At 35.9% G+C, this 144,179-nt stretch overlaps 1 long non-coding RNA gene and 1 pseudogene across 2 annotated transcripts; both read right to left on the bottom strand.

The window, feature by feature from the left end:
- Positions 1-42,069: 42,069 nt before the first annotated feature.
- On the bottom strand, positions 42,070-132,262 carry LOC147830383 (uncharacterized). 2 transcript variants are annotated; one of them, XR_015452236.1, is made up of 3 exons: positions 132,117-132,262; positions 77,562-77,672; positions 42,070-59,494 (listed from the first exon to the last, which is right to left on the bottom strand). It is a non-coding gene; the product is annotated as an uncharacterized LOC147830383 (long non-coding RNA). The 2 variants fall into 2 exon arrangements; XR_015452237.1 differs by lacking the exon at positions 42,070-59,494 and adding an exon at positions 69,314-70,463.
- On the bottom strand, positions 116,945-118,643 carry LOC101721785 (5'-AMP-activated protein kinase subunit gamma-1 pseudogene; annotated as a pseudogene).
- Positions 132,263-144,179: the final 11,917 nt, after the last annotated feature.

Here is a 144,179-nt window from a genome sequence, read left to right as displayed (position 1 = left end):
AACTAGGACTGGATGTCCCATTTGACCTAGCTATTCCTCTGCTGGGTATCTTCCCCAAAGAATTAAAAGAACCATACCACAATGATATATGTGCACCCATGTTCATAGCAGCACAATTTGTGATAGCTAAAACTTAGGCTGGATAAAGAAAATGTGGGTTTTTAAAAATAAAATGGAGTATTACTTGGCCATAAAGAATGAGAAACTACAGACATTTATAGCTAAATGGATGCACATTAAGATGATACTCTTAAGTGAAATAAATGGGACACACATGTGTAAATACCAAATAGTTTCTCTAGTGTGAGAAACTGAAAGTGTAAATAAGGACTAAAAGGTATAATAGATAATGTGAAATAGGAAGAAAAGGGGCAAAGGGGAAGGGAAAATGGGAGGGGTAGAGGAAAAGAAAGAAGGGAATGGAATTAATATGAGAAAATGAAAAAATGGAAACAAAGTCTTTGTAGATAGTGAGGGATGGAAGGATTGAAGGGAGGGCAGGGGAATGGGGAAAAATATAAGAACCAAGAAAGACTATGTAAAGGTGCAAATTTCCAATGATAAATGTCATTATATTGTATACCTTTAATTACCAATATATTTAATAAAAATATGATTGCAGCAGCACTAGTGTGGAAATATTGGAGGAGAGCAGGACCGGGGTGATTAGTCACATTGACTTCATTTTCGTTTTGGCAAGGTTGCAAGATTGCTAGATCAAGGGTATTCAGCAGACAAAATGGCTTTACATTTCACCATGGCACTTGATGAGCTCTCTTGTCAAAAAGTTCGGGAAATATGTAGTGGATGATAAAGCAAGTAAATAGATTAATCACTAGGCTCCAACTTAACTTTCCAGTCTTTTCTTTCCTTGTTCCCTATACCTCCCCCATGGTTCAGTCATTAAATATCTTGTTAATCCCCGTACCCACCCTATATGTTTCAACCACCTTGCCTTTGTTCATAGTGTCCTTTCCACCTGGAATGACATCCTTTCATCTCCTAGCTACTGAAGCCTTGTTCATTGTTCAGTGGGCCACCACCTTTATATGTGTTTTATACTTGTCTTATGATCTTTTCCTGTTGTAGCTTGCATTACAATCATTTGAGTAATCACCTAATACTCCCTATTATAATTTAATGTATTTAAAGGTAGAGACTTTTTTCATATCCCTTGGCATCATGATAATATTTCTAATAATACCACCTTCAGTGCCATGGTAATTTACCAGTGGCTTTTTGCTAGACAATGCAGAAAGCCCTTTGCACACATCCTTGCCTTACACGCTTTCAAGTGTCAATTCAACATATTAGTAAAAAGCAAAACGTAACAGGCATCTAGATCCAGGCTGTATATGCATTGTCTCTTGACTGTAACACATACTATCTATAAAACCAGGGGCAAGTAATTTAATTTCTCTGAGCTTAAATTTTTTCATCTGCAGGCTGTTAGAGTTCTTTTGATGATTGAAAGGGATTATTGTTCAAAAGGCACCATGCTTAACACACAATAACTGGAATACAAATAGTCTCTGTGAAATCACTGTTAAACTCATTGCACAGAGAGTAGGAAGACAACAGATGCATGTGGACCCTTCTTGAGAAGCTCAGAATTTAGTGCTAACGCTATTTAATTTAGATAAATACTTATGTTAAATCTAAAAAGATGTGAAAATGGCAAATAAAAACTACGAGCATTTCACTTTCATATTGATACTGTAGGAAATATTACATAAAAGTTAAATCATCCTTTTATTTGTTAGTTCATGTAGCACATTCATATTTTACCCAAAACATTCATTTTTGTTTTGCTGAGCTGAGGATTAAACCTCAGGCCTATCATGTCCTATGCAAGCACTCTTCCACCCCATCCTAGAGAACATTCTAATTATCCCTAGACATTGTTTTTAAAAACTGGAAAAAAAATATTCACCCAAAGAATATATATATTAAAAAAAGATGTTGATAAATTTTAAAAACCTTAAAAATATAATTTACAACTACTATTACCAGTGGTTTACTTCTTTGTGTTTCTTGTTAGGCCTAGGATTAAGGGAAGATCTATAAAATACTGGAGATTTGATATGACCCCTAACTTCCATCTAGCCCAGAAAAGGAAAATCAGGCCAAGCACCTTGAGATTCCGCCGACAGAAGGAGGAATTGAAGGACTTTGCCCAATGGGTCTTTGCTGTTCTTTCCCAACTGTTCCCCTGAGATTCTGGCCTGAAGGAGCTGCATCCACAATCTCTCTTTGCTCTCAGGTTTTCAGCTGGGTTCCACCAATGTGAGACACCATCAGGAGATACAAATTGGCAGGAGGGTGAAATTAAGGTATTTATTTCCTCATGTGTTGCTCTGCTCAGCTGTGAGTTGGCTGGGTGCCCCAAAGGAAGTGTGTAGAAACCTTGGGAGCCTTTTCTACATATGCATCTATAGCTGCTGCACTTTCTTTTGCTCTTTTAGCCGTAAGCAAGGCACCCTCTGTGTTTTACTGCTTTTATTGGCTTCACTTTACTCTAAGCTATGGTTTGAATATATCTCCAAATTTCATGTGTTGGACATGTAATGTCCAATGCAACAATATTGGGAGGTGAGAGTAAGAGGGGATTAGGTCGTGAGGGCTGTACCCTCATGAATGATTTATGTTGTTGTCTTCACAGTGGATTATTTATTGAGAGGGTGGTTTCTGATGAGTTTGGCTCCCTCTTTTCTGCATATTCTCCCCCCCTCCTTTTCTCTGTGTGATGATTTTTGCCAAGACCCTCTCTAGATACACCCTCTCCATGTTAGATTTCCCAGTCTCCAGAATCATGAGCCAAGAAATTTCTTTTGTTTATACATTAGTATTCTGTTACAGAAGCACAACATAGTTGATGTCTTTTGTGAAATCCATGTGTTCATCAATCACCTCATCTTTACACTCTTCTCAGTTACCATTTGAAGTTACCACTAGAACATCGCATGACACCATTGGTCTCACCTGAATATATTTTTCCTAACACTGCTGAGTTGGAGAGAAAAGGATTGCTTGCATGAAACTAGGTTCTGCTTCTTTATTCAAAAACCATTATTTTTAGAAACACTTTGATAGTTAAGAAGTGGCCACAATCTCAGTTTCTTTTATGATGAGATTGCATTTTCTTTATAGAACAGCTCAGAAAATATTGGAATTTTTCCTAGGTGAATTACTACATCCTTATCCTTCCTCTGATTATTCTTTGCAATATTGCATCTACACAACAACTAGAAAAACTTGCAAATACAATTCATGTCAAAAACAAATCAGAAGTTCAAGAGTGTAATATTTCAGCTGTAACACAACATGAAGAAATGGCAGGCTAAGAGAAAAATAGCCAATAAGACAGTTTTTCTTAACACATTTTGCAAAAGTGTTTCTTTTATAAAATTAATGAAATAATAAGTGAGGTCTAGGGAGAAGGAGAATAGGTGGGAAGATAAGACATGCATACCTGGAACTAAAGTAAAACCTCTTTGTTTCTTAGTTTACTGTAGAAATTGTTTAAGAACTGTTCAACCATGTAGAAATATGACCCTGTAATACTGCCGGGGTCAACAGACCCACACTGATTGACTTAAAAATAGCTGGTCTTATAAGATACCATTGTCCAAAGCCTGACAGAGCTTATCATTTGAGTTATTAGCATTTGGAACACTTTCTGAAGCCTAAGACTTTAATTTAAGACATTCTAATATAAAACTCAGGCTTTCCCTTAGGGGTCAGGCTTAAGAGTCACCTTAAAATCTAAAGTTGTTAGTTGGACATTCTTTTTAACAAATTCTCATTATTCGATTAGCAGCTATTACTATCTGATATTTTTATGTACATATTTGTTTAGCTTGGCTTTATTTTTGTAATAGATTTTAAGCTATTTATAAACAGATTTATTTTTATTCGAAATGTTGATGCATAAACAATTTCTAGAGTTGTCTATTAGTCATTAAATGTGTATATAGCAAAATGAACAATCGTTAATTTCCATGCTAGAGTAAAAGTAAGGAATATGTATAAAAGTATGCTTAATGATATCTCATTTATTCAAAATAATAAACCTTAAAAGAAAAACACTTTACATGTTGTGTGTTATATGTAGTAGAAATACATATGCATAAATAAAAATTTGCAAATCTAAAGTAATTACCAATTTTTAGTTAATTTTTCCCTCCACGAAATCCAATTTGAGGTGTTTCACATTTTTTAGACTTCTGTATTATTTGATTTTGTTACCAGGAACAGAAATTGAATATATAGTTTATAAAAGAAAAAATAAAATCAGGAGATAAACTATTGTACCATACTGGCTTTGGAAACAGTTATTAGACCACATTAGAAGATAAATTTAGAATGAATGATGATTTTATTTTCTGTCTCTTGCTTTATGTATCTGTTACCAGAGTAATGGAATCCCTCTCAGATTTCAGTTCCTATCCTCATCCCATTCCTACAATATTATTTGCAACCACTTTTACCCATGACCACAGACCCTAAGGTTTTTCTGCCTAATGATGTGTCTAGCCTGAGCCAACTTTCAGTTTCTACCAGATAGTATGGAGAAAAAGAAATAATCCAGAGACACAGGACAGAATTCAATAGAATGAAGATGTTTAGAGGAAATACAGGCCTCAGAGAAGGTAGAAGATTTTTTAAATAATCTCTTTCACTTCTCAATTTTTCCCAAATCAAAGCATTTAAATGTCTTTTTTTTTACAAAAATTAAGGTAATATTTATTAGAGCCAGAAATATTGGAATATCAAGTATTCCCCAAGTCTGAGCTGGCATTTTGCCTACTAGTCCATGAACTCTCCCTTTGGGTAAATCCTGAAACCTTCTTGGAGATTGCAGGTCATAAAAGTGCATGATTAATTGCCTGTGTTGAAACCAAAAATGTTTCCAGAACATCAGACTAGAGAGTGAAGCAAGATCCTGGTAAGTATCAGGAGCAATCTATGTTTGGGATCCTGGAGACAGTGGCTGAAAGAAGACTGAACTGCCTGGAGCAACCTAATAAAAGTTTCTAGTAGGTGGAATAACAAAAAGGGTGAAACTAGACAATACAAATTTGTACAGATTGTGAAAAGCACCTAATATATCACAAAGGACACAGGTTATGGGCCAGTAACTTAAGTAAAATAGAAGACAAATATGTAAAGCAATGGCCAAGAGTTCACAACTTGGTCTGTAAATAAAAGCAACCTACTGAGATGGGAATGTAGCAGCAGTATTATGACTTCCCCACCTATGGATACATACAGATGTCTGCATAAAAACCAGTAATTCATTACATTCCAGTTCTGGTTTATAAACTATATTGCCCTCCTTGGGGGTATACCCGTGGCCAACTACAAACCTGCATTAGATATATTGCAGAAAGCCTGACCAAAATTACACAAAAGAGAACCCACTGTTGTCCTACACAATCTTTTTTTTCCAATTAATTTTATTGGTACATGTTAGGTATACAATATAATGACATTCATCATTGGAAATTTGCACCTTTACATACTCTCTCGGTTCTTATTTTTCTCCCTTCCCCTGCCCTCCCTTCAACCCCTCCATCACTCTCTATTTACAAATACTTTGTTTCCATTTTTTCATTTTCTCATATTAATTCCATTCCCTTCTTTCTTTTCCTCTACCCCTCCCATTTTCCCTTCCACTTTGCCCCTTTTCTTCCTATTTCACATTATCTATTATACCTTTTAGTCCTTATTTACACTTTCAGTTTCTCACACTAGAGAAACTATTCTGTATTTATACATGTGTGTCCTATCTATCACTTAAGAATATCACCTCAGTGTGCATCCATTTAGCTATAAATGTCTATAATTTCTCATTTTTATGGCTGAGTAGTATTCCATTTTATTTTTAAATACCCCACATTTTCTTTATTCAGTCTCCAGTTGATGGGCAATTGGGCTGCTTCCAAGTTTTAGCTATAACAAACTGTGCTGCTATGAACATGGGTGCACATATATCATTGTGATATGGTTCCTTTAATTCTTTGGGGAAGATACCCAGCAGAGGAATAGCTAGGTCAAATGGGACATCCAGTCCTAGTTCTTTGAGGTGTCTCCATACTGATTTCCACAGTGGTTGCACCCTTCTACATTCCCAACAGCAGTGGGCCAGGGTTCCTCTTTCCCCACAGCCCCACCAGCATTTGTTATTGGTTAATTTCATGATGGCAGCCGTTCTTTCTAGGATGAGATGGAATCTCAGCATTGTTTTCATTTGCATCTCTCAAATGACCAGTGATGTTGAACATTTTTGCATATGTTTATTTGCTATTTCTACTTCTTTGTCTGAGAAATGTCTTTTCATTTCAGATGCCCATTTTGTCTGAGGGACAGCTGGTGAAAATTTTTTCCCACATTGTGGGTTGTCTCTTCATACTGTTGGTGGTTTCTCTTGCTGTGCAGAAGCTTTTGAATGAGAAGAGATCCCACTTGTTGTTTGTGCTAGTTCATGGGCAACTGAGGTTTTGTTCATAAAATCTTTTCCTACATCAACGTCTTCAAGAGTTCTACCTCACCTCTCTTCCAGCTGGTTTAGCATTTCTGTTTTAATATTTAGATCTTTAATCCATTTTGATTTTAGTTTAGAGCATGGTGAGAGATATAGGTCTAGTTTTAATCTTTGGCATGTTGAAACCCAATTTTTCCAGCACCATTTATTAAAGAGGCTATCTTTCCTCCAGTGAGGGTGCTTGGCTCCTTTATCAAAGATGAGGTGGCTGAGTGTGTCTGGAGTTGTTTCTGCATCTTCTAATCTGTTCCACTGGTCCTCAGGTCTGTTTCTTTGCCAGTGCCATGCTGTTTTTATTGCAGTATCTTTGTAGTGTAGTTTCTAGTTGGGGATTGTGATACCCCCTGCCATGTCTCTTTTGTCTAGGATTGCTTTGGCTATTGTAGGTCTCTTCTTGTTCCAAGTGAATTTTTGGATTGTTTTCTCCATGTCTGTGAAGTATGCTGCTGGGATTTCAATTGGGATTTGCATTGAATCTATATAGCAATTTTGGAAGTATGGCCATTTTCACTATGTTGATTCTTCCTACCCACGAGCAAGGGATGACTTACAATTTTCTGATATCGTCTTCATTCTCTCTTTTTAGAGTGCTATAGTTTTCAGAGTAGAGGTCTTTGATTTCTTTTGTTAGGTTGATTCCTAGGTATTTCAGTTTTTTGGATGCTATTGTGAAAGGAATTGTTTGCCCTATTTCTCTCTCAGTGAGTCTGTTGTTCATGTAGAGGAAAGCTATTGATTTTTGTGTTGACCTTGTATCCAGCTACTTAACTGAATTTGGTTATTAAGTCTAGAAGACTTTTGGTGGAGTTCTTGGGGTCTTCTGTATAGAGTATCATGTCATCTGCAAATGATGACAATTTGACTTCTTCATTTCCTATCTTTATTCCTTTTATTTCTTTTTCTTGTCTAATTGTTGTTGCTGTTTCCAGGACTATATTGAACAGGAGTGGTGATAGTGGACATCTTTGTCTTGTTCCTGATTTTAGTGTGAAGGATTTCAGTTTTTGACCATTTATTGTTCAAAAACTGATATTATTGATATATTATTGATTATTGATATGTTGATATATAGTGATATATTATTGATTATTGATATTGGCTGTTGGTTTTTCATAGATAGCTTTTATCAGATTGAGGTAGAGACCATCTATTCCAATTTTGTGTAGGGTTTTTATCATAAATGTGTGTTGGATTTTGTCAAATGCTTTTTCTGCATCTATGGAGATGATCGTATGGTTTTTGTCTTTGGCTGTATTGATATAGTGTATTACATTGATTGATTTGCTTATGTTGAACCATCCCTTCATCCCTGGGATGAATCCCACTTGGTCACGGTATACGTTGTTCTTGATGATCCTCTGCATTCTATTTGCCAGTATCTTATGAAGGTTTTTTGCATCTATGTTCATTAGTGAGATTGGGCTATATTTCTCTTATTTGGTTGGGTCTTTCTCTGCTTTGGGGATCAAGGTGATGTTTGCTTCTAGGAATGAATTCGGGAGTATTGCTTCCCTTTCAATTTCATTGAAGAGTTTAAGCAGTAGCTGCAGTAGTTCCTCTCTAAATGTCTTGTAGAATTCAGCGGTGAAGCCATCAGGACCTGGGCTTTTGTTAGTTGGTAAGTTTTTTATTACGTTTTCAATTTCACTGATTGATATTGGGTTCTTTAGAATTTTTTGGTCTTCTTCGTTCAACTTGTCCTGTCCTCCACACTCTTAAAGACCTCATAGTTGACAGGTGAAATATCACAGAACATAGCTGAAGAGTTATATGAATACCCAAATCCTTCATTAACAAATGAAATTATATGATCTATACATCTATCTTATTGACCTATAATAGATATCTCTTTATAACTGTGGATGTCTCTAACCAATCTAAACTGCTCCCCAAATCCTGATACATAGAAAATCCCTTAATCACTTTTTCTTTCCTGTCAATTAATTGTTGTAGTACTCACATATCTTATTAACTAGAAAGAAATCTAGTATATTCCTCTTGAAGCTTTCTCCTTTTTTCCTACCTCATAACTCCCTTCCTCCTACAGGCCTATTGAATGCAAGGAGAGGAAAATTGGCTACCACCAAGTACAGAGAGAAACAGGCAAATCAGAGCTCTCATGTGCTGGTGCTTCCGGAAGATTACGGTTACAATGTCGAAACAATGATTGCTGGCCCAGAATGCTACATCTATGCCACCTCAGTTCTAAGATAATTGGTATTTGGGGATCCAACAATTGCTGTTATCCACAGATAGCCAGTTTCTCAACTACAGTGTGGCACTAAAGGGCTGGGGCAAATCCAGTCTAACTCCTGGGCCCTGGACCTCATGCCTTTTCCTCCTAGTGACCCACCCAAGGGAAGAATAACTGGTCTTTCAAATTTCCCCTGTGCCCACATTTCTCAGGGGAGAAACCCTCAGTGATTTAGCCAAGGTGATATAGCCTTCTAAGGAAGCTTTCCATTTTTCTAAGGTTTCATATTTCTACTTTGGTAACTCAGGCTAGTTATACCTGTGACTCCAAGATGTTTATTCATCCAGGTCTAAATTATGATGTCTTTGCCACTTCTCTTTCTGAAGAAGAGGAAAGAACAGTTTGTTTTATGTTTTCGTTTTGTTTCATTTTTCTGATTGAAACTGCTAGGTAGAGCAAGCCTGTACATGTGTAGCTTGAGCTTTTGCAATTATAGAGTGTGACAAAGTACTAGTCACTAGTTTTTGTTTGTTTGTTTTTGGTACCAGGGATCGAACTCAGGACCTTTCGCTTGAGGGGCAGGCAGCAGAAACACTGAGCTAAATCCCCAGCCCCAGTCACTAGGTTTTTTTTTTTCTTTTTTTTTTTCTCCTTAAATTCTTTTATTGGTACATTTTCAGTATACAATACTTTTACATTTATCATTGGGTGCTTGTACCTGTACTTGATGTATCTTGGTTCTTATTTTTTCCCCATTACTTGTGTGCCCTTCACCCCCTCCACCCTTCCCTATTTACATAGACTTTGTTTCTGGGGAAAGAAAAGTCACTAGTTTTTGATGTCTTAAAATCTTTATGGTGCTCTGCAAAGTGCAACTTTGTACTCATAAGGATTCTTTTGGATAGAAATGACAGAAATCTAACAGGATCTACCAAAAACAAACACAAACAAAAGAATAAATAAAGATTCTAGATCACCTGAGGATTCCAAGTAGCCTTAGGTATTGTTGTCTGGGCTATTTCTATCTCTAGATCTGCATGACTTGATTTCTCTTCAAGTATTGACCTAAGGTTGTCACCAGTGTTTTGTTGTCAGGAAATGTTGCCAAATCTTATATCCTGCAGTGTACAATCCACCAGGTAGAAGACTTTTATTCCCAGTTCCCATATGTCAAATTGTATGAGTATTTTGATTGGCCCTGCTTGTGTTGGTCATGTACTCTTACAAGCCATTTGAGTGTGGTGGTGGGGTTCCACAATTAGCCAAAAGATTGTGTTTCTCTTTCAGGTACAGACAAGACATAATTTGAAGTCTCACCAGAGACACATGAAAAAGGGAGAAATATTTCCCTACTGGCAAGAGAAAAGCTAGATTTAAAAACAGACTGGGAAGAAGGCATCATCCTGTGTCTCCCTAAGCCTGTTCAGAGGTGAGTTTATGAGTTTTTAAGAGGCAGAGTCATCCAGTTCTCTACATGACCTTTTGAGGCATACAGATGAGCACAAGGGACTCACAACAAACCTTTGAACTCATGTCTATAGGTTTCAATTGGGTCTTTGAGGTTTACTCGTAGACTAATTCAATAGAATGTATAGTCACAAATATAAATTGGAATGTCAGGAATAGGTTTATTCGCTTTGGTGCCAGAGCAGGAATCATGAAAAGCCACTCATTCTGCAATCTTTAGAAGAACAGGAGCCATGTGATGTGATCTTCTTCAACTGTAGCATCACTGGAAAGAGGACCAAATTTTTGTTCTGGTTCCAGTCTCTGCTAATATGTTGTTGCGACCTGAGCAATTTATTTAACCTCGTTGGAACTTGGTCTTTCTAATGTGTTAAATGAGGTGGTTCTGCCAGTTGGTCTCCTACATACTTGAACTTTCTGCACTGTGTTTCTAATGTTTAACTTTTTTCATTGATTTTCATCTGAGACATGGGCTGGCAAAGATGAGAACATGGTTAAGACTCAGGCAAAAACCACTGTAAAAACAGTACAGAAAGGATATCTAAAAGATATAAGACAGATGATATCTTTTATTCATTTAAATTTCTTTAAAAACATATCAATTCCAATTTCCAGTTTTTCTTTGAATTAAAAAAAATCATTTTGCTAATTTTAAACAATTTTTAAGAAGGATTTTGTAGAAGTCCAATGAAGCAATTTTTAAAAAATTAGAAAAAGAGACTTAATAGTTACAACAGACAAATAAAATAAGTTCACCTTGCTTTGATCCTAGCTGGAACAAAATAATTTTAAAATATGTATTATGTACAACTGGGAGAATTTGAGTATGACTTGCCTATGAGGTGGATTAAGGAAATACTAGACATTTCTTAGAGGTAATAACAATATTGTCACTATTATTGCAAGTTGTAAGAAGAAGTGGGGAATTGTTTTTATTTTTCAATGATGTATATTAAATGTTTAATATGTCATAATATCTGTGATCTGCTTTCAAGTACGTGGGGAAAATTATATATATGCATATTAAATATGGGAAAATATTGGCAACAATAAATCTAAGTGAAGATTCTATGGCTATTCCTTATACTATTCTCTCAGCTTTACTGAGAGTTTTAAAAATTAATTAGAGACAATTAATTGTCCTTCAAAGTTTCAAGCAGTACCTATCTTATATCTTTATTCCAAGTAAGGTTCTAATTTTCAGCTTTACCAGGTGAAACAGAACTTAAATGACTTTAAGTCAGCTACAATATGGCACCTGGATTTTCAATTTTAGCAATGTGAGTCCTAATATAGTAAAATGGCAGCCTGTTTTCTATAAAAAAAATGAACTTAAATAGAATCCTTACTGTTAAATGTGTGCACACCCACAAATACACACTTAAATCCTCACAACTTTAAAAAATTCTTACAATGAGTCCTGATGCATAGCAGGCACACATTCTGAAGCCCATTATCTGGGTTGGAATCCTCCTTACCCGACCATTTATCTGCGCAAAGTTCAATGAGTTACTAACACACTGTATTTCAGTTTCCCCATCTGTAAAACAGGAGGAAATGTGATCAGCTATATGATGGGACCTTTTTAGAAACAGGAGCATAGTGCACGTAACATAGTTTCTGGCACTTAGTATTAAATATTATTTATTTAGTTATTTATTTAGTTAGAGGTGAGGTTTGAGTCAATGTCCAAAGGAGAGAAATACTTTTACATTTCAGGTGATAAATTGTGTTTAAGAGATGCAGTCTGCCATAATGTGAATAGCATTGGGTACCAGGGAGTTTTTAAAGCAGAAAGGGCAAGGTAGCACTATGGAGTCTCTTCCATAATAATAATTTTATCAAGTACTTTAGTTGAGGTCTTTTTCAAAATGCTAGAAAACAGCATCTGAGAAAACAAATTTCTCAAGATGCTCTAAAAATAACAACATTTTCTCAATAACTTCAGGCTAGAAATATATTTGATAGCTGTTTCATTGTACTTGGCAGGCATATTAAAATTATGTGGTTGTTATTACAAAATATCCTGCAATCATTTATAACCAAGTAAGATTCCTTCATCAGCTTATATAACTATTTTAAGTGCTTATTGATTTGATCTCTCTGTAATATGTGAGTTTCCCATTATCTAAGACCTTGTAAAATTAAATATTGCCCAAGCACATGACGAAAGGAACTCATTTTAATGCAGATGCACAAATATTCTTATTCTTACCAGATCTTCTTATGAAAATTCAATGCTACTCAAAATTATCTAATAAAAACTTTGGAGGAAACTGTCAAAGACTTGAGTTTCATTTTTGTTGTCAGTCTTTATTTAATAATGGCTCCTGAATTTCACCCTACATAAATCTTTCCCTTTCTTGGTAAGTAGTGGATAACTTCTCCACTGAAGTTGCCTGGGGCCTTAAACATTCTCTGCCAGGTCAAACACATCACAAAGAGCCATTTAAAATAATTTGTATAAATGAAATCGTTATATTGCTAGACTTAGGTAAAGAAATCTTTTAATGCCTTTGAGCAACTGCAAGAATCTAACATCTAAAGCAGTCCTGTGAATTCTTCTGTCAAGGAGAAACCAGGTAAATAAGATTAAATGGCTTAGACTTGAGTCTGTTATCACTGTGAATCAGAAAAATTTGGTCCTGTTGGGGAGCTGTGGGTGTCGCTTTGGAAATGAGGTCATCTCTATTCAGATTCACTTTCTTTGCAGAGGAATTGTCCTGCAGTATGGCATGAAGCAGAACCTGTCGAGGCAGGCAGCAGAGGAAGAAATGGATAATAGGTTACCTGCGGTCCTAGAGACTCAGTGTTTGGTTGGAATAGAGGTGGCAGCAATTCAATGGTGTGTCACACAGCTTTGGTAAGGGGAAAATAGAAGTCCATCTTCAGAACTGTCAAGGTGAGCTTTCTTAAAAATAATGCCATATTAAGTAAAATAATACTGAAACTTTTCAGTAAATGAATGTCCTTTTGGTAAGGACTAGTAAGTTTTATTTACCCGTTTCAAGTATCACTACTGCTCTGTTCTAATGAATTTTATGTTTTAATTTTCTGCCCAAATTTTAACAGTAAGAAAAGTACCCAAGTGTCTGTCACCATACTGCATAGACTAACATGTCTTTGGGAATATCCACTACCTAAATTATTGGATATTTTCAGCTCCTTGTGATATTATTGTGAACTACTGATATACACAATACCTACTTACGTACAGACTCACAAACTTAACTCTAAACCACTAACCATAAATTCACATACCTTCAAAAATATTATTAGCAGATTGCAACTTTATGTCATTTTCTTAATTTCTCTAGGTTCAATTGTTTTTACTAAACATTTTTCTAATTGTCTTTGACTATATCCCTCAATTCTGGCCCCAGCTGGCTACAGACAGATCTATAAACCTAATGAAAAGGTGATAGCACTGGTTCCAAGTTAGCAAATATTTGTAGCTATCTGTTCCTGTGAGCTCACTTGTCACAAACGTTGGTTTTGATGTCCAAAAACCCTGCAGTGTGAGTCTGACTTCTGCACTCGCCAGTGGTGAGGCAGGGAAATTTGGACACAGCAGCTGCCTGCTCCTGAAGACAGCTGGAAATAACCCTGTCTGATAGGATCAGCTCTCAGAGGCAGGGCGACACTGTTGTGTAAACAGCATGCTATCTCTGTGACTCTGAGACAGTGACATAAGCAGCACCAGGCTCAACCTGCCCTCAAAATAGCAAGAGAGACAGTTTACATCCAGATTTACCCAAGTAGAATAAGGATCACAGGACTTTAAGACAAAAAAGCACATTGCTGATCATGTTTCAACCCTGTTATTTTGGAGATTTAAAACCAATACCAATACCAAAACCTGAGGGCAGAGGAAATAGAGATGTGTATTATTTATAATTGTCACATTTGCATATGTGAATATATAACTAAGCACATCAGGGATTCATACAAATCCACCTCTCATTCTATTGTGTTTAAGGTAGCGCATTTGTTTCATACCAAATAGATGACTCTGAACATCCAAAAAGATTTAGCCTTATGTATAAAGGTAAGAACCCTTCAATCCAAATATGCCCTTGGACTGAGTGACTTCAACAATCATGTGATTACTATATGCCGGCCTTTGTCTGGGACAGGTACTGGTGCTACAAAGACAAATGGCATTCATAGTCTTAAAGATGTTCATTCTGCTGTGGAAAAGAGATATATGAACAAATAATTAAGAGATATAAGTGCCATATGGGAGATTTATATAAAGTGCAATATTAGCACATGCAAAAAAGACCCACTTACGAGATGGGAGAGAGATAGTGCAGAAAAACACATATTTAACTTAGATCTCTATAGTAACATTTGAATCCTGGAGAAGGCTGTGAGAAAGATGAAGTAAGGATAAGAAAGAAATCTGTGCAGAGGGAAAATTGCAGGGAAGAAGGCCAAGTGTTTTTTATTTACTGTGAATTGGCTTCTAAGAGCAACCTTTTTCTCTGAGTCTTCTAGCCTATTAACTATTGTAAGTAAAATTTGTATAAACAAACTCTGTTATAAAAAAATCTCCTTTGGAGCAAGATGCATGAATTTTTTGGTTGCCCTTTTCTTCATTCTTAGAGACTCAACATATTCTGGTTTGCATTGTGGTTCTGTTTGATTACGATGATCGGCAATAAGATCCCAGCACATATTGAAAGACATCCTGAGTTAGAGGTGACCAAACAAGGAGTAAATGGTAGTGATTCATAAACTAGGAAAGATTTGGGGAGATTGGAAAATTATGAAAATAATCCAGCAAAAAAAATTCTTCACTATGACCTCAGACTAAAGAAAACAAAGAAACAAGATATTCACACACTCACACACACACACACACACACACACACACACACACACACAGAATGAAAGGACTAAAAGGTACAAGTATTTTCAGAGTTTGGATTTATCAGGAGTCAAGGACATCCATATTAAGATAGGAAAATATTGTCTGTAAATTAACTTGAGTTTTTTAAAGAAAGAAAAATTGTTACGTTCATTTGTTGCTGGTGAGAATAAAAATTGTTATGAATATCCTAGAAGGTCATTTTCTCTACATATATATGTATGATGTATAATATATACTAGTAAACAAAATATATTATATAAATGTGTATATATTATGTAAATATTTATTTACATTTATAGGTAAGTTAAAGATAACTGACGAATTGAAACCCCATGGATCATTATTTCAAAAATGTAATATTATATATTACATAAATGTATGTATGCCTAGACTATGATATATGACACAAAGATGCTCATGACAAAGATATTCATTAAAAATGGTCTCATATCTTATAAATATTTCATAATAGGATATACATCAACTATGAAATATTTATAGAACAAAATAATATATAGATGCTAAAGTTTATATTCTTTCAGAAATCATAAAGTTTAAAATAATAAACATAAAATACTTATAATAATGCTTGGTATGATACCAATTAAATGTGTGTGTCCATATGTGTGTAGGCTTAATGAAAAGACGCTGAATGTTTTCCTTCCAACTGCTGCTATAACACGACTACAGACTAGACAGCTCACACAACAAAAAATATTGTCTCCCAGTCCTGGAAGTCCAGGATTAAGATCTTAGTGGGATAGTGGGTTTGTTTGTGGGATTAGTGGGATTTGTCTGAGGGCTCTTTCCCACGCTTGAAGAGAACTATTTTCTTTCTGTGTCTTCATATAAGGTACTCATGACCCTGTGGGTATCTCTATGTACAAATTTTCTCTTTTTATAAGGACACCAGCCATGTTAGATTAAAGCCCTCCTTCATGACCTCACTTTAACTTCACTCTCCCTGTAAGAATCTATCTCCAAATATGATTGCACTTGGAAGCACTAAATAGACCTCAACATTTGAATTTTGGGAGAAATGCAACTTAACCCATAACAGATGTACTGGTAATTTTGGAATTATGGGTGACATTAATTTTATTCTTTTTGCTTATCTGTTGTTTTTTGCAGAGTACTACTATTATTTTTTTCTTTTTTTGGTATAGGGGATCAACTCAGGAGGCTGTGCTTGCGAGGCAGGCATGGACCCACTGAGCTAAATCCCTAGCCCTGCATTGGATTTTCCTTTTTTTTTTTTTTTTTTTCTTGGTACCGGGAATCAAACTTGGGTCCTTGCGGTTACACAGCAGGTGGGCGAAACCACTGAGCTAAATCCCCGGCCTGCATTGGACTTTCTTAAAACCCAGGTTTGTCTTATGTGTTAGTCAGCTTTCCCATTGCTAGACACAATAACCAATACCCACAATTTAAAGGAAGAGAGCTTTAACTTGGTTCACAGTTTTGATCCATGGTCAGATGGTTCCAAGGCAGAACATGGAGGCAGAAGGGTGTGGTAGAGAAAAGATGCTTAGTATGTGTCAGGTGGAGAGCAGAACAAGGGAACAGGGACAAAGGAGAAAGGGGAAGGACTAGATATAGACCCCCCAAGGCCACACCTTCACAACTCACACTGTCACACTGAGAATTATGCTCCATGAATCCTGGAGTAGATCCCAAAGCCAATCACATTGAAATTCCATTTTAACCGCTACATCTTGCTTATAATTATAAAATTCCTGAAATTAGTATATGCTACATAAAGATGAAAAGCTTTTATCGGAAAAGCTCAAACCCAAAAATTGCTTACAAATCTATTGTTTCAAAGTGCTAATCATTTGATCTCAAGCTTCACAACTCATTCATGCACAGGGTGTTCAATAAAATCAATTCATTCTTTGTAGTTAATATATATCATCCACCTATTATGATAGGTACCTTGTAATGCTATTGCTTTACCAAACATAATTATTGATCTGGTTTCAGGAAGTAAATCAGACACAAAAAATCAGATTCTTTACTAATGTTCTTGTTGATGTTATAAAATTGCAAAAATAAATTATTGAAGAATGGTTACTCATATTAAGTCAGGTCTTGTATTAGCATGTAAATAAAACTATAGTGATTGGTTAGAAAGGTAACTACTGCAAACAGAAAATTAATATACCTGATTTTTAAATTTATTCATGTAATTTAGGGCTGAAAGATTTTTTTAGTGATACTAGATATGAAAATATGTCACTAACATTTATCAGTGCTGAGAGCTAGGGACTGTACTTACAAATACAGATTTAAATATTTGCATGGTTGGTTATATCTGATAAGTTAAATTAGATAAGGTCTTTAATACATAATTCTCCGTTGTACTTTAGGAGATATTCTACCCATCTCTTTGCATCTGTCAGTTGTGATTTTGATGGGAAATAAAAAGTTAATTTTATCTTTGTCCTTTTGTCTTTTTCTTATCAGCATTGCCTGGGAGGGATGGTTAAGTATATTGAAAGTGACCTTTAGTTAACTGATACCATCTTGACTCAAGTGAGCCAGGCTCTATGCTTGTAATTTTCATTATTAGTTACAAGAAGAGGAGCATCTCTCAGTAGGAAATACATGTCATCCAAAAATATAGATATTTTTGTACTTTATATGTGATTGTTTAAAGAAGACCACAAGAGAAGACAATCAATTGAGAAGGTTTTATGAGGAATCAAAATTATAGGCAAAACTTCCACCATGCAGAAGGTGAGGTCATTTACCCAAGGTTAGCAGCAGACCTTCTGTTTAAAGACATATTCAAACCAAGAGTCCTGGTTCTGGGTGTCTTCCCTCATTCTACCTTGTTGGAGTCTACAGACAAGCAAAGGAGCTGCCCTTCTCTGATGGGGTTAGAGAATTGGTGTAGACACTGCATAGCCATGTCAGCATGGCACTTTTTTTTTTTTTTTTTTTTTTTTTTTTTACCTCTGGCCTATTCATATTTTTATTCCTCTTAACTGAAGTCAGAAACTGAGACTTCTGGTTGTAAGTGCACAAAGTGTCTCCAGTCAACTTTTCCCCTGTAAATTATTTTTATGAGCATACCAACCAAGGACATATCTAAAGCACATGATTTCCTTTGGCATCTAAACAACCTTTTCCCCCTCCCCCACCTCGCCATTTTGTGAAGCATTTCTCTGATCATCCTTCTCCAATGGGGTTTTTGAAACTTCTGTAATGTATAATGCTGATACATCAACTAGGAAAGAAAAAATAAGTAGCCTGATGAAAATAGGCATCTGGGAGTTCAGGCTCCTGAAATTCACCCCTATTTCTTAGATATATGGAACATGTGGCTTCAGGCTATTCCTACATCACTTTTCCCTCCTCAATAAAATGCTGTTTTTAGATGAATGTACTGCTTAGAAGTTGCCACATTAAAAATGTTAGAATTCCAAGTTTCTTGTACCTATGGTGGAATAGATAGGTGGGGCTGCTAATGATCTGGCTGAGTGTTCCATCAAAGGTACTATGCAAAGATCTTGACTGGGATTTACTCAGTAACCACTACATGTTCAGTAAACACAGGGCAGGACATCTGAATTCAGCAAAGGACACACAGCCACAGTCTGTACCCTTGGGAGTTTTCTTTATAAACATGCCAGAGCAGAGATAGTGACCTCATGCTTTTTAGAGAACATCTTCACTGAGTTGTCCTGAAGTTACCTCAAACTCAACATGTCCAGAATAGAACACAATCCTCCTCACACATTCAGAGGGTCACATCATTCCCCTATTCGCTAGGACTGGAAATTTCATTTTCATGCCAATGACAAATTGATTTAGGGTCTGCACGTTCTCTTACATCTACACTTTACATTTTTCTCCCAACTGCACTATTTTATAGAGGTCTATCTTTATCTCTTTAACCGACTTTTGCAATAAGCTGCCTCAATGGCCTCTGTAAATTCAGATTCTCCTTCACTGGATACTTTCTACATTGCTAAAACATCTACTTAGCTTAACCACTTTCCCCAAAGCCTTTGGTTATTTTTTGCTTTCTGCAAAATAAATTTTAAAAATTATGAAACTTGAAGGCAAAAAACCCTTTCATAATTTAGGCCAGACATGCCCCTTTTTAGCTCATATAAGACTGAAATATTTTCTCATCTGAGACTAAACATGATCTGAGTGTTTGTATCCACCCAAAATTCATATCTAATACACAATATGACCGTATTTAGAGGTGAGCCTTTGGGGACTGACTGGGTCAGGAGTGCTCCACGCTCAGAGTCCCCCTTGCCCTTTCTGCAGTGTGAGGATGTAGACAGCAAGTCCTCACTGAACAAGGAGTCTGCTTGTTCCTTGATTTTGATCTCCCTGTCCTCCAGAACTATGAGTACTAAATTTCTGTTGTTTGTCAATTACCGATTTGAAGATATTTTCTTACAACAGCCTGAACTAAGATAGTCGTTAATGAAACAGATCTATTTCCTCCAAATATGCCAATTGAGTTATTGTCCCATTAGAGCTGTCTTTAAGAGTCTACCAAATTTCTACATCCCTCTGGAGGCTACAGAATAAATGTCAACATTTGGGTTCCCTTAGCTCAGTCCAGGATGGAATCCTAACAGATGCTCCGCATACACATATATAATTAAATCATAAACATGAAATACAAGAGAATATGATAGATAATAGAATAATCTACTGGATATCATAGGCAAGAGTGCTCTATGGAGAGACATATTCTGCAAATAGAATCAAACTATATGTATGACCCAGGCATCAGTGCTATTTCAGACAGACCATACAAAATATTTTATTGTAATTAAGGATGAGAAGTAAGTGGGGTGGAAGAAGAAGGATGGTGAGAGTGAATTGAACATTTTCATTGGTGATCTTTATTTTACAGTTAACCTAAAATGGGCTGCCTGTTAAATAATAGTTTTCTTTAGGACTCAAAATTCAAACTATAGTATAGGAAGAGGAGAGTTAGAGAAGAAACTACATTTTCAATTTCTTTATGCTTCATATTGTTTCTTCCAAATATATTATCACAGTCCATTTTAAAGGAGGGGTGGGGAATGCCAATTACACAAGAAGAGCTATCCTCTGCCCGACTGAAGAAATTGTTCAAACAGAGTGCATTCTTTCATAAGCAATCCTTCCGAATGTAGCTAGGGTCACTAAGGGCTTAGGTTATTAGTTATGTAATCCTCAGTTCCTGAAACTGCAGTTTTGATTTGAACACATAGTTTCAATTAGTTACTTTAGATTTTGCTTTGAGGGCTATTTCACTTTTAGAAGAAAAAGAAGCTCACATAATCACAGCATTTTGGAGCCACTCTTGATTGCACAAATAACACATCTGACCCGAGAGGTGATTTTACCACAGTTTTGAGCCCCATGGTCTTTCTATGACACTACTAGTAGGTTGAAGTATTTTCCCCAAAAAGATAGGTTGAAGTTCTGACTCCTGAATCTGTGAATGTGACCTCATTTGAAAACAGAGGGTTTTGGGGGACATAATGAAACATAAGATAAGAAAGGATCTTACTAGAGAAGGATGGGCCCTTAATTCAATCTGACTGGTACCCTTAAAAGAAGGAAAGAGACATGAGACAGACACAGAGGAAGAGCACCATTTGACAACTGATGAAAGTCAAGCAATGTCAAGGTCTGAAGGCCCCAACACAAACTAGAAAACAAAAAAAGAAAACACAAAGTAGAAAAGCTGCTCTGCCCAGAATTTCAGAGGAAGCTTGGCCCTCCTGAAAACTTGCCTTTGCACTTTTAGCCTCCAGAATGGGGCAAGGGGATAAATTTTGGTTGTACATCATCCACTTTGTGGTATTTTGTTACAGGAGCTCTTGAAAATAAATACACTACTTTACCTCTTTTGATGGTTTCTTTTAATTTGTATCATGTTCTCTTAGGGAATCTCAACACAACATGCGTCAGGCAGAATCTGGGTGGAGAGACAGCCTTTCTCCTTGGTGAGTGTGCCACTACCTCAGCCCTGCATGCTGTTTTTGATATTCATCTCCTTGGACCTTTGGAAGCTTTTTTGAAAATGTCACATCGAATCTTATGTTTTGAAGCTTAGTAGGCTTTGATATCCCTATAAGTCATAGAATGACACACAGTACCTGTTGGACCTACTTCAGCTGTGGTATGATAACAGTTTTTATTTAATACTATGTGGTCAGTAGTATAGGGATGCTTTATATTCATTGTCTCATTCAGTTCTCACACAAGCCCCATAAAGAGATATTACCATTATCTATGCCCATTTTATAGATAATAGAACCTGAAGCACAGAGAAGTTAGGTAACCTGCCTATCACAAGGCAAAAAAAGATAGATCTGGGATTTCAAGCTACATTCAACAGACTCCAAAGTCCATGGATTCCCTTCTATAAGAAATCATATAACTATACATATCTGTTTAGTTTAGGAAGTCACCTTAGAAACTTCCCAAATTTTCTAAGTTCCTTCCAGAATTTGTCTCTAAGCTCTTCTTGGTTTTCTCTCTTGCCTTTACTGTCTCTTTCCCACCCTATACCTTAACCATTGCAGGATCTTTACATTCCTCAAAATCAAGAGACTCTTCTCTGTTTTCCAGTCTCCTGTTTGACCCCAGATGTCTATCCTTTGCCCTCTGCACACTTTGTGCATCTTCATGTTCCATGCTTCAGGAGGATCATCTTCTTCTGTGAGTCCTAAACTCCTCAATACATAGTTTCTTCCTTTCTGTGGCACCTTACAATGGTCATAGCACTTGACACTGGCTGGAAATAGAGTGGGGAAAGGGCGTTACCCAAGGTGTAGCAGTTATGGAGGGTCAAGCGATATTAATTTGTATTTGATCCTAGAAAGTGTGATCTTTTGGAACAAATTCTGCTAGGTTGTGGTGAAAGAAATAGAGATGAGAGGGAATAAAATGATTATCCTTTCCATCAGAGAAGAGATTGAGTTGAGTGAGCGCTTTGAATAGCAAGACTCAGGCAGGTTCTATTCCTTGGCAGAGCCCTAAAAGGATGCAGAACTACAACAATGCAATGGTTATTTATGTATCTCAAAAATTGGTCTTGGACTCCAGGTTCCTAGGGCCTCAAAATCCAATGTCTTATGAATGTCATGGAAATAGTGGGGTTTCCAGATCTGAAGAAATCAATCCATCATACTTGGACTGTGAACATCCAGGAATAGCCACTGTGGCTCAAATTGAAAGGGGTTCCTCACATGCTCTTGGCTGTGAAAAATCACAGTACCTTTAATGACAGAGGCACATAGCAGGAATGACTCTCAATACTGACTGTGATCAAATATCCCAGATGTCCATTAGAATGGAATCTTAAAGTACATTTCAACTCCTTTAAAGAAAATAAAGGTACGTGACATGTATTGCACACACTCTTCAACTTGTGAGTCATGATTCATAACCAAGACATGTTTCCATGTCTCTCTCCACCAGGAGCTCCTCCAGGGCAGCAGTCTATATCCTTTCATCTTTGCATGGTGTCTAATTGCAAAGTAAGACCTAAACTAATGTCTCCTAAATGGATGAATGAAAATGTATCTAGCAAAAAGTCTAATTCCTCTTCATGAAATTGGATTCTATGAAGGACATGGAAAAAGTACTAGATCCTCCAATCCCATCTGTTGTGTTTTGAATATAGCTAAGGTAAAGCCCTCCTTACCAACAAAGCCAAAGTGGGAGAAAGAAAGGAGGTTGCTAACTTGCAAAGGTTTCTTCTCTGTTTAGTTTTGCAATTCATGAGAATTAATGTGTGAATTTTCTTCCTCTTGTGTTTTGTGTGGAACTAACTTTATACACTATGCAAAATCAAAGAATTATGCAGGTCCTACATCAGATTTCTTCCAGACTATTGGAAGCCATCAAAAAGTGTCCCTTTGGGAAATACTGTTAGGAAAACAGTGCTGCCTTCCCTATTTTTCTTTATGCCTATGGAAGACTCAGGGCTTCAGTAGCTGCTTCTTCCAGGGGTATCCATTCTCAAAAGACCGTGACTGGGGTAATTGGGGTAACTTAGCTGAGGGAACTTCTGTTCATGAATGTAAAATATTTTTGTTTTTAGGCACCCAAGACACTAGGACACAAAATAATATTCTTTGATAGCTCACTCACATGTGCAAGATTTTATTTACATGCAAATTATGGGGCTCCCTCCCACACACTGGAAAAAATAATAATCTAAGAGTTAAATATCTGGAAAATATTCTTGAGGAAAATTAGAAAAGTTTTATGTAAGTTAGTAAGCCAGAAGACTGTTCTCCTGTCTATTTCCAAGCCCTTGCTAGAGTGGCCCAGTATAATGGGTTAGGAGAGCAATCAAAGCAAGAATCTAGTACAGGGATGTCTGGCTTCCAGAAAACCTCTTATAAACAGTGGGATTTTACTCTTTCTGTCTTCAGGACTCCCACGTGATCCTCTTATCCAGAATCATTTAGCTCTTAATTAAATTCTTTTCTTTTAGACAAAATAATAGAATGCTTGTCAGTTTGGGTTTTTCAAAGATTCTGTTGATCTATTAGCCATTGGTTAGGAACTGAAGTCCTTTGACTCTCCCAAGAGGGACACAGGGAGGCTAGGAGTCTCTATCACCCTAGGGCTATTTGGCCATCTTCCCTTTTCTCTCTTCCACACCCCTTTTTGAGGTAAGAGTCATCCTACTCCTTCTTTCTAAATTCTGCTGGAGTCAGAGGGATTAGGCAATGGGTGTGGACTGCAATAATCCAGCCCCACCCATGGGTCAGGGCTCATGGTCAGGTTACTCACCCAGAGGTCACTGTGGCTGTCTCCTGCCATAGAGCAGAAGCTGAAGCCACCAGCCACAGGTTTCAGACATGTAAAGATAAGGACCCACATCTGGCTGTACTGGCCATAGGACCTGGTTGGCATAGTGACCAAGTAGATGTCCTAATGGCTGACTAAACCTCCTCCTAGCTGGGTTCAATGATAGAGACATAGATTTTAAAGAGAAGAGAAACAGATCCTAGAAACTGTGAGAGAATCAAAGATAAGTATACTGTAAAATTTACAGTGTAAGAAAAACAATTTTCCCTCTACAAGAGTGTTTTTGATTTCTGATAGGAATATAATATATTCACTACATTAGCAAACTAAATATTGCTCTAACCATGACTTTTTATACTAATGTTAGAACAAACCTATAATTATTATATCAATGAATAAAGTTAAATCAAATTAGATATATTATCCATACCAAGTCAACTTAAAAACTTCCTGCATGCGTAGAGTTTGCTTTAGAATTTCAAGAACAGTTTTTCTACCTTCTCATTCTCCTCCAACAAGATCCTGTTCTTCCTAAGGTATTAGCAATTGTGATGTTTCAAATTTGTTTCCAGCCAGGCTTGGATGAGCTCACCTATAATCCCAGCACTTGGCAGGCTGAGGCAGGAGGATAGCAACTAGTTCAAGGGCAACTTAGTCTGAACTACATAGAAAGACTCTTTCTCAAAAAACAAAATTATTTTTGTTTTCCTAGGTTTTTCAGTTATGTTTAGTTGATTTTTTTTTTTTTACTTTTTTTCCAGATAATTGAACATGGATCTCCATTTTATGATTCTTGACTTACCTTATGTATTTAAGTAGACATTTTGAAAGTGTGATATTTAATTTACAACATTGTAGATTTGGGCAGTCACCATTATATTGGTTGAAGAAATATAATTCATTAATTATCTGTTTTCCATCACTTCTACAGTTCCTTAAAATTTTTGATATGTGGGCAGGAGTAGAAGTTGTTTTGGACTTAAAGTACATTTTATTTTGTGAAACATTCTTTGGTGGTAATAGACTTCCTCAATATTATTTATAATAAGATATGCACTGTACCAACTGCCTGACAGAAATGTGCTTCCAGATGACCTAGCCTCTCATCATTTTATTTTATTATTAATTTCCTTGTGGAATCCATTTCAAACAAAAGAAAGAAACTAATCACAGAAACAGACTAGGTAAGGGGAAAGGAGACACAAATGCTTGCAGGCTGTAAGCAGGAAAATGAAATTAGGGCAACAGAGCTTTGGGAAGACGGCAAACACATTGGTAAACAAACATAGGCTGCCCTGGAACAACCCCTCTGTTTGTCATTGCTATGGTGGTGCAATATGGTCCAGTGGTTGGACCAACTGGGAATCCAGGCCCTGAGTTCTCAGTTTTGCCTTAGACTTGTTGTTCTGGACTGAATGGCCTTGGCCTGAGCCACTGTGGACAGGGCTTCCTGATCAAACTGATAGCCAGGTTTCCTGACTGGGAAGCTCAATGTTTATAAATGGAAAGGTTGCAAGGTGAAGGGCATTATTACAACAAAAGCAAGGTCTATGCTGTATGAACAATCAACACAAGGGGTTTTGTTTTTATTGCACAATGACAGGCAAACACCAATCTTCCTGCCCTGGCAATTTGTTTGTTTAGTTATGTATTCATGTCTATATTTTCTTGAGGTCTCGGATATTCAAGGGAGTTCAGAAAGGAGTGGAAGGAAGTGTGAACACCAAAGGGAACCATCTTTTGACAGCTTTTTTATAGCTTCTTGTATTTCATGCATTCTCTTTCCCTGGAAACCCCCACCCCCCTGTCTTTCTGCCTCTGTCTGTCTCTCTTTGTGTCTCTTTCTCTCTCTTTCCTTAAAAATTTATACTATAATGTGTCTTAGATTTTTACAAAAGCATGGTTAGCTATTTGAATTTTTGCAAAAATATCATATTTACACATTATAAAGGAAGATATTCAAAATATCTTTAAATAAAACTATGGTTAAAGAAAACTCCAATTGTGTTAAAATTCGGCCATACGGGGAGCAGTTCATTTTACTTGGCTTGCTGATGAGTGAAATCCATAAATAGTTAAGAGCCTCCAGCCCAAGGTAAAGAGGAAGTAAAGAAGACGGATTTAGTAACCCCAAAATACATCCAAAGCTGCAAAATAATTAACTTTTACTTACTATTTAAACAAAATATTATATAGTACGAATTTGGTTAATTTCTGACTTTGGATTTTCTTTCAACACTGGAGTCAAACTTCAAAATATACTTTTGTTGATTTCAAAGTGCAGGCTTCAATAAAATTACTGCTTTTTAAAAAAATGATATCATCCTTGAAGAGGAACCATATCAACTTTATTACTATTAACATGTTACAACATATAAGTTAATTCTTTAACATTTATAGTACGTGTTTGGTAGATATCTTTTAAAACATTGAACACTGTTTTCTATTTAGATCTAGAAGTCATAGATCTAAATAGTAACAGCCCTGTTCATCTGGCTGCTCCAGAAGAAAAAGAAAACTATTCATGCCCCTTGCTTATCCCACACTTTGAGGCTGAAGAAGTCAAATTTTATTCTGGTCTCTGGTTTACCAGAAGAATGGACTCGCCCAATAGCAACCTTTTTTCTCCTTCTCTTTCTTCATTTGTTTTTGCTTTTTTCCTCCTCTTTATTTTCTCCAATACGTTTGAGTACCCACTGTGTATCCAGCCCTCTGATGTTGAATGCTTTGGAATGAAAAGTGAAAAAGACCTGGGTCTTCCGAGAACAGATCAGCAAGACAGAAGACAGGAAACACTTACATATACCCGGTGAAACTGAGAATTTGAGGAACACAGAGATAAGATAGGCTACAGAAGTTGTATTTTAAGGATAACTTTGTGAAGATATAGAGGTTTGAACTGATTGATGCTAAGAAAAATAACCATTAGCCAGGTATATGAAGAGAAAGAAGGCAAGAGACAAAACACAGCAAGAAAAGGAAAACTGAAGTATTTTGTTTCGTTTTTTTTTTTTTTTTTTTTGGTACCTGGGATTGAACTCAGAACCTTGTGCTTGCGAGGCAGGCAGCAGAACCACTGAACTAAATCCCCAGCCCAGTATTTGTTTTCTTTGAGAGGAGACACAGGTCCAGTCTAAGGTAAGGGTAAGAGCTTTCCTGTTCTGACTATGGAATCAGGTTGACCCCTGTGGGCAAATGAGAGCCACTGATGGTGATATAAGAACGACATGACCAGATTCACATTTTAGACAAATCACACTGGCTATTTTAGAAGTCTAAAAGGGTTGAAATTAAAAGCTTCTGGGAAACACTATGCATAAGAATGTGCATTTTCTTTCAAAATGAACCTGGGCCTATGCATTCTTTATGTGTCAAAACTTTCTTGAACTCCTTTGTTATTCAAGGCATAGTGCACTGCACTGTAGTGAATTTAAAGCCTGATAAGACAAAGTCTACCACAAGCTTGTCAGCATCTCACCAAAATACCATCTTCTTCTAAGGCAGGCTTACTTTCCTGAACCTCACTACTGAAGTGCCATGCATTCTCTTCTAGCTTAATCTTAATCATTCTCTCTCTAGCTTAATCCTACTATTCTAAAACTCCTGTTTTTATTTTGAAATGCACCATCTCCAGTAAGATTAATGGCATCTATTTGTCCAGTTTCTTAAAGAACATTTTCAGTATGAGGCAACTGCCCTAATACTAACAATTAACACAAATTATCAAAAAAAAGATATCAAACCAGTAAAATTTCAGCCTTTTAAATTCTTTGTCTAAGCAAATGAATTTTCTTCATTTCCAAGAATGTTCAAAGTGCTGAAAGTTAATTTGAAAAAACAAAAAGTGGTTGAACAATTCCACTTTAATTCCACTTGTAGGAAATAAAGAAGGATGGAAATTAGCACCTATCTCAGCGGAGTGTCCTGAGAAATCACTGTGTGAAAAGACAGAGTGTGATCTCAATCAGCAGCTATTGCAATGAGATTTTGGAACCAAATATAGCCCCCAAAGACTTGTTTGGTGCATAAGTGGAAACAATCAATTTTGCAATTAAATTTCTGAGACTTTTAGATAAAAGAAAATCCAAAAGAATTTTCATTCATATCTTGCACCAATTTCTTTAGGTTTTAGGAACTATAGCACTTGATTATGCAGTCTTTTCTAAGAGCACTTATGCAAAACAATTCCATTTTCAAAAATTCAGAAAATCTTTTATAATGAAATAATTTGAAGGAAAATTTTTTTAAAAACCTAGAGGTTCGCTTATCATAGAAAACAATAATAGAAACCCAAATGTTGAACTTGCAGGTCATATATTAAAAATGCAAGAACCATATACATTTACTAATAATTATTGACAGAAGATAATTTGCTGGGGAATAATTGAACCAAAACTAATTGTTGCTCTATGTTTTTAGTTTTATTACTACAACATGATATTATAAAGATTTTCATACTAAAATTTAGTGCTGTCAAAATTTAATGCAGTATTAATGTATGAGTTTTATCTATACCTACAAAGTACATTTATCATAAAAGCTATGAATAAAGTGAGCATAGGTACTGTTTAAAACACTTTAGAAATTTTTTTTCTCTTTCATTAAAGTAAATGTATAACAATTACATAACAAATACTCAAGTTATTTTGAATCATCAGTGATTAGTACAGAGTTATTCCATGTGGAAGAAATGTAATTCTGTTTATTTCTTTGAGGAAAGCATCAAAACAATAATAGAAGCTGAAGAACCTATAAAAATAATAATGAAGAGATGGTTGTCAGCTCTAATAAGTGTTTCAAACTACTCAAAGTTGATTTACTTTGCCCAGCCACACAGTAGGAAGCCTTCATTGCCTTCTAGCTTTTTCTACATTGGAGGTTTGGTGCTGCAGAACAAATGGGGTGCAATAAAATACTGAAAATATAAATGGAAATCAAGACAACAGAAAGAAACATAAAACTGGAGCAGCTTGTGGTATCCAAAGACTTTTGAATCTTATCTTCATCCATAATGAGTTTTGAGAACTTGACAACACAGCCACTTAAGCTGTGCCTCAGTTTCCTCGCCTTTTAGATGTAGATAATATTTGCCCTGTACATTTCACTGATCATTGTGCATAATGATGAGAACAGTGCATAAACGCTTCTGAAATTGCAAGGTGCTCATATTACAGTTTTTTTGTGACAAGCATAATTCTTCCTGGAAAGACTTTTCTCTCTTCTAGTGGTTTCTTCTCTTAGGTTCTGAAAATACACAGGTTTTCCAAAATAATTTGGCCAGAACACTTTTGAAGTAAATTATTTTTCAAATCCTTTATTCATCAAGGGAGGTGTTAATCTTAGTTTAAAGATGAATCTTTGATATTAACCTATTTGCATATTAGTTGCTTCTAATATTCAAGGTAAGTATGCCCCATTTCTACCTTCCAGAAAGCTCAAAGCCTTTTTTTTCCCCAAAGGCTCTTAATTTAGCAAGCCTCTACAGTGAGAATTTCTGCTCTATAAAGTTCTAGTTACTGGTCTGTGGTCCTCTTATATGTGCCGTGTTGACTCTCTGTAGTATAAGTTCCTTGTCTATACACTTTTTGTTAGAACGGCCTTTTCAATATCAACTCTACAGCCACTGCAGCTAGGTTAAAGCAGAGAACTGATGAGATGCCACTCTACATAACAGCTGTCATTCAACTCAATTCAGTGCAGTAAATATTTACCTGGGGTTAAGTTGGGTGTTGAGCATTATGCTTGATACAGAGAAATATGACAGGGATGTAGACATGGTCTGGACTGTTACGTTGTTCAACTCCAAGAGATGCTATCTATAAAAAAATCTGTCTCTAATTTACTAAACCAACCTTGTACAAAAAGCAGTTTTGAAAAAAAGGAGAAAATTTAATATGAGTTTCAATTAACATTGAGAATTATTAATTATTCTTGTGATAATGGCAAGATAATTATATAAGAAAAGTCCATCTTTTTAGTAATATCTATCAGACTCAGAAGAGATGAACTAAGAGATGTCCAGAATGCATTTTTTTTAAAAAAAGAACTTCCCAAAAAGGAAAAAGAAAAAACAAGATCAATGGAAAAATAGATAAAAATTTTTGCAATTGTTAAATGTAAGTAAGTGGTATGCTTTTTAGGGATTATTTTATTATACACAATTCCTTTCATGAATATGCATGATTGTTTGTAAATAACACATTTTTAAAATAGATTGACAAAATTTCTGGCTTTTTTTTTTTTTTTTACCTAGGATAAGCTCCAGCATCTCCAAAAGGGGTCACATACTCTTGTCCCCAAAATGTTTTCTATACAGTGTGCACTATCTTCACTATTTTATCTGTTACAGTCCTTGCAGGCCTCAGTGTCACCTCTGTTAGGAATTATTTGTTTAGTTCTCCAATAGAACAGTTTATCCATCTTTAGGTACTCAGAGAACCTCAGATATGGTTCATATCTCTATTATACTCTTACCACAATTTTGTGGTATATAATTGTATTTGTCTTTTTCTCCTTTCGGAGTGGAAACTCCTTTAGATTGGTCATTGTATTTTAATTAGTTTTTTTACATGTTTACATAGTGTTTGATTTGGAGTCCTAAGGCCCTTGAAAATGACTATAAGATAGTAGAGTGATCAAGGTATTCATAGTACACAGCATAGAGCACTTTGGGGAAACTGGTAAGAATCAATACCATTTTATAATTTTGGTAAGGATCACCCTAAAAGCATATTTGGACAAATAAACTGTGCAAATTGTATTTTGACTGTAGGAATATGGAACTATGCAAAACTTTTGTATTTTTTTTTTAACCTAGTTACCTTCTGAGACTTCCTCGTTCATTTCAGGTCATGGTTATTTAATTCACCAGAGCTAGCAGGAACTCCTTTTGGAGAGTACTACAAAACTAGGTCTCATTCTGATTGGTGAAATACACCCCATTCCTACCCGCAAAGTTGCTTTTGATATACTGGGAAAACTTTTGACAAAAGGTCTTCTTCCCTCAGAGGAGTGTGGGTTATGGTGAAGGAATAGGACCAAGGAGAAAAAAAAGGAAACGCTTCAAACAAAGCATTAAGGTTCTTCTGGTTTGCATTAAGGTTTGCTGTAATGATGCAATCTGGATAGACAGAGCAGATCTGCTCTTTATTTTTGCTTACACGGGAGTGAATTCTACAAAGCTTTGTAAGGAGGAGGGTTTTAGGGACAAAGTACACATGACAGTTTCTACTACAAAGATTTAGACTTTACAAAATAACTAGTTATCATGTGATGCGATCTTAATGGACTTTTTAAAATCAGCGAAGAAAAGAATACATTTATCAGTTTAGCAGTGTACATGTCAGAACCAAATTGCAACGCATAATTTCCTTGGGCACGTGGTGAGTGTTTTGAAAAATCAGTCTCTTTGGGAAATTGGACTCTTAATATATTTGTTCAGAGATGTTTAAGCTTTCAGATACAACATTCCTGAGCCAAAACCAGGCAAGTGTGGATAAAGTACAGTTGTCCTGTAGTCTTTTTGTGTGTGTATTTTTGACAGTTATGATCAAATATGAAGGTATCATTTCCCTCATTTGACCATCTGTTGCCTCAGCTCATCTTAGGACTCATAACTGTGCTGTTTTTCTTAGGACCAAGTTAAGAATATAATGTTAAACTTAACATAGAATTGGTAGCAAGATTTTTCTTTCTTTTTTGCATTATTCCATCCTGTGTGCTTGTTTAAAGAACAAAGAGCACTGTATTGTGCAGTATTTGAATACAGATAGTGATTTCCAACCTTGCTTGTTTCTTTCCACAATCTTGAAACTGCATCTTTTTTGTCCCACAAGCTGAGGGTGGTAGCTGATGGCATTTGATAAAGAAGCACCTTTACAGCAATTATTTGATAAGCTATTTATTAAAACCAAGTTATTATAATAAAGCTATTATTATAACTAAGTCTCACATATAAAATTTTTCCAGGGAAAATTCATTCATCATGATCAAGGATTCTTCAGCACTAGGAGATTGCATGCATAATAAATATATTTGGGGACAAATTTGCTTTAGGGTAGGGAAAAAGCTTCTAGCCCCTTCATTGAACAATGTGCCTTTGAGTTAGAGCACTTTAGCATCATTCTATGTTTAAGCCAGCTGTATCTGTTTGCGACATTTAAAATCCATTTTATTGGGAATATGAACTCTGTATTTGTTATGGGACTTATTTATAGATTTGCACTATCTATGATAGGTTAACACTTTTTATACAAATCACTCTTGCTTTTATGGGAATATTATTGTGTCATAGTCTACATGGTTATATAAATTATGCGATTTAAAGGCAAAATTAGCATGCACATTTTCAGCTTATAAATAATAACATTCTCTTAGTAACAATGTATTTAGGCACATGGAACAAAAGGGCTTTAAATGACCAAATTTCTTTTATTGAGCACAATATGGATGAAATGGCTGTTTAGTAATACAATAAAATGTTAGGAAGTATACTCTTAATCCAAACTGTACACATCGACACACTGTGTATCTGGCATCCTGGAGGCTATACAATAAAAATAGTGACAAGTAAACAATGAAACAAAAGGAAATCAATTTGCCAAACTCAGAAAGGTGAAAGCCTTTGATGAAACACAACTCTACAAAGAAATGTGACATGCCTACAGAACTGTTATATAACCTGCAGTTTATTTTAATAACTCTGGAAGGGCAGATGTCATAGCAGTTCCTGGAAATCTTTTAGAGGGTTCCAGGATGTGTTCTCATTCATTTTTTTAAAGCACCTACTATATTGTGCAACCCACAGCCAGCACTGACTAATTTGTATTAGATGGTCTCTTGAGGCTGACTCAGGTCCAGTTCTCCTAAGAGAGTTTTGACTAAGCAGTGTAGGAGTCATATGCAAAGAGGCTTCTCCAGGCGGGACAGAACACCACCTCAGGAAGGTCACAGGGGTCAAGCTGATTACCTCCTCCAGCTCAGGAAAGCTGAGGGCTCAGCTGGGTTACCCAAGGTCGCAAAGAGCTATTGACATTTAGCTGCAGCTCTCACTCATTATGGGATCAGCAGGGAACTGTCTGGGCCTCCTGTTAACTCTTCTGTGTCCTATTTCCAGAGTTCTATGAGGCCAAAAGAGAAACTGTAAGGTAACTTCCCTCCAACTGGTTCATGACTATTATTGAAGAAATGAACCTTTTAGCCAAGCAGAGTGGCACATCTGTATAATCCCTGCTATTCCAGGAAGCTGAGGTTTGAGGGACGAAGCTCCAAGTTCAAGGCCTGTGTGGGAAACTTAGGGAGATACTGTCTTAAAATAAAATGAAAAAGGATTGGGAATATAAATCAGTGGTAGAGCACTTGCCTAGCAGGCAAGTGAGGTCCTGAGCTCAATCCCTCAGACACACACCCAGCCCCCACCCCCCAAGAAACTGAAATAAACCTTTTAAATCAATATCTAATAAGGCTTTTACAAATGAAATCAACAATCCTCCGAATCATTTCAAAAGTGCTATATTGAAACACAAGTAAATATATTTGTCCCATGTTTGTTCATGATACAGTATAAATGTATTCCTCAGATGAAGGAGCAATGCTTGATCCTCCCACTTTTAAAAAATTGCTTAATCTTTAATAAAGAAGGACATGTGAGATTTTAAAAATGGTAACAGTAGCTGCAGTTCTTTGTCTCTTAAACGTGCACTTTTCCCCGAGTTGCTGTTCCTGTAAAACTACTAGGGAAAACCTGACCAACTCATCATCTAGGAAATGAAGTCACAGTTTTGAGAAAGTCCAATACCCTCGGTTTAGTAACAGACCTGGAGCCCTACATGGTAAACCTGTTTCTTCAGGCTTTGATCTCCTGCTAACACATTATGATCTTCCAGAAGTGACTTAACCTGTCTGCCTCTATCAACTCATTTGTAAGTTGAGAATAATACTTAATGAAACCACAAAACATGTTTCTGTAGTTGCAACGGGAAGACTGACTCACCGTTAAATCCAAGAGGCTCTAAATTACATCTATCATCACTAGATCATCCTTCTGGCCCTAGAACACACATTATGCTGAATCTTTGGTTGTCTTCCTTTATTTCTAATTACTCCCATAAATGGTTGAGGGTCTGTACACAGCTAGGCTTGTTTTCATTCATTTACTATATTTAAAAAGTACTAAGCTTTGGGCTGGGGATTTAGCTCAGTGGTTCCAGTGCCTGCCTCACAAGCTCAAGGTCCCGAGTTCGATCCCTGGTACCAAAATTTTTAAAAAAGTACTAAGCTTCTTTTGAGGGCCAAGCATTTGTAAGACCAAAGCCTTACCCTTAAGAAGCTTAGAGCTTAGCTTATAACACATGGAGTTATAAGCAACATGGTCAGTTCTAGAAAACCCAAATAAATAATTCATAGTCCAGGTGGGTTTGGGAGTTAGGAGTTATCTGTTTCTTGACTTTTGGCTTTGTCAGATGACCTAGCTAACTGCCAAATCTACACTTGACCCGAAAAAATAAAAAGACTACTTATATAGAGTCTCATAGTCGTGACTTTGATCACAAATGCAAACAGAAATCTCCATATCTGCTTCTTTCTGCAACATTAGACACAGTTGACCACTTTCTGTATTATGGTTGTTCTTAGACCTGTGTTTGCCTCAGTATTTTAGTTTAGCATGAATGAAGTAAACTAGGTAATACTACTTCTGAATAATTTTTATCTTTCTATAACTGTACTTTTTCACTTGATGATTTTTCACTTTACCTCCATCCCCAGGTTCAGATATTTACAAATCTTTAGCATTAATTCCCATAACCCCTTTTAAAGCAACAGTTCCATTTTTAATGTACCTGTTCTGTGTTTCCCATGCTATATCCCAATGGGACTTTTAACTCAACAAGTCTGTAGCAACATCTTTCCTTACACAAGCTCTTCTGATTTCTTTTTCTTTCTTTTTTTTTTTCCTCCTTTTATGTTTTGGGAATTGAACCTAGGACTTCATGTGGTCTAGGCAAGTGCTCCACCTAGCCAAATCCCTAGTGCCCTTTTCATTTCTTATTTTGGGACAGAATCTTGCTAAGTTGACCAGATTGCTCTTGAACTACCAATCCTTTTGCCTCAACTTCCCAGAGTAACTGGGATTATAGGAGTGTGCTATCATGCCTGGCTTGACTTCCTTTTTTTCTGTGTATGGATTCATCTTCTAACTAGTTGATCAGGCTCTTAACTTCAGATTCATCTTTCATTTCTTCCTTTGCTTTGACCTGTGTAATTTTTCTCCCACCAATAAGTCATCAATTCCGTTTACAGACTTATTTATTTAATATATTTTGTACTTAGCCCTTATCTTCTTACAATCAATCTATTTGAGACAAAAACTGTAATTTTCTCACTTCTCTTTCACACCCTCAGAGACCACAGGGAAAATTCTAAGGTCTTGAAATATCCATTTAACTTCTATTTACCTTTTGTCAGCTTTTTGACTAATGAGACCCTGTATGGTGTTCTATCCACCTTCGTAAGGTAGTCTCCATTCCTGAATATACTTTGTATAGTGCTGCCTTGTTCCAGCTATTCTTGCCTTCTCCACAGTCAGTATCCTATAATTCCTCAAGAACTAATTCAGATGTCCATAATGCTGTCACTGATTACAAATACTCTTTTCTGATGCATACTTTTTATGTTTTACTTTCCTTAAAGAACACAATTTTTGCTACAGTACTACAGTTACTTATTCATTTAACTTACTTCTAAGTCTTATGAAGGGAGAGGAGATTGTGTTTTCTGGATATTGAATCCTCCCTAATGCAAAGTGGGATGCTTCAACGATAGGAGATGGTTAATAATATTTATTATAAGAATAATATGAAGGAAATAGAATAAAGGATACCTTTTCTGAGCAGTTTTAAATTTTAGAATGTCAAACTTTAATGCAATTCATTTTAGTTAATCATTTACACTATTCAAATTTCTTTAAAAGGACAGAGAAAATGCATATTTAAAAAAATCTATACATAAGGACAACAGAGAACTATTAACTGCAGATAACAATTTAAATATGAAGAGTTAATAACATCAAGAGTGAAAATCCCATTGGACTGCAAATAGAATGGAAAAATCAAATAGTGTAATAAAACCATTCTCATTAGAATTTCAATTAATAAGTTGCAGGTACAAAGTTCTTCTCGGGAATATTAACAGTGATGTCCAAGTAGGACTGCTTCTGTGATCAGATTTACGCAGGACCCAAGAGAAGAAAATGAAATAGGAAAAGTAGTTTCTGGAAAACAAGGATAAATTGTTATCATATTACTGTGAGGCCATTAACAAATTAAATACGAGAAAGCCAAATTCTAAAAGGACAATAAGTTTTGTATCTTTACATGACTCATTTTTGTAACTTGTCATACAAGGTACTGGGAATGGTATATTGTAAGTGAGAAAATTTTTCCTCAATCCTCCAAGGATTCCTGGATAAATCTGAAATAGAAAGTAACAAAGATGGGTTAATTTAGAAGAAAATTATAAGAAGTTCATTCAAGAAAAGTTTTATGTGACACATAGGAACCTTCAGAAATGAAGACTCAAAGATTCAGGGAAAATTGATTACTTTTGTCCTTAAGTTCAATAAAGAACAGACAGTGGTACAGAAAGATGATTGAACAAAAGGATATGATGTAATGGTGGTAGATTGAGAGAGAAAATTCAGTATGGGGTGTGTGTTTAGATTCTTCTTGGCCTCTCTCTGTGGTATTTCTTCCGGGTATAGGGTGACACCTTTTTTGGAAGGAGGGTCTTGTGATCCACTATCAGATAGGGTGGTAGGTCAGAGAATTTTGTTATGGCCAATTCATACAAAGAAAGGCCAGGGAAGGTTAGAGTAATATGTCTAAGTTTTATGGCTGGCTTCAGGGGAGAGGAGATTCTAGTTTCTATGACCTACCTAGGAGAAAAGAAATTGTAGTTTTTATGGCCTGCTTTGTGGGAGAGAGAGGAGCAAGGAAAAGAAGTGCGGGAGAAGGTTAGAAAGATCTTGTTTCTAAGACCCTTTCTTTCATTTCATTATTCAGCCTGCCAAGGCACCATACTTTGAGGTATCATGTTCTAACCCCTTACGATACTATGTTGTAGAATAGCGTGAAAAACTACCTTTTTACAGATTTGGCAAGATGGTAAAATCACTGTTCTGGAAAATATTGTAGAAAGCCCCACCCACTCCAGAAATGCACATTTTTCATAACTGAAAAAAGAAAAGAAGTAAATTTTGTCTTGTCTAAGAGCTACTTCTAACCTCTAAGTTTGAGTCTGTCACTCCTACATCATTAGAAATGCATTCAGTTTCTTCAAATATTCTTGATAAAATATTGTGAGATTATTGGGTATTTTCCTTCCCTTGGCAGTTAACATTTTCTTATTGGTCCTACTCAGAAATGAAGAACTGTTAGAGATGGACACATAGGTGTAAGATTTGGAATGGGTCATGATTTCCCTACAATATCACTGACCTGTTGTTTGCAGTTTCTGATTATACCTTCTCTTCTACACTTTCACCTGCATTCTCATCCAGGCTCTCACACAATAGAGGTGACCTCAGAGGAAGCTCATCCATCTGCCTTCTTGTTTCCTAGAAGATCATAATCATGATACAATTGAAATTGCACTTCAAGGTAATGTTAAGTCATCACTTTCCAGATTGCTCAGTCATCTCAATTCAGATAAGTGTGCCATCCTTTTAGGACTTGGAAGTCTGGCATCATCTGTTCTTCATTTCAGTCCAGTCTAGTCGCAGTTAAGCACATAATAATAGATCACCTGTGAACATCTGTGTTTTAATGAGCCTGCCTCATGATTTCAAAACAGCTAAATTTGAGAACCGTTGTTTTAGGTAGTTAACACAAACTGGTGTAACAGAATAACCCCCAAATTTCAATAGCTTCACATAACAAAGGCTTTTTTCTTACCAGCATCACAGTGCGATGTGGCCATATAGGCCCCCTCTTTCTTCTATCTAAGACATGAAGAACACTTGGCCTCTGTGTTGCTGAAGAAGGGAGAGCAAGTTTGGAAGAAGAGCTTGGAAAGAGCAGTTAGGCCAGTTTGGGAGTAAGTTACACCCCATCTGCTAGATTTGAATTCAGTACTAATTGTACTGCAAGGAAAGCTGGGAAATGTACATGAGTACATGGTCACTTGTGAGACTTTATAGTTAATTGCAATCAGGATCAGAGAAACATTACATTGTTTTCATCAGGCAGATAAGGTGTTCTGATTTGGGGCTTTATTATTTTTTATAAGACTCATGGACCCCTGGCACTGAACTCTTACCTTGAAAGTCATCTTTCTACATTCATCTGACCTTTCAACCAGCAGAAGGTATCTTTCATTCCTTCTTGAACTTTCTCTGAATAAGTCTGTAGCCAGGGCTAGGATCAGACATGACATAAACTTAGACATATACACACACAAGTAGAAATAAAAAGGTTGGCTTAAACTCTATTGAAGGGTAGAAAGGAAATATTATCTCCCAAACCACATGCTTCCCACCTTTAATCCCCTTTCCTCCAGGGTCCTAACCTTGAGCCACGTGGAGTGCTCCTGGTATTTAACTCATAGTCCTCAATGAGAAGTCATAAACTCCAATCTCATAAAGGCCAGGTGAGTGACATATGCCGAAACAGCTTGCTAAGAGTCATAAGAGTCACACAGCTGGTGGGTGGCTGGAGAGCACACTCATTGGACAGCACACTTTCCATCTGAGGAGGGCTATTTGCCAGCAGCAGCCAATTGCTCCTAAGCAGGAATGCAATCTTTCTTCCACACCACACCCCCCAAGGAAAGATGAAAATCTAAATTCTCTCTCAGTTTTTACAAACATTGCATGAAAAATAAAAAACAAAAATGATCCTTTTTACCAAATTTACCTATGGGTACCAATTTGTAACCCCTGTGCTAAATTGTAATTCATATTTCTATTTTAGATTTTAAAAATTAAAATTGTATAACAATTATAAGCTCCCAGTGTACAACTTATATTATCTCCTTACTTGTTCATATAGAAGCTGATGAATTTGCTGACACTTCTACTTTACTTCCCCTCTGAAATTTTTACTAATCATATTATAAATTAATCTTATTTTTATTCATCCAAATTGACATTAACTCATGTCTTATTAAGATAAGAAAATTAGCATCTGCATATCCTTTTTCTCCTCCTGCAATCTCTTTACATTTGTTAGTTGTGCCGTCACTTAGTTTGACCAAATTCATACTATTTGGACTTTGTACTAAAACAACTGCATATTTAATGCTTTATCTACATTTTATATGTTAACATTCAGAAGCTATAAAGATTTTCAATATTATAATTGTGTTAATTAGTAATCATCATAGAACCATGCAGATTGATGTAATTCTATTTACTAAACCTGACCCATTTGACAAATGATGTTCCAAGACTGAAGGTGAAATGGAATTCTTTCTTTATACTTCAGGAATTACTCAAAAACATTCCACATTGCACTTTTCTTCATATCTGGTCTAGAGTTTCCTTATATAGGTCTTTGTTCTTCCATGAGTTTTCAGTTTACTTTTTCATTTCCTTATTGACATTTCCTTAATCCTTTATTTCAGCACTATAGATAATCCTGCCTTTTAACTACACTATATGTTGGGGTTAAATCATTTGTTCTTGAAAATATTATAGTCAGCACTTTCCAACCTCATGTTCTAGTTATTTTTTGTTAATTAAGCTAATTGATACATTTTAGGTGTACATAATGATCACATTTGTCATAAGGAATTTGAACCTGTACATGAAAAATCTTGATTCTTATTTTTTCCCATTCCCCTACTCTTCCTTCAACCCCTCTTCCTCTTCTTATTTATAAAAGTTTTGTTTCTGTTTTTTCTTCTTTTCTCAATTTTTCCTTTCCCTTCCTTCCTTTCCCCCATCTTCCTCTCTAGTTCCCCATTTTCTATTTCACATTACCTATTAAATATTTTGGTACTCATTTACACATTCAGTTTGTCACACCAGAGAAACAATGCTGTATTTACTCATGTTTGCCCAATTTATTTCACTTAAGAGTATAATCTGAAAGTGCATCCATTTACCTAAAATTGTCTCAAGTTTATCTTTGTTTATGGCTGAGTAGTACTCCATTGTATAAAAAAATCCACATCTTTACCCATTCATTGTTTGATGAGCAATTGTTTGCGCTATTTCCAAGATTTAGCTACTACATACTGAGCTGCTATAAACATGGGTGTGAATATATAGCTGTGGTATGATACTTTTAATTCTTTCTGGCAGATACCCAGAAAGGGAATAGCTGGGTCAAATGGTACCTCTAGTTTTAGTTTTTTGAGGAATCTCCACACTGATTTCCACAGTGGTTGCACCAGTCTACACTCGCACTGACAGTAGAAAAGGGTTCCTTTTTCACCACAGCTCTGTCAGTATTTTTTATTGGTTGATTTCTTGATAACAGCTATTATTTCTGGAATGATACGGAATTTCAGCATTGTTTTAATTTGCATCTTACAAATGACCAGTAATGTTGAATATTTTTTCATATGTTTATTTGCCATTTCTACCTCTGAAAAGTGTCTAGTCATTTCAGATGATCATTTTTTTATTGGGTCTTTAAATTTGGGGGGGTGTCTGATTTTTTTTGAGTTCTTTATATAGTCTAGATAATAGTCCTTTGTCTGAGGAATAGCTGGTAAAATTTTTTTCTCACACTATCTGTTGTTCCTTCACTCTGTTGGTGGTTTCTCTTGCTGTGCAGAAGCTTTTTAATAAGATAAGATCCTGGTTGTTGATTCTTTTTGATAGTTCCTATGTGACTGAGGTTTTGTTTGTAAAGTCTTTGCCTACACCAATGTTTTTAAGAGTTCTACCTAAACTGTCTCCAGCAGATTTAGTGTTTCTGCTTTAATATATAGATCTTTGATCCATTTCAATTTATGTTCTAGTTTTGACAATTTTTTTCTCACTTGCTACAGAATCTACTCTGAATGGCTGTCTTTTCACATACTTTTTGTTAAGCCTATGTCTTAGTTACTTTTCTCATTGATGGGATAAAATACCTGATAGTGATAAATTAAAGGAAGAAAGGTTTATTTTGACTCACAGTCTGTAGATGTTTCAGACCAAAGTCTGAGGGTTACAAGGTAGGGCAGCCTGGCAGAGAGGCATGACAGAGGAGAAGCAATTCATCAGGGGAGGGGGGTGGGCACCAGCAAGCAGCAAACCTTCCTTTCTTTCTTGTCCCATCCAGGCTACAACCCTATTGGATGGCACAACTTACACCGAGGGTGTGCCTTCCCATTATCCACACCCAGAATGATGTCAAACCAATCAGTAGATTGATCCCATTATCATGCCTTTAATCCATATTCACACACCCTAGATCCAGCCACCTCCCAAAAGCCCTACCTGTGTGAGTGCATGAGGCTTTCCCGGGAACATCTGTAAACAAATCATAATAGCATACATACTACTTGCTTGATTCCATGGTTTCTCTTTCTTCAGTTACATTTTTTGTTGTTTCAGAAAGAAACCACATCCTGCCATGCATGAGGCCTTGGATTTGATTCCCACCACAGCAAAAAAGAAGGGAGGGAAAGCTTAAAAAAGAACCATGACCTATTTTTTATTGAAGCAAAAGTAAGTGAAGATGTCTTATTGTGTATTTGAAAATGTCTATTTTCCATACTCACACACCATACATTTTATTGGTTCTCAGACTGAGAACCCTGTTGGTAACTAAATAGATATCTTTAGCCCTACAACCCAATTTTAACTTGGGTCTTCTTCAGCATTCTTCCTCTACTCTCCCATTTTCTTCTGTGTAGTTTTTCTTTCCTTTCCTTTTTTAGATCTCTTTTCGTTTCTTTCTTTTTTTTTTTTTTTGATACCGGGGATCGAACTCGGGACCTTGAGCTTTCGAGGCAGGCACTGGAAACCCTGAGGTAAATCCCTGGCCCCAGATCTCTTTTCTTATAGAAATTTCTTTTAGATAGAAATACTGACCAATTTGAATCCCATGAATACTATGACTAACTTTAATTCCTAACTTGAATCTCTATGTCTCCTAATTTTTCTTTTATATCTATACATATATATATTATATCTATATATATATATAATATATATATATATATATATATATACACATATATCTCTTGGGACTGTGACTGTATGTTCTATATTAAGATTTCTTGACTTGTATCCAGCACTTTAATGGAGTTTTTTTTTTGATATTTCCAAGTTATATATCTAATTTCCAAGGGCTCTCATGTTCTGATTGTTCCATTTTCATAGTACTCTCTTTTTTGAATGTGCTTTTCTTTTTACGATATGTTATTGCAATTTGAATTCCCTGAAGAGACTAATTATAATGTCAGTCAGTGAACTGTTTTCTTTGGGATCATTTTTTTGGTTAATCTTTTCTTTTCCCCCTTTTGGTGCTGAGGAAAGAGCCAAGCACCTTGTTCATGTTGGTCAAGCAGGCTACATCTGATCAACACCCTCAGCCTGGTCCTGAGCCACTGTTCCCTTCAAATGAGAGGTCTTGTTTGTTTCTCCATTTAGTGTTGTGAGTAGAAGACTCAATTGATAAATATAAATAACAGAGGTTGTTTTCTTCTGGCCAAACATACTGTCTATAAAGAACAGAAGATGGATGTTCATACTCATTTATTACCTAGTCATAGAAGTTTTTGGTGTGCTAACTTTGAATTGTTTATCATAAGGAAAGTGAAAGTTTGCAAATTTTGAGAGTGATTTTTATTCTTATAAATAAATTTATTTATATTAAAAATAAGATTCAATGTAATAGTTATTTCTGTCATTGAAGACTGGTGGATTATTTTGAACAAGGTAAAATTAGGTATGAATTTGGGTGAAGGGTTCCTGCTCTACTCTTCCATCCCTGTGAAATTCTAGAGATCAGATGCTCTTGTTATGTGATATTTTTGTGTATTGGAGCCTGCCTCTCTCAGGGTTACATGGTTTAATCAGTTATTCTGTGAACACACTAAAACTATTTAATTTGCTAATTTGGTCCTGCAGTGATTTGAGTATGTCCCTTTCATTTAGCCACTCTGTTATGACACAAACATAATTATAATATAATAACAAAAGACATTTCTTCTGCAGGTTTTCTTTAGTTTTAGTTACATTGAACTGAAAATGTCAGTCTATTTGGGGAAGTACAGTATAGAAAAATTACATAAAGAGCAGGAAAAGTGTAGGTCAGTCATCATTAACCACTTTATAGTGGCTAAAAACTAGTGATTTACATTTTTAGAATTGAATCTACTGCAAACTCATTGAGAAATGGACTCTTGTCAATATTGAATTTTTAAAATTCTGGACAAAATGACAACATATAGAAAGTGGTTTTTTATGTAAGAAAAAATAAAATAGACCATGTGGTGTAAGTATAAAATGACTGGGGGTACTTGTTACCTTAATACTAACTCTCCTTCTCTGAGAAATTCATCCTAGGTGTTTCTATCTACTCTTCTTACTTTGTTTTTCTGTTTTTGTTTTTGGTATTTACTGGCTCAAGATGGAACATGATTGTCCTGAAACCATCAGATTCTCTTTCCAAGGAATTAATATTCAGAATCATCTAGCTAATTTCTAAAAATGGCTGTAGGTGAGAAAAAATAAGCTCATGGATGTCACAGTCACCCCACCCATCTCTCATTATGTTGAAAGAGAAACAGAAAAATGACAAAGGATAATGACAAAAAGCAACAAAGAAAGAGACCATGGGGGTAGGAGGTGGAGAGAGAAACACAGGCCGGGTTCCTAATAATTTTTATTACTGACTTCAACTCCTTTAGTGGCTTAGGGTTTGTGAAGCTCACCTGAATTCTTATAATGAAATCTCTTTTTTGCTCAAGCTCAGTTGACATGGTCTGTAACTTACAATCAAAAGATCTAAAATAAGACAGGGAACACAGAAGAATGGGGAAACTGTTTCTCTTCAAGTACATGAACAAAGGAATTCAAATATTCCTGGATATGCATCTGTGTAAAGAGAACAAATTGGCTGATTCTACATTGACCTCCAATGACTTTTTTCTTTATGAGTACATAAGAAAAATGTATATTTTCAAGAATTTGCACAATAAGACTTCAAGCAACCATCTAATTCCTGAACATTTAGATTTACTTTAGTCACTCCATTTTGTTAAAATCTCATGAATTTGTGTTTATGTACATTCAGGGAGTACATTAATAAAACTCATTAATTCTGAATGAGCTTTGTAAAATCTAGCACAGTATCTTGGAAATACTATAGGCACTCATGAAACATTAGTTCGTATTCTCTTTCCTTCTTAAATTAAATAAATATTTCATTGATTGAGTTCTTAACTTATTCAGAAAATATTTGAATAACAAGAACTATACCAAATTCTAGGGCAATAGAGGTCTTAACTTCAGACAGGAATCCAGATAGAACCGTTGAGGAGATGCATGTAGACAAATGTTTTCATTACTATCTGGTAGGGTTGACTAATAGAAGAATGACAGGAGTGTAGAGAAGAAGAAATGGCTTCACCATGATAGCAAGGGGGGAGATTTACCAGTTCTGCCCCACAATGCTTTAACTCTATAGCCTTCAATTTGATATTTGTAAAATGAAGGTAATAAAAATTTCCTCTTTGTTTTTTTCCATGGTTAAAGGAAGACATTGTGTTAAGTGGAATAACTCAGGCCCAGAAAAACAAATATCACATGTACTCATTCACATGTGGAAGCTTAAAAAGTTGATCTCATAGAAGCAGAGTAGAATACTGGTTACCAGAAGCTGAGGAGGTTAGTGGCACAGAGAGAATGAATGGAGATGGCTAGTGGTAATAGGATGCATTTGGACGGAAGGAGTGACTTCTGATGTTTTGTAGTATGGTAGGGTACTTAGGGTTGAGAACAATTAATTGCAACTTCAAAATAATTAGTAGAGAGGATTTTGTATATTCTCAACAAAAATAAGTAAAAATGATAAATGTTTAAAGTGAGGGATATGCCGCTTATCCTGATCTATTCATTACATATCATCATGCATTTACTGAAACATCACAATATTCCAATGAATGTGTACAATTATTATGCATTATTTAAAATAAATAAAAATCACTCAACCTCTTTATCACAAATTTGTAAAAGTACACACACACTCATACACACACGTGAATATATATGGAGAGGTTGAGGAAAAGCTGTAACCAAGAAGTGACGTTGGGGACCAGAGATTTAGCTCAGTGGTTCCACTGTCTGCCTTGAAAGTGCAAGGTCCTGAGTTCAATCCCGGCACCAAAAAAAAAAAAAGAAAGAAGTGACTGTTGAACTGAGAAGCAGATTTTCTCCTGAAAAATATTCTGCAAAGAGAAAACAGCACAGAACAGAGCTTGGTCTTGGCTGTCAAGGAAGCAGGTAATATGTCTTCAGGAACTTAGGAAGTGATCTGTACGGCCCATATAGCCTGTAAGGCCTATTATAGACACTGTTAGGAAGGAGCAGGTAGTTGAGAAAACAGGGCAGGAAAGTTTACTGAACTGTCTTAGGGACACTGGCTGGATCTGAGGATAAAATAGATGAAGACAGATTAATAGGAGAAAAGCATACAAATTTATTTAATGTGTTATGTCACATGAGAATTTTCATTGGGAAATGAAGACTCAAATAAATGATTCAAGCCACATAGTTTTATGCTGTTTGATAGAGAAGTGGATCGTCACAAAGAAGTCTGATTAGATGAAAGGACTATGATCTAATGGTCCTAAGCAGAGGGAACTGAGTGAGTCCTGTTTGTTCAAATCCTTTCCTGGGTCCCTGTGTCTACAGAGATAAAGACGTTCCTTTCCTTCTAGTATAGTGAGGGTACTACTCTCAGGAGGATCCTATGCCCTGCTTTAGAGAAGGGTTAGAAAATTTTTTCTACTTTTATGACTTGCTTTAGGGGAGAGGACAGGAGAAAGATAGACCTTCCTGACTGTATAGTTTTCTCAAATTCCTTCAGGTTAAAATCCTCAGTGTGCCAAGGTGCGTATTTTGGCATAGTGTGTTCTGAGCCTTGCCAGGGCTCAGTTGGAAAGGACCATCTATGAAGATAGGATTTTATTTCAACAATATTAAGAAAACAGAAGAAGTTCTATAGCACAAGCATGATAACCAAATTTGCTTCTAGGAAAAGAACTGGATTTGTAGAAAAAGCGCTGGAAGGGAAGGGGGTAGGGAAGGTCAGTCTAGAATTCTTTTTAAGATAATAAAGCATCTATACTCTGTTTCTTAGAGACTACTCATTCTCAAGATTCAAAAGGTAAATACAAAGTGTTTTGCCAAAATATGATCTTCCCTCAAAAGCTTATAGATCTAAAAATCATCCTGAAAACAGAAAAACAAAAATAGATGGGCTACAAAATAAAATAAGGAAGATAAATCTGAATTTTTAAAAATATTTTTAGGGAAAAAATGTAATGGGTAATGTGACTTCTTGAATGCAATGTGTAAGGATGGTTGAAAGAATTCATTGATTGTTGCTTGATGGAGCCCAAGTCTTAACATTATTCAGCCAACATGAAATACTCACTTTTCACTACTGTAATTGTTTGTAGATCTAAATCTTCTTCCCTACTTTGTAATAAAATTAAGTCATACTCTTTACTTGGATAATAGTTGTAAAGCCAGAAACCATGTGGTCCTCTCTCAGAAGGTACAATAGTTAAAGAAAACTCCAAAACCAAAAAGTTATTTCAAAGCAATTAAGTTTTTTACTTGCATTTTAAAAATTAATTTTATTGGTACATTTTTGATATACACAAAGGGAATTAGTACTTGTATATATCCTGATTCTTCTTTTTTCCTCCTTTCCCCTCCTCTCTCTTCAAACCTTCTTCCCCTCCTTCTTTATAAAAGCTTTGCTTCTGTTTTCCTTCTATTCTCTTTTTCCCTTTTCCCTTCCATCCATTAACCATCCCCCCTCCCTTATTCCCCTTCTCATTTGAACATTTTCTTCCTACTTCCCAATATCTGTCATTCATTTTGGTCCTTATTTGCACTTTTGGTTTCTCACACAAGAGAAACAATGGAGTATTTAAACATGTGTGTCCGATTTATCTCACTTAAAAGTATGGTCTTAAGGTACATCCATTTACCTAGAAATGTCTCAAGTTTACCCTTCTTTATGGCTGATTAGTACTCTATTATATATAAAAACCACATTTCTTTATCCATTCATCAGTTGATGGGCATTTGGGGTGTTTCTAAGATTTAGCTATTACAAATTGTGCTGCTATAAATATGGGTTTGCATGTATCCTTGTTGCATTATGCTTTTAACTCTTTTGGGAAAGTACCAAGAAGGGGAATGGCTGAGTCAAATGGAACCTCTAGTTTTAGTTTTTTGAGGAATCTCCATACTGATTTCCACATTGCTTGCACCAATTTACACACCCACCAACAGTTGAGAAAGGTTTCTTTTTCCCTACAGCCTTGCCAGCATTTGTTATTGGTTTATTTTCTAATGATAGTCATTCTTTCCACAGTGACATTGAAGCTCATTGTTGTTTAAATTTGCATTTCTCAAATGACTAATGATGTAGAACATTTTTTCTTATATCTATTTGCTGTTTGTATTTCTTCATCTGAAAAGTATTCATTTCAGACACTAATTTTTGGATTGGGTCTTTAGATTTGGTAGGCCTGATATTTTTTCTTTATATATTCTATATGCTAGTTCTTTGTCTGAAGAATAGCTGGCAAATTATTTTTGCCATTCTGTGGGTTGTCTCTTCACTCAATTGATGGTTTCTTTTGCTGTGCAAAAGTTTTTAATATGATGAGATCCCAGTTGTTGATTTTTTATACTATTTCCTAGGTGTTCAGGGTTTTGTTCAAAAAGTCTTTGCCTACACCTATGTCTTACAGAGTTTTCCCTATTTTATCTTCCAGTAGAGTGTTTCTGTTTTAATATTTAAATTTTTGATCCATTTCAATTTTAGTTTAGTGTGTGGTGAGAGATATGGGTCTAGGTTTAGTCTTCAGCACGAGGAAAGCAAGTTTTCCCAGCACCATTTATTAAAGGGGCTATCTTTCTTCCAGTGAAGGTGTTGGGCCCCTTTGTCAAAGATAAGATGGCTGAGTATTTGGAGTTGTTTCTGCATCTTGTATTCTGTTCCACTGATTGTTGAGTCTGATTTTTTTGCCAACACTATACTTTTTTTTTAATCACAGAAGATTTGTAGTATAATTTCAAGTCAGGGATTGTCATGCTGCCTGCTTTTCCTTTGTTGCCTAGAATTGCTTCTGTTATTCTAGGTCTCTTCTGGTTCCAAATGAATTTTAGGATCTTTTCCTCTAATTTTGTGGGGTATGCTACTGGTATTTTGATCAGGTTTGCATTAACTTTGTATGTAACCCTGATTTGGAACTACAGCCATTTTCACTATATTAATTCTACCTATCCAAGATCAAGGGATATCTTTCCATTTTCTGATACCCTCTTTGATCTCCTTTCCCAAGAGTACTGTAATTTTCAATGTAAAGATCCTTTACTTCCACTGTTAGATTGATTCCTATCTATTTCATTTTTTTGATGCTGTTATGAAAGGTGTTGTTTTTCTAATTTCTCTCTCAGTGAGTTTGTTATTTGTGTACAAGAATGCTATTGATTTTTGAGTGTTGACTTCGTATCCAGCTATGTAATTGAATTTGGTTATTAAATCTTGGAGTCTTTTGGTGAAGTTTTTGGGGTCTATGTAGAGTATCATGTTGTCTGCAAATAATGATAATTTAACTTGCTCCTTTCCTTTCCTTTTATTTCTTTCTCTTATCTAATTGCTCTGACTAATATTTCCCGGACTATAGTGATAGTGGGCATCCTTGTTTTAGAGTTAAATCTTTCAGTTTTTTATCATTTAGTGACCATTTGTTGGCTGTTGGTTTGTCATATATGTCTTTTATCAGATTGAGATAAAGACCTTCTATTCCAATTTTCTGTAGGGTTTTTATCATGAATAGGTGTTGAATTTTGTCAAATGCTTTTTCCCATTTATTGAGATGATCATGTGTTTTTTTTTTCTTGGTTCTGTTAATGTGGTGTATTATATTTATGGATGTGTGTATGTTGAATCATCCCTGCATCCCTTGGATGAATCCTACTTCATCATGTTATATAATCTCCTTGATGATTTGCTGAACTCTATTTACCAGTATCTTATCTAGGATTATTACATGTATGTTCATTAGGGAGATTGGCCTGTAGTTCTCCTTTTTGGTTGAATTCTTCTGGTTTTCTTTTCAGAGTAATGACTGCTTCCAGGAATGAGTTTGAGAGTGTTGCTTCCTTTTCAATTTCATTAAAGTGTTTCAAGAGTAGTGGCAATACTCCTTCTCTAAATTTCTTTTAGAATTCAGCAGTGAATCTGTCAGAACCTGAGCTTTTGTTTGTTCATAGTTTTAAAGTTACTTCTTCAATTTCATTGACTGATATTGGGTTAGTTAGAATTTTTATGTCTTCTTGATTCAGCTTTGGTAATTATATATCAAACAATCTGCCCGTTTCTTCTATGTTTTCCATATTATTAGAGTACAGGTTCTTGAAGTAGGTATTGATCTTCTAGATTTCTTCAGGATCCATTGTGATTTCACCCATTTTATTTCTATTTGCATGAATTTGAGCCTTTTCCTTTTTTGATAAGGTTGGATAAGGGTGTATCTATTTTATTTAATCATTCAAAAAACCAACTCTTTGATTCACTGATTTGTTGTATTGTTTTCTTAGTTTCAATTGCATTAATTTCTGCTCTGATCTTTATAATTTCCTCCCTCATATGCCCTTTAGGTATAACTTGCTCTTTTTTTCTAGATGATTGAGGTTCAACACTAGGTTATTTATTTGAGCTTACTTTGGAATTCACCACTATAAATTTCTCTCATAGTATTTCATTGCATCCCATAAGTTCCAGTATGTTTTACTGGCATTATTGTAGAAAGTAATTTATTTTTAAATTTCATCTGTGACTCATTGGTTATTCAGGAAGGTGTTATTTAATTTTCATGTGTTTATGCAATTTTTTGGGTTTCTTTTGTCATCAATTTCCAATTTTATTGCACTATGATCTGATAATATGAATGGGAGATAATTTCAATTGCTTTGCATTTCCTTAAGCATATTCTGTGGCCTAGTAATTGGTCTATTTTGTAGAATATCCCATGTGGAGTTGAGAAGAATATGTATTCTGTTGTTGTGGCATGGAATACTGTAAATATCTACTAAATCCATTTGTTAATTTTTTTGTTTATTTGATCTATTTATGACAGTGTGGTATTGAGGTCTCCCATTATAATTGCATTAGTGATTATTTGATTTTTCAAGTCTATTAATGTTTGCTTTATGTAGTTGGGTGTGCTGGTATTTGGTGCACATATACTTACAAGTATTATGTTCTCCTCTTGGATTGTTCCCTCAACAACTATGTAGTGATCTTTTTGTCTGTTATCATCAGTCTTGGCTTGAAATCCACTTTGTCTGCAAATAAGATAACTACTCCTGCTCTTTTCCTGGTTCCTTTTGCATGGAGTATTGTTTTCCATCCTTTAACTTTCAGTCTATGAATTTATTTTTGAGTTCAATGTGTTTCTTGTATGCAGTATATTATTGGATCTTGTTTCTTGATCCATTCTGCCAGAATGTTTCTTTTGATTGGTGAATTGAGACCATTTACTTTGATGGTTATAACTGATATGTATTGACTTATCCTTGTCATATTATTTTCCTGTTTTTGGTTCCCTTTCTTTCTCTCTGTGTAATTGCTTGCCTTGCCTAGTGGATTCATTCTATTGAGATTCATTGAATTGCTGTCTTTTTCTAGAATATCCTTCAGAACTTTTTGCAGTGCTGGTTTGGTGGCCAATTATTTCTTCAGGTGTTCTTTATCATGGAAGTATCTTGTTTTTCCATCAATTTTGAAAGATAATTTTCTGGGGTACATCAGTCTGAATTGGAAATTGTTTTCTTTTAGGGCTTGAAATACTTCACTCCAAGTTTTAGTTGACTTAAGGGTTTGGGTTGAGAAGTCTGCTGTAATTCTGATGGGTGTTCCTTTACTGGTTATTTGTTTCTTTTCTCTAACAGCTTTTAATATTCTGTTCTTGTATTGAATTTCTGGCATCTTGACTATTATATGCCTTGGTGTATTTTTTTTCTGTTCATGGCTAATTGGAGTTCTATATGCCTCACTTATCAGTATGTCAAATTCTTTTACCATGCTCGGGAAGTTTTCTGTCATTGTTTCTTTGAATAGGATTTTTATGTCATTTGTGCTATCTTCTGATTTTTCATTGACTCCTATCAATCTTATGTTATTCTTCTTTGCATCATTTAGTAGCTGTTGGATTGATGTTTTGTGGTCTTGTTATTTTTAGAAGTCTTTTATTTGATTACCACTGCCCACAAATCTGTCTTCTAGACCTCATATTCTGTCCTCACATTGGTTGATAGTGCTGCATATACTTTAAATAGAATTTTAAATCTCCTGAATATCTGTTTGAATCTATTTCATGAAATCCAGTTCATTCCTATGACAGGCATTCATGGTTGCCATCACTTTCATAGGCTCCTGTAATTTTTTAATCTGTATCTACTCCAGATTCACTAACCTTGCCCTTCATTATGGTCATTATCTCTTTAGTTATCTGTGAAATTACTTCAGATTCTTTTTTCTAGGACCTCATTTATTTCCTTTGTTACTTCCACTGCTGCCATTTCAGAAAGTTCAACTGGGTAGCTTTTGATTACTTTCACTTCAATGCCCCCAGAAGTGCCTTGGATGAGCTAGTGGTCTGTGGCTGCATCTTGCTTCCATGTCTTCTCATTTTCTAAAAAATATATTTTTTCTGCATTGATGCTAGTAAATTTCTTACAGTAGGTAGCTTTGTTACTACTATTGAAAACTCCTTAGCCAATAACTAATTTTCAGAGGTATCCTCTAGGTGTAGCTGGCTTTTGGCTTTGAATCTGCCCCAAGATCCCACCTCTTCAGTTTATTAGGGATGAGAAGTTTCTGCCTATTTGACCTAGGACATAGTTATTTGGTACTGGACTATGGTATTGTTTATAATCCCCAGACAATCTCAGTAATGGTAAACAAGGAAGAACAAATGATCATAACAACTCTATCACCTTGGCTAAAGTAGCACAATCAGTAGTAACAATAGCATTAGGTACAGTCTAGAAAATGACAAACTGTGATAATTAATAGCTGTGATAGTTAATTTGCCACCTTGAACTGTGGGTACAGAATTTATAGTTACATAATAAAATCTAAAACAAATCAGAAAATTATGTACAATAAACATCCCCTCAATAGAGTCATTTTACCCTCAGGAAAGAAAATTTAAAAGGCTTAAGAGGAAAAAAAAATCAGAGAAAATAATAGAAGTGAAAGAAATTAGAACCAAGGCTGAAAGAAAAAGGAAGATTACCCAAGCTTTGGGAAACGGTGAAAAAGACAGGATGGAAAGAAAGAAGGAAAAGACAAAGACAAGAGCTAAATATAACCAGAAATACTAAAAACAATGTTCACACTCACAAAAGAACAAAACAAACAATCAAGAGAAATGAAGAAAAAAAAAGCACAAGAGAGAGAAAAAAGATTTCTCTCTGATTTAAAGCCTGTGGTTATCTTCTGAGGTCTACAGTTCTGTGGTAGTGTCCAGTTCAGGGCTGGTCTTCACTGTCTGTGGTAGACAAAGGAGGCAGCCAGATATGCAATCCATTCTGGATGATCACAGCAAGCCTGAAGTAAGATTAGGGCAGGATACTGGATATTTCCACCAAGCCTGCAGTAGGAACAGGGCTGGGTGCTGATTCTGTTGGTTTCAGCTCTGCCAAAGTTCAGGCTGATCCTGGCCTCAGATTGTGGGATTGGGGCTTGAGTTGTTCAGCCTACAACACTCTAGGTGTCTCTTGCTGGCCTGACCTTGGTTCCCTGACCTTGGATGCCCCCATGATTGTGTTTCACCCTTGCTGGGTGCCTTGAGAGGAAGCCAACCAAGACTACTCTAAGTCCTGGGTTCAGGTGGCCCCTCCTAAAATAACATCTTACCAAGCTCCTTCCCCATGGACACTTGGCTGGAGTCACTCGCCAGCTGCTATGGTTCACAGCCTCACTGCCCCATTTCACTGGTGCATTTCTCCATGGAAACCTTTGGAGTCACCACCTCTGGAGGCCTCTGAGGTAGCCTACCTTCACCATGTCTATAGATTCAAGCTTCCTCTGTTGTACCATGGGCTAGGAGTCAGAGAGAAAGTGCAGTTGGCAGACTCTTCTTTCTGCATTAAGATCTGTTTCCTCACCTTCCCTGTGAGCTCCTATTCTCCTTTCAGATCCTTCTTGGATCCCAGAAATCCACCTTCATCCTTCTTTTCTTCCATAAATTGTTATATTCCATTTTCTGGATTCCAAATCTCAGAAAGGCTGACCTGCTGCTGCTTAGTGCTCTGCCATCTTCCTGGAAGTTTATTTGCACTTTTAGAATATCATGAAGAAAACACGGCATTATCTCTCAAAACCACAGAATAACTTCTTAAATCCCTCACTGCTCTTATTTTACACAACACAGTTGTCTCAATGCTTCCCACTTTCTAAAGTTCTTGAGAGTTTTTCTTTTCTCATCCAGCCTAAGTATTGATATTGTTGTTTTTATTTTCCTTCCTACCACTTTCCTTCTGAAATTATGCATTGAGGTTTGGAAGAATCAACGTGGCAAAGTATTCTCATCTGTTATGGGGTGGGAAGAAACTGAGAGCAACGTGAAAATCCTTCTGAGCAAGCAAGGGGAGGGAAATAACTGGGATAATTTGTTAGTGAGCCGTTTGTCTATTAGAAAATTGGACCATGGTGTAGAAAAGGGTTACATGAAACCAATTAGTATATAATAAAAAGTTTTTAAAAAGGAAAAGGGTCATATTAGACAAGAGGAAAAAGATGAGGTAGGGCAAATTTGGCATATGTAAGTCTGGTTTTTGTTCAATAAACTATGCCCTACTCTAGTTTACACACTTGACTCTTAATAGTAAATAGAGAGGCTGAGATGTCCATTACATTCTCCCAGTTATTTGAGTAGGCTGGGATTTTATTTTTCTTAAGTTCTTAGAAAATGAGGAGATAGAACAGTTTTAAGTGAAATAGTAACTAAATAATAGCTACTGTTTATTGCATGTTTATTAAAGGTGAATCATTTTGTAGAACATTTGCTAAAGGCCAACCATTTTGTAAGTGTTCTCTCATTTAATCCTTACAGATAGCTTTGAGATGCATTTTATCTCCATAGTATAGATAAGAGAACTGGGCTTAGGGAAGTTTCAGTAATTTTCAAGTTGGGAGAGCCAGAGTTTGAACTCAGCTAATTTTAGTCCATAGTCAATAATTTTAACAGACAATGTACTATAACATTTTCTTTCTATGTTAAAGCTCTAGTAATAGTAAAGAGGAGAGCAAAAGACTTTACATAACATATTAAATTAAAATTACTATGTTACTTCATGATACTGTCCTCTGAATTATTAACATTCATAAAAATGACAATAAAATCTTCATGAATGTGAAAAGTGGATAATCTTGGAAAAAGCCTTCCTAGTGGCTAACAGAATTAACAAGCCATAATCACATCTATGGGACAAAATGACTTTAAATACTATTTTTCTCAAATGACCAAAGCATTTTTGAATACCAATTGTGCCCTGCATTTTGGAAGTAATATAGAAAATAAACCACACATTCTATGGCTCACAACAGGTCACTTAGTGTTTCTTTTTCTATTCTCGAATAGTTTAAAATCTAGTTGGAGAAATATGACTAACACATCTGAGAGCCACACAAACCAATAAAATATTGTTATATCAGTGCTTCTTGCTAGACTGTCAGAAGAAGTGAGTATTTAGGGAAGATATCCCAAGGGAAATTGGACTTGAATTGAGATTTTACTGGTTTCTAAGATTTGCTTCAATGAGGACAAGTTGAGACCTTACTATAAAAAGATGAAATAATTAGAATGTATACAAGATTGGAAACATTGAATGTATTCATATGGTTGAGATAGACTTCTTTAAAACTGAAAAAAATCATAAATTTTGAGGAAATAAGAATTTAAGTTTTTTTTCTAGTACTGTGAGTTGAACCTACAGCTTTGCTTTGTGCTAAGCAAGCTCTGTATCTCTGAGCTACATCCCCAGTCCTATTTTATTTTATTTTATTTTGAGGCAGAATCTCACTAGTTGCCCAGGCTGACTTCAAACTTGAAATCCTTCTGTCCCAGTCCCCTGAGTAGCTTGAATTACAGGTGTCTACTCCTATGCCCTGCTAAAGATTTTAAATCTTTTTTTTTGTTTTTTTTAAGATAAGGTCTTGCTGTATAGTTCAGGTTGGTCTTGAACCCACTATGTAGGCCAAGCTGGCCTTGAACTCACGGAAGTCCTCCTGCCTAAACCTCCCAAATGCTGGGGTTACAGGCAAGTGCACCATGCCCAGCTGTAAAGATTTTTAAATCTTTTTACTAAATTGGGTTAAACAGTATAATTATGATGGATGCTCTTGTGGTACATTGTTCCAAGTGAATTAAGCATTATGAGTAGAAACATCTGACCCTGGAAGCTTTTGAAACAAAATAAAGGTACCTATCAGTATCTAGTTTTACTCAGTCTGATTAAGTGGAAGTATTTTAGACAACTTTCTAAGGATGACAGCCCAGGTTTTAGGATTCTTCTGAGTCATTTGGAGAATGAGTTATTTGGAGAATGACTCCCATAAGAACATCATCATTAGGACTCTCTGACTAAATACTTTATTAGTATGTCCTCACAATTGTAAACTACTGTCTTAGATACTTTTCTCATTGTGGAGACTAAATACCCAACACTCAAAGTTAAAGGAGGAAAGGTTTAGTCAGCTCACAGTTTGCCGAGGTTTCATCCATAATCGGCTGGCTCCATGGCAGAGTAGCATGACAGACAGGCACTGCAAAGGAGAAACACTTCACGGCAGGCAGAAGGTAGCAAAGAGACAAAGGATGACCACAGCACTTTCTATCCCTTCTATCTTATCCAGGCTACTTAGGGCAGGTAGGACTCACATATTAATCCTAGTGCCCTTAATCATAGCATTGCACCACATTACTGCATTAGGCTTTGGGGGAACAAATCACATCTAAACACAAGCCATGACAACAATTTTCCTCACTGTGAAAACATTAAATTAATCGTTATATGTAACTTTCACTACTCAGTATATTACCCTGAAAGTCATATATACATTAGAATGTACAATTTGAAACAGTGATTAATAAAACATTATTTTCTTACAAGCAACAGTTGTTTCTATAGCCACACTTTTTTCTTTTGGAATGATCTTAGCATATCTTGTGTATTTTAAAGGGAATAATTTTATAAAGTGAAAGCCTAAATCTTGGGAGTGACTTTTTATTTTAGAGGAGAAAATTGGATATTGTTGAATCTGCGATGTATTGGCATTAGTACTGCAGAAGTATATCGTGAAAAGACAACAGAATTACATCTCAAAAATTTACTGCTGTTCTATACTATATGAACTTGCAATATTCTGGATAGTGCCTGGCATGTTCTGGAGGAAGGAAGAGCCAAAGATGATAACACATTAATAACATTAGGTGATATGAATTGCTACAGTGCACATGAGATAAAACACAAAATCTTATTAGACTTAATTGAAATCATATGCCAAAAATGCAAATATGGTTCAATTCTCTAAATTGACCAAGTGCCATTTAATACCAAAAATATTTCACAATTAACTTCATTATTGATATATTGACTACTGTTTCTAGTTGGCATTGAATGAGATAATCTATATTAAAATGTTCTGTAAACTACAATACATCATGAAATGCAAGGCTCTTACAATAATAACTATATTTGACTAGTATATTTTAAAAGAAAGCTGTGGTATGTGTCCAATATTTTTTGTTGTAAATATCCATTTGGTTATTTTGCTAATTAATGATTCCAAATTATTGTCTTTCTTATGTTCCTACAACTTTTGAAATAAAAATAGTCGAATAGTCCTAAGGCTAAAATAATTTTTTCTGTGAACATTTTTGAAAGAAAAGTAGAAGTTAAAATTTAAAATAAAACTATTTAAAGGTGCATTTTAAAAATATTTAAAGATGGTATCTTAAGGCAGTTAATATCACATTCTGGATCTCTGCAAATATTATAAGGAACATAATTATAGGAAATTGTTGGCATTTGAGCATTAATGTCATCCCTTACTAGATCCAACTTCCAATGAACATAATCAGTGCTAATTGCAAGACAGAGAAAAATAGCACTAGTGGGCTAGGTCATGACTATATGCAACAAACAATAAAACTAACAATTGATATTTCACTGGAGAAAAGCACACTGTTTTTCCTCTGAAATGTTAACACAACTGAGTTTAAAACTGTACTGCCCAGTGTGCTTCTGGTTTTTCAGATACTCCTTCAAACCTGGTAAATAAGCTTATTTACTTCTTTTGCTTCACTTATACCCATGGGTTTCTACCAGTTTCCCACTCTGGTCTCAGTTTTATTGAAAGGATACTTTGACCTTTATGACCCACTTCTGCGCACCCTGACCTTCGTGATCTGACCTTTCCCTGAGCAGACTTTTGACCTTTGCATCTCAGTCTTTTAGGGTAGCTCTCTGGTTACTTCACATTTGAATTCTTATATCTAGAAATTTACAACTCTCAGGGTGGAGGTCACTAGGGACTCCAGGTGGGACAGTATTTTTGTTCATTTAAAAACACTCCAGCTGCACCATTTTCTAATAGAAAGAACAGCTATATTGGACTGAATGCCTTCAACATTCTCTACTTACTGGAACTTCTGTCCTTAAAAAAAAGGACTAAATTAAAGGGGTAAGCAAACCCAGCAGGAAGTCTCCTTTGATGTGTAGGAGCTCAGATCTGCAAAAGTCTTGATCAGCAAAAGCTTGAAAAGTGCTTACTCTCTTCTCTTTTGGAATTGGGCATTAACTCACTTCTGGCCATTCTCAAGTAAAGCTGTTTTTCTAGTTGCTTTAACTTCAGAGTCAATAAGTGGCTTTTTGTCAGTGTTAATAACACTCCTCCCCAAAATTGCCAAAGTGAACTCATTTAGCGTTAACACATTAGTATTTGCAAGGGGCATCCTTATAGATAACCACATGGAGTTCCTACTGCACTGTAGTTTTTCTTACTTGTTCTTCCTGCCTTCAAATCTCTTCCTATTTCAAAAGACTACAACTGCAGTGAAAAATGTTTAACATTTAGTTCTATCCCTTAAGAGCTTTCACAGGGGTCCATGTCCCATTTTGGGGATGCTGCCTGCAGTTTAGTATCTCTCAATCCCTCTCAGTTATTACTTCTTTCTTCCTTCAACATACCTCAGTATTACTTATCTGCCCTTGGTGACATTACTTCTACTTCAAGTTATTTTTTCTCCCTTCCATGTATTTCATTTGCATTGCAACTTTAAATTTTAAAACCTCTCTCCCCCAGAAATTCTGCTGTAGCTTACTTATCTTTGAACTCTACCTTTTCTATTCATTGTATCTTCAATATGGGTGTATGAAATCTTACCCTAATATACTTAAATTATTCTTTAATAATAATAATGACAATATTAGTAACTACTATCCAGGGGTTATTGAGTTCTTCACATATCTCTTTATCAGAGCAACAACATCTAAATTGATTTTATTTGGCACATGGAATGATCCATCCACCCATCTGAGGCCATGGGTTCCTGCTGCTCTTTTTAATGCAGACTGAGCGCCATCAAGAAGTCAGATCCCTTATTCTGAAAAGTGTTAGGTGGCCCCTGAAGACAAAGAGCTCTAATTAAAAAGAAGTTAATGGCTATTGTACAAGAGCTTTGGTGCTTATGGAAACTACCAAAGCTATGACAAGGTGCAAAAAAGACAGAGGCCCATTTGTGGCATTAAAACCAGAAATTGAAAGGATGGAACATGGACACGCTATAAGAATTAGAACTGGGAGTGGGGAGAGGCCTCAAAACCAGAAGTTTCACCTTGGTGGCGGAGGAGTGTTTTTATTACTATTAAAATAAGGTCACTCCTACGGACCAGACCAGTACGAATAGAGAGACTTCAGAAGGAAGGTGATCTAAGTTTAAATGTGCTGTGTATAAGAGGAAACTCAGAAAAAATTCAGGAGCTTGGTCAGTAATTCTGTAAAAGGAAACATAATGGAAGTGTGTTTCTGCATCTGTACTAGAGATATCAATCTTTCTTTCTAGTGGAACTGATGAGTAGTTTTAATGATACTTATAACCAGGTAGGTTGGGCCTCATGCTGTTTCAGTTGTGAGAAGAAATGCTTACTGCTCTGTGTTTGTAGGAGATTATGGAAAAAGCTGGAAAAGAAGAACTCGAATTCCAGAACATACCTCATCACCCACCTCACACGGGATCCAAGTGTCTGGCATTCCAGGTCCTGGAAGGCTTGAGTGTAGAAGTGTGTTTATAGAGGTGGGGGATTTAGCTCAGTGGTGCCGCCTTCTGCCTTTCAAGTGCAAGGTCCTGAGTTCTATTCCAGGTACCAAAAAGAAAGAAAGAAAGAAAGAAAGAAAGCATGTTTATGGTCTCCATTTAAGTTTCAGAATAGTTCTGTTTAGTGATCTAACCTTGGTAGTTCAGAAAAAGAGGTAATCATAAATTAAAACCAAGTTTGTCTACTATATGGCTGAAAATCATAGAAAAGTAGCTGTATAGAATTTCTCTAATGATAAAAATTACATACAAAAGCTTAAAATTCAGTAAATGATGAAAAGAAAAAAAAAGATGCAGTGTATTCTGTTTTGGAATTTCTGTGGCAGGGTGCTTTGGTTTAGATACCTGATATATGCTTCAAAAACAATGTAACCTTGGGAACCTGATCAAACTTCTTGTGTTTCTTCATCTATAAAAGCAGGATGAACATAAGATCTACCTCATGACATTGTGAGGATTAAATATGTTAGCATGTATGAAATATTTAGAATAATATCGACACCCAGGAAGCCCTCATTAAATGCTAACAATTACTTCTTTTGAATTTTAGCCTATAAAGTCCTTTTAAGACTGTAACAATTTATAAAATACATGTCATTTGCGTATTTAACTGTTTGCAGGATGATTAATATATTCAGTTATGTAATTACTGTGCCATGCCACAAGACTTTTGAGTGTCTGTCTGCTGTCTATCTGCCTGTCTGTGCTATGGTCTTTGAATGTTTGTCTCCCCAAATTCATATGTTGAGACTTATTCCTCAATGCAAAAGTATTAAGAAGGAGGACTTTAGGAGGTGATTAGGACTTAATGGTAGAATCTTGGTTAATGAGATTGGAAATCATATATGAGATACCCAAAGGAACTTGTTTGCCCCTTCAACCATTTGACACATAGAAGGCACCATTTATATAAAGCATAAAGTGAACCCTTGCCAGACACCACAGCTGCTGGCACCTTGATCTTGGACTCCTCAGCTTCCAGAACTGTGAGCAATTCATTTCTGTTGCTTATATGTTATGTGGTCAAATATAGAAACATAAACAGGAACACATAGACATCTGGCCCTATTTAAGAGAGTTTGTCTTCCACATTTATTTAATTATAGAAACATTAAGCAAGCACACACACACACACATACACAAACACACCCCCCACACACATTGTTTTGTCCACTGTTTACTCCATCCAAGTTTCAGCACATATAAAAAGATCAAAAGGGGCCAACTTTATACTATTATTTAACATGGACATGATCACACATTCTAGAACATTTGTTAACCCATCATCTTCCTCATCACCCACAGGTTCCCTGTACTTACTGAAGCAGAAAAACTGGGGATAGCCCATAACCACCACTTTTAATTTACTCCCTTGGTTACTCTCATGCACATTACAGCTCATAAATAAATGCCACAGAGCTTTAAGTGAGGTTTAACTAATGCTGAGTAACCAAAATTTTATTATGCTCTGCATCATAATATCTGTTTGGCGCTTACACATATAGGCTCCAATTTCCAGTTCTTTATGTTATATTAACATTTAAAAAATAAATTGCACTCTTTTGGTCGTAGAAGGAATGAAAGGGACAAAACAAACAACATGACATGTTTATGGACTTAGTCCTTAAGACCCTTCCTCCGCCAATGTGATTGAAATTTGCGCAATAATGTTGATCCAATGGAATATTCATTTTCCCATTATAGGCTAAAATAAAATATTTCTCATCATCACACAGGGATGGATTCTTGTGCTGAGTTTAATTTCTATGACTGCATGATTTTGTAGCTGGGTCAGCTCCTCTTGAAACACTCCCAAGATGAATATTTGCCTTCAAGCTTTTCCTCTGACATGTTATTCAGTTTGAACCTCCGCACTCTAAAGCATGGTCTTGCCACAAAAGGCTTCAACTTCAGAAAAAACTGCCTTTTATATATCTCATGAATATGAGACTGCTTCAAGCTCTCTTTTCTGACCTTTGTCCTATTTAGTGTAGTTCAATTGTCTCACATATTTATTTAAGCTAATGATAGAAGCATTAAGCAAAAGTTGAAAAAAAGAACAAATGGATTCATCATGAAAATGCACTGTGCCGTAAAATCTCCATACACTAAGATGCTATTCATAGTGGGTAGTAAATTTATGAATCCCATTGCCTCAAGATATTACATAAGCCATTATACATGAATAGGTTCAAGAAGTATGATAGCAAGCTGTTAAACAAAATCGGGGTGCCAGAGATGGAAATGGCAGGCTTATTCCTTACCTTTGGGAACATTGTGGGAGTGGGCAGCATATTCCTTAATGCCTTGGTCAGAGAGGTGCTCAACTAGGGTGTATTAGCTTCTTGTGGGTGCTGTAACAAATCACCATACAGTTGGTGGCTTGAAACAAAGGAAATGTATTTTCTCACAGCATTGGAAGACAGAAGTCTGCAATCACAGTGTTGACAGCATACACTGTCTGGAGCTTGAGGGAAGAATTTAGACTTTTCCAGCTTCTGGTGTCTACCTTGATATGCCAACCTCTGCCTCTGTATTCACACTGTCTTCTCCTCTCTGTATTATGAGGACAAACTGTTGTACTTAGGGACCACTTGCATGTTCTTAGTTTTTCCTCTAAGATCTCTCCCTACTCTAATCACATCTTGTGCCATCTCAAGTAGTATTTATTAATTCTCCATATAAAGTCATTTTCACAGGTTCTAGGAATTAAGACCTTGGACATATCATTTAGAGGCCATGGTTCAACCTACAACAGACAGGGATTATCATTATAAGGTTTGTTTATTTCCTCCTCCTTTGTAGTCTGAGGACTACACTACTGGAATCTAAACCTTTATTCTTTTCACAGTCCCTTCAACTTTAACTTTCTCTTACTATCCTCCTCATTCCCTACATTAGTAATGAGCACTAACTAGTTCTGTTAGATGACAAAAGAATCCAAGTATATTTGAGAATCACTGGTTTTAGGATAACAATCCACAGGATTTCTCAGAGGCATACCAAGCCAATTGTCTTTGCGATGCTCCCCAAAGACTTTCCAGACTCTTTAACCATGAACCCCCTGGTTAGTTTTTCTTAACATATATTTTGGGAAACCATGCCATAAAACAAATGCCTGAAAGAATAACATCAAGCACTATTTCATTTTTCTTTAAAGGAACAAATGTAAGCCTATGGCTCTCCTCATTGCATTTACAGGTTATAATTTCCTCATAATTGTTTGAATTGATACAGCAAAGAACCTAGTTGCTCTTTGATTTAACGAGTTTCCTCTGGATTTGAGCAGATTTTCTTTCTTTTGGGTTTCTGTGAAAACCAATAGCTTTCCCTAGAGCTATCCAGCTACTATAATCTAAACATACACATTGTCCAAGAGAAGCTGTATTAGGCTTCTGCAATTGTGCTGCCTCACTCTGGGGAGAGAGCCAAAGCTTCCTGTAAGAAACTTGTGTGTTCTCAGCTTGACCCTTTCAAGTCAGGCTGCCAAGTTTACATCTTTTAGAGACTGAGCAGATCCACACCTACTCCTTTAACATCTTTTATTTCTTTCCTTTGGCGTCAGGTAAGAAAAGAAGAATATTATTTTGTTATAATAGCTTGGTGTATTTTTAAGTTTGAATTCTCTTTTATTTTAACAGGTTCTTTACAATCCTTTTATGTTTTCTTCTGGTTATTCAATAACTATCTAATGAAATGTTCTACTGTGCCAACTCCTGTGGTTGATTTTGGAGGAGAAAAGGTACTTAAATCTGGATGAGATTCTGTTTACTTTTAAGAATACTCTCAGTTTTGGACAGCATGAAAAGCGTATACTTTATGAAACACTTGAATAGCAGTGTGAGGAATACCTTATAGCAATGAAGAGGACTGAATGTTAAACTCTGCTTGGGACGTTTTGCAAAAGCAATATTTCAGTTGGATTTTGAAAGATGAATAGAAATTCATTAACTAAGGAAATACAACTCATGATGGAAAAACAACATGCATAGAATAAAGACACAAGCAAGAACAGTGTGCCTGGGGAGGGATGAGAAGTTCATAGTTATTACACAGAGGTAAGAGTGGACTGAAAAGAGAGGAGTTTGAAAAGTTAAACTAATCACTAATTCAGAGGGATCCTGACTGTTCTGCCAAGAAGCTTAGGCATTATATTACAGGAATTGGGAGTCTTTGGAGGGCTTTACATAAAGGGTTGACATTATAAAACTTTTATTTTAGAAAGATAATTTGAGAAGACAAGACGTGGAAGATATCCTTTAAAGATTACTACTAAAGAAACTTAATATTAGTTTGTTTAAAATTTGGAGGCCTCAATCTTAGGCAATGGCATCTGAGAAAAAAAACTAACAAGTTTGGGTGACTGAGTAACAGCTGAGTGAACAACAGAGAGGCTAATGCTTATTCTAAGGTTTTGGTCTTACTTTGTTGGGTGGATGTGAACATAGTAAAGAGAGTGGCAAGGAGAAAAACTGTTTTGGGGTAGTCTGTGGATAAGAATTCACAGAGAAATACTGCCTTGTGAATAGGGAGGAAGGTAAGGTAGTTGTCCGTGACAGGCCATAGTGTCTTTATCTGTTTTCTGTTGCTGTAACTGAATGCCACAGACTGAGTAGTTTCTAAAAATAGGGTCTTATTTAACTCAAGGTTCTTGTAGCTGAGAAGTGCAAGAGAATGATATCAGCCTCAGGTAAAGACCTTCTTTCTGCATGACAATAAGGTAGACTGAATCACATGGTGAGAAAGCAACCAACCACAGAGAGCTTGATTTTATAACAAAGCTGCTCTTGTGATAAAGAACCTACTGCCATCAGGGCAACATTGTCAGTTCATGAGGATGGGGGATATGTTTCTAATGCATGAACTTTGAGGTGAGGCATTTAAATCATAGCCTATGGATTTTTAATCAACCTCCATTCCACTCCCTTTTAGTATGCCTTCATTTTCTATAGTGCACTATTATTCGCTGTTGCTAAAATCCACATTTCCCAGACTAACTTGCAGCTACCCATCAATGTGTGCTCCTGAGAGTTGGAAGGTGGAAGTGGACATCCTGAGGTGGGTCCTACTCTCTTTCTTCTTCAGCTGTTTCCACTGGCAAGGATATCATTGGAGGTATTTGTTTCGGTGGAAAATGGAGTAGCATTTCCACTGTTCAGTCTTTGGCTGTTTAGTGTTGAAAGGCAGAATAGGGAACATTCATTTTTGAGGGAAAGGGTTGTGGAAGGATTCAGATAATAGTTGTGGAGTTGGCAACCTTCTGCTTCCAGTCCTGTAATCATGATGGAGACAGTGTCTCCCATAGAGGCTAGTTCTACATGGTTGTTGTGGAAGCTTTTCCTTGTAGCTCTACTTAAGGACTTTTCCTCTGGTGATTCCACAAATCATAAAACACCAATTTTTTTTCTTGCCTAACAAGAATGATTTCAATTATCTGTATCTGATTTCTGACCAATTTATCTTCTAATAAAAATATTTTATAAGGAAATTATTTAAAGATTGTTCTCTTTATAGACTATTTTTGAGATTATGTATGTTGGATTGCTCCAGAAAATATACCAATCCTCTCAATCATGACATAATGGAGGACCTGACTTTGCCTTAGACACCTTTGAGTGCCTATGCCCTAGAGCACTGGTTTGTACTTGAGCAATAAATTTTTTAGGTTTCCTTGAATTAATTGAATTGCCTGAACAATTTGTGCTCTTCCTAATAGTGTCAGATAATATAGTTGGCAATCTCTCTAACTCTGATAGTTGTTTTATATGATAAATTGCCTATGTTGCTAGTATCTAAAATGCTTTGATCTTAAATTCTTCAGAATTCTCAAAAGCACACCATCTGGCTCCAATGACTCATGGAAATTTAATGTCTTGAGTTGTATTCACCACCTGTTGTTTCTTTTTTGTTGTTTTTATCCTGGTGAGTCATATTTGCTTTCAATGAAAAGTAATTCTTTAGTAAAAATTTCACATTTATCCTGTCAGAGATGATCACTGATTGAGTGACACAGAGAAACAATTCAACCTTTGCTAATCCTCAAATGCTCCTGTTCTCCCCAATGAATATGTCACTGCTTTTTGAGCTCATCACCTACAACCTTTTAACCTTTACCCTATTCTCATAAAGAAATGGCTTTTCTGCTGTAGATTTTATTGAATTTGGTTGTTAGAATCCCTTTCACATTTCAGCAGCATTCCTATCTGGTGTTTTATGCCAATATTGTTATTTCTACCATACGTTGTATATCTTATTGTGAACTCTTGTGATTTTAATTCTTTCTATGGTGGGTTGCCCTGAAAAGGCTTCCTACCCATTTTTGTGCAACAGAACAACTAAAGGACATGTGAGATGGGGACATTAGTGCTCCTTCTATGCCCACCAAGGTCTTTTTTCTAGCAAGCAGTAGAACTCAAACCAGATAAGGGTATGATGGAGGGTATATTGGATGGTATATTGGATGGAGGGTATATTGGTGCCCAGAACTGAAAGAAAGGCTTCAGATCTAGGTAAAATGGAGCTTTTACTCTATTTCTTCTTTAATTTCTTGGTTTTCCTCCTTTGTGTATTAGCTTCATCCTTAAATTGGCTTCTCCATAGTTGCAAGACAACTGTCAACAGCAACATACAATCTTGTCATCCATTGCACAGAATTTGGAAGCTTTGCTGATTGAGGCAACCTCTGATTAGGAGAGTAAACACATTCCTAGAGCAACCTCAGGTACTGTGCTTCATGAATGTTGGCCAATGAAAGAGATTTGAATGGTAATTGTGAAGGAATCCATGTTGTCTCTTCATCCTATGACCCAGCTTTGCTATGGTTTTCCCCAGACTCCACAAGGCCCATTAGGCACACTCTTCCACTATTCCTAATTGCAAATATATATTGTTGCATCATTTTTATATTTTTCTCCTTATTCTGTTAACAATGACAAGCTCAGGGAAAGCTTTTTTTTTTTTTATATTATTGCTATTGAAGCTCTCTATATGCTTTTGGAGTCTTGTCACTGTAGAAAACCAATAAATGTCAGTTCTCTATCTATATGTCACTATGATTATGTCGTATTGTGATTATGTGAGTGTGTGTATATATATATATATATATATATTCCATGTCTTGGATATTGTTTGTCCCCAGAAATAATGCTGAAATTTAATCCCCATTGTAAAGTGTTAAGATGGTATAAACTTAATCCAACTGTGGTGTGTACAGATGGAATCTTTGGGAAATGATTACATTGAATCCTGGTGGCTTTATGAAAAGAAGGAGAGGAATCAGAAACGGGGACACAAATATTTCTTATCACTTGCCATGTAATGCTTTACAGTGCCTTAGAACTCTGCCAGCAAGAGGGCCAATGCCAGATGAGAAGCATAAACCTTGCAGCTCCAGAACTACAAGCCAAAATAAAACTCATTTCATTATAAGTTATCCAGCCTTATGTATTGCATTATGATAACAAAATACAGACTAATAGAAGATTTGCCTCTGGGCTCATATTTAGCACAGCTAAGCAATCGATACATCAGTCAGTAAGCACATATTAAGCCCTGCTATATGTCAGGCATTTGGTTGAGGTTTGATGTGGAAAATAACAAGTAGTACAACACATGCAGTGTCATATTAAAATATTGCACAGCAAATGTAAATATGTGATGTCTATCTACCAGATCTGTACCCTCTTCCTGCCATTTTTAGAATCCTCTTTATTCTCTTTTCGTGTTTTTTTGTATTCTTTGTGTGTGTGTGTGTGTGTGTGTGTGTGTGTGTGTGTGGTTCTTAGTGGTATTGTGTCTGCTGCTCCATATCTGTGGAATTCTACTTCCATAGTTCACTGGTGCTGGGGGGGCTGCTTCATCTGCTTACCCAACCATCACTGAATGCCTTTGAGGATCTCAAGAAGAATGAAGCTCATGACTTACCTTGGGGCTTCACAGTTTAGTGAAAGGTTGCACACAAATAGTGATGTGGTGTTGCAAAATGCAAATCAATATCAGATCCAATGAAAAAACTCAGAACAATGGATTCAAATAAACAGGAATAAAAATCAGCCAGATGCAAAAAACTATTATAATAAGAGGGAGCAGTATAAGTATAAGCAGTATAAGTATTATACCGAGCTATTGGGGAAGTATAAGTACAGCTCCATAGCTGGAGCATTTAAACGTGAAAAATTACTGGGAACCAGCTTCATTTTCCATTTTCTTATAAAATTGGTATGGCTAAAGCTTCTGATGATCCTTAAATCAATAGTTGACCACAAAAGGCACAATTTTCTTCATGAATACAGGATGAAGCTATACCCAGAAAAGATCTTTTAGTATCTTTTTTCCTCAATAGGAAGAAAAATTCTGTCTCTAGAGCTAGGCCCATGTAAGAGGAAGTAGGTTAAGATAACTCCTTGCCTGGAATGATTTTAGAGGATCTCTTCCCAAAATATTTTTTGAGTGGGATCTCCATCCTTTCCTACCTGGCCACAAATTCTCAACAGCTAACATACTGACTACCAAGGTCAATAAAAGTGGGGCATTCCTTCAATAGGAAGTCTCAGTGATGATGCAGGCCTGCCTAAAGAACTAATTATCCTAGATTAGCTCATTATCTTTGAGATGAACTTCAGGAAAATTTCCTGTTCAGTGGTGAAAAAAGGACGTGATCACAGGGTGCAAGGAGAGGCAGGAAAAGGGGCAGCTAGGGCTCCTGGGAGGAGACTCATTAAACAGTGTTAGTTTTGCTCTCTGTTGTTTGTAGGTTGAGATTTATCTTTCAAATCCACTTTATTTTTTCCCTTTCATGATATACAGAAAAATATCCCAGCCCACCACCCACAGATGTCTACATCCTAATTCCTAGGACTTGTGAATATGTCATCTTGAATAGTGAAGGGGCTTTGTTGGTACATTTGAGGATTATGCGATGGAGAGATTATGGTGGATTCTTGGGATGGGTCCAGTGTAATCACAAAGGTGCTTACAAGTGAAAGACAAAGTTCAGAGAGTCCAAAAAAGAAGTATAATAATAGAAACAGGTTGCTGACACAGCCAGAACCCAAGAAATGTGGGAAACCTCTAGAGGCTGGAAAAGGTCCCTTTAGAAGCTTCAGAAGGCATCTAGTTCTGGCCACCCTTGGCTTTTAATCCCATGAGGGTTATTTTGCAATTCTTGCCTTGATAATAGGCTTACTAAAAGCAATAAAGTTTTGATAATGTGTTACAGCAGTGCTATGGTTTGAATGTTTCTTCCACATGCCATATGTTGGAAACCTAACCCTCAAATCTGTATGTGAATAGGATGTGAATGGGAGACCTTAGAGTCATGAGGATTCTGCCTTTACAAATGAATTAATCTTTTGTGGATTAATGGATTAATGAGTAATTGAGACAGTGGCTTTGCTACAAAAGATAACTCTCCCTACCTAGCTTGTCCTGCTTTACCATTTGATACTCTCTACCATATATTATCATGATGCCCTTACCAGACGCTGGCTCCTTGGTATTGGACTTTCCAGCCTCAAGAACCATAAGGTAACTAAACTTTTCTTCTTTATAAATCACCCAATCCATTGTGGCATTTGGTTACAGTGACAGAAATGGACTAAAACAAGCAGCCATAAAAGATTATTACATCTCTCTTTACCTCATGCTCATTATCCATGAGCTCATCACTTCCAGATACACCAGCCTCCTCTAGCACCAAGTCTGTTTGGTGGTTTTGGTTCAGTGGATTAATTTCAGGACAGTATCTCAGGACCAACCCTTTAGCAGAGCCAGAAGTGTAGTACAAGCTGTCTCTCTGGGGAGACCAAAAAAGGGTGGAGGATAACAAGTCTGAGGATAATACCATGAACGTGTTGTGGTGCTGAGCAGAACCAAAGCATAGCATGAACCAAAAACTTGCAGGAATGGAGGAACCAGAATAGGCATGCGACAGAGACAGTCAAGAACAACTTCACATTTAATTGAGAGGCAGGTGTTTCTGTTGGATTCCACACACTGTAGCACACAGGGACTCAGGTGTAAGGTATAGTGATCTTGGATACCATTGCTGTCATAATATTTTTAGATATACCTTCAATAAATAGAAAATGCAATGAACCTAGAGATGGGAGCTTAAAAACAATTATTTTTAAGTAGCTACACATATGTTTCATCTAAACAATAGAGAGATGCACATTATACCCAAAACTGACCATTAAAATTTCTTTTACAATCTTTATTTGCCATTTGAAAGTGACATAGAGCCAAATCCTATGAAAGATTAGATAAAATGACTTGAATTATTCCCATACATGCAGGGAATAAAAGAGGATTACTTTTGGCTTAAAAATTTCTGAAAAGTGTCTCACAATATATAGTTTTCAAAGGACATTTGTCTTAATGAAGTCTTCACTACATCTCTAACAAGCAGCCTGCAATAGCATTATTATCACAGTATTTCAGGACACTCTAGCCCAGAGAGGTTAAGTGATTTGTCTCAAGATAAAAGCTTACAGGAAAACTTAATTTATAAAAGATATTATTACCTCATAAAATTCTCACAGCAAGATACGAAGCAAGTAAATAGTGTGTTTGTGTGTGTATTTTTTTATTTAAATATTAAGGAAATTAGAAGCCAAATTGGTGAAGCAGCTTAGCAAAATGCAGCAACATAGATTATTTTATGATTTATTGCCTTTTTTATTCATAAGTGCCTTCTTTGAGAACACAGTTTATAAGCTTCCTCCTCTCCTCCTCTTTTCCTGGAACTAACTTTTGATTAAAATGGCTGACAGGGTATCCATAGTGGAGTGCTGCAGCCTGTGTTCAGCTGTAAGTCCGACATGATCCTTAAGGAGAAAGGGTCTAGGATGAAGCCTGGAAGAACTCTCCCCTGGATCAGGTTTTGGGCCTCTTCTTCTGGCATTGACTCAAGTGTTTGCAGAAAGTGGCAAATTGTCTTCTAAGGTCCTTCGGAAGGTAGTTAAGTCAGGGGCAGGTCCAGGCTGGGCCTGAGATGAGCAGTGGGCCTAGGATTTTTTTTTTTTTTTGTCAAAAACAAGGCGCAAAAGAGTCTGTTAATATGTGGTTGTCTCCTGGGTTAACACAATTCATACTAAGAAAAAATAGCAGTTCAGGTCCTCAACTGTCCCTCAATTTAACCTACTATATGTCCATGGAAGAAAATGGACACACACTCAGTTTCTGAAGTGAATCCCTCAGAATACCAGTCCTGCCATGAAGTCTGTAAAAGGAAATCCTGTATTACAGTAACTTTAAAAATGCTGCCACTGTTGTCTCACCTTAGAGATTCCCAAATGTACATGACTATATTGAAGGTTTTTAAAGATAAACTCTTTCCAGAAGATGGATTTGATCATGGAAACCAGCCTCCCTTCCCTCATAGCAACCAAAATATAAATATAGGATACTATACTCTGGTTCATCATATTAGGGTTTTTCTGACCAGAACTTTTTGTATATTTTCAGAAGAAAAACGCTAGAGGAAAAAGGAGGCGAGGTGAGAATGTTGGCATTCTATTGCTGAGTAGGAGTGAAAATGAGAAATACTCCTGCCTTGCATTGTCAGTCTATAAAATGTGAAATATTTGCTTCAACTCACCTTTTTTTGGAAATATTATAGTTAAAATTGAATTTTATTAAAATGATATAATACAAAACAAAAGTAACTGAAGCATTTCAACCGTTCTAGAAGAATGAGACAAAATTATTTCTTGGAAATGACTTTAGCAGTGCCTAATATTTTGCAAAATTAACAGATCAGATGGAAGTAATATTCATATTTTCTTCAAATCTTAGGTGGAACTTAAGAGATTTAATTCCATTTGGTAGGCTGTGTAGGGAATTTACAGACAACCAGTATTTTGCTATAGCTAAAAAAAGAGAAGGCCTCTGAAAGATGAATGATGTAAAAACTATGAGAATATAGATAGTTTACTTTCTCACAACCTAAATACATTGAGTTATTTTTCAAAGAGTGGTCTCATGAGAGAAGTAAAAATGTATTTGTTTAACAGCTATATATAGGATACCATGGAAAATATATTTCTGGGATTACTGAATTGCCTTCATATATTTACTGACAATCAAATTAAGTAGCTTAAAAACAAGTAGTTTAGAATAGCAAGTTATTCAGTAACACAAAACAGCAAGTAACTGTCAATTTTGACCTTCAGTCTTGGAGGGTTAAAGGGAGAAAAAAATGTGAAGAAAACATGGGAATTTTTACACTTTTTTTTTTTTTTTTTTGGTACTGGGGATTGAACTCAGGACCTTGCGCTTGCAAGGCAGGCACAGTACCATTGAACTAAATTCCCAGTCCTATATTTTTACACTTTTTTTTTGAAAGCATGGGAATTTTTAATAGTTTTTGAAATATTAACAAATATTCACTAGATATTTTAATATCTACTCTGAATTACTGAGTTGTGATCAATACTTCATAGAAATATATAATAAAAGTATGAATAGTTGGCTTGCATTTTGTTGAAATATTTGAAATAAATCCTTAAAACACAGATTCAGAAGGTTTGAGGGAATTCGATTTTCTCAGACGTAACCATACAGAAACAGCTGAGAAAGTATTAATTTAAGTTGTTAACTTTCAAATTCTAATGCTTCCCAATTGCTTTCGGGGTAAAATAAGAACCTCTTACTTCTGTGCTCAGACGTACTATGACCTGCTTTCTCCTTTATTCTTGTTCTTATGCCTCTCCAGCATCCCTTCTCTCTAGCCAATGTCCTTTGGACGTAACATCCCTCTTGTCTCTAGTTCTGTGGTGCTTTTCTTCTCCAAATTCACCTCTGTCTAAATCTACTATTCTATCATTAGAGATTTAATCATTTTCCCCAGGTCACCTAGCACAGAATGAGAAACCACAATTTAAATCCAGGCATTTGGCTTCTAGAGACTGCAGGTTTAACTGTCCCACTGAATTTATAAAATGCTGAAAGGGAGGTATTGAAAAAGATGGACTTGGATCTTGGCCCTCTGGTTCTCAGCTGGGTGATGGATATCTGAACTCTTCAGTCTTCAGTTTTCTCCTCTGTAAGATGAGGATAATAATAGGCCTTTTACTCATATTTTCTGAGAAAGATTAAATAAGATGATTTGTATAATGAATTTGGTTCAGTGCCTCACCTATAAGGAGATCCCAATAAATTCTGGATGTTATATACATCCTTATCCTGCAAGACAATTATATGCATTTGTTTCTCTCTGTGTGGGGTGGGAGTGTCTATTTCTCCTACACTCCTGTTTTAGTTACTTTTCTCTCCTTGCTGAGACAAAATACTCAACATCCAAGGTTAAAGGTGTTTATTTAGCTCACTGTTCACAGAGGTTTCAGGCCATAATTGGCTGGCTCCAGGGCATGGTGGATGGCAGACAGGAATTGAAGAGGCGAAACAACTTGGTATGCACATGGTAGCAAAAGCAACAAGGGACCTCAACAGCTGTCTGTCCCCTCTGTCCCATCCAGACTACCAGGATTAGGGTGGTGCCAAACCAGTCACTCACATGTAGTGGTTTAGTAATCACACACCCTTAACCCCAGCATCACACATTCTAGATTCAGCCACCTCTGACAAAGAAAGCCCCACCTAATCTGCACGAGGCTTTGGGGAGAAATCCAAACACAAGCCCAACAGTTCCTCACCTGGATGTCTGAATCATGAAGATGGGAAAAATGCTTAGTCATTTTCTAAAATAGTTCTAGCATATCAAGAACAGTTTTTGAACTTAAATTTTTTTTTCCGATGGAGTCAGATATACTTTTATTGTTGGAATAAGCAAGTGAAACATTTTTCCTGATGGGTTAAACAGTAATAATGAAGTTAGCAGGTCAGAAGCTTCTGTACTTTGTTTTTAATGGCCCTTGGGCTTTTTTTGTTTTATTTGTTTGTTGTTTGAGTTTTTCTGTTTTGCATTTTTACCCTAAGAAGGGGCATCACTTTGGAAAGTGTGGCTTGTGGGATTGTGGAAGGTGGTGGTACCGTCTTGCCATGCCTTCATTTGATGCCTGGACTCCAGCCAACTATTGCTCTGACCCAGAGCAATAGCGCAAGTTACCCATCACCAGCATTTGTACAGAGCGGAGAATTCTGGTTTTAGTCAATTGATAACATTGTGTGTATGAGGAGATTTAGCACCAGGCAGCTGCAGGACTCTGTTTCCATGGCTTCTTCCATCACAAAATGGGTAGAAACACATTCACTGCTTCAGGGTTCTAATCTGTGTGTCTTCTTATGGCTCCGTATCTGTAAGATGTCCTGTGAATTTGATACATGCTGTATTTCTTCTAAAAGTTGAGTTTTATTCAGCAAGTTGGCCATACTGCCATTGTATCCTCTTCCCTTCAGTATGGTTGGAGAGTACAGCTCAGTCATGAGGCTTTTGTTGTCTACTCAGTCCATACACAAACGTCTTTGTTGTCCAGAGGTGTTACAGCTGTCAGAGTCTTCATGCATCTGAAGATAATGTCTTGTGAAGTTGAATGCAAGTGTACTGTCATTCATAGTGTTTATATAAAAATACCAGAAATCTTCGCTTTTGCTACCTTGATATAGCATTGGCCTATCATGTTAAAACACTGATATGCAGGCCGGGGATTTAGCTCAGTGGTTCCGCCACCTGCCTCACAAGCGCAAGGTCCTGAGTTCGATCTTGGGTACCAAAAAAAAAATTGATATACATCGATTTATTAAAACATACTTTTATAAGAAATGTTTTATAGTACTTTCTGACCTCTAGGAGACTGCTGTTGTATATCTGTATGGGGGTGGGGGAAGTCTGGCCAGATTTTCCACATCTTCCTCTGTAGTCACAGGTGCACTTACTTGTTCTCCTGTGTACTGCAGTCATGGCCCGCACCTTAGCTGTCAGAGAGCACATAGCAGCAGCTGCCAGCCCGGTAGTCTGGAGAATGGAGACAAGGCAGGCAGCTCAGAAGGGACTCCCCTGAGAATGCAGGGAGAAACCTGGACAACCTTCAGGTGCTTCTGAAGCCCCAGCTGCACGTCCATATATGTTGTCCTTAGTCCATAGACTCAAGAGTATCAAGCCAAAAAAAAAAAGAATATCAAGCCAGACTCCTTCAAGTGGCATGAGTGACTCCTCTGCTCTGTGCTTCTCCTCTTCAGGTCTCCCATGTGTTCATGTGTTCTCCACACGCATTTCACCTTGTGCCTCAATAACAAGTCAGTTTAGGCAGTTGGCCTTCAGCCTGCCAATCTACAAATTTCACCTGAATGTGTACCCAGAGTCACTATGCTTATTCCATGGAGGAAGCACCCTACTGCTATCAAAAGCCACCCTCTCCCTTGTCTCTGTCTCCCTCTCACCTCTCCAGCCCTTAGCTCCAACAGTTACTCCTTCTGCCCCTTGAGATCATTTCCTTTCTCTACTGTTATTTCCATCAGCACAAAATGTGTTACATGATTTCTTGCTAAAAAATAAACTGCCTTGACTCCCTCCACTGTAACTTAGGAACATTTATGTTTTCAACCTTTGATCTTTTTTCATGGCATAGGAAATATTTTGTGAACATTTCATTTTAGCTGGGCTATATGATGAATTAATTTAGTATTCACATGGATAGATACTGTGTGTGCTTTTCTAGGTATTTCATTGTCATTTAGATTTAGCTAATGGACACTTAAAGTCATACTGATTTTTCCCCTAAGACCTACAGCCATCTATAACATTTTTTTAAAAATTGAGCTTTAAATGAAAGTTAACACAGTTGACTATTTCTAAGAATACACAGAAATATTCTTGATTAAAATCGAAATTTATGTAACCCCCATCATATTCAAGTTTTTAAAATCTCTGTGAAAACAAAAGATAAATAATACATGAAAGAGTAAATTAGGGTTTTTATTATTAGCTGCTATATAGAGTAGTCAAGTTTCACAAAAGTACTAGTCATCATTATTGTAGATTCAACACTAAAATTACACCGGGAACCTAGAAATTTGTATTGGAATAAATAAAATGTAACTCTAAGACTTTTCAAGAAGTCTTATTTTTAGGACATTCTCATTTCTGTCAGCTGTTACTTTATCCTCTAAAGCTCTGTTTCTTACGTTAGGTGAGGATAAATATGTTAACACTGATCAATTGTCTAAGAATTGTCTGTCAGTCAGTGGTAAAATATAGTCTTTCATATATTGAACTCTTTTAGAACCTGTCAATAATTCCTACAATTGTGATCAGGAAAGGGAAGAGATGGATTGGAATATTCCCCCCATCATCATCTCTTCCCAGATTTGGGGGTTACTTCAGCAGGAACAGGATGTGTGGAAGAGAGAATAAAGTAAGAGAATGTTTCCAATTGATATCTACCTATTCACAAGAAGTATCTTTTTCTTCCTTTTAACTGAGGGATGCTTCAAGAGCAAAATATCAGTAACTTGTATTTTTCCTCTCATACTACCTTTTTTAATAGCTGCAGTAAATCTGTGAATTTAGTAGGTTAGTTTTTTCTTTTACAGATGAGAAAACTAAAACAAGTTAATTAATTTGTAAAGATTGCACACAATTCAATGAAAGAATTAGGACTGTAATAGAGGTTTTTGACTTTAAGAGAGCTGTACTTATTTCTCTGCATATTGCCTGAGTAGTCCACAGAAAATGGATAATAAAATCATTGACAAGTTAATGCATGCAATTTTAATGGAATTAAAAATTGTAATTGTGTCACATGATAATAATGGCATAACAGACAAGCAGTGCACATAAATGGCTAAAATTATATGACTTTTAAACATAGCTGTACTTAGTGGTTTTGGCTTCTAGGAGGAAGGGAAAAAAGAACAGGGCAGGGGAAGATATCAATAAGATTTCTTTCTGGATTTGTCACTCTCAGTTTAGTTTTGGGAAAGAGAAGCGACAACATTGCACTTTCCCCAACTTCCTGTTAAAACCTACTGATGAGAATGTCTATGTGCTGCATTATAAGATGGACCATGGGCTTATATCAAATCTATTGTTCTTACAGGGCAGGATGGTGTAAGCAGAAAGCAGCTTCTTGTACCCATCACCGAGTTATTTTCTAGGTAGGGGTCTTTCCTTTTAGTATTTCAGAAATGTTTTTCTCTTAATCTTGAAAGAGAGAGGTGATGTCTAGCATTTGTGGAGAACAAGTTAACCAGAGCTATTACTAGGTGTGTTAATCAATTTTCTGTTACTACAACAGAATAACACAGACTGGTTAATTCGTAAATTCATAAAGAGAGAAGTTTATCTGGTTCATGATTTGGAAAGTAGAGAAGTTCAAGGGCATAGTGACAGCACCTGGCCAATGCTTCATGCTGTTATCTCTGGGGCAAAGGTGGAAAGCAAGTGAGCACATGGGTAGAGAGAAAAACATCAGAAATGGAATTAATTAACAACCCCTCTCAGTCATTAACCCAGTCCCATGTTAACTACATCTATCCATATGGGCTCCACCCCTATAACCCACTGCCCCCCCAACACTGCTGCACTAGAAACCAAGCTTCCAACACCTACATTTTGAAAACAACTACTTAAACCATAGTACTAGGTAAGATCAGAAAGAGGTTACTTTGACAATTGTTCATCTCACTTTTTGTGTCTCTCCCACTTCTTCCCAGGTCTCCTTACTCTGCCTTTTCTAAACCAAAGTAAGAAGTACTGCCTTCTTCCTGTTCTAATCTCTGCCCTGAAACAGCCAGAAATTCTGATTCTCAAATTATTTTAACCACAAAGAAAACTCCAAATCCCTTAATATAGACAAAGACTCAGCAAACTTTTTTGGTAAAGGGCCAGATAGTAAATATTTTCAGCTTTACAGGCCAGATGGTCTGTGCTGCAACTATTCAACTATGCAAGTTGTAGTGTGAAAGCAGCCACAGGCAATAAATAACCAAATGATCATGGCTGTGTTCAATAAAACTTTATTTACAAAAACAGATGGCAGGCTGGATTTGGCCCAAAGGTTTCACTTTGACAGTCTCAGATATGCACTATCTCTTTCATCATCCAGTTCTCTCTTGTCAAATTTTAAAGAGGAATAAGATAATACTAATACTAGTCCTCATTCAGTCATTTCAGTCATTCAATAATGAGGTATCAGAGTACTCACAATGTGCCAAGACCTGTGCCTTATGCTTCGGGGTTAGTGGTGATTCATTCAGGCTTGGATCCTAGATTAAGCTGCTTCTCTTCTTTTTTTTTTTGCAGGAGGAGGGCAGGGCTACATTGGCAAAGGATGACAATATTCCAAATTAGTACTTTTTTTTTTTTCAAAATATTCATGCTCTGCCAACAAATGCTTTGGTAAGCTTGCAAAATAGACGAAGTTTTCTTATCTACCTTCTCTTCTGAGTATTGTCTTGTCCCTTATCTCTCATCCTTTGGAAAGTCATGCCCCTCATTCTATTTGCTGAGAGTTTTCTTTCTTTTCCCTCCTCTGTATTCCACAGTCTTTGTTTTCCATTCCTCCTTCAACATAGAGCAAAATATTTTCTTGTTCTATCCAACACCAAAATGTTTGAACTTTGCAAATTAAACTTGTTAACACCATGTTATGATTGACACAGTTTTTTTGTTTTAAAAGTAAGCTTTTGAACTCAAATTATACTGCAGTTGGTGGTAAATAAGTATTGTCAAGTGTGCATCTCCATGCCTTACCCAAGCTGCCAAAGACTGAGCCTTTCTTTTCTGGGCATAATATAAATTATGCTGGGTCAGGAATAAATAGGGCCCTAGTGGTTTTTCTCAGTTTTCTGGAAGAAGAAATAAAAGAAAGTAGAGGTGTATTTTTTGGGAGGCACAGGCAGCTCAAGGTCTACCCAGTTATGCCTACTCAGATGGAAGGTGTATTTTAGGCCAGTGCATAACATTCTGGGAAGTTGGTACTAATATAGAAAAGTGGAATTAAACATTTAAATATCTCAAAACACAAATTTGCATTGTCTCTATTCCCTTCTCATTTCTTCTCTCCTGATTTTCCAATGATAGCTTTTGCTTAGAGATCTAGGTCATCAATTCTGACTTAATTATAAATTCAAATGTCTTTTAGACTATATTTATTGGGCAACTGATGACTGGGTATTTTGCATGAGAAATAAAATTTCAAGTGAATATGTAATGAATACAAAAATATAACAGGCAGGTTTTGCTCACAGAAAAGGGAGATGAATGTCTACAATAGCCTGAAGAGAGAATTCAGTTGTTATTGTATAAGAGGATGAGGATTATGATATACATAAAACAAGGAAGGAAGTCTATAAACTTTTGTATACTTGTTTGCTACCAAAAGAGAAAAAGAAACAGTCCAGTTCTGCATTCAGAAAACATAATGGATCTTGGCTTTCAGCCTACTCTGGTGTATTTATTTTCTCTGAGGAGTTGTTTTAAAACCCAGAAAATGGGTCTAAAAGGAGTTGGGATTACTTAGGTAGTAATGATTTACTGTTTAGTCCTGGAAGGGCTATAATGGCTTAGAAGGCTAACCTGTATGTGGTTTACCTTAATGGATTCATCTCTCTTGCTTGATGAAAAATTTCTTCAGACAACAATGAAATTATTGAGCTAATTGTTGTATAAACTCACACTGCTGGTATAAGCGCATCTTAAGTTTGAACTCAGCCCAGCACAAGTAAGATACGAACTGTGATAGTCAGCTTTTTGTCACTATAACAAAATACCTGAGAAAAACAACTTGAAGGAGGAAAGATTCATTTTGTCTCATTGTTCCAGTGGTTTTGGTCAGTACTCAGTCAGCTTCATTGTTTCTGGGCCTGTGGTAAGGCAGAATATCATGGCGGAAGAGGGTGGTAGAGCACAGCTGCTCACCCCATGATGGTCAGGAAACAGAGAGAAGGAAGGAAAGGGTACCATATATAGCCCCCAGGTTCATGGCCCACGATACAGTCCCTTCACCTAGGCACCACCTCCTGTTTACTTCATCTTCCAATAATGCATTGAATTAAACCCCCATGATATAATCACTTCTAGACACTCATCTGTAACCAAGTCTTCAAAAAATGAGTCTTAGAGGACATACTGGATCCCAACTACAACATAGCTGTATTAAAATTTTAAAGGTAGAAATTCATCAGGATTGTGCCAGTTAACCATATTTCTTAACGTGACTGAATTAGGAGACTCCTGGCAAGGTACCTGGATAATAGTGACATTATCTACTGATGTTCAGAGCTGAATATGCTATTAGCAAGTTGGGTGCTGTAGGAGAGGAAGTGGGTCCCTGATGTCATGCCTTCGAGGGTATATCTCTTGCTGGTGCTATTCTCCTGCACTCTCCTTCTCACTGCCATGTAGTAAGCAGCTTTGCTCCACCACACCCTTCATCCATGATGTTCATGTCTTAGACTCAGCTGACCATGGACTGAAACCATGAGCCACATTAAACCTCTTCTTTAAATTGTTGGGTCAGATATTTTTGTCTAAGCAACACAAAGGCTGACTAGTACAGGGATCTGCTCTCCAGGTGTCTCATCTTTGTTCCTTTCTATTGCCTACCTCATCTTTCCTCTCCCTCAGCTAGTGGCTAGTACTTACTAGTCACGTTTGTGTTTAGGATGTCCTTAGCTCTTTGAGGAAAACTATGAAACACTTCTCAGAAAATACTTTTAATGCATAAAATATAATCCAATGTATTAAACTGAAATGTATTAAGAAAAACCCAAATATATTAAAACAGAATTTAAAAAATTAAAATATACTAGTATATGTGCTTAAAATATTAAAAATAAAATAATAGTATTTACACACGTGTGTCCTATTTGTTTCACTTAATAGTATCGCCTCAATGTGCATCCACTTAGCTATAAATGTCTCTAATTTCTCATTTTTTATGGCTGAGTAGTACTCCATTTTATAAAAAATACCGAATAGTTTCTCTGGTGTGAGAAACTGAAAGTGTAAATAAGGACTAAATGTATAATAGGTAATGTGAAATGGGAAGAAAAGGGGCAAAGGGGAAGGAAGTGGGAGGGCTAGGGGAAAGGATAGAAGGGAATGGGATTAATATGAGAAAATGGAAAAATGGGAACAAAATCTTTGTAAATAGGGAGGAATGGAGGGGTTGAAGGGAGGTCTGGGCAAGGGTGAAAAATAAGAACCAAGAGAGACTATGTAAAGGTGCAAATTTCCAATGATGAATGCCATTATATTGTATACCTAAAATGTACCAATTATTAGAATGAATAATCGATAATGCAAAATAGGAAGAAAAGGTCCAAAGGGGTAGGGGTAGTGGGAGGGGCAGGGGAAAGGAAAGAAGGGAAAGGAAAAATGATGAGAAATGGAAAAAATGGAAATAAAGTCTTTGTAAATAGGGAAGGGTGGAGGAGGTGAAGGGAGGGCTAGGAATGGGGAAAAAATAAGAACCAAGATGCATTATGTAAAGGTACAATTCCCAATGAGAAATGTCATTATGTTGTATACCTACAATGTACCAATAAAAGAATTTAATACAAAAAAATAAAATAGTAGTTATAGCCACTATTAATGTAGTTTTGCCTAGATTCATAATGTAGCTAGTGGTTGGTGAAAAAAATTTAAATTTTTAAACTATTTTTCCTCCTTAGTCAGAGAGAAGAAAATTTTCAAATCATTCCATAAGTTCTTGCAAAAATGCTCAATCATCCTTGATGTAGTTTTGCCTGACAAGCCACATATAAACCAAAAGAATATCTAGGGAAAACATATTCATTTATCCAGAGGAGCCACATTTAAGAAAATTGGTCTATGGGTGAAACTGGTAGAGAATGATTTCCACTGTACAGTGAACATGCTAGCTTCAGAAAGAGTGAACACGAAGACTTGGCCAATTGAAGCAAAGATGCCTATGTACTGCCATTATAGTGCTGTATTTTTAGGATAAGCATTAACATTCTTTCAGCAATAATCCAGCATTACCAATGATACACATTATGTCCTCATGATATTCTAAAACACCTTGCTTAATCCTTTTAATTATTATTTCACTTAATACTTATAACTTAAAAATGTGCTATTTCTAGTACTCTTATTTTATAGATAGTAAACTGAGACAAGATAATTAAGTTATTTACTCACAAAACATGAGAAGGGTCAGAGCTAAGATTCAAAATTAGTTATAGGACTTAAAGCACCTATACTCTTAACCATTTTGCTACAATGCACATCTTGAATGCATTGAAATAACAATCCAGTTTTCCTTAAACTTAAAAAATATATGAAATTCTTATAAAGAAAAAAAACTCAATGTGTGTGAATCCTCATTTTGGGAAATACTGACTTTATAACCTGAAGGCATGTTCCATAAAAAACATATATTAAACATATATTAAAATTTTTGCCCCTCTGCCAAATTCAAACCTTGAAACCCTAATCTTCAGGGTTGCTGTATTTGGAGATGGAACTTCCTAGGAAGAAATTAAAGTTAAGTCAATCACAAGAGCAGGTTCCTCATCTAATTTGATGAGTATTCTTTTAAGAAGAGACACCAGATCTCCCACGCTCCTGCTCCTGCTTGTTGTCTGAGGATAGTGTACGGAGGCAGCCATCTGTAAGACAGGAAGATAGCCCTCACCCAAACTAAATTAGCTGGAATGTTTATCCTGGCTTGGTAGCCTCCAGAACTGAGAGAAAATAAATCTCTGTTATTTCAGCCACACAACTGAGGTTATTTTGTTATGGCAGCCCAAGCCAACTGAGACAGAAAGTTTAAGTTATAAATTCTTTTTTAAAACATGGACTTACATATTTATAATCTGAAAAAAATGATTTTTAAAGATATCCACTAAAATGGAAATACACAATTAAAAAATTTTCACAGAATTTGTACCTATCCCCTATTTAAAATTATATCCTTGATTTCCAGTGTTGGTGAATCTTCCATAAGAAAACCTGAGCTTAACTATTTCTAGAAACCTGGTCGATAAAAGTTATATATTATTATGCCTATATTAAAATTTAATTTAGACAAATTATTTGTAACTAGAGAAGTAATGCACACATAGACTACTCCCATCATTTCTGCATGTTTGAGGTAAGGACTCCTTCCCTTCGTTAAACAAAACAAAGCAAAAAAATATAACAAAATTCTTAAGAAGAATAGAATGTCACATTTAGTTAAAACACAGATAAATCCAGCATAACTCGGAGTAACTCTTGAAGTGTATTTCCCTTTCAGTGTACACAGGTAGATTAATGTATAATTGCTGTTAGTGCACTATTTTAATGGAGATAATTTAGTGTTGTGTATGTTACAAATGGCCATTATAAGAATCAAAGGAGGTAATCCAGATGAAACCTTGAAAACTGTCAAGTGGATCATTATTGAGTTGTTTACTCTACATGACCGATATCACATTTTGAATTTAAATGATGTGGTCCTTTATTGAAAAAAATTAATAAGCATGCAAATTTAAAAAATAAATTCAGCACTTCCTGAATGACCACCACCAGTATTTTTTAACAAGGCGGTACTGTACATTATCAAGTAAAGTTTAGTGACAGAACATACATAATAAATACAAGTTTTGTTAAGGGAAATAAAATATTATAAAGCAGACTGATAAAGAATCTATTCTATGGGCAAAGTGGTGATTGTAGAATTCATGATCATTTAATATGGGAAACTTTTACAGAAAAACAATATTTAATTTCAATTCAGCCTACATCTCGCAAATACCAGCCAGGTATAAAGCACTGTGTTGGCTTCCAAGGCAAAAGAGAAAATGCTTGTGCTATGTTTCAATGTGCTTCTGTTCTCTGAAGGTTAATAGGTTGAAAACCTCAGTGTGGTCATTTTGAGATGTGGTAGAACCTTTAAGAGCTGAGACCTAATGCTAAGTAACTATGTTGTGGAGACACCCTTGGAAGGAATTAATGCTGGTCTCACAAAGTGAGTTATTGCTTCAGGATGAGTTGTTATAAAAAGGGAAAACTTGATCTCTGGCTTCCTGATTTGCCATGTGATCTCTTCGTAACAATTCTGGCATGCATCCTGACCTCACCAGAGGGTGAGGCGGTGAAGTCTTCCAATCTTGGACTTCCATTCTCGAAATGTATGCACTAAATCAACCTCTTTTCTTTATAGAGCTCCCCATGTCAAGCATTTTGTTATAGCAACAGAATGGACCAACACAAGTTTGTGTATTTATGTTTGGTTTATTTTATATGATGAGATTTGGTGGTAGCAGGGAGAAAGGCTTGTTTCTGGAGCTGTTAGCTAAAATGTGTGGGGTAAATAATTAATCTGCAAGAATGCATTTGCACAAAAAAACAGAGTGTTTTATGAGAAAATAGTAGAATATTAACAATATATACCTACTTTAAGGGCAGTATTGAATTGTCAATCATCGGCCAACTCTTCAAATATGTAGTTTATGCAACAAGCAATGTTTGCTTTTTGATTCTCTATACACAAAGCAACCAGAATAGATAATGATACACTAATAATGGAAAAGACATATATGACTTTTTTCCTTCATTCATTCTGAGTCTGAGGTCTATGTTAAATCTGTCTCTTCTGAAACTATTTTGGATTTTATGCAACAGTGAAAGGAAATTCCTCTCAGTAAGGAGAAAAATTGAAAATGATTTTTGCTTATGTATAATTTGTATATTATCACATGTATTTTGCACTCACATTTCCTTCTTTGTTTTCAGTATCTAATCACCAGTGAGGTGCTTTAGGGGTGTGTAAAGCCCTCAAAACTCTGACCAGTACTGTCTGCATATTTTTACTTCCAGCTTAGGAAAGAAGCATGTTTGAATGGACTGATCCCTCCACAATTGCTATAGTTTTCCCCATTGTATTTGATATTCTATTAAAACACATCAATCGGATGTAAGAGGACAAAAACATTCTCCAAACAACAAAAACAACAAACTCATATGATGAATCAATTTCAAAATGCTGAGTGCCCTAAATCTATAATTGTAATTAAAATTGTCAGATTTGTTAACTGAAGGAGTTGATTATGTAGGGTTCTTATGCCAGGGAGGGCAGAAAGAAAAAGAAGTTTATTTTTTTCCATATCTGTCAAATGAAAATATGCAGTGTTGTAGCTGAAACATGAATATTTTAAAGTAATAGCAAATGCCTGTAATTCTTCTTGGGCAGCGGTTCCAGGCATGTCCTTTACTGGCAGTGAACCACATGCAGGGAGAGTCTATCTCCCAGTGCCAAGGAGTTAATTATGCTTTCCTTAGACTCTCAGGACTTGAGTGCCTTTATTACACTTTTTTCTTCTCTTTTGCATAAAGCAGTCCAAATCGCTTCTCATTTCTCCATCAAATTGTCTCATTTTAACGAGGTACAATTCTTATTTTTCTCTTTGTGTTCCTGAGTAATGTTTGCAAATTGAATCAAAGAATAAAGACACTGTATGTTATATTTTCATTTTTTGCCCAAGGCTGATAATGTAAATCCAGCCCCCAAATCAGAGCGAACTATTCTCAGCAGGCTGGTGGAGTTAAGCACTGTGCTTTTCAAACTATCTTTAGTTTATATAGTTTATACATTAAGGAAAATAAATGCAATTGAAAATGCCTAATGGAACTGTCTGGCACATGTTACTGCAAGGTACTTAAATATAGTCTGATAAAAAATTAAAACCAATTTATCAAAATGGCAAAACATTTGGTAATTTGGACCACTCTTAATGTTCATTTAAAGTGCAATAGTCAGTAATTTATTCCATTTTGGAGATTTCAAGTTATCAGCATTTAGTACAATTTATAGCTCATTCTTAATTTTGCTATTATTTACTTTAGCAAATAAAAGAATCTTACTCTGCACAAAATGTGCTGATTCTCTCTGTGGAGTACCTCAGTGTAACAGATTCAGTGTGGAAAACAAATTGACAGCTCCCTACTACCAAACAAGAGTTTTAATCTTACTTTATGTTGGCTTTAAGCAGCTCCCACACATTAGTATCTTCAAGAACCAATCCAGAAGCTTGTTAAAATGTAAAATCTGAGTTTCTAGCCCCAGGGATTCTGATCAGAAGGTCTGGGATGGGACCAAATAATCTGAGCTGATTTTTAGTAATCACTTAAGTGAGTCTGTTCCTAGGATACCTTTTGAGCAATACTCATGGTGATAGAAAAATCTATCCTTTTTATACACAGTCATTTTATGTGTAAATTATTGATGAATAGGTTTAATAATTCTAAAATTGATCACATTGTTGATTATATTCACCTTTGGGGGTTTATATGATTTTTTAAAAATTCATCTTAGGAAATTATTCTATTTTATAGTGGCATTACAAGTTGTATTGTTAAGACGAAATCAAATCCATCAGATCAATTATTCATTTAATAGGCTGTGGTATGCACTGGCAGCTTTAAGCATTTGCATGTGTAAAGTCTATTTGGTTTTCTTAACAGAATTCATGGGGAAATAATTATGTTTCACATGGTAAAACATATTGCCAGAAAAACAAATATAACAAATGGCTAGTATGCATATACACTGGAAAGAACCGAATGATTTAGTAAAAGTAATTCTTTTGTACTACAAAGACTTCTAAAAGAATATGGCTTTGATAAGTGTACTTAATGCTGAAATCTCAGTGTAGTCATGTACTGCAATAATGTTTGTAACAAAGATTCTAACATCTATCTTATGGGGGGGGGTTTCTCACATAAGAGAAACCATTCACTATTTAACCTTGTGAGTCTGACTTATTTCATGAAATATTGGTCTTATGTTGGGTCCATTTACCTACAAATGCCTCAAGTTTCTTAATGGTGGAGTTGTACTACACTGTGTATAAATACTACATTTTCTTTACCCATTCACCTATTGATAAACATATACCTTTTCCAAAATTGGGTATTATAAATTTTGCTGCTATAAATACTTGTAGGCATGTTTCCCTATAATACGATGTCTTTAGTGCTTTTGGGAAGGTACCTAGAAGAGACATAGCTGGGTTGAATGGAATTTCTATTTTTAGTTTTTTGAGGAATTGCGATACTGGTTTACATTCCCACCAACAATGTAAAAGAGTTCCCTTTTCCCCACAGCCTCATCAGCATCTGTTAATGATAACCCATTTTTCCAATTGAGCTAGAGATAGTATTGATATAAAAGAGTGGCTTGCAAAGTGACAAAGATAATCCACTCCTGTATCGTGGGCAAGAGTGGGGCTCCAGGGAGCCTCCTGGAAATGTTTGTTAAATCTTGACATATTTCTCCAAACAGAGAAGTAGATTATAGAGGAATACTAGATTTCAACAAGGTGATATCATGTTCAACTTAAAGTGACAGTTTAAATAGAAATAACTAGACTTCTCCATGGCTCTGTATACAGCTGCTCCTCAACTTATGTGAGGTTGTCTCTGATAAACCCTTTGCAAATTGGAAAGATTGTAAGTCAACATTCATTTAATACACAGAAGCTATCAAACCTCATATATTAGTGATACAGTACACTACCGGATATCATGGTTTACCTGCATGATGGTATGGTTGACTTATTGCTGTGGCTAGCTGCTACTACCCAGTACCATGAAAGGGGATCCTACTGCATATTGCCAGCTTTGAACAAAATCAAAATTTGAAATACAGTTTCTACAGAATGCATATCTTTTTTACAGTATAGTAAAATTTTAAAAAATCGTAAGTCAAACCACTGAAATCCGGGACTGATTGTATTCTGGAATGTAGGAAAGAATAAACCTTATTGAAAGCACAAATGGAAATGCTGTAAAAGTCCTCACGGATATGGTGATGTAAATAAACTAGTTATAGGTGAACAAACATATTCTAGGTTTCAGGAAGGTAAAGGCAGAAGAGGGTGTGAATTTATGCACCACCAAAACTTTCAGTCTTAGAGCTTTAACTCTTCTACCCTAGCTCTTTTTTTAAAAAAATAAAAACAGAACAACTTTATTTGACAAAAGACAAAACAAATTATTTACAGTAGTTGTTTGCTAAAATAACTGAATGGGACAACTGATTCTCCTCCAGGTGTATCTTATAACCAACTCCAAGCAGAGGTTGCCCAACCCCCTGACACCCCGTTTTACTTGAGGGGGGAATGCCCAACAGAATCCGGCAGCATGGCACCCTCACCCCTCATCACCTCCCCTGCTCAGTGCTGTGGGAAATCCTGTTCAGCCCAATATACTCCAAGTTCCCTGCTACGGGGCATCCTGTGACAGTCACAATGGACCTGGGCCATTGTGACCTGGACAGTCACAGACATGGCTGGGTTGGACAACATGGGCAGATAGCAGCTTCAACTAGCTCTGAAGCTGCCATGCTTACTCTTTACCAGCTAAGCCTCAGGATACAGGACCCCTGACCCCCTGGGGCACAGGAAGAGGGGGCTGGAGAAGCAGAAGGCTCAGGAATCTTGTCCACGCAGAGAGCAGAACTCCCTTTCAGTAAAAAAAAAAATCTATTCCCACTCTCACAAGCAAGGGATGGGCCAAGCCACTCAAGAGAGGTGGGGGAGCCTTCTTGAGGGAACCAAGGGTCTTCCTAAAAGAACAGGGGATGCATTCTGCCTTTCTTCTGGCCATGCCCACCCAAGTCAGTCAACACCCAGGAACCCCTTCCCCTTGTGCTCACCCTGGCAATTTCAGGAAACTACAGACTGGGGCTCCTGGCATAATTTTTGGCCCAGTAACAATGTTATTAAGAACAAAAAATATGCTGGCTAATAAAAATATAAGATTATTGTTTCTTAGAAAATATAAAGATGGGGTATACTGCTGTTGAACTATCAGCAATGAAATAGCAAACAACAAAAAAAGAGCAAGATGAAGACCAATTATGGTGTGTTTCACTGGGAAATTCAGGCAGGCTCCTGCAACTCCAACTTACAGAAAAGTGAAACAAATACACTCAAAGCTACAGTATTACACTTTTAACCCATTTTCAGCCCCAGCTGTAGGCACTACTCCCTGCTTCCTCCAGGAATACCTTCTGCCCTAGCTCTTGGTAGATGTTGGAGAGGAAGACATTTCCTGGGTGCTGAGTGACAAGGTGGAGGAAAAGAGAAAGTGACAAAAGAGTTTCTAAGGAATTCGGGGCCCAGGACATTCTTGTCCCTAAAGATAATACTATGACAGGGACCTTAACAGTTCCATTATTTTTCTGATATGCTATCTGAATTTAAAAAACCCAGAACACGAGAACAAGAAAATCCGGTTAGGACCTAGTTGTACATCCATTACCCAGGCAAAAGGCCACAGAATCAAATCTATTGGTACTGTTTATGTTTGCCAAATGAACCATTTCAAATATTAAAATAACATCAATACAGGTTTCTGGAGAAGCTCACTGACATTAACAACATTAACAAAAATGAAATGCAAACTTCTGAACATTTGTCATATATAGAAAGCTCTGTTTTTTCAATTCTTTCCACAGAGCTGGAGAAAAGAAACATAAATTGCTGTGGTAGTAGGGGGAGGAACCAAGATTTAAGGAAAGCTTATCAAGGGCTTTGTGTCGTGCTATATACTTCAAATATCATCTCATTTAGCAAGTTTATAATATATGTGAAGTGTGCCAAAGATGCAAAAGACAGCATTGTGTGGTTTACAGACTTTTCAGGGTTTAATAATGAACATGCCACTTAAATTACTTTGCCAGTTCTATTTATTAATATTTGAAATCGAATGTCATTTTCAAAACAATGAACTCCAAGAGAGGGCTAAAAATACAAACATATTCATGTACATACCCCTTTACATTTTCATCTATATACCTTCCTGGAGACTTAGACAACTTTCATTGTAAGCATTAGGGAAAAACCCTCAAAATTATTTATGGGAATTTGTCTCTACTGTCATCATGACAACATTGTGAGAAAGGCCAGGGGGATGAATACAAGCCAAAGGTTGGTGGGAGGTGGTGGGTGTAATGCTCCCATTTTCTCAGCATTCTGTAGAGAAGCACACCATTTCTAGGTGGTGAAGCTAGCCTAACTTGGTGAAGGAATCTTGTCCACCCAGAGAGCAGAACTCCCTTTCAGTAAAAAAAAAAAATCTATTCCCACTCTCACAAGCAAGGGATGGGCCAAGCCACTCAAGAGAGGTGGGGGAGCCTTCTTGAGGATGCCAGGTGGTGAAGCTCAAGCCTAACTTGAATTCTCATAGGATGGGCACAGAATGACCCTTCAGTCACTGCCTTGGCCAGGGTTCCCCTAAAAGAAGATCCTTGGTCTTGGACAAAGATTATTTGAGTAGCGTATTTGGGAGTGTGATTTCCTGGGGACAGGAATAAGAGACAGGCAGAGAAATATCTAAAAGGAGAGGAAGTGCCCCAGATGAATTTTCTGCTTGGTCTCTCAACACTGTGGATCAACCTGAACCACATGCAACGTATCTCAAGATCATCAGCTCAGAAAAGGGGGAAACATATACCCATTGGCTTCTGTTTCTTAATGACCAGGAATTGTTCCAAACTGCATTACTTTGTCATGCAATTCTTATTGGTTTTCTTCAATTTGTGTCAAAGAAATCCTAGAATAGGATCAAACTTCTGATATCCCATGCCTGAGGGGAGTCACATTTAAATTCCCTGTATAAAAAACCGGTCAAAATGCATTGCTGGAATAATAAGTAAAGCTTTTGGTAATTTTATGAGATACAAATTTCTCTTAAGGTAGAAGACTAGATGGTTTGGATTCAGTCACTAATAGGTTAGGTGACAGCTGTTACAGATCAACTCCTGGAGACCTTGAGAACTCGTAGGAAGTTGCAACATTTCCTACTGGGTGGAGGAGCCACCCATCCCATGGGAATTCCGGTTTGCAATGGAGCTGGAGTAAATTTGAGACTCTAATACCATTGCCAGATATTGAACAAAAGGTTTTCAGAGTCACATTTGGAATTCTGGCTGGCTATGGTGAGATCTGGATATTTAGGGTGTAAATTCTTCTAATAAAAAATGATGATCATTTTTTCTAGTTAGCCATTTTTAGGAACATATAAAAATATATCTGGTTTCAATGATAAACATTACATATGTTGAATCTAACTTACAGAAGTAACAAAAAAGAAGCCTCCATTCATCCATTTTTTCTTTCAACAAATATTTATTGAATCCCACTCTACACAGAACACTGTTCTCTGTGCTGTGGGATATTGTAGAATGTAAAAGACCTGGGCCCCAAGGGCATGCAAAGTAATGTTGCTAACTCCATTTTGTCAAGTCATTTTGATGTGGGAAATAACCAGTGGGAAAGCAAGTGGGGAAAGAAAAATAAGTAGAAAGTCTCGGAACAGATGTTCAACACAGCAGGAGGCAGCATTGGCGACCTGGGATCCAACTTGTAAAAAGAAAAGTGCAGACTAGCTTGCATTTTGAAAAGAACCCCAGACGAGAAAAGATTATACTTTGTGGCAAAGACACTACAGGGAGACCTAAATGAGATCATGAGTACTTTCCTTGTGAAACCACAGAGAAGAATTTGGGGTTACAAAGCCCATTAGCAGATGACATGCCCAGGAGCGATACTTAGCCACTGCCTGAGCATTTGTGGTGGGCTGTGTTCGTGTAGGTAGTTTATAAAGCTCTGAACACCCAACTCTACGTCTTTCTATTTAGCATCTTTTGTACAGACCATGATTTACACTTGAGTCTTCTTATCCAATGTTTTAGAAAACCAGCTACTTATTACATTATAGTAATTGTATTAAAACATAAAATTAACAACCCACAAAAATCATTTTTAGGAATTCTTCACTTTTAATTAAATCTAACATCAGTGTTATAAAACCCACAAGAGTAAAATGAGATTTGCTAGAAAAATGGATTTTTGAATGTATTCAATTCCCTTGGGGACTAAAGTTCAATAAGAAGTCATGCCACACTGCAAAACGGGAAGGGCTGACCTGTAGGAGAAGAATTTTTTAGTGTTCTGTCCTAGTGAAGAGAGGTAGTAGAAAACAAAAAGTGAAACATCTAATCTAATAAATAAGAGCACTATTAGGGTAGCCATTCAGAGTACAGTTCTTTGCAGCCATAAAGAATCACAAGTCTAGGTCATTAGACAAGTTGAATTCCAAAAGATTTAGCAAGAATCCAGTAACATGTCAAAAGTCAGGAAGCTCTTCTCTAGGTGAATGAAAGGAAGTTGAAAGCCTGCTATTCCAACTCTTGGAGGAGAAAGTCCAGAGGACAGGCCAAGAAATGCTTTCTATGTTGGACCGTGGGGGAAAAAATGATTATTTTTCTAATTGTTTTGAGATTAAAGAAAAACTAATTTCTTTGGTCAAGGTTATGGGATCTACTCTAGGTATTATCAGGTCAAGTGATGTTACTGGACAGCCCATTGCTCTGAATATTTTCTTGACCTGCTCCATTTAGTTAACATTTTCATCTCTTTGTGTATTTTATTATAGTGGCTATCTCTCGCTGAAGGTTTTTTTTTGTTGTAATTGTTGCTGTTTGCAGGATCAAACCCTGGACCTTGCACATGCTAGTCAAATGCGTTACTACTAAACTGCATCCCCAGCCCTCTGCAGATTTTTGTTGACTTGTTCGTCATTTGTTCCTTTCACTTTGAAAGTGAGCTAAGTGAGAGTAAGGTGTTTGTCCTTATCACCAAGGATCTCCAACTTATGGACAGTGATGGATACATCTCGGTGCTTAGCTGTTAAAAGAATGAATAAGTGAAATGAAAATTTTGGAATAACAGTATTACCACACCATCATAGGTGCACAGTGTGCAAAAATGGATGGTAGTGCATGATGATATTGTTGATTAAAGCTCAGATGATTTTGACATACAGAACTAGGAAATAGAGACCTTCCAATAATAACACTTGCTCTTTGTGGGGACATGTAGTAAATTTTAGTTCACTTTGTTCATATAAGAGTATACTATTATGTTAATTTGAATCTAGGCTTTTAGAATAATAGCCTTCATATACTGATACATTAATACTTTTGGTTGTTGTCTTTTTTCTCCCAAAGAGAATTCAGTTAGGTTTAGAGTCAGATTCTCCCACAGTATTTGACAGAAGAGTGTTTGAATTTCTTGTCCAACTTTTTAGAAATGGAAGTTTGACTTCTTCTTTTCTTTCCTGCTGAATTACTATGCAGATGTTTTAAAACAAAACTTGAATATCTCTACATTATACATTTTAAAAATGTGGTCAACTATAATTTGTTACTTGGGACTTCAGAATATATCACATCCAATTTCACTGGTCCATCAATTTCTCTCTTTCTCTCTCTCTCTTTTCTCTCTCCCTTTGCCCCTTCAAATTGGAATCAAACAATTTAGTTTGTTTTTGACAAGATACAGATTGCATGAAGGCCAGGACATTTTCTGTTTCATTCCATGCCTATCCCTCAGTGACATGGTGAGTGTATAAAAATAATAATTCTAATAAGTGAAGAAGTACTGTTTCAAGCAGTACTTTCTGGGGTACTTGTGTTTCCCTGGGCTTAGAGTCTGGTCTTCAACTTTGCATGTTTAGAAATTAGTTCTTATTCATTTAAAAAATTAGTTTATAAATGTTTTTAAAATTTAATTTTTATCATACATTTGCCAAATATAAACTATTGTTAAAGAGCTTAGAGTAGCATCCCCTTCTTACCTGCCCAGCCCACTATTGCTCTCTCACTACAGTGATCCTCCTTTGGAGACAGAAAAAGTCATCTCTCTTAGTGGTTTTGGTATTTAACCATGTATTTCAAAATACTATTTTGAAATAGTTTATTTTAAATATTTTGAATTATTTTATTTTCATTATTAATTTTAAACATTATCTAACTCTATTATAGTTTAGTGATAAATCCATAGTCAGTGTTATCATTATTATAGCTAATGTAAATTCTCTTCCCTGATGAGTTGACGAGCAGACTGTTTTGAGATTGTATTCTTATTTGATCTCTTCCTGGAATTAATAACTGTAAATGTTTTTAATTTCTTTAGTTTACATAGAAATTATGGCTAAGTCATCATACACTTTTTAATGGCTATATATCATAATGGCTCATTTAAATTTCTGAACAGCCAGTATGTGATAATGTATTCATTTCTCTTTAATTTTTGTTTCCTATGAAGCCATCCATTCTGCTGTCTTCTGTCCACTCTGGAATGGCTGTTCGTTTTGAGAAGACTTCTGCCCAGCTATCATCTTAGACACTCAGCAATCTAGGAATTCCTTTTACTTTTTTGCAACTTGTTTCCTCTGCTTCTTTGTCCTAAGTCTTATTTTCTTGGGTTTTCTCCAATTTTAGTTATAGCATACTATTAACTTGAGAGAAGACAAAAAGTAACTTTTTGAACTACATTGCATAATGGCCTGATTTCATTTTTATATATAGCTGTGTGGATGGATGTAAACAATCAAAATAGATGCTTGGAGAATCTTATATGAAGCTTGGAAATGCCATTGTGCTGACCCTCTTACTTTCTTTGTTGTTTTTGCTCTCTTTTTATTTAAATAGTTCTCCTCTCTCTCTTCTCTCTCCCCCTTCTCATCTCATTTATAGCTTTACACATTTGTTGTATGTCTTCTTAGTCTGCTTAGTTTAGAGACTTACATCCTTCAGAATAAGGAACATTATGATTTTCTCTCCAGAATTCCTATTAGATGCTGGGGCTCTTGGCTTAACATTTTTCTTTCATGTTTTCTTTTTCATTGGTTATATTTTTACATTTTGATTTTCCAACTCTTTTGCTGAGTTTCTCATATCTATTTCTTATTTCACCAATTTTCCTTTTTATGCATTGTGGCTTTTTTCATGGGTTCAGTACCTCTCTTATCTTTCCATAGATACTAACTAATTAGAGCATTTTTCTGCTCCCTGAATTTCTTATGATTCTTTCCTCATTTTAATTTTAGAGGTTTTCTGTAATCTTTGCATTTTTTGTTCAATTGAGATCAAGGGCTTAATAAGTAAATAGGAAGTTTAGTGCGGGCTACATTTTTGCACTGCTAACCTTCTTACGGGTTTTGTACCTGGCTGGTCTGCCAGCTTCTGTGTCTGTTTCCTGCTGGAGTCTTCTATGAGGTTGTGCAATCTCTCTTATACCTACCTACAGGGTGTCAGCTTGGCCACCAGCTTTCTGGAATTTGATGGAAAAGGAAGGCTCAGGGTCCACAGTTCAGGAAACTTTACTTTAGTGTCATTTCTTTCTATACGGTATTCTGCAGTCCTCCGTGCCTACTGCTTGTGGGTACAATAGAAGGGGCTGAGCATCTAAAGGTGCTCAGAGTGGGTGGGGAGCAGTGCTCAGGGCTAATCACTCTCTATCCAGTTTTGTTAAAACTCTCCTTGATATCTTCAAATTGTTCCTTGTAATTCCAATTCCTGGGTCTTTCCAAAGCTTTCAGGGGACTAAAATGTTAGTATATCTACCTGCAAGATCTTATTCTTCTCTAAGTTATTTTTAGCATGCCTCTGTTTACTTAATTTTTTAAGCGCTGTGGCTTGAGATTATACATGTCTAATTTTTAAAAAGAAATTCAATTTGTTTTTATTTGTTTTTGTCCTATATTCTTGGATTTTAGGGGTTGGATTTGGAGAGGAAAAGGCATAGAAATGCTTTGACTCTATCAACCTAAAATCACATCTCTAGTGATCAGATTTTTGAGAGAAATATTCTTATTGTGAAAAAATACTTGTCAAAATATTTTTAAAACATAATTTATAATTAGTACTTGGGAATATTATTATTAAGTAAGTTAGAATATTTCTATTATTTGCTGAAAATAATCTTGCTCTACTAGGAAACAGTATGAAAGCAAAAAGATCTAAGTAGTTCTGTAAGTGCTGAGTTGGAGTTGCATTGTTTTTATACTGGGGATTGAACCAGAGACTTACACACGCTAGGCTGCACCCCTGAGGTACATCACCAGCTGTTTTTATTTTATTTTGAGAGTCTTGCTAAATTCCACAGGTGGGGTTTGAACTTGCTCTTCTCCTGCCTCAGCCTTCCAAATAGCTGGTATCACAAGCACGTACCACCATTCTAGCTAACTCCTCTTGTGGTCAATGTTGTCACATTATCTTAGCCTAATGGCACATTTCTGTGTAAGTAGGAGATTGACAGAATAAACAGAATCCTCATATTGGGCAGCCAGGAAACCTGCATCACTGAACTGTTCTGAAAATGCAGAGACAATTTTCCATTCTTCCTCTATTCTTCATGAAGACTATTGATATCTATTATCACACCAACACATTAAAACTTGGATGAGAAAGGTGCTCATGCTGTACCTTGTATATTACTGTGTATTTTTGTCATTATTTCATTATTCTTTATCAGATATTATGTATGCTTTAAATTTGAGTCTTTGTAATGAAATTTCAGAGAAATACTTGCTTTCTTGATGAAAATTAAGGGATTCTGATCAAGTCATTTCCTGGGAAGAGTTTCAATGTGGCTAACTACAATTTTATAATAATTTCTATAGCTTTTATTTTAATTGTTGACATTTTCTGGCATTTTTCACAATTCTATCCATAAATCTTTGTTTATCCATATCGTACATTAACTACATGCTCAATATTGTTCAAAATGTCTATTGTTTATCTCCCACAAAAGTAAGGATATATCTTTGTATTTGGAAAAAGGCAAGTTAAAGTCAAAATTTAACACAAGCTTTCATGTAGGTTTGATGAAAAGTCCCAAACAAAATAAAACAACCAAATCCACAGACACACACAGGCACACACACACTAACAAGAGGAGCAACAAAGTCACATATTTATAATCACTGCACATTCCATATTCTTTCATTCCTTGGGAAGAACTGCAGCAGCAATGCAGAGTCTTTTGGAAGCTGGATTCTCCCTAATTTTTACACTGGCTCCTGTGGTGAATCAGGTTAGAAGGAAGAGAAGGTAGGACAGATTCCAAAGTGCTTTTCCTTGGTCATTCCCCAGCATGACCAACCACAGATGAATGTTAGATGTTCAGCCTAGCATTAAAAAATGTTTAGTGAATATAGTGGCTAGTTCTGAGCCCAGCAAATGTGGAGATGAAAAACAATAAGTTATTCATTTCTAAAAGTTTTATAAATACAGGACTTGGTTAACACTGACTGCTGACTTTGAATTCTCTTCGTATGAATATGTCTACAGTTCTAAATTCAGCCCCAGAAGCCTGGAAAACTAGTGTTAAAGTGGCTATTAATAAACAGTAGCATGAAAGTTACAGAAGCCCAAAATATGGAGACAGGTGTTTTACTTTGATACTTCATTTCCTTACATGGAAATGCTGAGCAAGTGCAGGTGCTTAGCATCCACAGCTTAGTCTGAACACTGAGGTGGGGGATGAGTATGGGTGTATGTGGGTGCACACACTTGGGCATGTACGTGCAACTTATGCACATGTATTTAGGAAGTGCTCACTTGTGTGCATTCTGTAACATACTAATGGTTATTAACAATGATAGCGAACCTTTTAGAGTCTCGAGATACAAACAGCCTGCTGCAGCACGTGTGCCATAGGTTTGCCACCACTGGTTATTAAGAACATGGTTCAACTTAAATCAATATAGCAATGTAGCAATGACTTTTGTTTCTAAAATCACTACAATATTCCTGGGTTTTCAGCAATAATAATAACTATACTCAAAAAGACACTTAATAAATTAGTGTTGGACCAATATATTTTATTAGTCTGATGTTAATGGGAGAAAGACTGAGTTGTTGTATGGGGGGAGCATTTAGATTGCGTTCATCTCAAAATATAGGAAAAATAAAATAAAACCAGTCTATTTCTAAAGAGGATTGGTCAATAGCATCTTCATATAGAGAGAGTGGTTTTTCAATATTTTAAAACCAATTATCTGGATCTCACGGGTCCAAGAATTAAATAAAATTAGAAGACCAAATACTTTGACACAATGCAAACATTAGCAGTAAAAGTAAATAGATGAGTTTTCCAGTTTGATTTCAGTTTCTTGACTAGATTTATAACATTACCTTCCATCTAATTTTTTCATTTCTTTTTGCCATATTTTCCCTCACTTCTCTGGGTCACCACCTGCTCTCAGTCATTTTACGGAATAAACTGTAATGCATAGAGCATCTTCAAGAAATTATATCCTATGGCCTCTCTTAAGGTAATTCAAACTTGTACTTGGCCAAAAAAGAACTGAATGCTAAATTTGTGTATGTTCCCAGAGACAAAAAGAAACTATTTTTTCTCTGTCCCCTTCATGATACATTTAAACAAGTAAGTAACAGGTGTTCCGTGCTTGGAACACATTGTACTCTGAATATTCTCGTAAGGAGCTCTTCACTCTTGGGAAAGCATTTCATTTCTAAGTCCTATTGAGAAACACCTGTGCTTGGTCATCACAGGAAGGATACAGCCTTAGTGATGAGAAAAGATTTTACTGGACTGTGGATAAAATTGTTTTCCCAAATGTATAGGGAGGAAGATGAAAAATTACTTTAAGCATAGCAAGTTGAATAGTAACTGTGGCACAAGTTAGTTCACCTATGTTTTAGATAGAGGAAATAATGTAAGATTGAACAGTCCACTAAAATACAGTGGGTTATTCTCATTTGGAAAAAATAAGATGTTTACTTTTTCTAATATGAAATATAAAACCTTGCTATGCCAAGTAGTGGTACTCATGTAGAAAATGAAAGTTTGTGATTGAAAGAAATACTGGTTAGTTGAATTAAGATGCAAATCTCCATATGTATTGTATTAACCTCAGAGTTAGCAGATATTGCTTATGGACTCGACCTAATAAAGACAATTTACACAGTGCTATAGGTAAGAAAAGAGCCCTAGAGACAATATTTGTCAGTCATAAATTACTAATACATATGTACTTATGATGAATAAATTATTTTGCAATATGTTGAGCTTGATCTTGCTTTGTCGGGAAGGATTAACTCCATCAAGTCCTTGGACCATTTTTATTTTCAAGTCATTCTATTGCCTAAAGCCTTAAGAATACAAAAGGCTAGAAATTATGTGCTTGGTGTACAGGGCATCCTTCTAACTCATGTAGGAAGATCTGGACTGATAATGCTGGGATGAGTTTTATAAGCATGACAAGATGTTTGTTCTTCTTCCTTCCCACACTCTTACGCCACCCCTGCCACAGTGTGTAACACTGTCTAAATCCAAAAATATAACATTGCTAGTTACCAATTTACAGGTCAAATAGTTTGACAAAAGTGATAATTACACTGAATTTCATCTGCGATTTTGTGTTTTAGGTTAAGTCTTTATGTCAGTATTTTAGGTTTCATTTGCTTGTATCACCCTAGAATGGTAGTGTAGTTTTCAAGTTGACAATTATTGGTGAAAACTAGACAGTCCTGGATGGGGAGGGGGGTCCTTGCAACAACAGGCCAATCTATAAGACCAGGTGTTGCTAAAAACAGAAGCATTTTATTTTCTATTTCAAAATGGGTACTTTCAGTAGTATAGGGAAAATTGCCTTGCATGTTTCATAATACCTAACCCTAAATTCATACTCCTCTCAACTGAAACTTGTTTTCCTGCTCATCTGTTCCATTCTCATTTTCAAGCTAAGAAGCTAGGAATGTAGGTATTGTATTTGCTGCTTCTCATCATCATTCTCTATGTCTCACATTCTAGGAAGCTTTACGGTCTTGCCTTTTCAAGATTATTTTAGATTTATCCCTTCTCTCTTTGGTTACATTTGGGTTACTAGCTCCACTGATCTCTCACAGCTCACCTGCCTACTGACTCCACATCGTCTATTGTCTGCCTTTGCTGGGTCTCTCCTCAATGGCATTATGCTCTGTGAAGTATTGTCCTGCCTCTGGAGATTGCTTTATAGTCCTTTCCTTGCTTGAGGTGTCCTTCAAGTTCCTGGATCTGACCTTTTTTTTTTTTATATCAACTAGGGAATTTCCAATTCAGCCTGGACATTGTAGTTCAATCTTCTAATTGCACTTTCACCAGCACCCTCAATTCTTTTGTTTTGTCTTTTTTTTTAAAAAGCATGATCATCGCTTCTCAGCCTTTTGGCTAAGATCAAGTGTAAAAAGCATGATCACTTCTAGCTACCACAGTGGTAAAACACAGCTAAAGAAAAATCTACCCATTTTTTACATTTGTAACCATCCCCTTTCTTTACTGTTTGTCCTTGGTGCTGTACATTAATTAAGTTTTGAAATTTATAGTGGTGTGGAACAACACCACTCCACCTTTATTCCAAATCAACTGGTCCTTCCATACTATTGCATAATTCTTTTTTTGTGTGTCTGATTATGGCCTTTTTATATTTCTTGTTGTTGCTCTTTAGGTTTTTGTATTCCTCTTCATACTGCTTATTTTACATTTCTAATCCCAGGTGTCTAACTTCCAGCAGTTGATTTTATCTGATTATGCAAACAGAGGAAAGTCATTGGGTGTATGTTATTGTTCTCCCTAGCCCTCTGGCCACTGATCACAGAATCCATCCTTATCCATCTTCTCTCCTGTCTTGAAGCAAAGTGTTCCTTGGCCTTCTTTCTATAAAATCTGAGGTATTTGATTCTGTGTGTCAAATTAGCTGGGCCAAGTGTTGCCCAGATTAGACACTGATTCAGAGTGTTTCTGTGAGGGAGATTGCAGATGAGTTTAGTGCTCAAATTATTGAACTCAGTTAAATAGACCTCCCCAGGCCACCAAGGACTTGAACAGAATGAAGAGTGAAGGAATCTCTTTTGCTTCCTGCCTTCATGCTTGAGCTAAGATATGTCTTCTCTGGCCCACCACTTCAAACCACCGGCTCTCTGGACTCTCAGTCCTTCACACTCAGACTAGAATAATGCCACCGACTCACCTGGCACTTCAGCTTGCAGATGGCAGAGGCAGATAAAGGAACTTCTTAGCTTCATCGAGTGAGCTAATTCCTCATAATATATCTCTTCATATATCTACATCCGTATCCATATCTATTTGGGTCTGTTTTTCTGGAGAACACTAAAATAAATATCTTTTCCATACTTTAGCATCTTGATGATCTTCTCACTGTCCTATTATTTATTTTTTAAATCCCTCCTCCAAAGTATATCAATGGATCCACTTCTTTCTCACTCTCAATATTTTAACTCATACCTATTTTCTCTTCAAAAGAATTACTATTTCATTTTTCAATTTGAGTTTAATCTGCTTGGGAGAGCTTTTTTTTTTTTTAAAGACCATCCTTCCTGGCACTACTTTCTCAAATTTCACAGTCCTTAATTTGCTACAATCTAATTTCCTCTCTCATTGCTAAGATTGTTTTCCTGTTAGTCACAAATGACATTCTCATCACCAAAGCCTATTTTTTTCTCACTTTACTTAATTGATCTATATAGTTTCAGACCCAGTATTATGTCTTCATGGATTCTAGGTTACCAGGCTCTCCAGGTAACATTTTGTAAGTGAGTTTGGCACTTGAACCAGTGGATTCTGTTAAATAGATAGACCTCTCCAATGTGGGTGCACTAAGGATCTGAAACACACATAGCATTTTACGGTGTGTTCCATCAACACATGAAGGTACCCTTCTTTTATCCATTTGTTTTCTTTACCAAGGCCCTAAATGATCACATCTCTATCCAGAGCTTTAACTTATGTTAAAGTTGTATCTCCTTGTGCAGATGACTCACCCATTTATACAGCCTCTCCTCATTTCATTCCCTTCAGTTCATGATGACTTTATTTTTGTTTATTTGTTTGTTGTAAAATGCATCTCTTCATATCATTATCTTATTTAGATACTCATGGTGCCTATAGGATAAAGTTCCAAGTCTTTAGTGGGGGATATGTAAAGTCCACCTGTTTTCTGGTCATATTGGAATTGCTATGCTTGTGTATCATTAGCTTCTGCTCTTCACTCCAGCTCAAGCACTGCAAAAGATTTCTGATCAAGGATAAAATTATATAAACTGCAGTTTGAAAAATATTAATCAGTCTATTTTGAGGTTACTTTATTGTTGTCTTGGGACAAGGGCACACACTGAATCAGCTATGTTTTTTCTCCTGAAAATAAATATTATCATGTCACATATCCTGGAACTTCCACAATGTGTGGTAAGCAATAAGGTATGTGTTTGGCTTGGAGATTGGAGAAATACCTCACTTCTTTAGTTCTACAGACTTTCAGGTATAGAATTAACTTGATACCCTTGGTTGGGTTTCCACAATACAAATTCTGATGTGAGAAGATGAACAAATAGTTTGTTGAGAAGAAATTGGAAAGGGCACAGAAAATCAGGTTGAGTAAGGAGGAAAAGCTGAGTGAGGGTGTGGTTTCAGGTGAAGTCTCAGCCTACCTTTCATTCTGTGTGGGGAACTCTGGTGCATAAAGGGTTGGAATTTCATCTACTTTCATCAGCAGTTAGTCATTGGCACTGCTAGGAAGAAGGGCAAGAGCAAGTATTTGTGAACTCCAGATACTTCTGTCTCTGCTTCAGCAGTGTTCTGAGAAAGCCATAGGTATGAGTGGTCTGAGGTAGAACATAGGGCTGGGCATGGGCAACAGATATGTGAAGGAACAAAAGTAGCATCCAGTATAGCATTTCTGTTATGGAGAAGGACATTGAGCTAGAATGCTTACAGAGCCTACCCTTTCTGCTGTTAGCAGCAACAGTACCAAGAACAGCAGAACAGAGAAGTCACAGTTTCTTGAGCAACCTTCTTGTGGGGAGTGATGGGGTCCCCTGTCCTCAAATGGCCATTCCCAGCCTGATTAACAAGTGGTGAGACACATAGGACCTGGAATCCTAGATCTCCAAAACAGAAGAATCACCAGCAGTCATTGCCACATTGATGCATCGATTAGTGCCCAGGCATTCTAAGAGTTATTAGCAACAGAGAAAATGTATAGGCACAAAACAAACAGGTCAGAAAGGAATGTACAAACAAAGTAGTTTAACATGACACACAACAATATCACAGGAAAGTTAGAAAAACCTGAGAGGTGTTGGAGACAAGTCAGAGCGATGTTTGAAGCCAATTCAAATGTAGGCTAGATTCCCTTTCAGTACTGGTGAGACACTAGGGTTATTGGGCTCTGAAGCCCCAACAAGTTCTTACAGTTAATCTACTCATGAGCCAAGGAGATGGAGTCATAACCTACCATCTTCTCCTCCAGATTCAAGACCTATTATCAACATCTCAACTTGGATAAATCTTTCCTCATGCTGTCTAGATCATTTATCCTTCCTTCTGTGCTTAAGGATCACTCAACCACTTCTATTACAGACTTTACTACATTTTACTATAGTGCTCTTTAGATGCTTTTCTGACCCTATAAACTCCTTCAGGAAAGGGAAAACTGCTTAGCTCTGATTCTCAGTATTTAGTGCAATATTTGGAAAATAGTACAGTCCTAATAAATATTAGTTGAGTGAATGAGTCACTGAAAATATGATTTTCATCCTTTTAGGGAGACAAAAGCATCTCTAAAAATGTGATGCAAGCTATGAAACTTCTCAGAAAAATGAATGAACATGCAGCATCTTGTGTACACTAGCCTAGAATTTCTCAAAACAGAGGGGAGAAAATAATCCACATTGTTACCAAGATAAAACATGTTTTTCAAACTCAAGAACCATAGTACAGATCTTCAAAAATTTATGAAATTCTGATGTGTTCTAATTCTTACAGTAAACTAATGAGGAATTTACAATCAATCCAAACATTAGGAGTTTAGGAGCTTGCTTCCAAATTACATGCACCAAATGCTTTGGAGGAAGTTCAAGGGAATTGCAATTAGTGTGACGTGAAGCACCGATGGGAACCAAACAAGAGAACAGAAGAGAAGGAAATGAAGAGAACCTTAATGAACAATGAAAACAGTCAGGAGCAGGCAAGTCTGGTCCTGAAAGTGAATGATGGGAGAGGCACTATTTCCCCTCTGAGTAGCATTACATTCTAGGCACTTCATTTGACTGCTGAATGAGTCATGGTTAAGATAGTTCAGCCAGATAAAGGCAGAGTCTCCTCCTTCACAGATGCTATCTTTTCCAAATATCCCCTGGGACCTTCACATTCTTATTCCATTCCTCTAGACTTAAACAATTTTACTTCCCAGATGTTGGGTACTCAGCCAGAGATATCCATGTCATTTATTTAAGTGAAGGAAGTAACTCCCAGGGTTCAAGTTCAATATGTTAATATTGCTAGTTCGCATATTTTTACAGTATATAGTGCTCTGCTGTGTTTTTACCTTTGAAGGAGGTACAATGAAATATTTTGCATATAGTAAGGCCCAGTATTTGTTGACTAGTTGATTTCAACTGAGAACAGATTTAATGGAAGAGGTATTAATTTAAGAAGTTCACTTCTAATTTTGAGATTTTCAAAATCTATTCTCTTTGACTTTATAAATAAGTTACACAAAAGATTTCATCATGTACTTTAACATGGATCCTTAGGTAAACATATGAGGGAGATAGACAGCATTCAGATTGAGTTAAATTTCAATAAACAATTATTTAAAAGTAAATTGAAAATATAGTCTACTAAATAATATTCATACTTCTTCTGGCTAAAGAAACTCCCACATTTTGTTGTACCATGGCCATAAAATTTCTACATGTGTGGAAAAACCTGAAAGTAAATAAATTCAAGTGTGAAACACTATGTTTGGAAGTTTATTTACATTTATCTACTGAGATGAATTCAATCAAAGCTACTTTTTTACTTTCAAGGTGCTTTTACATCTATATATGTATGTGTGTTACAGTATATTCAAATTTTAAACTTCTGATTATGATTAACTTCCATGATTCAAAGACTCAAATATTGCTGAAATTGGGTGCCTCTAACAGTCTATATGAACATTTAATGTAAAAAGATGTCTTTAAATTGATGATACATTGTACAATCCATGGAGTTTTAGAATGAAGAAAATACATTAAAATAAAATTCAGTTTAGCCTTCCAAGATTTTTCTCGGAGATGGGGACATATGATAGATAAAGTAAAGCTTCTAAAGCTTTTGGCCACTTTCCTTTTTTATCTTTCAATAGCTGATTTATGCACAGAACAACTAGGCAAGGACTTTGAGAATGGTATGAGAATAAGATGTTTTTGTTAGAAAGATCTGTGTATCATCAAGAAATTAATGTTAGGCATTCCACTGTTACTAATTTACAAGTTATCTTTAGTAAATCACCTCAATTCCTTACAAAGTGCCATATGAATTCTGGCTTAAAAATTCAAAAAAACTTGTGAATAATATCAAGACCAGAACGCTCCATTTTAGCACTTGCCTGTACTTTCCCTCCAATATAAATCTATCTGTGTTAGAATTGGCTAAAGGGCTTGTCTCATTAGATTGTATTCAACTGAAAGTATTTTATTAACATTGAAAAAGAAAATGTTATGTCAAAGTTACTTAAAAGGTGATGGGGGGATGAAAGTTATTTCATGAAACAATGTGAGAAATGAAAAAGCTCTCTTTGATCATAGTTCATAATTGAAGGTTATTTCCATTTCCTAGGTAGTTATTTTGGCAATTAAATTTACTCAAAAGTTTTATCTCTAAAAATTAATTGTATGTTGAAAAAGTGAATTGGGATAATGTACTCTGCAGAGGTTAAAAGAGGTTATTCCAAATGTTATTTCAGTAACATTAGATTTGATATCATATGCTGGAAAGTTTAAGATATTATAACATATAAGATGCAAAAAATATTCTTTTCATGGACAAATATTTAATTGTATTAATAAGAATTTTTCTGTGTGCATATATTTATTAGCTCAATTTGCTAAGTTGCTGTTTATAAGATGATACCAGTTCATGATGCTATATATCATGTTCTCTTGATTTAATGACTAGACTATAAATTTCTTCAGGGTACTGGCTATATTTCATGTGTTTAAACAGCTTCATTAAAGTATAACTGATCTGTAATAGTATTTAAAGTATATAATTTGTAAGTTGATCCAAACTCCTTGATACTCTATTTTTTCCGGTCTTTTTCTTCACTATGTGCTTCCATTTGAATGATTTCTATTCTGATGTCTCCAAGTTCATAAGTTTTTCCTTCTGTAGCATCTCATCAGCTGTATATCTCATCCAGTGTATTCTCTCCTCACATACCATAGCTTTTTAATGTGGAGAAATGGTTTTCCTTTGGTAGAGATGTCTAGAATGTCTTTAGACATTCAGTTTACATCTTTTAGAAAAATCTTCTGTCTTCACTCAACCCTTGCACATGTGAAATATAATCATAAATGTCTTAATTCTTTTCTTCACCAATTCTAACATCTGCAACATGTGGGTCAGTTTCATGGACAGATTGAAACTTCCCTAGTGGTTGTATTTTTCCACTTCTTAGTATGCTGACAATTTTCTTCAGATGCCAATTACTGTGGATTTTACCTTGTTCTGTATTGGAGATATATTTAGTGAGAAGCCAACAAGTGCAAATACTTGACATGTGTAGAGTCATTTCATGCTTATGTTAACTACATGAAGTTGGTATCATTTATTTATTTCAAATGTAAAGAAAACAAAGCATTGAAATCTGAGGTCGTGTAACAGGTAGGTGGCAAAGCAGGGATTTAAACCTAAGTGATTTATACTCCTATAAATGTTCTTGTGTTTTGTTTTAGGATATAGTAAAGTTTCAGGGAAACAGTTTGTTGCTTTCCAGGTCATACTAATAAGAATTGTTAAGTGGGACCATAGTAATATTTATCAGGAGTAATTATGTCTCCATTACTGAGGAAAGATTCTTCTGAGTTTTCTAACCAATGTGAATTACAAGGGTTTCCATTTGGTCTGCTGGGTTGAGGCACCATTCCAGGCCCAGTGTGAGCGCCATGCTGTTCCAGCTAATCTTTTCACAAAATCCTTGCCATAGTAGATTCCATTTTATTTGTTCCTCGCAATTTGTGGTAATCAGTATTACATTGCATACTCCTTGAGAGAAACTCTCAGCAGATTTCTGAAGTTTATCACTGTGTAGCTCTATCCTCTCCACTACTCTGTCTAATGTTCTCTGATTAACTTGGTCTCCTCAGATTCTCAGTTCTTTTTCTGTATTTCAGGAAATCTGTCAGGGTCTCCTAGGTCCCTCTTCCCTATATTACCACCTGGAAACTCTCTCAAACCAATAAGCTGTGTGCGATCATGGGCTCATTTCTTTGGGGTTGCTTCCTTCATTGTCTGATGCCCAGTGCTTTGAAAGCCATTGTTTGAAGTATTCTTTTTTTTTTTTTTTTCTTTTAGGCAGGAGTATGAATTCAGTTTTTGTTACTCCATTTCAGTCAGAAATTGAAAATCTGCAGTTCCATATATATATATATATATATATATATAGAGAGAGAGAGAGAGAGAGAGAGAGAGAGAGAGAGAGAGAGAGAGAGAGAGAGTATCACAGTTGCTCACCCCTATGCCAAATCCCGTGCACAGTGTGGCCTGTACAAGGAGAAAAATTGGCTCCCCCGCATACTGGGGATTGAATGCAGGCCCTTCACACCGAAATATAACCCCAGCAACTTTTTAATTTTTATTTTGACATAGGCTCTTAGTAAGTTACCCAGGCTAGTCTCAAATTTGAGGTCCTCCTACTTCAGCCACTCAGATGCTAGAAATACAGACCCGTGTCACCATACCCAACTGAGAAATTGACACCCTATTTTGTTCAGAAGAAAATTTAGTAATTTTGAAACATATTCAGAGTTTTTCTCCCATCTTCTCAATCATGTTTTTGCTTAATTCTCTCTTACTTGAAGGTACCAAATCTCTTCTATAAAAATAGCAGAAGAATGTATTAAAGTATTCCCATTTTAAGACATGGTTTCATGCGTCATCAAAATACTTTTTCTAAGACTATGAGGACCACTGGAAGGAAAAAGATAGTGAAAATAAATTGGAAAAGATTTCAGTTACTTTAAAAATGGTCTTTTAATGCAAGTCATTACCCTTTGCCATATTCAAAACACATATTTAATAAGGGCTTGTTCTTGGGAATCACTGTTGAAGGATACAAAAAGGGTGCTTTCTCAAGAGTGGTTAAGTGTGGCTTCTAGGGTTTGATAATAAAAGCAGGATTATTCATGCATAACAGAATCAGCACATAAGAGAACTCAGACTTTTTTTTCAACCTGCCTTCCTTTGCTATTCTGGACAGGTGTTTCTATAGTGCAATTTAAACTACAAAAATGGCTCATAATTGCCAACACCTAATTTAACATTCTGAAGCTAATCATAAAACAAGCCCCTTTTCACAGGAGAGACAAAGTCTCAGCTGGGCTTTAAATCCTGATTATATGACAAGGTTCCAATTGAAATTTTAGCTATCAACAAAGTGACCTTCAATGACCACAAGCTGGGGAGCTAGGTAACTAATCTAAACAGATCTCTAGGCAAACCCCCACCCCACCATTAGTTTCCAGGCTCTTGCATTATTCACCTCATGAAAAAAGACCAGCCCAGCCAAATATGAAAAGCAAATGATTGTAGCAACCTTCAACCCTCAATTCTTAAAAGGCCAAAGGCAAGCTGTGAAAATATTCCCATGACCCTACTTCCTGTGCAGGGGCTCAGGATGCTGATAATGTCTTTATATTATCAGCCCACATATAACAGCCAGTAATTTCTTCTGCCTCCATGAAAGTGTTATTTTAAGAAATATTGCTCAGATTAAAATTATTTTTTAAAATCCTACTTGGATAGTTACCTCCAGATCAAGATGAAGGCATGCTTTCATGTTTTACTTTCCATACTCCTTTTCAACAAGTAACTCAGTTTGAGGGAAACTCGCTTATTAATCATCTTTTGTAGTTTTCCTTCTTTTCATAACAAAATTCTCTCATCACGAAATTTTATTTTGTCTTTGGAAGACTTCTTTTCCAACTTCATTAAAAAAATTCTGGCACAACTCACAGTTGCAGAGGATGCTGCCAGACTAGAAATACCTCATTCCTGTCTTTTATGCCATCTTCTTCTTTTTTTTTTTTTTTTCTACCAGAGATTGAACTCAGGACCTTGAGCTTGAGAGGCAGGCGTCAGAACCACTGAACTAAATCCCTGCCCCCCCCATTCCTGTCTTTAAGTGAGATGGGTAAACACCTTGTCTTAATTGCTAAACCATAAATTCCTTTAGAGTGATGCATTTTTTGGATCCAAGTTTACATTCTTCTCAATAATCAACATGCTGCCTTACAAAAACCTGGGATTGCTAACTGTTTGTTGAGTGAATGCTGGACTTGACTAATACAATGAAGGAACAAATTGATTTTCTCTATGATTATGGTGATCCTGCCTTGAGTGTTTTTTTTCTCATTTATAGCTTTATGTCCATAAAAACTTGCCAAAGGCATCTGATTAAATTGCACTTAGTTATACATTTAACAAGGTGCTAATTCTATATTAAATTCAACACCAATGTTATGAAACAAAATAGAAAATGTATTGTTCAAATCTATATCATATAAAGCAATATATTTTTTAATTTGACCTGAGTACATTCAACCTCTTACAAATACAGATTTTAGCTGGCTTATATAAAAATTACTCAGTAATTTTTTAGAATAAGTTAAAAGAAAGAAAGATGAAGCAAGCATGCCAAACAACTAAACAGAAAAATATATATACTTAGCATTCAAAACCAAACAAAAAAGGAAAGAAAGAAACACAATGGAGTTACATAATCATTAATAGAAAAAGAGAAGACTTCACTACTTTCTTAAGGAAGGCATATTTTTTTCCTGGTACTAAACTCAGAGTGAGTTCTCATGTGTGTCTCAGGTAGGGAACATTGAGTAATTTAATGGACAATGTCCTTACACCAATTTCACAGTAGATGCAGAAATGGGCCTCATGTGGTCTCTTTCTTGTAAGGGCCTTCAATAAAAATTCAAAGCCTAATATTAAAACACCAGGGAGGAAGATGGTTCTGGGAGGAAAAGAGTGAATGTGTTGTTCCCCTTGTTCAATCCTGAGCTAAGGGTAGAAATCGAAATACTGGGAGGAGTGAAGTACTGAGACAACCAAGACAGGTTCTTGGTTGACACGTCCTATGTTTTAGGGGCTGGACTGCAGCACACTGCTCCAAGTAACCCTCGGATGAGGATCGTATATGAGGCTTTATGTTTAGGACTAAGAATAGACAAATGAGATTTAGAATTCTCAGGAACTGGTGAATGACCAGCCTATAACTAGAAAGATCAGAACCCTAACTAGGGTTATTGGCAAAATCTTCTCTTCACAAATGGTAGAGTTTGAGGGTGTTATCCAGTATGGCTGAACTGCGTGAACATTTCCATTAAGGTACTTCTAATTGCAGAGTCAAATTAATTTGTTACTACTAGGATTTGAAATAAATTCCAAAAAATCTATGGCATAAGTTAACAATTTCTTTAAAATCTCAACTGGAGATTTCAAAATGCATATGCATTCCCTAAGATATTCATATTTATTTTAATATAGATAAAATATAAAATATTTCAAAATAGATATAAAATAGAAAATAAGCTCTAGGAAGATGAGCTTTGTTTATTGTTCAGCTTTGAGTACTTCCTGGTGTGCTTCTCCCAAAGGTAAATCTAATCCAATTCATGTACCTCAGCCACTGAAATTGGCAAGGGTAGTTGTAACCTGAAAAATTGTCAATGTTTCCATCATTGATTGCACAGCTAGTGAGTGAATAAACAGGGATTTGAACAGGTTGCGTGACTCCAGGGTCTTTGTTTTAATGACCATACTAAATTGACTTGAGATTATCCTATTTAGATTCTTTTGATTCTGTACACTCAAGATACTTCGAGCCTACTTGTGACCCAGATCTATCACTGCAAATGAAATCAGCCACTTTCATTTTCTCTTGGCTTGTTGCTCTGCTTTTTCCATGCCATTGACTTTCTCTGCCTATTCATTGTTCTCTGTGTTAACTGCATTTCAAACATATCTATCTCATCATGCCCTCTGATACATGTCCATGTCTCCAAAATACCTTTTGTGTATTAACTCCTATTTTAACTGCTTCATTCAATCAATGTCTCCCAGTGCATATCCTGGAAAATAATATTGGATCAGCTGAAGATTTTATTGCTATTTATTTATTTGACCTCAGGCCATACCATACTGTCTAGCCAGTCTAGTGTTTGGTGTCCTGGTTTGGTCTGGTGAGAAGTGGCTGGAAGAATTTGTCTCTGGGGCATAGCAATTATCCTCAGAAAGGGTGTGCATGTGGAATAGGCTTTCTTAGAATTGGCCCGACCAGTACAGAGCCAAATTTGATGTATTATTTTTTTGTACTTCCTTGAAACCTTTGCTTGTCCAGAAACCACTTGTCCTTTGTCAATATACCATGACAAGCCACTATTAATTCACTTGTATTATAAAGAGAGGTTACGTGGTTTTCATCATCATCAATGGCTTGCCCAGGCCCCCAAAGTTCTTGATCAGCATAAAAATGACTTCTGGATTGCTGCGAATAAATATCTTAATGTTTTTTTTATTTTTTATTTTTTGTTTTGGTACTGGGGATTGAACTCGGGACTTTAAGCTTGTCAGGCAGTCAACAGAACCACTGAGCTAATCCCTGGCCCTCTTAATGTAGTTTTTCTTCCCCCATGAAGTTTATTGGTACATTTTTTGTATAAAATACAGTTACATACATCATTGGGATCTTGTACCATTACACAAGTATCTTGGTTCTTATTTATTTCCCCTTCCCCTGCCCTCCTTTCACCCCCTCCACCCTTCTCTATTTGCAAAGATTTGTTTCCATTTTTTTCATTTTCTCATATTTTTTCTTTTCCCTTCTTTTCTTTCCCCCACCCCTCCCACTTCCCTTGCTCCTTTAGACCTTTACTTCCTATTACACAATATCAATTATACATTTTTAAAATTACAATATCAAGATCTAGGAGACATTACACAGATTTTACAGAATTTAAAAGGATATAGAAAGCATAATACAAAAATCTGTTTTGAAATAAATTTGACAACTTCTGAGAAGTACCTTGGAAGACAAATTAATGAAACTAACTCTGGAGGGAATATAAAATTTGAAGAGCACCTATTAAAGAAAGTATATTCCTAGCTTGAAAACATACCTGTATGACAACAGCAGGCTCGTATACATTTTAACTGATAAATTATATCAAACATTTAAAGCAGAAAAAAATGGAACACTTCTCCCCTCATTTTAGGAAATCAACATTGTGGTAATCCTAAAACTGGATAAAGATAATAGAAGAAAAAAGTATGAACATAGATTGAAATTTGTTTGACAAAACAAACTATTAGAAGTCTGATATGGCAGTATGTAGAACATGGTTTTATTATAGAGATGGCAGTGTTGGTTCAGCATTGGAAGATCCACCCCCAAAAGTTATCATTTTAACAGAGGAAAGGAAAAAGCCATATGATCCTGTCACTAGTTGAAGAAAAAGTATCAGACTAAATTCTGCAGCTGTTTGTGGTAAAAGCTATCAGGAGACTAGAAGTAGAACAGAACCTTCTCAACAGATCAAAGACATGTACTCCATACTTCCAGCAAAAATAACTTATATGAATGGAGAAGATACAATGCTGTCTCCCTAAGGTGGGGAAGAAGGGCAGATATGCCTATGCTTCATCTGTCCATTAAACTTTGAAACATGGGCCCAAAGCAACATAGTCTGGCAATAAAATGACACAATTAGGATAGGACTGGCAAGGTAGAAGTAAAATCTTTATATATAGATGAAATGATCATCTACAGAGAAAATACTAAGAAATCTCTAGGAGCCCCTAGAACTTGTACTTGAATTTAGCAGGATTAGAAAACACAAGATTTATATAAAAATTCAGGTGTATGTATACTTACTATGAATGAAGGAGTACAAAGGTCCCAGAAAAGTAAAAAGAAAAAGGAAAAAAAAACAGTGTTGGAAGACGTTTAGTACCTAATTTTAAGACTTCCTCTAAAGCTGCAGTAGTCAAGGCAGTGTTGGTGTAAGGAAAGACACATAGATCATTGGAATAAAACAGAGAATCTAGAAATAGAACCACACATTTATGGTCCACTGAGTTTTGAAAGATTATTTAACATTAACATTTTATAGTTTATATATAATATAAACTCAATTCAAGAGCTGAGGAAAAGATAGTGTTTTCAGCAAATAGCACTAGAACACCTGATATCTGCATATAAAAAATTAACCTCAACCCTGTATTTCCATACATAAAAATAACTTGAAAGGATTTATGAACCTAAACATGAAAGACTAAAACTATAAAACTTTAAGAAGAAATTATAAGGGAAAATGTTTATGAATTTAGGGTAGGCAAGAACTTCTTAGGATACAAAAAACAGGATGTATAAAAAAAATTGATAAATGAGATTCCATCAAAATTTAAAACTTTAAATGACATCATTAAAATGAAAAGTAGTCCTTAAACAAACCATATTTACAATGCATATAACCTATGAGCAGAATATATAAAGAATTCTTAGAGGTCATTAATAGACAACCCAATTAAAAAGTAGACATAAGAAGATGATAAATAGCCAGTACAGCACAAGGAAAGGTGTGCAACTCTAGAATCAGAAAAATACTAATCAGTACAATAACAAGATTGAATTATACAATCATTAAGGAGATGAAGTTAAAAGTTTTAAAAGCCTTGTCATGACTTTTTCTTTTTGTTGGAATCTCCCCCTTTGTGTTTAAGTTGTCACACCCAATGGATTCATTCTGCTGGGTTTCCTGGGGTTGTGATCCTCATTGTCTTTTCCTAGGATATTATCTAAAATTTTTTGGAGTGTTGGTTTGGCATTCATGAAGTTCCTAAGGTTCTCTTTATCATGAAAGTATCTTATTTCTCTATCAATTTTGAAAGATAGTTTTGCAGGGTACATCAATCTGGGTTGGAGGACGTTTTCCTTTAGGGCTTGAAATGCATCACTTCAAGCTCTTCTTGCCTTGAGGGTTTGCATTGAGAAGTCTGCTGTGATTCTGATGGGCTTTCCTTTGTATGTGATTTGTTTCTCTTCTCTCACTGCTTGTAGAATTTTGTTCTTTTGTTGGGTTTCTGGAATCTTAACTATTATATGTCTATGTGTAGACTTGTTTTGATCAAGGCTACTTGGAGTTCTATATGCCTCACTTATCTGTATGTCAAGTTCTTTTCCCCTCCTTGGGAAGTTTTCTGCCATCACTTCTGTGAAGTTTTTTTATGTCATCTGCACTCTCTCCTGTTTCTTCATTGACTCCAATCAGTCTTATGTTAATTTTCTTTGCATCATCTAGCAGCTGCTACATTGCTTTCTCATAGTCCCTTACAATTTTAAAGCAATTTTTCTTTTCCTGGTCACTAAATGCAATCTTACCTTCTATATCTGAAATTCTGCCCTCACATTGGTTCATTCTGCTGCATATACTTCCAATGGAGTTTCTAATGTCCTGGAAATCTATTTGCATCTGTTTTATGGATTCCATTTGTTTCCTATGTTGGAATTCCATCATGTTCCTCAGATCTATATTTTTTTTTATCTGTGTCCACTCTAGATTTATTAATCATGTCTTGCACTATGAGCACAATCTTTGCTGTTATCTGAGAAATTATTTCTGGTTTCATTTTTTCCAGATCCTCTTGTGTTGCCAGTTCAGTGAGTCCAGGTGGTTGAGTATGAGTGTTCCATCTCATTACCCTTTGGTGTTGCTGTAGGTGATCTGGAAGTCTGTTTTTGAGGCTTGTTTACATGTTTTCTCATTTTCACGAGGTAGGGGGGGTGATGGTGATGCCCATGTGACTCACCTCCTCTGCCCCAGGAGCAGTGGAATGGCAGTGGGGGAGCCTCCTCCTGGGTGCTGGGATTGGCTCACCTTGTCTGCCCTCAGAGCTGTGGAATGGTGGTGGGCTCTTAATGTATTTTTTAAATGATGGAGTACTAGTACTAGTCAACATGATTTTATCATTTTTTTATTTTTTATTTTTTTATTGATTAAATTTATTGGTACATTTTAGGTATACAGTATGATGACATTCATCATTGGGAATTTGTATCTTTACATGATATATCTTGATTTTTATTTTTTTTCCCTAGTCCCCTGCCTTCCCTTCAACCACTCCACCTTTACCTATTTACAAATACTTTGTTTCCATTCTTTTCTTTTCTCATATTTATTCCTTTCACTTCTTTCTTTTGCCCTACCCATCCCACGTCCCCTTCCCTTTTGGACCTTTTCTTCCTATTTCACATTATCTATTATACATTTTGATCCTTATTTATACTTTCAGTTTCTCACACCAGAGAAACTATTCAGTATTTATACAAGTGTGTCCTATTTATTTCACTTAAGAGTATCACCTCAATGTGCATCCATTTAGCTATAAATATCTTCATTTTCTCATTCTTTATGGGTGAGTAATACTCCATTTTATAAAAAACCCACACCTTTATCCAGTCTTCAGTTGATGGGCAATTGGGCTGTTTCTTTTGGCTATTACAAACTGTGTCACTATCAATATGGGTGCACATATAAAGCCCACAGCTATATTCTATATTCTATATTCTTTTAATTCTTTTGGGAAGATACCCAGCAGGAGAATAGCTGGGTCAAATGGGACTTCTAATCCTAGTTCTTTGAGGTATCCCCATACTGATTTCCACAGTGGTTGCACCAGACTACACTTCCACCAACAGTGGAGAAGGGTTCCTTTTCCCTCACAATCCTGCCAGCATTTGTTATTGGTTGATTTCTTGATAGTAGCTATTCTTTCTGGGGTGAGGTGGAATCTCACTGTTGTTTTCATTTGCATCTCGAATGACCAGTAATATTGAACATTTTTTCATATGTTTATTTGTTATTTCTACTTCATCTGAGAAATGTCTGTTCATTTCAGATGCCCATTTTTGGATTGATCTTTAAATTTATGAGATCTAACTTTTAAAAATTCTTTATGTATTCCAGATAGTAGACCTTTGTCTGAAGAACAACTGGTAAAAAAATTTTTCTCACATTGTGGGTTGTGTTTTCACTCTTTTGGTGGTTTTTCTTGTGTGCAGAAGCTTTTTAATAAGATGAGATCCCAGTTGTTGATTCTTTGTGCTATTCAATTTTAATGAGGTTTTGTTCATGAAATCTTTTCCTACACCGATGTTTTCAAGAGTTCTACCTAACCTCTCTTCCAGCGGGTTTATTGTTTCTGTTTTAATATTTAGATCTTTGAACCATTTTGATTTTAGTTTAGGGCATGGTGAGATACGTAGGTCTAGTTTTAATCTTTGGCAACTTGAAACCAAATTTTTCCAGCACCATTTATTAAAGAGGCTATCTTTTCTCCAGTGAGGGTGTTTGGCTCCTTTATTGAAGATGAGATGGCTGAGTGTGTCTGGAGTTGTTTCTGCATCTTCTAATCTGTTCCACTGGTCCTCAGGTCTGTTTCTTTGCCAGTACCATGGTGTTTTTTTTTTATCACAGTAGCTTTGTAGTATAGTTTCAAGTTGGGGGTTGTGATACCCCCTGCCATGTCTCTGTTGCCTAGAATTGCTTTTGCTATTCTGGGTCTCTTCTTGTTTCAAATGAATTTTTGGATTGTTTTCTCCAGGTCTGTGAAATATGCTGCTGGAATTTCAATTGGGATTGCATTGAATCTATATAGCAGTTTTGGAAGTATGGCCATTTTCACTATATTGGTCCTTTCTACCCTGGATCAAGGGATTTCTTTGCATTTTTTGATATCTTCGATCTCTTTTTTCAGAGTGCTATAGTTTTCAGAGTAGAGGTCTTTGATTTCTTTTGTTGGGTTGATTCCTAGGTGTTTCATTTTGAGTCAACATGATTTTTTTAATTATTATTTTATTATTTTTTTGGTACTGTGAATCAAATGTGGGACCTTGTGCTCACAAGGCAGGCACCAGAACCACTGAGCTAAATCCCCAGCAGAGTCAACATGATTTTAAAGCTAGCGCATTCCTGCAAACTTCTAGTTTACAAGCAACAACAACAGTAATAATAGTAATAAACAACTCCAAACTTTGTTTCTTGTTGGGAGAAGACACCTATTTTCCAGGCAGTTACAGTTTTATCTTCTTCCTTTCTGGTTATGGTCTTAGACTGTCTTCATGTTTCATGGCATACCATTAAAGGCACATGTTTCCTCGGCTGTCCCCCCCCCCAGCTCTCACCCCATTGCCACTGATTTAAAAGGCTTAGAGTCCTACTAAGATTTGGTCTCTATTCTTTTGCATCCACTTTGCTGTGTACTAATACTTTATACTCCAATACTTTACATTTGGAGATGGACAAAACAGTCTAAGGATAAGTGAGTGGTTTTGTCTAATACCTATTAAAAAAATCTTCTGTGTTTTGGAATCAGTAGTTTTTATGGTTGATTTGCTTTTCATTTTGCTAATGAAATTTTAGTTGAAAACAATAAGAAACACAATCAAGGTCCATCCCTATAGCTGAAACAACTTTTCAGATGATGCTTTGCAATTCTTTATCAAAATATCATACCAAGAGGATTATCTTTTATAAAATTTTTTAAATAAAATTCCTGAAAGATACTGACTTGACAGGCAAATGCTGCTATCTTGATGGACAGAACTTCTGAACTTAAATCAGATTTCCACCAAGAGAAAAGGTTGTCTTCCTAATGCATTCGGGAACACTATATTTCTTCAAGAAAAAGACACTTTCCACTAAAGTTTCCATAAAAATGTTCTTTGTCTTGTCTTTTAGACAAATTTCTATAGTATTAAGGACTTCATTTATTTATTTTTTTGAGATTGTTGTCATTTAATTAGATTTGCCATAAAAATAACCTTGGCTAACCACTTTGCCCTCCCCCTCCACCTAACCATCTCACTTCATATGCACACAGCACAGGAACCCAAAGGCTGTCCTCCTCACAAGCCTCCCCATTCAAGAGAGGGCAAGAGATATCACTAAATGAACTCAGCCTTCTCCATACAGCACGAACAGGAAGAATACAAATATCTTTATGACAAATTTTTTTGTGCTGTTATCTTACTGCAGTCAGGACAGAGGCAAAAGCAGAGGGAGGGTGAGGTCTAGGGATGTCTTAGAGATCAGAATTTGCCTGGGGAGCAGAGCCCCTGTTTCACCCAAAAGGGGGATATAGCTAAGGACAGGGCTAGGATTGGCTAGGCTGAAAGTTCTCTATGCGTGTGAGGGTAGGGGGCAGCTAAAATTGTTTCTTCTTCTTTTCTTCGTATCTTTGTCTTTTGCAGAGAGGGAGGGGGTTCCTGCACAGGGAAAGTGTCAGCTCAATTCTCCCAGTGTTTCATCTGCTTCCTAGAGGTTCCATGAGGCGGTGAATGGGGCATATCCCGATGCTGCCTTGATCTCATCCCCCTGCTCAGGGCTTCTTCTCTCCACCTGTGAGCACCAGGGCCTGCAGGACGTCAGACAGTGACACAATTCCCTTGACCACATTATTCTCATCCATCACTACCAGTCGGTGAACCTCTGCCTCCACCAGCCTGTTGATTATAGTCTCCAGAGTCTCATGCACGTAGCACTTGAGAACACCCTTAAAGTAGTATGATGGATGCTGGAGGGCTTTGGTCACAGATACGTCGTGGTTGTTGTAGGTCTTTTCTGCTGACAAATTGATGACATCAAACTTGGAATAGATGTCCACCACATGCCCTTTCTCATCCACCACTGGCAGTGCTGAGACTTGGTGCTCTACAAAGATACCCAGAGCCACGTAGACGGGAGTGGTAGTGCAGACCATCGCAATACTGGCATAGGTGCCAGTCCATAGATCTTCCAGAGACTTAAGACATGAACTCTGGCTTGGGAAACTCAGTGATAAACAATTTGAGGAACTTGAGAATACACTTGTAAGTAAGGATGTACAAGGTGTTGCCTGATTCTGGGTCAATAACTGGCAGCCTGTGGATCTTGTTTTGAATTAACAAAGAGACAGCATCAAACAAGCTGGCATTAGGAGAAATGCAGACAAGTGGCTTAAAGGAATCCTGTACGTATACCTCTCTCCTAGTTTCTATTTTGTGTTCTTCTAGCTCGTAGATCTGTACCAAGGCTGACTTATAGTAATGGTGTAGAATATTGATGAAATCGGTGCTGGTCAGCAGGCCCACAAAACTTTGCTTCTTACTGTCCCACAAAGGGGCAGCAAGTACACCATTAGTCACCAAAGCAAAGAAAGCTTTCTTCACCCCATAAAAGGATGAAGCTGCTGTCCTTGGGATGAGGTGGGATGAGAGGTACTGAACCAGAGGGTCCTTCAGAATGCTCATTTTCCTGAATTCAGGAGCTACCTGAAGGGACCGTCTCCATAGCAAGAGGGGCCGACTCGGTCCTTTCATTTCGGGAAGCTTGGGAGCAGGCCCCACTCCCAAAGACTTTAAGTAATATAATTTTCTTAAATAGCAAGCAGTAAGAACAATAACGAGTATGATACCTTCTGATATTCCCTTTAATAATCACTTTGAGTTGCTTTCTTTGCTTTGTTGAGACATGATAAACTGCTTTTATAATTTCATGATTTCAGAAGTCACTATTTTATAAAGCATCACAACTATGCATGTATATATTTAAAACCAGTTATATAACTATATGTATTTGTAATACTACTTAAAAATATATATATAATTATAACTAGTATCTACATTTTCTCTTTTTGTGGTATTAAATATTTCTACTTGTTTTGTTTGACTATTTCTATTTTAATATTTATTAGCTTCTATAATTTTATCACTATTTGCCAAAACATTGCAACTTCGAGGCCTCTGTGATATTTTATGTGATCAAGGAAAAATTGTATTTAAAATCAAAACAATGTTAGAATTTCTGGCACATATAAATTTTAACAATGGGTTAAAATTAATCATTTAAAAACTACACGTACTACTTTTGAAATTGGAGGCTGTAAGTGAAACGTCACACATCACATTATTAGCTTTATAATTAGTGACCTCATTTTAACTTTTTTCAGCATAAGAATGAAGCCATTATAGGTTATATTTAAAGAGAGGGTGTAGGAAAGTTGGAAAACATGTATATTGCCTTAGAATAAAAGGATGTGATCATTTGGAAACACATCATTAAAGATTTAATCCCAGCAACAGTATGGGAAAGGCGATTCCACAGACCTTTGCTGGAGACACACAGAAGTTGTGAGGTCAGGAAAGAGGAGAAAAAGGGATTAAAGTGAGTCACATCTGGGATTGTTAAGAACAATCAGAAACTGTGACATCAAGAAAACAAAAGATGAATGTGCTTTTCTTTGCTCCACAGCCATCTGGCTCAACAGACTTCAAGTATTGAGCACTCATTTCAAACACTTCTTTTTTTTTTTCCCCCTCATTGACCTCAAGTACTAGAAAATTACAGTTAAACAAAGTCAATCATTTCATGAAACCCCTATTACTTCAGGGATGGGGATGGTATATAGTTCAAGAATTTTCAGCTCATGTTAATCTTAACTTCCTGCTCACTGGATTCTCAGTGCTCAAGACAATTTTGAGTTCACTAAAATTACTCATGGACTGTCATCCAAATGTGTGCTTAACTGAAAAAAATATAGTGATATAAAGTTAAAAAAGTAGTAGTCATTTTTTAAAAATGCATCTTGGTTCTTATTTTTTCCCCATTCCTAGCCCTCCCTTCTTCACCCCCTCCACCCTTCCCTATTTACAAAGACTTTATTTCCAATTTTTCCATTTCTCATCATTTTTCCTTTCACTTCTTTCCTTTCCCCTGCCCCTCCCACTACCCCTACCCCTTTGGACCTTTTCTTCCTATTTTGCATTATCGATTATTCATTCTAATCAGTGGTACATTTTAGGTATACAATATAATGACATTCATCATTGGAAATTTGCAACTTTACATAGTCTCTCTTGGTTCTCATTTTTCACCCTTGCCTAGCTCTCCCTTCAACCCCTCCAGTCCTCCCTATTTACAAAGATTTTGTTCCTATTTTTCCATTTTCTCATATTAATCCCATTCTCTTCTATCCTTTCCCCTAGCCCTCCCATTTCCTTCCCCTTTGCCCCTTTTCTTCCTATTTCATATTACCTATTATACATTTTAGTCCTTATTTACACTTTCAGTTTCTCACACCAGAGAAACTATTTGGTATTTATACATATGTGTCCTATTTATTTCACTTAAGAGTATCGCCTCAATGTGCATCCACTTAGCTATAAATGTCTCTAATTTCTCATTTTTTATGACTGAGTAGTACTCCATTTTATAAAATAAACCACATTTTCTTTATCCAGTCTCCAGTTGATGGGCATTTGGGCTGTTTCCAAGTTTTAACTATTACAAACTGTGCTGCTATGAACATGGGTGCACATATATCACTGTGGTATGATTCTTTTAATTGTTTGGGGAAGATCCCCAGCAGTGGAATAGTGGGGTCAAATGGGACTTCTAATCCTAGTTCTTTGAGGTATCACCATACTGATTTGCACAGTGCTTGCACCAGTCTACACTCCCACCAGCAGTGGAGCAGGGTTCTTTTTTCCCCACAGCCCCGCAGGCATTTGTTATTGGTTGATTTCATGATAGCAGCCATTCTTTCTGGAGTGAAGTGGAATCTCGGTGTTGTTTTCATTTGCCTCTCTCGAATGACCAGTGATGTGGAACATTTTTTCATGTATTTATTTGCTATTTCTACTTCTTTGTCTGAGAAATGTCTGTTCATTTCAGATGTCCATTTTCAGATTGGGTCTTTAAATTTGGGAGGTCTGATCTTTTTAAGTTCTTTATAGATTCGAGATAGTAGACCTTTGTCTGAGGAAGAGCAGGTGAAGAATTTTTTCCCACATTGTAGGTTGTCTCTTCACACTGCTGGTGGTCTCTCTTGCTGTGCAGAAGCCTTTTAATAAGAAGAGATCCCACTTGTTGATTGTTAGAGCTAGTTCATGAGCAACTGAGGTTTTGTTCATAAAATCTTTTCCTACACCGATGTCTTCAAGAGTTCTACCTAAACTCTGTTCCAACTGGTTCAGAGTTTCCATTTTAATATTTAGATCTTTAATCCATTTTGATTTTAGTTTAGTGGATGGTGAGAGATATAGGTCTAGTTTTAGTCTTTGGCAAGTTGAAGCCCAATTTTTCCAACACCATTTATTAAAGAGGCTATCTTTCCTCCAGTGAGGGTGTTTGGCTCCTTTATTGAAGATGAGATGGCTGAGTGTGTCTGGTGTTGTTTCTGCATCTTCTAATCTGTTCCACTGGCCCTCAGGTCTGTTTCTTTGCCAGTACTACGCTGTTTTTATCACAGTAGCTTTGTAGTATAGTTTCAAGTTGGGGATTGTGATACCCCCTGCCATGTCTCTGTTACCTAGAATTGCTTTTGCTATTCTGGGTCTCTTCTTGTTCCAAATGAATTTTTGGATTGTTTTCTCAAGGTTCATGAAGTATGCTGCTGGGATCTCAATTGTAATTGTATTAAATCTATATAGCAGTTTTGGAAGTATGGCCATTTCCACTATATTAATCCTTCCTACCCAGGAGCAAGGGATGTCTGTCCATTTTCTGATATCATCTTCAATCTCTCTTTTCAGAGTGCCATAATTTTCAGAGAAGAGGTCTTTGATTTCTTTCGTTAGGATGAGTCCTAGGTATTTCAGTTTTTTGGATGCTATTGTGAAAGGAATTATTTGCCTTATTTCTCTCTCAGTGAGTCTGTCATTTGTGTAGAGGAAAGCTATTGATTTTTGTGTGTTGACCTTGTAACCAGCTACTTGACTGAATTTGGTTATTAAGTCTAGAAGACTTTTGGTGGAGTTCTTGGGGTCTTCTATATAGGGTATCATGTCATCTGCAAATAATGACAATTTGACTTCTTTATTTCCTATCTGTATTCCTTTTATTTCTTTCTCTTTTCTAATTGCTGTGGCTAATATTTCCAGAACTATATTGAACAAGAGTGGTGATAGTGGACATCCTTGTCTTGTTCCTGATTTGAGTGTGAAGGACTTCAGTTTTTGACCATTTAGTATGATATTGGCTGTTGGTTTTTCATAGATGGCTTCTATCAGTTTGAGGTAGAGACCATCTATTCCAATTTTTTGTAGGGTTTTTAGCATAAATGCATGTTGGATTTTGTCAAGTGCTTTTTCTGCTTCTATGGAGATAATCATAAGGTTTTTGTCCTTGGCTGTATTGATATAGTGTATTACATTGATTGATTTGCATATATTGAACCATCCCTGCATCCCTGGGATGAATCCCACTTGATCAGGGTGTATGATCTTCTTGATGATCTTCTGCATTTTGTTTGCCAGTATCTTATTAAGGATTTTTGCATCTATGTTCATTAGTGAGATTGGCTTATAGTTCTTCTTTTTGGTTGGGTTTTTCTCTGCTTTGGGGATCAAGGTGATGCTTGCTTCCAGGAATGAATTTGGGAGTATTGCTTCCCTTTCATTTCATTGAAGAGTTTAAACAGTAGTGACAGCAGTTCCTCTCTAAATGTCTTATAGAATTCAGCAGTGAAGCCATTAGGGCCCGGGCTTTTCTTAGTTGCTAAGTTTTTAATTACATTTCCAATTTCATTGGTTGATATTGGATTGTTTAGAATTTTTTAGGTCTTCTTTGTTCAACTTTGGTAATTCATATGTATCTAGGAATCTGTCCATTTCTTCTGTGTTGTCCATCTTATTGGTGTATAGGTTCTGGAAGTAGGTATTGATGATCCTGTGGATTTCTGCTGAGTCTGTTGTAATTTCACTTTTTTCATTCCAAATTACATGGATTTGGGCCTTTCCTTTTTCTGACAAGGTTGGCTTAGGGTTTGTCAATTTTGTTGATTCTTTCAAAGAACCAACTCTTGGCTTCATTGATTTTTTGTATCATTCTCTTAGTCTCCATTGCATTGATTTCTCCTCTGATCTTTATCATTTCCTCTCTTGTATGAATTCTGGGGCTGTCCTGTTCTTCTTTTTCTAGAAGCTTGAGGTACAGCATCAGTTTGTTTAATTGGGCTCGTTCTGTTTTCCTAATATGCGTATTCACTGGTATGAATTTCCCTCATAAGACTGCTTTCATTGTGTCCCATAGATTCCGATATGCTGTATTGTCATTGTCATTTAATTGAAGGAACTGTCTGATTTCTTCTTTAATTTCCTCCATGACCCATTCATTATTCAGAAGTGTGTTGTTCAATTTCCAAGTGTTTATGAAATTTTTTGAGTTTCTTTTGCTATGGCTCTCCAATTTCATCGCACTATGGTCTGATAATATACAGGGGATAACTTCAATTCCTTTGCACTTACTTAAACATGTTCTATGTGTGAGTATGTGGTCTATTTTTGAGAATGATCCATGTGCAGCTGAGAAGAATGTGTATTCTAGTAGTAGTCATTTTGAACTCCTTAATGAATCACAAAAACAAATACATACTCGATGGTTTTAAAATTGATAATGAAAACTAAAACTTTAATTTTTAATTTGTTAAGGGAAAAGATTTATTTTTCTTAGAGAAAAGAGTCGGTTCTCTCTTTTTTCCTCTTCTTTTTTTTTTTTTTTTAAAAAACTGTGAAATAAATCTATGAGTCTATCTTTATAAATTAATGTTTAATTTTAGTACAGTTTTAGATTTATAGGGTATGTAAATATTATATGTAATTCCACATACCCATCTCACTGCCAATGTATCCCCTATTTTTAACAACTTGCATTAGTGTAGTACTTGAGTTACAATAACTAAACGAAGGTTGGTATATTATTATTATTAACTGTAGTTCGCAGTTTATGTTAAGGTTTAAATTTTCTTCTGTATAGTCCTATGATTTTAGAAAGTACATCACATATATTCACCATTTCAGTTTCATACTGAATGATTGTACCACCCTAGAAACATCTGTGCTCCACCAGTTCATCCTTTCTCTTACCTTCCTTAATCCTTTAGCAACCACATACCTTTTTGCTTACAGTTTTGCTTTTTCCAGGATGGGATAAGGCTGGAATCATACAGTATATAGCCTTTCAGAATGGGTTCTTTCACTTAGCAGTATTCATGTAAGGCTCTTCTATGCCTTTTTGTGGATTAATCACTCACATTTTTTTTTGTCACAGAATAATTTTAAAAATAGGCATAATTTCTATAACTTAAATTTCTATAGCACTGAATAATAAAGATATTTGAAATATATCTTGGAGTAAAATTGAATATCATAATGTTTCTTATTTCAAATGCACAAAAAGTTTTTAAAGATCACTAGACTCAATAAAATTCATTTTAATTTGCAGTATTCACCTCATTTATGTTTTTCCAGTGCCACTAACACCCCTGTAAGTGATGCATAATTTCTTTGGTCATCCATCTGGAGTACTAGGCCCATCTACTAGTCCTCAATAGAGTAGTACATGCCCATTAACCAGAGTTGACCAATAATCAATACCCCATATATCCCCAAAGACAAGACACTAGATCCTCCTCTTTGCCATCCTCCCAAATTGCTCCTGTCTCCCTACACACTCCAGACTTAGATATTCATAATTTAATTTTTCAGAGATTTTTGGAGACAGAATAACCATGAAATTGTTTACAGTGCCTATGTTCTCTGCATTTCATCTTACTTGTAATTGATAATTAGTTGTTTCTAGAGTCTCTAAACACATAAATTTCCATATAATGAAAAATATATGTAACTAAACAAGCAAAAAGAATTAAGAAAACAGAATTTTTCATTAGATCAGAAGTTTCTTATTTATGTCCTTTCTAATATGTACTTAAGTATGGTTACTTTAATGAGCATTTTAAAAAATTACTTTGTTTTTTGGTGCCAGGGATTGAACTCAGGTCCTTGCACTTGCAAGGCAGGCAGCAGAACCACTGAGCTAAATCCTCAGCCCTAAAAAATTACTTTGACCTGTAATAAAAATAAAACTTTAAAGTAACCTGCTTCTCATGTGCTTAGGATCTAGCTACATACTGTAGTAATTTTTATTTTTATTAACAGGAACCAGTTAGTTTTGCAAGAATTTCTTGACCATATGTTTGAGAAACCCATTGGAACAATCCAGACAAGACTGCATTATAATCCCAGAAGGTTTGTAATAGCTAAAACTTGGAAACACCCCACATGCCCATCAACTGGAGACTGGATAAAGAAAATGTGGCATTCTTATAAAATGGAGTACTACTCAGCCATAAAAAACCAGAAATTAGAGACATTTATTGCTAAATGGATGAACATTGAGGCGATTCTCTTAAGTGAAATAAATAGGACACACATGTGTAAATATTGAATAGTTTCTGTAGTGTGAGAAACTGAAAGTGTAAATAAGGACTAAAATGTATAATAGATAATGTGAAATAGGAAGAAAAGGGGCAAAGGGGAAGGGGAAGCAGGAGGGGTAGGGGAAAGGAAAGAAGGGAATGGAATTAATATGAGAAAATGGAAACAAAGTCTTTGTAAATAGGGAGGGATGGAGGGGTTCAAGGGAGGGCAGGGGAAGGGGGAAAAAATAAGAACCAAGAGAGTATGTAAAGGTGCATATCTCCGATGATGAATGTCATTATATTGTATACCTAAAATATACCAATAAAATAAAATTAAAATAAAAAAATAAATTTAGCATACTGAAAAATATAATTAAAAGTTCATATTTCTTAATAAATAATTTGCTGAAACAGAAAGGCATCTTGTAAAATGGCTCACATCCAGTATTTTTGGTCTATTTCCTTTTTCTAGGAACCATATTGATTGCAGTTTTAGAAATAAAGCTATTTAAACAAAATCAATTAAAATGTTATTAAGAAGGTCATGCACATATTTATAAAAATCAAATGATCTGTTAATTAAAAAGCAGAAGCCATTAGTAACATTGAAGCTGAAATTTCCATGGCAACAGTTGAAAAAGTTTAACAGCACATATTTTATTTACTTAGCAAGAAAGACAGACCCAGGAAAACAGGCTGATGACCTAATACAGGGTGAATTTATAGTTACATGTTTGATCTCATAAATCCAGATGAGATGTCAGCAAGATTGGCAGCAAAATACAGATTTAAAGTCATAGCAGAAATGACACCACATTGGAAAAATACATAATACTAAAAAATTACTTACATATGTTTTTTCAATGTTTGCAAATTTCTACATGCTGCAAATGCTAACATTTCATATTTTTACAAATATGGAATTGTCTCTGAGGTAACACACTTTTACTATTTCCTTGGAGTTGATTACTTGGAATGCTGCAATCATTCTCTGTGTCTCATCTTTGACACTGTTTTAGCAACAAAATCCCCCTGGCCACCATAAAGCATTTAAAAAGTCTTCCCTAAACCCCTTTCCTTTTTATTTCATTGTATGCATTAGAAGTAGTGAAATGATATTTTTTTCTATTTATCTATCTTTTTTCCTTGTTCTTTATTATGCTAGGCTCTAAATAATTTTCCCATCTATATTGCAAATTCTGCTTGTATCCAGATTTCATCTGACTATGAATGTCAACTATGCATAAAATTCAATGCATGCATGTTTATAACACATTTTCTAACTATTGTTTGTTTAATAGAAGTAAAAGTAAATATCAACATTTATTGTGGAAAAATCCTAACTGTAAAGATATATAAGTTACTTGATAGTCTTGTCTCTCAAGAAGTATATGAGTTATTGGGAAAATGATGTGAATATAAATGAAATGTTAATGAACGCAAGCCTATGAATAATTAGTGCTTAGAAAGTGGTGTAGACCAAAGGCCCAAGAGGAGGGCAAAGGAGGGAAAGGACAATTAATAATGAATTATCAGTATAAATCTTAAGAAAGGAGATGGTGTGTTGTCTGAGCCTGAAGGAGAGATGAAATTTACATATCTGGAAATAAGGAACAAAAGGAGTTCCCAGCAATGAGAACCTGGTAAACTAAGGCAAAGAGAGGTTGTGAAAGTTCAAGGTGTCTTGCACACTCTGAGAAGAAAAGAGTAGAAAGCCCATGTAAAGCCCCAGCATGAGAGAAGGCTGCTTCCAGACAAAATCAAACCAAATTGGCAGGCTTTTTATTTCAGGCTGAATGATACTAGTTAGACACCAGATGATCATTTTGTGGGTTTTCAGCAGGATAATGAGTGCTCTTTGGGCAGGCTGATTTGACTGCATTACACAAACTGCTTTGCCAGTGGAAAGTTGAGGCAGGAAAATGAATTGGTGGAACAATGGGAATTGGGAGGGAGGAACTGAGCTATGTTGGTGGGGGTGAGGAGGTTGGAGGTACAGGGGTCTAACAATGATTTCTTTTAGCAATATTGAATTTGTGGTGTATGTCAAAATCAGTTGAAGTGAAAACCCCATTTCAAAATTGTTTTAGGAGGGAGAATTTAAATGTAGGAGACAGTCCAATAGGAAAGTTTGACAGAATTCCTAATGTTTCTTTAGAAGTCTTAAATTAAACCATTGAACCCATTCAAGGTAATGGCCATTCAAATAGATAGCTATTGCAACAGAAACTATTGAAGATAGCTGAGACATAAAGAACAAAATACGGAGATGACTAAAGATTGAACCCTGTCTCCCTTTGGGGGCGAGGAATCATGAAAGAAAAAGAAGCAGTTCCTTCAAAACTAGGAGAACCAAAGAGTGTAGCCTTCTGGAAGTCAAGGAGAGAAGTCAATCAACCCAAGAATACTTATGCCCACATTTCAGAGAGCAAGGTAGCACATTTACTTAGTCATGACTTTTCACTACATATTTCACACATTGCTAAGAAATACTCCATGTAACTGAATATTCTCCTCCTCTGCTAACAAGTATCAACATCCCTGGTGAACTGTTACAGAATGATTTATTATGTGAATGAGATCTAGAATACTTGTTTTCCTTATGCTTGTATATACATGTCAGTGAAAACATTTAAAAGCCTATCTACAATCACATGGAAAACTCAAGAATCAAGTGTGCTTTTCTTTCCTATGTTGCTACTTCCAGAAATTAGCTACTAACCACAGAGAATACAATCAACCAAACTAACATCATTAGGGGTGTGTGTGTGTGTGTGTGTATGTGTGTGTGTGTGGTGATAGTTCTGGGATTGAATCCAAAACCTTCACTTTTTTTTCTTTTATTTTGAGGCAGAGTCTTGCTAAGTCGTGTGGTTTCCCAGATGGGCTCAACTTGTGACTTTCCTGCCTCAACCTCCCATCCAGAGAGCTAGGATTACAGGCATGTGCCACCAGCTCATCAGATCTTTTTTTTTTTTTTTTTGGTACCGGGGATCGAACTCCAGTCCTTGTGCTTATGAGGCAGGAGGCAGAGCCACTGAGCTAAAACCCCAGGCCTCATCAGACCTTTTTAATCTCTAAATCTAAACTGACTAAAATTTTACTGAGGCAACTTACAGTGTGATTCCAGATGTGGATGTTGCTCCTGATAAAAGAGTAAGAAATCCTTTCAGGTTTGCACAAAGAGTGTGATTTTGGCATGCTGGATCGATGCCCCTGAGCCTATGAGCAGAGAGGGCAAAGGTAGGAAAAAAAAGTGAATGTGGAGCCTGCAGTATGTGAAACTGTACAGTGTGATTACTGGGGCTGAGGCCATTTGTGGGGCCCAGAATAGTAACCACTGAGCTGAGCCACCAGCCTGTACCGCGTAATGTACAACACTAGCCAAGGGACAGTGGCTTCTTGGAATAATATAGTCATCCCTTGGGTTAAAAGTAAGAGGGAAGAAATTGCTAAGGTTAAATTATCGTCACCTTGCCCTGATGACTTAGATCAAATGAGGGTTGTTATGGGGCATCCTCTTGCTAACATTGCTGAATCAAGAGAACTTGGGAAGCTTGTTACATAAATGAGGCCGGCCCTGCTGAAAGAATCCTGGGCCAATTCCAGTCTTGCCTCTGGCTCAGCTGTGTGACCCTGAACAAGTCACTGATCCTGTTTTTGCCTTTGGCTTTCTTGGGATAGGAAGAGACCTGCTTTGTATACTAGTCTGAAATGAAATACAGAAAGTTGTTTTGTTTTTTTTTTAAAGTGGAAAGCACTGTGGGCATGGACAGTTTTAAAAACTGTTCTGATTTAAAAAATGCATACTCACTTTTCTCTAGGTTTATTTCATATTAGTAAAGAAGAATAGTTTGTAAAAAAATTTGTGTAAGATTTCTTCAAGCAGAAATTTGCATTTCTGGAAAAAGGGAAGTTATACCAAGCTTGAAATCATATTTTTAAACAATACAATCTGGTTTGTCACCAAATTCCTCTAGCTTTCTATAAGGCCTTATCTTACTTCCCACTTTTTGTTACTGTGCTGTCTTTTCTCTTTTTTTTATAGTCTGCCTCTCTCTCTTTCTCTCTCTCTTTTTGTTGTCTAATAGTTTCATCTTTCAAACCAAAGAGGTTCATTGTTGTATTTAAATTACCTAAAAATTACTCTTTGAAATAAATTCTGAAGAGCAGTGGTGACTGGATAATTTTGTCAAAGGCAGGTCCAACTAAGGCAGGGTTGTGTCCCATGAATGTCAGGTTGGAGCTGCCTTGAGATTCAGTTTAGGAGCTGAGAACAGGTAGCAGGGGAAAGGCCATGTACTGCAGCAATTTAGATGTGGGAGGAATTTTTTCATTAGTTGATAGTTACTAAAAATGCTTCTAACAGAAACTGGAAATATTAGCTTACACCATAACAAACAGATGACATCAAAACTTTAAGAAATCTATAAAAACCTATTAACTACAGAGTGCTCATCAAAACTAACAGGGATTTGGAAAGTCTGAAAAAGGTATATTCATTCTTAAGTAGCAGGAGTATATTCATATTGGCTAGAAAGACTTAAGATTTGGGGCTGGGGATGTAGCTCAGTGGCATAGCACCTGCCTGGCAAACACAAGGTCCTGAGTTCGATCTCTGGTACCAAAATATATATATATATATATTTATATTTATATATATGATTTGTTGGGCATCACATTAATTAGAATATGAAGTAATGCCTTCCTCATTCTTCAAAGAAAATATTCTAAAAGGAGTTCTTGTTTATTTTTTTGTTTTGTTTGGCATTTTGAAGGTCTATTTATAAAATATATTTGACTGGGCAAGCTTTAAATTACATATTATTTTAAACGATATAGTAATGAGCAAATGGTGATATTTTCCATACTCTTTTCTATGAAGCAACTATAGAAAACTCATCACTTGCATAAATACAATGCATTGTTGTGACTTGGACACTTTTTGTGTCATCAAAACCAAATAAATTATCACCTTCCAAGGTGTAGCTCTTTTACAATTTGTGGACGGGATAGTGACTGGAAATTTTACCCAAGCCACAAATATCCACTTGCTAGTTATTATTTTTGACAACTTAATCATTACTACTTTGCTTTTCAAAGTAATATTTAAAAAGTGTCTTTATATCCATAACTTACAATTATTAGGCATATGCCAGGAAAATGCAATTCCATCATTGTTTCGGGTTAGTGAAATTGTCACTATTAAAATTTTATTATTAAAACAAGAGGACATTATTTAATAAGATAGATTCGAAGAGTTTTTCAAAAATTCTAAGTAATAATTTAAAAACACATTCAAATATATATGGTATTTATTTTTTTAATGACTATGTTCAGAGTACTGTAACAAGAAAAATACTTTCAAAGTACTTCTCAAGCACATATTATCTTCCTGGTACCCACCTTTGTTCCCTGTGGCCCTTTGGGTAAAGTTGTCATTGAGAAACAGAAGACGAATACCCAGGACTGAAGAAGAAAGAACAGAGGGAAACTCCTGAGAGCAGGAATAGCCAAAGACCTCTGACTGGAAGTTGAAGGAGAAGTTGCAAGGCAGAGAAAATTCACAGCAGGAGTAATACATCAGAGCTCTCTTGTTCCCACTTTTGGTTAAAAATCAATGGCAGAAATGGATAGAAATGTTCTATAGGCTTTGGGGGATGGTAGACAAGTACCAGGGATGTAGCGACTTTCAGAGTAAGCTGACTTGGTAAGTCAACATTCAATATGGCACCTTGAAGCAGATTAGACAAAGCCAAAGGGGTGACCATGAAGAAACCTTCACCAAGCTCTGTGCATATCAGGTGAGAGTCAGAGAAAGCAACCGAGAGTTCAACACGGAGATGAAAGAGCCAAAAGAAAGGAAAAATGAGGTTAGGATGAAGAGAAGTTAGCACACAGGGAGCTCACCACTCTCACAACTCTTAATGTATTTAAGTAGCTGGTGCCAACATCATCCCCAAGGATACAGCCAGCATTAGCCATTACCTAGGCATTGCTATAGTACGTGCCCAAGAAAAAGACAAGATGACATTGCAACCACAGGAAGCAAAAACACTCAGGGAAGTACACAAACACCTATAGTCCTATCAATTCTGCTACATGTCTTAGAAATCCCTTTTCACTTACATGCAAGCTTATCCAGGAAGGTAAAGACACATCTTTTGAAAATAATTTACTTTTGTAGAGATTTAAAATCTTTATTCCCTGGATAATTATTCATCCAACAGAAAAAGTTTTAAACGAGCAACAACAACAACAAAAAACCCCTGAAAAATGAAAATTACTCATCACTGCTAAATTTTAATATTTTCTGCACTAACTGTGGGAATGAAATCTTCTGGTCAAAATGTATTCTAGTTAAGAAATGGAAAAGGCACATTTATATTTTGTATATCTGACTTATAGAGTTTAAATGCTGTGAAACAATTTATATTGTGTGGAATCATTTATGATAATTTAGGTCACATTGTAGTAAAAACTAACTTCAGTATTTGTCCTTTGGAATAACAAAGATTAATTTTCCACTCATACTACAGTGTGAGACTTGACAGGAGCTGCTATTCATAGTTGTTACTTACAGAAAGGTCCCGGCTGATGCAGCATTCACGATCTTAAAGTTGCTAATAAATAACTGTGTCGGGGAAAAAGATACCATAATCCTGTGTATTGGTAAATGTCTTTGAAGTAAGATGCATGCCTTCTGCTCAAATTTTGTTGGCCAAAGTAAGTCACATGGTCATATCTGGCATGAGGAGCACAAAAGCGCAAGTTTGTCACATGCTTGTGAAGAGAAATAGAAATAACTTCTTAACAGTACTAGTAGGTATCATAATCTGAAAGCCTTTTGTAACTTTCTAGATTGCTCTTTTAATGCAGAAAATTTTCTGACCTGAACTAGATGTGAGAAATAGAAAAAGTTAACAGTGATTTTAATTTCAACAGAAAGTATTGTTTATAATTTGTGTCACTATTTTTGTACATTTCTTAATACACTAGCATCTATATTGCTCAGTGTTCAGTTGAAATAAGAAAGTTCACAGTAGATCAAGGGCTGGGAAATTTTTGTGGAAAGGGTCAGATAACATGTGTTTTCAGCTTTGTGAACTGTAGAGTTGGAATTTCCCAATTTTTCTGTTATAATGCAGCCATAGCTAATATATAAATAAGTATGAACATCTTGTTCCAATACAACTCAATTTATAGAGATTGAAATTTGAATCTTGTATAGTTTTCATGTGTCAAAATATTATTGTCATTTTCATTTTTTTCTGGCTGTTTAAAATGTTAAAACCATTTTTAGTTTGTAAGTTGCACTAAAACAGGCAGTGTGCTGGATTTAGCCTGTGGTCTGTAGTTCCTGACTCTTGCCCTTGGTGGAGGCAGCATCTTCTATAAAGAATTGAGAAGTGACAGAATTATTGGAAGCAATGGAAGGAACAGTTTGAGCCTGAACACTGAGGAGCAACCAGTAGCTCCCCGAAATACTCTGCTTTTTCCTTAAGCAGGTGAACTACCACTGCAGTCACAGGAAGCTGACAAATTATGAAGCTGCTTCTACATACTGCTGACCTCAGTCGCAGGCTACTCGGCCATGATCCAGAAATATGCCTCTGCTGCTCTAGGAAGCTGCTGAATCAGGAATCCACCTACCACATTGGAAGTCACTGCTACAGCTGCCACCTTGGCCTTGATTCTTGCCAGCAAAATGTATGCCCCAGACTTGGCTTTTTCCTGCATTTGATTCAGCTTCTAAACATTCTCACAGTGGTATGATGGAACCTAAATCATGTTTTAGTCTCCAAAGAGTGTGAAGAATGCAATTTTAACTTTCCAGCTGCTGCACATTAGCCATGGGTTAGAATGGATGTTTTAACAAAGTAATTTATGGTGTTAGACACAGCCGGATGGAGGAAACAGATTCCGTTAAGATGGCTTCCTTGGCACTTCCAAACCTTCTGTGAGCTCTCAGGAAGATAAAGTCCTATGTGTAACCATCACAAAATACTGTAAGAGTAAAAATAATTGTATGCATATTTCCTTTCCCCCGATGCTACCATGCCAAAATAGTTTTTTATTCCATTCCACTGCCCTGTGAATTTGCCACCACTGGACAAAACGATTTGTGTAATGGTGTTCATGGCAACATTGTTTGAAATAACAACAAAAAGTGCCTTCTGCTGGAGAAAAAATTAAAAACTGTGATATACTCATGCTACATAGCAATTAAAAACTATGGGTAACGATGTTGATATGGAAAGAGATTCAGGACGCACTGAAAACAAACCAAGAGAAAGAGCAGTTTGAAATATGATCCCATTTTTAAAAATTTAAAATCTGTATTATTATTGCTGTTTTGTCTGATATTAAGTATAATCTAAACATAAAAGTCTATTATTTTCCATAAGTAGTATAAAGTACTACTTCAGTGCTAATATGCCACTTAATTAATTCTAAATAGGCCAGGTACTTTCCAACATTAAGCAAAAATTGATAATGTATCTTTTACTAGGCCCTTTTTCTTGAACACTTGCCTGAAACCTCAAATTTTAAGGTTTCTACACCAGATACTGCATTTTCATATTATTATTCAAAGAAAAGTCTGTATAAGTATAGAATCCATTTCAATCTCTACTAAATATTTAAATAAGAGCATCTTCAACATTGTTTTACACTATGCAAATGGGTTAACCATTGTTAAGTCTGAGATGTGTTATAAAACTTACCAGTTCTGGTACTACAATACATTTATTTGCTACATGAACAAAATATACATAGATGAAGAAGTCATATCTAGAACTGAATACAAAGGCAAAATGTTCAATAGCAATTAAGTGTAGAGGTAATATGCCACACAGAGTAATTAGAGTTAAACCTCACTAATTCTGAGTAAGTAAAATAAAAAAGAAACAAAGTGGAAAAAGGCTGAACTGTAGAATGAACAAAAGCTATAGTTTTCAAACCATAGTTTAAAAATGCAAAAAATTAATTCAGAATGCCAAAGTAGAACTGCAAAATAAAACTAAGGCTACCCAGTTAAATTTGAATTTCAGATAAATAATGAAAAATTTTAGGTATTATGCCCCAAATATTACCTGGGGTATATGCATGCTTGAATTCATATGTATATTAAATTCAAATTTTCCATGTGTCCTGTGTTTTTATTTGATAACCTGACAACTCCACCTCATTGTGATTGGTTATACCCATTAGTATATTTCACATTATAAATGAAAATTGAAAAAAAATTAAATACATACATTAATTTGTTTTAAGATAACAACAGACCTATTGATCATTAATGATTTTATTTTAAAAAGCTGCATTTCCCTTAAAAATAGTAAGAGATTTTGCACTGAAAATTTTTCCCAATCTCTTTAATGTTTAGCTGTATAGAAGATAGATTCTCTGTATTGAATCTGTGGCAGTATGTTGTTTGGGTGAAAGTATATGAAAGAAATATGACCTCACACAGATATGTAGTTTAGAAAAGGAAAGAGTATTATAATGCTTTTTCAAGTAATTTGGGATATTAGTTTTTGATGCCATACTGCAGAACAATAGCTGATAGTTTCTTAAAGGTTGGTTGTAATAAAGAATCTGAAACCCATGGCAGTGAATTTTCCTTTTGTCATATTAAAATCTATTTATATGTCTTGCACTTTGAATGGATTTTTTATTCCTGCTTTATTTTATGGTGTCCACAACATTGGTCATTTGGAAAATAAGTGCCTCACTGATTTATGGGGTTCTTTCAAGTGATCTTTATACAATGTCAAAAAAACACATTTGTTAACATCACTACCTCTCATCATCAGTGTCTTTAAGTATTAAGATGTTGTCAAGCTCAGAGTGATGGATAGTTTTTCAAAAATACTAATTTTGCTTGAAAGTTTAAATTTTATCACTGGCAACAGATTCAAACAATCGTTTTCCTTGAAGTAACAGACTCATATTACTCATTTTTAAGAAATAGTCTGCCAAGTGCTCAAGTCTCAATAGTGATAATCTGTCCTCTTCTCAAATAGAAATAGTGTTCCCTCAAAAAAGTGGCTAGCTCAGCTCAAAATTCAAGTTTCCCCAGGACATCATTATACTTGCCTTATATATACCTCTTATTTTCCTCATACATATTAGAAAATGTGTACTCACAACTAGAGATTTAATTAAATTAGTGAGAAGCTGGGTCTATTGTCCCAGTGAGTGTGGGCAGGAAAGACTACAATGACTACTATCATGGTTTTGTGCCATTGAACTGATCTTCTCAATGTGCCAGCATCAAAACTTTATCACCATCAGTTCAAATGCCAACAGAGTGCAGAGGGAAATTGCTTCATAATATTGTTATGAAAATAGTTCTGACTTTGTGGAGCCCTGGGAAAGGAACCCCCAGAGTTCTCTATTCAAGGATTAAGAGGTGCTGCTTTAAAAATCAAAACAATTTGACTGTTTACAGCAATACTTTGAAGTACTTGTAGCTGTAACTGGAAATATGAATATGTATAACACTTAATCAATTAAATAAAAAAAGTTCTTAAACACTGACCAAACAGCTATTTTCTCTTTTCCATAAGAAGATATCCTTATTTTCTGTACCACCAATTGACCATCTCCTTTCCCTATGATACCTCCTTTTCAGTTGTTCCTTTCCTCTTGTACATCAGTAATTCTGCCCACTGGCAACTATGTCCAAGATGAAATCAACATACGTGAGTGCAAGAAAAATTCACAGCAGTTACAGAGGATGATCTTGGTGTGTTTAGGGAATACATAAATTAGTGCTAGACACATCTTAATCCCAGAGTGGCAATGGTCCAACCAATCTTCTAGTTTTGTAAGATTAGCATTTCCTGGTATGGCAAAGGAACCAATCACCACTAGTTACAAGCTGTGAATTTCATAAGGTGTAGGAAGGACTACTATCAGACTAAAAGTAACAAGTACTGACAAGGATGTGGAGAAAAAAGTACCCTTGCACACTGTTCATGACAATTTAATTTAGTACAGCCACAATGGAAAGCTGTATGGCAATTCCTCAAAATATTAAAAGTGGAGCTACCATTAAAACAATAAATCCCAGTACAGAATATATACATATATTATATCTTCATGCCCATGTTATTGTACCACTATTTACAATAGGCAAGAAATGGAAATAACCTAAGTGTTCATCAGCTGACAAATGGATTAAGAAAATCTGTCATGTGTGCACATAGAATACTGTTTGGTCATAAAAATGAAACCTTTACCATTTGAAACAACATGTATAAAACTGGAGATAATTATCTGAAATGAAATGAGATAGGCACAGTAGACAGTTATGACATGATCTACTCATATGTGGAATCTAAAAAAAGTTGTCCTCATAGAAGTTGAACATAGAATTTTACCAAAGGTTGAGGAGTTTAGAAGGGAAGGAAGAAAGGTGAAAGGTCTACCAATGGGTACAGTTATTATTAGATGGGAGCAAGAAGTCTGATGTGATGTTGCTAAGTAAGGTGATTACAGATAACAATAATGTAATGCACATTTCAAAAAGTTAGATTTTTTTTCTTTTTTCAGTACCAGGGATCAAACTGAGGACCTTTTTTTTGTCAGGTAGGTGCAGCGCAGCTGAGCTGTATCCCTGGCTCTTTAAGTTTTTACCATAAAGAAAATGAGAAATTTTTGAGGAGATAAGTGTATTTTACCTTATGTAAGCATTTCAAAATTTATACATGTATCAAAACATCATAGTACTCCATTAAAATGTACACTTTTTACATATCAGTTAAAATTAATGAAAAATAAAAGCTTATGTTATGGTTTCACTGTCCTGATGGAACTTGATTTCTTAGCAAGACCACATCCTTGGTCTCACTCCAAATTCTTTTTTGCCTTTCTTCTCAACCTTCCAAGACATATGTACACACACACACACACACACACACACACACACACACACACCAGCCCTAACAACTTTCTGTTTCATAAATATATGTTGTGTTGCAAGGATCCTTGCCTTTGTATGTGCTATTTCCTCTGCCTCAAATATGTTTCTTCCAAATTCTCACTTACTTGGGAAATTTCTGGTTTTACAATCTTTACTGCTGCAAATTTTACCGTTAGAAATGTGTGACATAAAGCATCCATTTTCAACACTTCTAATCTGCTACTATATGTGATACCAGTATTCAAATTCCTAATCAAGGGAGTAAATATAACCTCTTTGTAACTCTTAGAAATGTTAAGAAAAAGTTCACAATTTCTGAAATAAGCTTGCAATTGTAAACATACTCTTGCTGACATAATGATGATGGATTCATCCATTTTTCTATGTGAAGTGCCTTCTATTTGCATACTGTCAAAAAGCGTGACCCCTGTTCTGACCTTTTAGCCCCAAAGAAGCTAACTCTGCCTCTATTCCAAAACTGGGAAAGAGGTGAATATCCTCTTGATTCAATGTTATTCCAGATTTAATACAGGGTCCTTGTTTAAACAAAAGAAAAGATTATTAACACAATTAATAATTATCGATTTGGGATTCCACAAATCCCAAATTGTGGTAAGCTACCTAATTTTCTATTAAAATCAGTTGACATAAAAGTAGAAGAGACACGTGAACATCGTTGCCCACCGAATCAATAAATAATAAAATGAAATTGTTACACAGAAAGCCTTGCTTTTACTAAATCAAACAAGCTGGATTTTACTCCAGCAGCTCTGTAAGACCATTGAATTCAGACATAAGCTGACTGGGGATTTTATTTGTACTTTCAGAATAAAAGGTAAAAATCTCTCCCATCCATCCCTGACAACCTAACCTTTGGAACTGGTAATCTGAAAGAGAACATAATGCCCCAGAAGAGTTATATCTAGAGGGCATCTCAGCCGGACGCTGAAGGTCACTTCCAACAAAACAATCAAATATCTAATAAAGCCTTATGGTCACATCTTTGGCATATAGACCAGCAGAATAAACTAGATAAGAGTGAAAAAGCTTAGAATCTTTTTATCTGTGGTCAGAGAAACAGCCCCTGAATCTTGCTCCTTTTCCAAGTATCAGTGTGGAGTTTGACAAATGCTTCTTAAAGCTTGCTTTGCTTAATATAACTAATAACAAATTGAGACTAACAATAACAATAACATTGAGATTATATCAATTTATAAAATGGGAAAAGTAAGTTGTTTTATACTCTGCCACTGAAAAAGTAAATTTTTGCAAAAGGGCTATGAACTTCTCGTTGTATTTTGTTAATTTGACTTTCTGCTTGCCTCTACAAAGATCATTGCTGTGGTAAGTGTAAAATAAACTTGCATCCTGTTACTGAAAACATCAATTGGTATTTATCAGAAAAGAAGGAAATAAGTAAAATTAATTTTAATTTATTAAACTGAACATGTCCCCTTTATGAACAAAAACATAGTTGCTTTAAAAAAATCCCACACTGTTTCTAGATTTAGATATGTTTCATAAGTGCAATCTATTGTTTACATACATCTGTAATTTAGAGTTTTATTTGAAATAGTTTAGAAACCCTCAAAGCTCTAAATGAAGGATAGGCTAAAGTATTTGTTACATATGTATTCATATAAATAAACTCCACTGTGTTCTTCTTCATCAGTCACTACATTTTTGAATCATATTATGTAGAGTGGCTTTAAAGCTACATTCATACATATCAATGTAAAACAAACTAAAAATAAACTTTAAATTCTACCTTAACTTTCTCATAACATCCCCCTTTCTTTTGTCAGTCGTACTTAATAAATCTTTTCATTTGCAAATGTTGATTGATTAAGCCCCTCCAAATATTGTAAGGCTAATTTATTAATATACTTTTATAGTCATTGAGAGTTTATATTTTCACTTCCATTTGTATTTCATTGAAATGCATACTTAAATAAGTTCTTTGAAGCAATTTAGTTATTGCCAGATAGTTTTAGAGACTACAAGAGCACATTGAGACTAATAAAATGACATTTACTAAATACTACTTACAGGGCCCAAATCATACAAATTTATCTAAAAGAGAATAAAATCATTTTGGATTATAAAATTCACAATGTTTTTTGTTTTTATTTTTGTACATGTTTGCAGTTCATGCAGTTTACAGTCATCTTGGGACGTGGTTACACGCACATATTACAGCTTGTTTTATTTTTTTATTTCCTTCATCTTCCTTCTCCCTGCCCCCTCCTTATCTGGTTCTTCTATCCCCTTTTTCATATTTGTTGATATTTGCTTTAGTTCATGTTATGGCATATAGTCCTCACATTAATTAGAGTTGATAGGTTTCTGTAGATGGTACATCTTTACTTCTCTCATTTTCCCTTCCCCTCCTCCTCATCCCTAGCCCTTGTTCCCCTGGACCACTTCTCTATTGCAAGAAATCTGTCCCCTTGTCCTTTTCTGTCCATCCTTTATAATTTTCTTTGTTTGTACTTGCTTCCCTCAAATGAGAGACATGATACAGTATTTAAACTTGTATGTCTGATTTAGTTCACTCAACATTACATTTTCCAGGTGTATCCATTTTCATACAAATGTCCCAAATGTGTCATCTCTACAGCCAAGTAGTATTTCATTATATAGAGAGACCATATTTACTTTATTCAATTGTCTGTTGATGAATATACACTGTCTCCAGAACTTAGTTATTATGAATTGTGGTGCTATAAACATTAGTATGCATGTATTGCTGTACTATGATGACTTAACCTCTTTGCGGGAGATACCTAGCAGGGGGACACTGAGTCATATAGAATTTCTAATTTCAGTTTTTTGAGAAATCTTCGTGTAGATTTCCATAATCGTTGTACTAGTTTACATTCCCACTAACAATGAGGGAGGGCTCCTTTTTCACCATAGCCACACCAGCATTTCTTATTATTTGATTTCCTAATGATTGACATTCTTTCCAGAGTAAGATGGGATCTTAGTGTTGTTTTAATTTGCATATCTCTAATGGCCAGAGATGTTGAGATTTTTTCATATATTTGTTGACCATTTGTATTTCTGAGTCTGTGAATTGTCAGTTTATTTCTGCTGCCCATTTCTTAACTGGCTCTTTGATTTTAGATGGCTTAACTTTTTTTAGTTCTTTGTATATTCTAGATATTAATCCTCTCTATTGAGGAGTAGCTGGTGAAATTTTTCCACATTCTGTAGGTGGTCTCTTAATTCTACTGACTGATTATTTTGCTGTACAAAAGTATTTTAGTCTGATATAATCCCAATTGTTGATTCTGGCTATATTTCTTGTGTGATTGAGGTTCCATGTAGAAAATCCTTACCTATTCCTTTGGCTTCAAGGGTTTTACCCATTTTATCTTCCAGTAAGTTTAATGTTTCTGTTTTAATTTTTAGACTTTTGATCTATTTTGATTTTAATTTACTATAGTGAGGGATCAGAGTCTAGTTTCATTCTTCTGCAAACAGGTAACCAGTTTTCCCAACACTTGTTGAATGGGCTATCTTTCCTTCAATATATGCTTTGGACCCTTTGTCAAAGATCAAGTAATTGAATATGCCTGGGAAGGTTTCTGTATCCTCAGTTGTGTTCCATTGGTCTGCATGTCTATTTTTGTTCCAGAACCATGCCATTTTTGTCACTATCACTCTGTACTATAGCTTGAAGTCAGGTATTACTACGCTAATTTGCTCTTATTGCCCAAAATTGCTTTTGTTCTTCTAGGTCTCTTCTGGTTTCATATGAATTTTAGGATTGTCTTCTCTAGATTTATAAATTATGCTGTTGGTATTTTGATCGAGACTGCATTGAATCTATATAACAGGATTGGAATTATGGCCATTTTGACAATATTGGTTCTGCCTATCCAGGATCAGAGACCTCTTTGTGTTTTCTGGTGTCCTGTTCAATCTCCTTATTCAGAGTGTTGTAGTTTTCTTTATAGATGTCTTTCACTTCCTTGGTTAAGTTAATTCCTAGATATTTCATTTTTCTTGAAGCTACTGTGAATGGTGTGGTTTTCATAATTTCCTTCTCATCCTGTTTATTGTTGGTGTACACAAATGCTAATGATTTTGTGCATCAATTTTGTTATTAATTCTTATTGGTTATTAGAATTATCTAATTGGTTATTAATTCTGAGATATTTTTTGGTAGAGTTCTTTGGGTAGAGTATCATGTGGAGTATCATGTCATCTCCAAATAATGATAATTTGAGTTCTTCCTTTCCTATAATTATCCCTTTTATTTCTTTCTCTTGCCTAATTGCTTTGACTAATGTTTTAAGTACTATGTTATATAGTAGAGGTGATTTTATTTGGAATTCTTTTAGTTTTTTCCCATTTAGTATGATGCTAGCTATTTGTTTCTCCTAAGTAGTCTTTATTATATTTAGGTATGGTCCTTTTATACTTGCTTTCTTCAGAGTTTTTATCATGAAGTGGCATTGGCTTTTGTCAAAATCCTTTTCTGCATAAATTGATAAGATTGTGTGACTTTTGACCTTACTCCTGTTTATGTGATATATTACATTTATTGACTTACATATGTTGAACCATCCTTGCATCTTTGGGATGAAATGTACCTGATCAGGATGCATCATCTTTTTGATAATTTGATGCATTCTATTTGCCAGTAGTTCATTGAGGAATTTTGCATCTATGTTCATTAAAGAGACTGTCCTATAGTTCTATGGTTTAGTTGGATCTTTATCCAGTTTTGGGATCAGGGTGATACTGGCTTCCATAAATGAATTTGGGAGAACTCTATTCCTTCAGTTTCTCTGAAGAGCTTGAGGAGTAATGGTCATCTAACATCTTACATGTTTTGTAGAATTCAGTGAATCTATCATCAGGTCCTGGGAAGCTCTTAGGTGGTAAATTCTTTATGACTGAGTCAATTTCATTGCTTGTTACTACATTGTTAAGCATATTTTTGTGTCTTGGGTTAGTTTTGATAGTTTGTATGTGTCTAGAAATCTGTCCATTTCTTCAAAATTTGCTAATTTGTTGGAATATAATTTTTCAAAGTTGTTACTAGCTTCTGGATTTTGACAGCATCTGTTGTTACTTTACCTCTTTCATTTCTAATTGCACTGATGTGAGTCTTCTCTCTTTTTCCTGGTGAGTCCAGCTAAGGGCTTGCCTATTTTATTTAGTCTTTTGAAGAACCATCTCTTCAATTCATTGCTTTTCTTTTTTTTTTTTTTTTTTTACAGATTTTTAGTCTCAATTTCATTGATTTCTGCTCACATCCTTAATTTCAGTTTGGAGCTATTTTGGTGCTGTTTCTTAAGTGTCTTAAGACATCTCATAAGGTTATTTAGTTGAGCTTGCTCTGTTTTCCTAACCTGAGCATTGATTGCAATGAATTTTCCTCTTGGGACTGCTTTCATAGTGTTCCAGAGGTTTTGTTGAGTTGTACAGTTATTTTCATTAACTTCCAGAAATTTATTAATTTCTTTATTTCTTTTGTGACCATCACTTATTATAGTTTTGCAGTTTTTGCCTTTTCTGAAATTTCTTCTGTTATTGATTTCTATTTTCATTGCACAGTAGTCTGATGGTATGCATGGAGTGATTTCAATTCTTTTATATTTACTTAAGCAGACTTTGTGGACTAGTATGTGATCTATTTTGGAAAAAGGGCCATGTGTTGCTGAAAAGAATGTATGGTCACTTGTACATAGGTGGAATACTCTATATATTCATTAAATCTATATGTTCAAGGATGTGGTTCAGCTCCAAAATTCCTTTATTGATTTTTTGTTTAGTTGACCTATCTCTTTATGAAAGTGGGGTGTTAAATCCCCTACTATGATAGTGTTAAAGTTTATTTGCTTTTTTAATTTGAATAGTTTTTGTTTTATGAAGATAAGTACTCCATTATTCAGTGTATGTATGTTTATCACTGCTCTTCATGTTGGATTGTTCCTTTAACTAGTATGTAGTGACTTTCTTTCACTCTGCTAATCAGTTTTAGCTTTAAGTTTATCATGTCTGATACTAGAATTGCTACTCCTGCTTGTTTTGGGGGTCCTGGTGCATGAAATTTCCATTCTTTAATTTTTAGTTTATGAATATTTTTATGGATTAGGTGAGTTTCTTTTAAATTTTTTCCCCTCTGGTATCAGGGATCGAACTCAGGACCTTGCACTTGCAAGGCAGGTGGGGTGCCACTGAGCTCAATCCCTGGCCCCAGATGAGTTTCTTGAATGGAACAGATTGTTGGATTCTGTTTTATGATCCAATCTGCTAGTCTGTGTCTTTTGAGGCAGGTAACATTGAGAGATATTACTGAGATACGTTAGTTACTTACTATCATTGCCTTCTTTGTCTGTTGGTGTATTGGTCGTTTTTCTTTTCCTGATTTTTTTTGTTGCTGTTTATTCACTGACCTCATTAGCCTCCTCTGTGTTTTTAGCTGTTTCCAATTAATTGTTTCTGTTTAGAATATACTTATATATTTTCTCTAGAGCTCCTTTCACACTGATATATCTTTTGAGCTGGTCTTTTTCATGAAAATACCATTATTCCTCCATATATTTGGAAGGATAGCTTTGGTGAATAAGTTAATCTGGGTTGGAAGTTATTTGTTCTTAGGGCTTGAAATACTTCACTCCAAATTCTTCTAGCCTTCCGGGGTTGTGCTGGTAAGTCTGCTGTGATTTTAATTGATTAATTTGTTTGCCTT

The sequence above is a fragment of the Heterocephalus glaber genome, unplaced genomic scaffold (genome assembly GCF_053883595.1).
Source record: "Heterocephalus glaber isolate CG9 unplaced genomic scaffold, H.glaber_assembly_v1.0 deba00000122, whole genome shotgun sequence".
Taxonomy (NCBI): Eukaryota; Metazoa; Chordata; class Mammalia; order Rodentia; family Bathyergidae; genus Heterocephalus; species Heterocephalus glaber.
This window is presented reverse-complemented; position numbering and strand designations above follow the sequence as displayed.